Genomic DNA, 129,687 nt, shown 5'->3' on the forward strand with positions numbered 1-129,687 from the left:
TTCGGACCCAGAAACAGACCAAACGACTTGGAGGATGTCGCCTACATTTCGGCTAAAGTGTCATCGCTGCAGTTAGCCTCCGATGTCCTGTTGTTCAAACTTCAGTCTAAGTATTCAGATGACGTTTTATAAGCAGTACTCCGATGTTTATAAGTGAACGAAGGTAAACACGAACCTCTGGTGAGTCACTGTGTTCCTCTCTTAATGAGCACTTAGTGAAGACAAACAGGGAAACCACTCATTGGTGTGATAGAGGGATACTACTGTATGTACTGTAAAAATCTCGTTTCTCAAAAGAAATAATAGAAAATTAAATTAGTTTCACATCCTTTATGGTAAAGAGGACTTTGTTTCTGGCTTTTTACGAGTCGTTCCTCCCAGTCTGTTAATTGGAATTTGGTTAATCTTGTATTCAGTCATTTGACAGATTTGTTGTTGATGTAAAGAATTCTCAAGATCCACCGAACATCTGTGAATCCTTGTCCCTCAGTCCCACCACTCTGATCATTAATCTGTCTGCTTCCAGAATGATTCATGAATTGTATATCAGGCAAAACTGTGAACATTTATTAAGCCAATCACAAGTCACAAAAAATTTTTTACACTGTGGTCTCTCACCATGGAAACATGTGGACATACATACATGTTTTAACATACTTAGTGTGTAACATATGTGGCAATAAATGGATTCTGATTCAAATGTGATTTAACATCAATGTTATTCAACCCTCTACAGCAGGGACAGTTAGCCCAATAACACCGATGTAGGGCGCCAGAAATGAAATGGAATTTCTGTCCCATGTCGTGGGACTCATGACATCCTCAGAAAAAGAACTCTCAAACGTTTGACAGCCTCTATATGCTGACATTGAGCATTAGAAGCTCACCCTTGTAGGTGAGGAGTATTTCTTCTCACCATTCTGTAGGTGAGGAGTCCTTCTCCTCACCTACAAGGCACTTTCTGGTGAGGCACAGTCGTGTGGCTTGTAACACCTTATTGCCCTACAAGGCAGCTGCGCTCCATAGATGCTGGGTTACTTGTTGTTCCTATGGTTTTGAAAAGTAGGATGGGAGCCAGAGCCTTCAGTTATCAAGCTCCTCTTTTGTGGAACCAGCTTGCACTTTCAGTCCGGGGGGCAGATTTGCTCAGCTCTCAGGATAAAGCTTAAAACGTTCCTCTTTGATTGTGCCTATAGTTAGGGCTGGCTCAGGTCAGCCCGGACCAGCCCTTAGTTAAGCTGCTATAGGCTCAGACTGCCGGGGGAATTCTTAGGACACACCGAGCTCCTCTCTCACGCTCTCGTTCTACCATAATTCACGTTTTATTAATGCATATGACTAATTCAGCTTCTTTCAGGGAGTTTTTTGAGCTTTCTCCCCTATCAGGTCTCCGTAGTTCCTTCAGGACCCTGGTCCTGACACCTGCCGTGGCCATGCTGACGCCTGCTGCTGCCATCATCATCATCATTATTACTTTAGATATTAATCATATTACTGTACTCGTAAACCAACATTGCCCTCTCCTAAAGTCTCTGTGCTCTCCCTCCCCACAGACTTCTGTGGATGGTGGTTCTATGTGATGGTGGTTCTATGTGATGGTGGTTCTATCTGATGGTGGTTGCCCCTGCAGTGGTCCTGCTGTGCGCCTGGCTTACTACTCACAATATTTCAATCATTTCTGTCAGAGGAATTGAATGTATTATACATCTTCTACATTGTTCATTCTGTACACATGGCATCCATTGTAGTCTGTCCACCCCGGGAGAGGGATCCCTCCTCCTTAGTTCTCCCTAAGGTTTCTTCCCTTTTTTCCCCATGGAAGGCATTTTCATTTTCCTTTTCAGTTCTTCCTGTGCCGATGTGAAGGTTTTGGGACAGAGGATGTTGGATGTGTACAGACTATAAAGCTTTCTGAGGCAAATTTGCGATATTGGGTTATAGAGAATAAAATGAATTGAATTGCATAGATGTGTGCACATGGAGAGAATGAGACAACAGACCACTCGCCATCACCTCGCGTGGCTCTGAAATCTTGTTGTGGGATAAACTTTATGTGTGTTGTATCAACATTATTATTTCCACCCATTTGTTGGCTCTGCACATACAAATTATAATCCAGAATGACCTTAAACTAACTCTGCCTAGTGGGAGGAGGCGGATTACTAAAATTATTATAAAATACATTACAGCGATTTCCAGCTTTGACGGTAATTAGTGACTCACAGCAGAGGAATGTTAGCAGAAAGATAAGATGGGAAGTGAGACTAAGGGAGGTCCCTCTGTACACTGTGATTTTAAAAAAACACTGACAAAAGATAAATATATTGTCATCATACAGTGTGTGATTTGCATGGTATTTTAGGACCGACCTGGCACAACCCTCATGTGCACTTGATCCAACATGCAGCCTAAATTATTGAGCTGCTCCAGCACGCCCATATCCCCACATATGTCCCTAGGGTTCTCGTTCTTCATCGGTTTTAGGTCCTCAGCTAAATATCTTCTTGAAACGACACATGAATGAGACCTTAAAACATATGTTTTTTTCTTCTTTCTTCACTTTAAGTAGCTGAAAGGACTTTTAACCATTCAAAGTGAAACGTTAATCCTTAATCAGCTGGACAACTCTTACCAAACTATTTTAATGACGACCCAGGGAAGATGACTCCACCTCCGTGGTACCTGCTATCTCTGAGGTCTGTTGTTGCAGCCTTCATCCTGGCGGTGCTGCAGTTATAGAAAACAAATTTAGATTTAGTGAGATCGCAAACTGCTCTGCTATGGACAGAATGAGCAGGTGGCCCCTATTAAAAGAGGATCCTTGACCTCGACATCTTCTCAGGCGGTGTGTTAGGAGCTGGGAGGGTGGGTAGGGGGGGGGGTCACTGGGTGAGTACACACAAACAGAAGCTCCTCACTACTTTGTAGGTGGCCTAAGTATGACAACATGGGAACACCGAGGACAACAGAGGGACAGCGTTCACATACCAAGCTGCGCTGACCAGCCCGGCTCCAGTTCATCTCACTCAGTCCCCTTTTTCATCTGTGGAACCTGACCCGGGTCTGATCGGCCCAGACCATCATTCAGTTTTAATTAATCCTGGACCTGGAGGCAGGCGGAGCCATGTTCTGCAGCAGAGTGTGGCTGCACAGGCTCAGGTTGCATTCCTCTTTATTCCCACAGACAAGTGCATCTCCCCTGTGACAAACCTGCGCTGCACAGCAATACACAAGGGAGCTCCTGCAGATGGAATCCATGCATCTGTCTTTACATGTCCTAAAAGTCATCCACAAGGGTTTGTGTTTGTTTTTTTTCACCACTATCGCTATTAACACAGACGCTTTTGAGCAACAAAGCAGTTTTCACTCAACATCGATTCCAAGTTTCCAACTAACTAGGCTGTGGAGTATGCATGTTTCTCCTGCGTCTCTATGAGTTTACATCAGCTGCTCCTGTTTCACACAATTCCAAAGAGACGGCCATTTTGAATTAAGTTCAATCTCAAACGACACACAGCATCAGGCCTCAACACGTTTGTGCAGCCAGAACTGGGTTTGCTGGGTCCAGTTCGGAACACTTGTATAAGCAGGACTAGCAGAAAAAAAGTGTTTCAAATAGGAATATAAAAATGCTTTTGCATGCAGCCCAGCTTAGAAGTGATACTCAGTGGACTGTGGTGGGTGAGCCGTTCTTTGAATCCAATTCCAGCCCAATAACATAATCACAAAATGTAATCTATTGGTTTCGTGTACATGGACCAGTTCAGAACAAAAACACAAGACCATGTGACCGTGTTCAAAATCGCGTTATGGGTGTTTGGTTGTGGGATTTGTGCGTAAACATACAGTTTGTGGCAAATTTAATTGTGATAGATTTCCTAAAAACAATTACCTCGTTTTGTTGCTGGTCCTGGCGACTCAAACTTGCTCAACCAAAATGTTGTTTTTTCTGACGGCCTTTAGCACTATCTTCGTTTTTCCTTTCTGTAACTTTGATAGACAGGAACCTTACTGATAGGTGGCCCTGTGTCTTGATCCGTCTGTCTCACTCACACACATATTTTTTAGAGGGGGCAGTTTGCAGATGTGAAGGCATCTGTTTTTTATATGTTCAAACTCCCAAGTGCTAGTATAAATTACTCTGTATCCACAAAACACCACCACATGCATCAGCTCCAGTTTGCTGCACAAAAGTGTGTGTTCACATCACCCGCTCAAGAAATGAGCTGATAATATTCTACTTAAGTTTGCTCAATTTTTGAATATGCTCCAAACATAGTATGTTAAATCAGGTGGGAGCCTAACAGGGCCCGGGCCTCTGGGTTACAGGGACTTTAATGGATGCCTTTGGAACAGGATTCCCCCCTGTCTCTGTCTGTCGGCTCAATGCTAGGCTGTATTCGTGATGTCAAAAAGAATTACCTGTTAACGTCTATTCCTAACGCCTATTCATCCTTTGACCTCTGTGGAAAACATCCTAGGGTGAAGGAAAGCTGGTTAGTGGAATGAGGAGTTAGGAAAAGACAACGCAGTGTAGGGAATCTGACTCCACTTTCACTAAGCTACGTAGTTATGATGCGGCGGGAGACACTTGTTAGTGCCACAGTTCATGCGATGTAATGTGACGTTGCGTTGCTTGAGCTCTCAGCCCATCTGATAATCCCAAACGTACCTGGATTTAATGTCCCCTATCACCATTGACTGTCACCTCTAGCAGTGGACCAATTTCCTCAAAGAGGAGAACGATGAAAAGGTAACGCAGAACCAAAGGCAATGGCTACACTTTTCATTGTCTTTTAAAAAGTCCCGGCTTTAGAAAAAGGACTTCAGGAAACCATAAAAGTGGACAGAAGTAAAGTACCGGAGTCCAATCGTTGAAAAATATTTTAATATCCAACCACCTATAACTGAGATCCAGGAATGTAAGCTTGGGCAGATGTCCTGACCTGCATTCTACAACCAGCAGGACACTATTAGGACCATGCTTGACCACCCAGGATAAAGGTGACCACGTGTCCCCCCCTGCTGGAATCGGTGACAAAGGGGTCTGCCCAACAATGCGACATTAAAGTATCCGGCCCTTCACAGGTACTGAGAGCCTCCTTGATAGAGCAGCGGTGCGTCTCGGAGCGTCCCACTGAGATCCTGGGAGGTAGACCTTGAGCATTGGCGGGTGTGATTGACCTCAGGGTGTGTGCTGATTGCAGGGTAACGTTCAGCTTGTGGTGATGATCATGGGTAGTCTTGTCACGGTGCTTCTGCCCATGCCTGCCTGCTCCCTAACATCAGCTGCCAATTATAATTGGCCGTGACTGAAGAAGCGTTTTGTGTTTGGCAGTCGACTTGCATCTCTACATCGCTCATTTAATTTGCTCTATAAAACACAGGCGTTCTTTTTGGTTCTGAGGTAAACGGAGGCTTACAAGCAAAAAGTACATAGAAATAGCTCTGACTTTGATGGAAGGTGAGGTCACGCAGGTTTGTGAGACCTCTTCCCAGATCCCATTTCCTCCACATTATTCATCCCGCGCGTACACACTGTTTGTGCAGCTGATAACCATACGCCTGAAAACACATCACACAGCCGGGGCTAAACTGAGTTTAAACGGGTATTGAAATAAACATTATTTCAGCCATCAATCCCTTTTTGAATGGTTAACCCATCATTCTTGTGAGAAAAAGTTAATTGTATCCTTTGGGAAGTGTCGGGAAAGGATTGATGATGCTCTGCTCTGTGTTGGGTAAAGAGTAATGGGGAAATAATCAGGTGCAGCCGGTCAGAGTCACATAGTAGGATGAGAAGCCGGGGCCTGGCAGAGAGGTAGAGTTGAGTCGGGTAAAGACGGAAGGTATAACTCACTCACGCTGGATGTAGGAAAACAAATCTGTTGCCTGAAAGTAACTGTGCTCTCAAGAATTCAAAGCTGCCCGAGGCGAGGTTTTGATGCAATTATCTGCTCATTATGTCAGCTTGAATGATGAAGAGCAGCCTATCCCCCATTTGAAATGCAGTTTGCTCTGTTGAATTCTTCTCCAGGTACGGTCACGGTTAGAAAGCCCGAACATTTAGTGAATTAAATCAATGTAGCTTGAGCTGAATCAATCGAAAATAAGGATGATCAAAGTTCACAAACAACTTAATTTTGTTGTTAAAATCTACAAACGTTGAGTTTGGTATCCATATTCGTTCCCTTTGAATACCAAAATGTTGCTTACTTACTTACTTATAACTTCAGACCTGTCTCGTCTGGTAATCATTTAAAGGCTGCACAGTCATATCGTAGAACTTACTGAAGAAGATTATTGTGGTTGAGATGAATGCAATAAAATATTTTAACGTAGTTAACGCAACTTTGTTTACTTCCGGTGTGCTTTGACCCCTGACCCCTGAAACCGCCGCGTGCTGCAGTCAGTTATGTTAGATCAGAGAGACCGAGGTGGTCGTAGAAGATGGAGAGAGCTTTTTGGATGCAGCGGATTCCTCCTCGTGTCAAGAGAACCACCACTAAAATACAGTGGTTTGGAAAACGTCCTGGCTACATGTCAACCTGGTGGAATTCTGCCCCAGATGATCACGCGTGTAGTTTTGTGTTTGAAATACAATAAAACAACAGTGTCTCAAATGCATGCTGTGTAAATTGACGAGTAGTCACTTTACACAGCATGTATTTGAGATTTAGTCTTTAGTCTTAAATTTTAATCGCGATTAATTCCTTCCAAAATGTGCGATTCATTATTATTTATTTTTTTCCATCTATAAGTGTAACGTTAAGTGAAACATCATTTTTGTCTTGTTGTCCGTTGTCTCACAGTCTTACTGTTCAATGTAATGCCCGCCCTGTCAAATTTCTTGTATGTCTAACAATGTTCCTGATTCCATTTAAAGTGTGACAGCAGGACGCTGTGTGTCGGAGCAGCTGGTCACTGTGGGTCCGTCAGGCTGCGAATGGGACGCCCCGCTGTGGATCGCGGCCTCTGCTTGTGCAGCCTGGACGTGTATTTTCTTGGAGAGCAGAGGTCAGGTAGAAACTCGGGCCTCATGTTTGGAGCCCCAGCAGCACCGCCTTGATCAGGACTCTATTTCTAACGAGTGTTTCTTCTTTCTTTGGTTTCCATTTATTTAGCTGCAGTTGGACAATTCAATTAAAGAAACTGGCTTGAGTGACACAAATAATGATGTCTTTGATTTCTGAAGTCTTAAATCTGCATTTCCGACTCTGACAGTTAAAAGCCTCCACGGTTGAATGAAGAATGGGGAATTGCTCTAAGAATGAAACAGCTGAAAGTCGATGGGATTCCAAGTAAAAGCCAGGGACCGGGTCCAAAGAGCAGAAATGAATTGACTTATCAATCACAAACATAATGTTTTGGGATAACTGATCGTTACTTTTATTGGTGGATTTAAGAGAGGATGTAGTGTGACATGAGCTTTCCTGTTATGGGTGACTTATTTCAAGCTAGTTTCAAGTCTAAGCTATTTGATTTTCACACTGAGAATCTAAAGAAGACAATCAGCATGTGTGATTTTGTTAAATCGTATATGCAATGGTGTCATAGGATAGATTGCATATACGTGTAACATCTTTATTTTCACATATATTTGGACAATAAAAGTCATTATTCCTCTCCCCAAAACACTGATTGTCTTCATGATTATAAGCGTTCCCTAAGAGTCAGAGTGTTGAGGAGTTACAGTAACGCTGTGAAATAACCAGGTCTCTTTATGTTTTAGAAGATAACTCATTGAAAAGACAGCGAGGATGTGGGTGACCTCCGTTGCTCTGCATGCGTTGTGAAGGTAACTTCCCCAGTGTGGAAGTCTCTGGTATGTTTTTGGTGTTTTTTTCCTCCTCCCCCTTTTGTTCCCAAGTTTTTACAAGTATCTCTGGCTCATCCAGCAGTGGCAGGTGGTCCTTCCTGCGCCGCAGACGCACCTCACTGAGCAGGTTAGTCATGAGTAAATGTGTGCGTTCCAGGTCACACCCCGGTGCCCCTCTGAGCTGCTGTCTCCCGCGCCGCTGCCCCTGCCAGGCCTCTTCCCCCGACGTCCCCCTTTCACCCCACCCTCACCCCCCAACCATTCGACAGCCTTCCAGGCTGAGAGGACTCCCTGGCCCGGGGGAGGGTGGCGGGTTTGCGGGCTCCAGCAGCGGTCGAGCAGCCCATAGAAGGAGCTGCGGCCTTCAAAGGGGTTTTTTAATCTTGTGTTCTTGGCTCGGGGGGCTGCTGGAGATGCTTTCGTGGAGGAGAGAGAGGTGGAGGGTTGCAGGGGTCCCACGACTGCATCGCCACAATCTGAAGAGGGGGGGGAGAGTTTCACTTGAGCCCCGGCCAATCTTGATAAATCACACAGGAATGAGGATTGCACACCAGTCCTTGATAATGTCTTCCTGAACCGGTAGTGTGCTGTATGGGCACAGTGTCTGTATGTCTATCTATTCATAGATCTATAGTAGAATCTGGGACTCCAATGCTCACATTCTATCACCTGGAGTGGACTCACGTCCCCTTGGTGACGTCGTGGTGGTTTATGGCACACCAAAAGCAAACGTGTGTTGGAGGAAGAGGGAACAAGACCCCCCGCGGGTTCTAACACGCACACACACACACACGCACACACACACATCTGGGCGTGGATCTTTAGTCAGGACGCACGGCACCGGACGGCCGCTCCTCTCACCGACGGGCGGCGGTTCTCGGCTCAGCCCCGCGGGATTCACGCCGCCGTCGCTCCCGTGACATGCCTCCGGCCGCGAGGAGGAGCACCGGAGTCGGGACTGCCCCACGATGCCCCGGGATGTGACCGGGGAGCCGACGCAGAGCTCCGCGGACGACATCCGAGTGCGCGCGGATTACCACGGCGGCCGGTTCCTCACGCTCACGTCCATGATCGGGGGGGCGAGCAGACCCGGCGAAGGTAAGCCCGACGGCCGCCCGACGGCCGCCCGACGGCCGCCCGACTTCAGGCTCAGAAGTTTCTGGACTTTTAATGAGCGAGTGGATTTACGAGGCTGGACTTGGTGGATTGAATGGATTCATCTGTAACAGCGTGCGTTGTTTTTGTAGGAGCCACATGTGACACGTGGGGACGTGCGAGACTGTAAACAGGTTCATTTGTTTCAGACACCTTTGACTTCTATTAGACCACCACGTGCATTTAAATCATTTAAATCTGAAACCGATCTTTTAAGCATGTGCAAAAGGTGGTAATGTGTGAGGTTATTTGCTGGAATGAAGTGAATCCTTTCGAATTAAAACACAATCAGATATACAAGTTACAGAGATGAGCAGAGGAAAGCATGACGTTTTGTCATTGTTGGTCGATTTAATTGATAATGTATTGGTGCAACTAGACAAGCACATTGGCTTTTCATTTGGGGATTGAATAATTATGTTTATTACTGGTTGTACACGTTCAACATATTGGTAAAGGTAAAGATTAAAAAAATAATTAAACCAACATTATTGTTATTTTTTATAATTGGGAAATGCTTGCTTCACTTCTCATAATCCAGGATTGCTACCAATTTGAAATAAGAGTAACAGACCACGTAGCACTAAACATAATCGTATGTAATTCAATGAAGATGTTTGTTTTGTTCATTTTTAATAACATTCTGTGCCGTATGTGGCATTAAAGTGGAGTCTTAGATCCTCAGCAGCCGAGGAGCTTCGTCTGTTGTTACACATACGTTCCATTCATGTGAGAATATAGATAATAAGTCTGCCTCGTGTTGAGAGGCTGGATTCTGCTGAGATGGAAGTGGAGAGTGAGTTTGGAACATACGATGATTTGTTGGACGGCGACTTGCTCCCTTGTCCAAGTGTCTATTTTAGGTCCATGGCTGTGATGTGTTGAGGCGATATTTAACAGCTCTCTGTTTCCTGAATCTCTCAGCCAAGAATTTTACACAGGGAGGAACTTGACTTCCCAAGCTTATTTGGACAGGATGACGGAGGTTACAAAAGGGACAAGTGGACGGGTCCCGACAGTTGTAATATTGTGATTAAAGCTCTATTGATTCATTGATTCCAGAGATTGTGTAATAAAGAAGGCTCGTACTGCATTAGGTGTGTTTCATTAAGCAGACGTTTGCTATCACCCAACTCTGCTCTTCTCAGAGCTTTCTGTGTCTTCTGTCTTGTGGTTCATTGTTTTCTTTTTATATTCAGCAAATATATATGTCACGCTTTAGTCCTCCTGGAAACCACCGGGTGAGCAAAGAGGGATACTGATAAAATATCAAAGAGGGGGAAGAGACTTTCAAGGTCAGGGAAAAAGGGCCCACTGCGCCACTCTGCTAAATCTCCCATCTGCTACACTGAGCCACGTTGGTCGGGTTTACTGAACTAATGTGTGAAGCTACAGTTTATGTTGATATGGAACGGTGAACCAGAAGATACCCGTTTTTTATCATTCAAACCTTTTTTACAGACTTGAAGGGCTTGAAGTGCTTTATCAGGAAAGCGTTTCAAATCCCAGGAAAGGATGAATGTCAATGTTTTAGTGTTTAGTGACAATGACCGTCGGAGTAGTACTCCCAAGAAATCGGCTGAGAAAAAGGCTAAAGTTTGACTTTACATGGGTTTTATTTATTTTATTTTATTCATTGATTGAATGATATTTTATATCTATACGGTGTTATTTAACCTCAAACCATGGCCATGATGATGAGGTGGCATCGGCAAGCGACTGGTAGCAACTGGTAGAATAGCAGTGCTTTTATGGATCAATGATCAGCAAAGTTTGAAGGCATAGAAGAGCTTCAACGGGTCAAAGCTTCTGTCAAAATGAAACCTAGAACAAACAGAAGTGAATTCTTTGGCCGTTATCGTTTAAAAGAAACAGTAATAATACAATTCTAAGATGCCTTAGTTTCTCGGAGGAGAAATTATATCTGCTAGTCATTGAGTTTTGCCGGTTTAGCAAATGTTTAGTGTTTGATGTAACATAGAGAACTTCTGTGGCTTCTTGGTCTTATTCTCTGAGAAAGACACGTTGGGGAAGTCAGTGATAGTATAAATTCTGTGTTTATGGGAAATGCTCTGCTCTGAGAAAACCAAGGACAAAATTTGCCCGATTGAACCCGAGGCTTCAAAACCGTATAGTAACTATAGGTGGTCTTTAATGTGAAAGCTATGGTGGCGTCAGGTCATGTGATCAGAATGTGTCCCAGGCTACATTGACTTGGGAACTTCCACCAAGGAAATAGAAGAAGCATATTCTGCCTGGTGCTTAGCAACATCTGCTCGGCGCCGGTCACGCTGGGAAATCTAAACAGCCCCTTTTTATTTATAAAAGCTCAACTTTTATAAAAATGTCTTCAGGACATCTTGCAGGAGGTTCGGACAGGGTATGCTGTCGCAGCCATCTCAGTGGACGCATAAACATTTCAGTGCGGATTTGGGGAAATTGAACCGACTTCAGGGTGCTTGGTGGATGGTGGTTCGCCAACGCTTTGACCACGGTAGATGTACTGACTGGCTTCAGTTGTCATTATTATTTATCAATGTGCCTACGGTGAATGAATTTACCGTATGCATGGTTAGTTTGTCCATCAGTGTACAAATGGGTGTGATACCTGAATCTGATCTGCAGATTGCATTGAAATCTAATGATGAGGCTCTACAGAATATTTATAATTCTTGTTATTACAATAACCCTTCTTAAAATGTCATATCATATTGCGACAATTGTCCTTTTAGGTTAATCAATATTGGATCTCAATGATACCAATGTAGCCTTTGTTTTTGTTTTATCTACGCTTTATTATATTTTATTTATTATTGTAAAATACTTCCTCATCCTCTGACTTTTCATTGTGTGTGTTCAAAATCCCTTTTGTGGATTTGATGAATGTAAAAAAAGGATTTTGCTGTAAAGTCAAAAACAGAAATGCCCTCAGATTTTTGCATGAAGGTTACAGGTTGAAGTTTTCTTCTGGATGACAGTTGTGGGGTTCGGTTCATGGTTCCTCATCAGAGTGTAGCAACAGGACTAGTATTGCCTCGAGCATTGAACTCCAGAAGCTGAATGCTTCGCATTGTCTTGCTCACTGAGATGTATATAGTGGACATATTTGTAGGGCAAAAATGAAGTGTTAGTAATTGATGAGGTCTGGCGGGCCTTCTTTATTCATTTGTTTTAACTCACAGACATTTAAAAAGTTCCAGAGTTGACGGTTGGTTTGTGTGTGTGTGCGTGTGTGTGTGTGTGTGTGCGTGTGTGTGGTTGCTGCTGTCAGTGTGCTGTTACTAAGAGATGTAATCATGTACAAACATTCCTGTGTGAAAGCAGGAGGGTTTAACGTTTCTGATGACATGTTCTGTAAAAAAGTTTAATCCTAGATCTAGGTTATGTTTTTAATCTGCATGTGTATGAAATGTTTACCAGTACCAATTAGAAAATAACAATTACTTAATAATGCAATATGCATCTTAGGCAGACTTTGGCTCACTTGCACTATGTAGGGAACTAACATGCCCTCTTCAAGAATGATTTCTTCATCACGTTTTGTCCAGTGGAAGAGCTTTTTATCTCCCATAATGGCATCCACCAAGGACCACAAGACCACATGCATTACTGTTCAACAATCAAATAACTGTTAGCCAGATTACACAGTAGGCTTCTAGGACAGGAGTCCCCTTTCTCTTCTGAATCCTCAGCCTGGTGTTTTCTAAACTGTTGTAGCTGTATGGCAGGCAATTATTTACACGCAATTATTTACATGCAATTATTTACACGCAATTATTTACATGCAAACCGACCCACTACTCAACATCCAAATCAATTTAACTTGAAAGAAGGGGAGAGTGGTTAAGCTTCTTTAAGAAACAGGAAGTTGTTAAAACAAACAAAAATGAAAGCAAGCTTTTGAGACGTTTGTGATCGACGGAGTCTTTGTTTCTGCGTTATGTGACGGTTCCACTTACGTTCGGAAACTTCTCATGGTTGTAATTCATTTTTATTACAGGGAGTGAACTTACAGCATCTGTTATTTTATCATGCTATAAAATGTATTATATGTTTTCTATTAAATATTTTGGAGTTAACCCCAGATCCTTTCAAGGATGTTTCTGTTGAATAAACTTTTGATGAAGTGAATCCTCACCCAGTTAAAACTGGTCTCATATTTCCTTTAATTCAAGAGCTGCATCCAGCTGAGTCATTAACGGAATCTAGCTCGTGTTCTGCCTTTAACATTCACTGTGGGAGCTGGTCTAGAATCTCTGAACTACTCCCACATCTGACTATAAAGCAAGGAATCGCTTCACTTTTTTACTCTTCACCTACCTGGAGTAAACAAGCAATACGGGGTCTCCAATACTGCAAGGGTTCATCGACCCGCCTGCACCACGCGGACTTCTGCCTTTACACTTTGTCAGTCGCTCTCCTTGAATTGATGATGCAGATTGGTTTGGCTTTGGCTGAAGCCTGATGCTTCTCTAGCGGGCTGCTTTCGTGCGGAGCGATGTTGAGCAGACATTAGTATCAAAAGAGGGGGAAGTGACAAGTGATGGAACGGCCACATTCTTTTGGAGGAGTTGAACTTCAGTTATTTTTATTGTTTCGCATGTTGGGTTCCTCTTCTGTTAATAGGAGAATAACTGAAACATAAGTTGTATCCCTTCCAATCTGGCTGAGGGTTTCTCCAAAAAAGACATTTTTGATTGATTATATTTCACTGTATATTTAATGTTATATTTCCTGCACTGTGTTTATTTGTTTTTTTGTCTTGTTGTGCAATGTACTAAAATAGAATAAATGTTCCTGATTCCTGATACTTCATTCCGATTAACTTAAAATCTAAGGTTGCCAATCATATTCAAAATATCACACACAGTCTGGTTGTAAAACGTTCTGCAATCATCTCAACTTTTATTCAAGTGCATCGTCATTACAAAACAGGGTTGTTGTTGCTCAGGTAGTAGTTGCTGTAATTTTGTCATTTTTGACAGCAGGTGTCTTGAACACCACCCCGACACATGCCAAAATGAGCAGGCTTTAACAAAGCTTTTTCTTTCTTGGCAGGAATTGGCAAATTTACAAATTTACAAAAATTCATTTTTATTAAGGTTTTTTTTCCTCGACGGACCAGCTTCTTTCAAGAACCACGGAGGGGGCCTGCGAGTATGCTCATCCACTCTACATGTGTTTTGTGGACCTGCAGAGGGTGTATGACCGGGTCCCCCGAGAGATAATGTGGGAGGTGAAGCGGGTGTACCGGGTGGGGAGCCCATCCAATGGCTGCACGCCCAAAGTGAGAGCTGTGTTGCCATAGGGGGGGAGGGAGGTCTACAGTTTGGTGCGTTGTGGATCTCATTGCTGCTTTTTGCAAATGATGGTGGGGTCTTGATGGCATCTTCTGTCTGTGACCTCCAACTCTCACTGGAGCGGTTCGCAGCCGGGCGTGAAGCGGTTGGGTTGAGGATCAGCACCTCTAATTCTAAGGCCATGGTTCTCAGCAGGAAACCAATGGATTGCCGATTGGGGTCCTTACCCCAAGTGAAGGAGTTCAAGTAAAACGGGTCTTGTTCGCAAGTGAGGGGAAGATGGAGTGTGAGTTTGGCCAGAGAATCGGAGCAGCGGGGGCGGTATTGCACTCGCTTTATCACACCGTTGAGACACAAAGAGAGCTGAGCCGGAATCTACCCGTCAATCTTCGTTCCTACCCTCACCTTTGGTCATGAAGGGCCAGGACTGTAGTGGAGGGTAAGCGCACGTAAATGCCGTTTACGCACCTCTGGAATTTTGGAAATAGCGTTTACGCACCTCAAAGTTCCCACCTGCGCCTTGTATTCTTCCGTTGGAATAATGTCAGTTTAAAACACCTAAGACTACATTTCATATTGTTGAACATATAAACGGTGTAGTTTGAATCATTTTCATCTGCGCTGTCTGGTCTGTGACCCTCCAATCAGTGCCTTGCGGGTGCGGCGGCTCCACCAATCAGGATGTAAACACACACACATATTATGGATCAGCCCGCCTGTTCGGAATGGATTCATTAGTTGCGTCGACTTTTTGAGCTTTCTCTTAATGGTTACAGAGCAGGGGAAGTGTTAACTTGTAGGATGGCTTTTTTCATATTACACGGTTCAGCTGTAACACGCTGGGCCTTCATTTTTGGAGGTCCTAATAGAGGTCCTTTCTTTTGTCTCCCCCTCCAGGCCCTCCATTTTTTTGAGGACACATACACATACTTTCCTTTACTGTTTTCTTGAAATGTACATACAGTGTTTTACAAACACATTTATTCACTGTCATTGATTGTATATGACTTCAACTGATAACATAATATAATATAGCCAGGACAGCCTTACAGAGTCGCAACGCGTTGTGTTGTTTGCGTTGAAAGGTGCCAGTTGAGGTGGTTTAACAATGACATGAGAGAGAGACTTATTATTTTACAGTGCGCTACCGTAATTCGGATAGCAGTATGTTAACCTACACGCTAACCAGCTCTGCTGTAACTTACTCACATCATGGACGTGAATAACATTTTACAGCATGTTACTGTATATTGGATTACAGTATTTTACTATAGGATTTTGTGTGGTAATTTTACGGTATATATGTATGGAAGTAAATCTGTCAAATATGTCATCGGATTTTGAAAGAAAAAGTTGACTGAATATGTATGCATTGATATCATGCATCTGAATGTTTTTCAACGTTAAAATATTCAACCGCAAATAATTTAACCTCAAAAAATTCAACCGCAAAAATTCAACCGCAAAATTTCAACCTCAAAAAATTCAACCGCGACATCCGCGAACCCAAGGAAGATCAATCGATTCTAGATTTAAGATCGGGAGCGTGCGTCAAGTAAAAGGAGCGAGCGCCCCAATACAACTTGGGCTTGTCGACTATGATGACCCGATTTCAGCCATGTCCATTAATAACGGGGCTTCGTTGAGTGTTTTAACTTTAAGCCATCAGTGTGGTTTGTGTCTGTACGATTCAGTGATAGACAGCTGATGCTGGGATGCTTCGACAAGCTATTAGGAGGGATTGGCGGAGTTTTGAAACCAGGAACTCGCTTGTAGAGCGCATATGAGCCGCTGCAGCGTACTGGGGGGGGGGGGGGCAGCGGCTTTAGCGGCTTATACATACTACACACATAAATACACACCTAAAGCACATAACTATGTGTCACTGGACGCACACATGTAAGAAATTAACAGTGAAACTGGTGACTGTGTCCTCGCCTGCCTTCTGCAGCAGCAACAACAGGTATGCGTGCCACAACAAGGGCTCTGATTGGCTCATTCTTTCAGTCCCAATTACGACTATTTGAATACAGCGCTGTTAAATTATGGTAGTCCGCTGTTATTGATAATTGACAACATTAACTGTTCATTTACATGCGAAGGATGATCATGTTACAGTTATTATGAAATACTGTAAGATACTGTTCCATCCACCAATCCTCCGTAAATTCACAGCAATGTGTTATAGTGTGAATAAAAAATGGTTATCCTTCTGATTCATCAACAGGCCCTGACATGTGCATGACATTGTAAGGCAATGTGATGGACATTCCATTTGGAGTGTTAGAGTTATTCTGTGGGGACTTAAGATTCTTGTGACCTGAAAGAATTTGTTCCATCATTCTTTATTAGCATTACCTGTAAAACTACTGCGCTGAGACAAAAAGACCTCATGGGAGACTAGTGGCGAGACTAAGTACAGGTCAGACTCAAAAGATAAGTTTGATAATCGATGTGGGTTCACTGATCTGAATGTGAGACGCTCAGAATTGATTTATGTTTTTCTTTCCAACTTGTAAGCAAGTTGTTATAGAATGTTCTAAAATGATTTATAGCCTGAAGAGAACATGTTACTGATCGCATTGCCTCTCCTGTCTTAATCACATTGGCTGTGACAAAAGGTTCCCTTTGAATTAAGATTGATGTGGTTATAAATACCACTGACACAAAATGCTGTGGAAGTTGTCTGGGTGAACTGAATTGCATGAGCATAAATCATCAGTGGCACTCTCTTAATAAATGACGGTTTAAAAAACCCCAGCTTATATACCTTGTTATTACAGTGAAGGAATGCTGGTATATTAAAGAGGCATGTAAAAAAGCAGTTATCAATACACTGAATAAAGAGTCCTTCCTTTAACTTCCTGACCACCATCTTCTTTTTTTCAGTTGGAAAAACCTGGTGGAAGCTGGAGGCGTCGGCTCCCCAGCATCACCGGAAGAACTGGAAGGTGAGCACCGCTCCCAACATGTCACGGTGTGTTGTACTGTCAACTGGCCAGAAACGTAGAGGTCATTGAAGAGACTGATGGCGGCAAGCCTCCTGAATTTGAGATTGCATGAAGATCAGAAAGGAAAGGAGGCAGGCAGCATCGGGGCGGCACACTGTCGGCATATACGTTTCACCGCCAGAGCACTTTCCACTACGCTGCCCATCTGATCTGGGCATGGAGCTCCTGCCAGACTCTGCGGAGGGACTCATTTCAAAAGTGATGTTAAAATATTAACCATACCCGCACAATGGGGTGGTGTCACGTGTCAATTAAGCCAATAAAGAGGTGCAGGTGTTAGGCTGCAGGTATTCCACAAGGCCGTGGAGACAGGGCCCCTATAGACCAAACGATACAGACACAATTTCCACTTCAAAGAGCTGATGCAACAGGACGGATCCCCTTTCAGTCGCCACAATGCAGGGAACACTGTATACCTCTTGATTAAATGCAAATATCTAAGCGAAATCCTAGAAGTGAATGAATTGCCATAGAATTTGGTTAGACAGGAGATGAATACAAAAGACGGTTAAAACGTCTTGCTGCCCACTGAAATATCACCTGATCTGCCAAATGCAAACTATCATGGCATCCAGCAGAGTTTTGGAGGGGTAGCAGCATTGTGCAGCAACGTTTTTTTATACAACACATTCTAGACTAATTTCACTTTGAAGGCAATTTTTTCACTTGTGTTTGAGTCTGTATTTCTTAACGGTGGACTGGCAAGCTGAGCATGTTTTCCCTTGTACCCAAATCTGCTCGCTTTCTAAATTCAGAGCATATCTATTGCCTCTATGTGGCTCTCTCACCAGTTGTTTAATTCAGTAAATCCGTTTTATGTTTCTACACACACACACACACACACACACACACACACACACACACACACACACACACACACACACACACACACAGACAATGGAGATGGAAATATAGCACTTTTTTAGTCAACTACATTTGTAAAAGGGTTAACTTCATATTCAGATTATTCATTAAAAATATATACTATACGTAGAAATAATAATTATTACGATTTCTACACTCTGATATTGCTACCATTTCTTCCACCGCAAAGAAAAGGGGAAGAAGGAATCGTTTAACACGTGGCGTTCCCACTTTTGGTGACTGTGACGATGCCTGCTGGACAAAAGTAACGCTGCGCTCCTTGATATCATCACCAGGTGATGCTGTGGGTGGTGGCGTCATTGCTGATACTAGTGGAAGACGTGTTTTCTGAAGAGGACAATAAAAAGGGTCAATCAGACCTCCGTCGTGTCCTCGGGCAGCCCTCCTCGTCCTCTGCTGAGGATCTTGAACGGGACAGCAGAGTCCACACACACTGGCTTAAAGCTCTCGGCAAGTATTTCATTTTCATTTTATAATTCATCAGCAAGTTCTCACTCAGGCTTGTGGTTTTTCTTCAATTAATTATCAAACGTGAATCTACTGCGATCAACAACACGTTCTTGTAATTCAGTGAGGACGGGTCAGTTCTGTGGATGCAAAAGCATCAGTACTGAAGAACTGGAGACTTGTTATTTGTTGAAAGAAGAGCAAAGAACATACCTGAAGTTTCTCCATGGTGAAGATGTTTTCTCTCTTCCCTTTGACTGGCTTCCTGAAGACTTTGATTGACAGGCGTTTCATTGATTCACCCGCCAACCTTTTTGTTTTGAAGTGCCTGTCCTTTCCAATGACAGATCTTCAGATGGTTTCGTGTAAACCAATCTGTGGTCATGGTTAAAAGAAACCAAGGCTGACTCCTGGTAGTGGGCACAGGAATCCAAAGGCTCTATTACATGTCAAAAGTTCCACACTTGGTTGACCTCTTCACCCCAATTTCCATTCCAGCCGGCATGGCTGTGCGTCTCTTTAACACGTTGGTTCTGCCTTTGCTCCTGATGGAGATCATCGTTACAGCAGCGAGACCTAACACGTGTTGTTCATGTCTTTAGTTCTACAATAAGTATAAAACTAGACATAAACCACCCCTTACAACAACAACATGACAAATATCGTCTTGTGCGGGGGCCACATTGCCACCTGCAGGGGAACACCCATAAGTATTTTTAACCTTTGGAGGCGCACGTTCATTTCCATCGTTTTTTTTTTCTATTGTGCGGCTTAGTAGCTGCAAACAAACATCTGAGATGGAGGCCATAAAATAGCAGCATGTTACTCGTGAATGGATGACCTCTGGAAATGATCAATCCAGTGTGCAGGTCTCTGTTGTGCAACAAGGCCCTTGTTCTTCACAGCAAGTAGAGGAACAGGATGAATGACTGAACGTCTGTTTATTTTAGTAAGTAACTCAGTCTATTTAACATATCTAAGATGTGTAATCCCTTTAGAAAACAGTAAGTTAAAACAAGTTTTATTGTAAGCGCCACCTGACACTCCTCTGGTGACTGAATTATTATTGAATCAGTTTAAAATGGACAGTTTGTCCCAAAATCAGAAAGATACAGGTTTCCTCGTTTTGATGCGAGTTGCCAAGAATTTTAGGTATTTTTTTTATTAGGTCTATAAGATGTCAGTATAATGGGAATCCAACAAATACTTTTGAAAAACTCACCAGCAATGTCTCTTTCCAGAATTGATGACACAATTATTCACAGATCGCGTTGGGTGCGCAACAGCGTCTCATTGGCTAATGCTCACGACAGCAGTTCTAAATTATTATGGAGGACAGCTTTTTTTATTCCAGTATCTAATGGCACATGCCTTTATGAACAGTAAGCATAGAGGCACAAAAAAGATTACTGTAGAGTTATTCTAGTGATCGAAGCAGTTACTGCATGAGACATGCTGATACTTCATTATTCGGGTGCTGTAAGCTGCGTTTCTCCATCCCAACCTTTATGGAAGTGGTGGAAAATGATCACGGCAAGCACAGTTGGACGTGATTGCCCCGAACTCATGCCCCATTCTAATGTAACATTGGAATAGCGATACAATTTCTTGAGATTATGCATGTGGCGTGTTTGGACATGGCTGAATACGTACAGGTGAGCGGGGGGGACATTTGCCTGGGGGAAATTCGTATGCATATTTCCGTTTTGGGGGGGGTAAACTTTGAGGCATGAGCTGACAAGCATCCATCCCGCTACGCGGTACTGAAAATCCCCTCAGGAAATTGCTGCACGGAGGCATCGAAGGGAGAAGTGCGAGGATAAAGCCTTCCCCGGTTCAGGAAGTCAGTCAAACACCTGGACCAGGTCGGCCCAGGTCGGCCCAGGTCGGCCCAGCGGAGCGGCTGACGTTATTTGAAACGTTCCTGACAACAGAGAACTTTGGCTACAGTTGGTTGTCAGCTAGCCGCTCCACTAGCCTACTGGTAATGACCCTGCCCAGTTACAGTGAATTTCACAACAGAGGCATTTTCCCCCTCCAGTTTCCTGTGTCTGCTTTTGATTTGTTTGGATCAAGATTTAAGTAAACTAAAATTAATTGAATCTTTTTTTTGGTTTGAATTAGATTAAATTGGAAATGACTTCATATTAGCATGAATAAATATAAGATGAATATATATTTTTAATTAAAATAAAATAGGTATTTGTTTATTATGAGCAAATAAAATGTAATCGTATCGATAAATAATTCAACTTTGAAAATCCAAATCAATGATCTCAGTTAACAAATTAAACGATAAAAATAGATAATAAAAAAGTAGATGAAAAACCTTTAAATCTGAAGAAAATATTTTAGCTTGGAGGAATATTTTTTAAAGACATGGGAGTAGACATCAGTAGTAGTAGCAGTGGGAGTTTGTTGAGGTCTTCACTCAGGAGCCCTCTGGACCTCTAAAGTCAACCCTCTTTCAGGCGGACGTTGAGAACAATGACCATCAAAAACTAATTTGAAATTTCTCCTTAAAAAGCACATTCACTGATCCCCTCCCTCTAATCAGTGTCTGAGATGAACAAAGACACCGTCATCCTCTTTGTCTTACTATGGGGGCTGCTTTCCCTCATCTTATTGCACTCGCACTCTGTCAGGTGAGTGAGATTAACCGAGCGAGTGCAGTTGACATGCCAAATATGTTTACATACACCAGGAATCTGTGGGCTGAGCAGAGGTCGACTCCGAGCTCTTTAACATATGGCTAAGTGAATAAAAGTGATTCAAGATGTATTTGGGAACTTATGATACCTCGTGCTTAAATACCTGTTCCCATAAATAAATCAGTCAGGAGATTCTTTCTGCACAATAATAAATTACTTTTAATCACATCTGCGTGTTACATGGTGTTGTTCAAACTTCACTTTGGTGGGACTAGAGATTTCCTGAGATTTGGTAGTATAGTCTTAATAATGTTCCTTGCATACGTGCAGTACCTTGCATACGTGTTCTCCCATCTTGGACTTTTTCAACCATTTTGTACTGTTACAAACTGGAATTCAAATGGATGATTTACCATTTGATCCACACAACATGCATAGTCCTTTAAAGCTGCAAAATACCTTTTTTGTGACACAAACAATAATGCAGACAAAAAAGTTGATATCTGTTGGATACATAAGTATTCACCCCCCCATAGTCAGTACTTGGTAGAACCCCCTTTTGGAATGGTTGTATGGAAATGTTGAAGCTCAGTCAGATTGGATGGGGACTGTCTGTGAACAGTCATTTTCAAATCTCAATCATCATAGATTCTCAATTGTATTGAGGTGTGGGCTTTGACTGGTCCATCTTATAACATGAACATTCAAAACCATTCCGTCGTGGCTCTGGCTGTATGTATAGGCTCATTGTCCTTGTCATTGTAGCTGCTGAAGAGAAGCATCCCCACAGCATGATGCCACCACCACGTTTCACTGTTGGGATAGTGTGCTCAGGGTGATGGGTAGTGTTTGGTTTCCACCACTCAGCGTTTTGCATTGAGGCCAACGAGTTCCACATGTTTGCTGTGTCTCCTACATGGCTTGTAGCAAACTCCAAACAGGAGCATTCTTCTTTCTTCTTGCCACTCGTCCATTTAGGCCAGATTTGTGGAGTAATTGGAGAGATACCCCCCCCAAAAAAAGTCTTTAGGTAATGAACTCATACGGCACTATAGGTGTAACCAATGAAGCAACCAAAAGTTCTCACAGGATGTTGGACAATCAAATGAAATCACTCCATAACTGATAACCCATAGCTGTACACTGAAGGCTGATTTCAGGGAATCAGATGTTGTTACATTTGTCAAAACTTTCTTGTTATCCCAACAACAACCAATGAATGAATCCGGTATCTGTGGCTGGTGCAGGATTGTAGTAAGCCTGTCCAATCATTTCATTCAGCTTCCGAACTGTCTAGCCAATCACATTCTGCCAGTACACTCGTTGCACATTACCAAGTCTTACAAAAGCTCCTACTTTAGCAGCAGTGATTACTAACAATATCCATATTTGTTGTTGAGGTCAGTGTTACCAACTTGGCGACCCTCACCCAAGATGTATTGACTTGTAGAAGAAGCATTTCTCTCCCTTAATTTGATAGAGAGAAACAGCGGGCATCACTTGTCCCACGCTTTGCCTGGGGAGCTATCAGGGCGCCCACGTCAAAATCCACCTAACTTTGTTTTGGGAGCCAAAATCTGGTAACTGTCATCCACAATGTACTTTGTACTACCATATAACTGTTGCAAACCAAATCATTCAAAGCCAAGTGTTCCGTCTGTGTCTTCTTTTGCTTGTAGAGGATTGGTCACTGATGCAGGAGGAGGAAATCCAGCGGAGCAGATGGCGGCGCGCCCCTCGTGACCCAAATTCGTCCAGAACGTCACGGAGGAACCGCAAGAAGACCAAGAGCAGTCACGACTGCCACCTAGAGAGGAAGCAGATGCGAGTGCGAAATCTTGGTATTGGCTACGACTCGGATGAAATAATCCTCTTTAAATACTGCGTTGGGACATGCCACGGCTCCCGCAAGAACTACGACCTGGCCCTGAAGGCTCTGATGGACAACGGGAGTATCACCGGCAAGAAGGTCAGCGATCACCCCTGCTGTCGGCCCACCCGTTACGAGACTGTGTCCTTTATGGACGCCCAGACTACCTGGCAAACAATTGAGCGGCTCTCGGCGGCCAACTGCAGCTGTGTGGGCTGAGTGTACAAAACAGTGTCCATCTGCACAGGGGAACGTTATTGTGCAAAAAAAGCGGGATGCGACAGGGCCTGGACGAAACCCTAGTTCATACGATCTGAGGCGAGCGGCCTGGACCAGGATCCTCAGCCCAGTGGCCTCGTTTCACTCCGCCAGCAGCCTGGATGTTTGAGTTGCAATACGTCGAGACAGAACCATGTTGGCTGTGTTTGTGAACAGCCTGTGGCAGGTTTTTTTTCAATGTCACCAGTTCAGCGCAGAGGAGTCAGTGCTGTTCCAGTCCATAATGGACCGCATGTTGTGTACTTCATTGAACCTGCAGAGGGCTTATAGCAGCCATGTGGAAGATCTTCAGTTCTTTGGCTAAAGAGGCTCTGAGTAGCTAATCGCGTTTTCAAGCGCGGAGCTTGAAGGTCTCACTGGAATTCAGTGGGCCTTTAGGTTAATTTATAGAATCTGTTCTTTTTGATTGGCAGCTGTCAATTTTAACATAAACATGTTCTTCTGTTTGTCAGAAAGTCATTGCACCGTATCAGCTATCCAACAAATTTGGTAGCTAGTCCTCTCGGAAAAGCTAGCAATGGTCTAACTACATGCATACTGTATATTAGTGGCTGAAACATAGTCCAGTAGTATAAAGGAACTTTTTATTATTTTGCGTTTACGAATGATTATCTTTAATCAACGATTGTGCCAATTAATTAAATGATTGGACAAGTTTTTATCATTATCCTGCAAATGATGTCAAAGATAACAAAACCTTGAGCATCAAATCCTAAACAACAGCTTCTGCATGTAAGCACGGTAAAACATCTTAATATCGTCATTATGGTCTTGTGGTTAGTGAGCCACAAACCTTTGTTCAAATCAACCTTACTTTTTAACATCACTGACTTATACATCCCCACTACAGCATTATTAAAACATTTATATTTCCTTGTATTATATCCTATAGTACCTATCTATGATTTGCCAAAAGACAGTTATTCAGTTAACCTTCTCGATGGAGCCAAATTTGATTTCTGGATATTTGTAAATCAACTGCAAAACACATGACAACCGCTCAAAGCAACCAAAAAACTCAACAGATTAAAGACCAAATATTAGAGATACGTTGGTAAGAACTTAAAGGTGTCCAGAGGTTTTTCCTGTTTTATTTTTGTAAATACAACGGCCTTCACAAGCCCAAACTTCATTTGGAATGTGTGATGCAACTCTACCTTTCAGGGCAGCTCAATAACACAATAATGTTAAGGAAAAGTCACAATCAACACAGCTGTAGTCAGTCTTCCTAACACGTCTCTTCCACACACTCATATTTTAAGTTTAGTACATAAGTATTTTACTTTGTTCGTTTTAGTGGACGACATTCATAACGCTTGACGTGAGCCCAGTGGCTTTCTAAATTCAGCAGCTGGGATCATAACGCGCTGTCCTCCAGCGAGCCAACCTGCCGGAATGCTAATTGTAAATGCCACAGTAGCTCTGGAGTGTTTGTTGTTTACATCTCTGTAACCGGTCTATTGTAGGACGCCATCGCAAATATAGTCGTGAGCCAACCATCACTCAGAGCGACAGCTTTTCACCGCCTGGTCTATTTCCACAGGGGTGACACGATACCTCTCACAGCCACCCGACACGGGGCAGATTACATGTGACGTGGTCACTTCGGAGACATTTAGACATCAGACAATGTGAAATGCAACTTAAATTGAGAGTGTGTTATTCATTCTTATTGCAATAGGTTCATTTTAAACGCAGTAGTAGTATCCACGATACGGGTAATACCAGCAGCGTTACATATTTACAATGAGCATCGTCAAGACACAGCATCATGAAGAGATTTAACAGTGGATAATATCAACAATCATATTGCCCGGCAATCAGCATCTCATGTCTGTATATGGCACAAATACCAAAGAAAAAAAAAGTTACTCATTTAATTGAATCTGGGTTTTTTAAATGTTTAATTTGGATGTGAAGTTTATGAAGAATAAGTATAGCATTTCTTTAATGATACTGAATATTTTAACCCCCTCCTCCAAAGAAATGAAAAAAAATAAGGGAAATGGGTTTGTCCTTTTGAAAGGATTCATAGCAAATGGCACGCTTGTAAATTTATTTTGAGTAGTTTTATGAACACAGCCTCACCTCCAAGGAGTCTATATTTACATCCCCAGTTATGAAGTGAACTACACTCCAGGTACAACATATTGGTTAATTGGTTAGTGTTATTTGAATAGTTAACACAGAGCACTGTGTATTGTAACAAAAGATGCATTTCAAGTGAATCATCACTCACTTGCTTCCCACCCACCAACAGTGAGGGGCCACATGAATATTACACACTGTGCAAACCCAAGATGTTTTCCTTGCTGGCGCACACATACAGTTGAAAGGCTTAGCAAAAATATATCTATGAAAAGAAAATGTGTTGCACAGCTTTGGTTTGTTAATAGAATATTTGTCATAATAATTTTCATAAACCAGAAGAAATGTGATAGCAGTCACTAAAATATACATGCACATATGCAAATATATACAAACATATCCATTACATACAAATTGTTATTTTGTTACATGTTCAACATTTTTATTATTTTATTTTTATTCATTATATGCTGATTATGACATTTTTGTGCAGTTATGACATCATATAGTTTCATGTCTTGCTACTTCTGTGTTGGCTTATGTAGCCTTTATAGGAAGGTTAGAAACTTAAAAGCGGTACTAGCGACACTTTGTGTCACCTTGATCCACGTCCCTGCACTGCACATGTCTACGAGACTTTGAGAAACACTATTGGAGCTTGTGTAGCTCAACACAACGTCCTTCCACATCTGACCAAAAAATAACATAATACATAATAACATAATAACAATAGCCTATAAAACTTGGAAAATTTGAAAATGTGTCACGATAGAATATTTATTCTATGAAAGAACAGAATAAAAACAGTATTTTGTGCTCTAAAACAGTATTCATACAAGCAATTTGGCGCTCAGCTCCACTAAGACCAATGTCAAAATATCCGAGTGAAGCAGTGGCCTGGATTGTTCTCTGTGTCTGAGCAGTAAGTACCGCTGCTTCCACAGATAACGGGATAACACATCCCCTCCACACTCCCGACTCTTTTGTTGCTCTTGTGTTATTCGGGATCATCTGTAGAACGCTCACAGTCGGGGCTCCACACAATCTCACATTTGCTTCCAATTACACCAGCTCTTGTTTTTTTTGACAGCAAATGGAGGTTGTTCTGTTAAGGAGCCAAAATGGAGAAGAAACTCTCCAGAGCATTTTCAGACCAAATTATCACAAACAAAAGGTCCAGGCTCATTGAATTAGCCGATGGAGCGTGGCCAATCTCTCATACCAACACCAAAAACCTCCATTCATATCTGAGTTTTACTCGCAGGTAATTAGTAATACTTGTAATATTAGTAATACAAAGTGGTACAACATACAAGCAGCACCGCTCTGGACTTAGTGGAGGGGAAATATGAAGGAGCTAAGCTAACTGTTTGGGAAAAATGTAATTGTATTCTTATCTCTTCCCTCCCACTAAATACTTGAAGCAGGAGAAAAGTTGGCAGGAGAGAGGATTTAAAAAGTGTTGTTAGGGAAACAGGACGTTATCAGGAAACAGTTTCTGATGACGTCACATATATCTATGTACATGTAAACATCCCAACAATCAAAATGGAAGAAGACGTTATATTGCCATGTATTATTTACACATAAAGGAATTAATAAGCCTCTCTGCATTAACCCGTCCCACACAGTGAGCAGTTAGGGGTTTGGTGTCTTGCTCAGGGACACAGGGACAAAATAACCCCCCACCCGCAAAAACAACACTTACTTTGATATTTTACTGTACGTGTAGTTTAATGATTGATAAAACATCTATTACCATTGTTCGATGTATCAACATAACAAAATAAATTATGGAGTCAATTTTGAATGCAAATAAAATAAAAGAAGGACACCGCTCACCGGCTTCCCACCCACCACCCGTCTGCAGGCGTTCACAGCTCTGTAAGCCTTTGAGTTTGAAGTACATTGATTAAATGCCAGTATTCTGTATATTGTCAAACAGGTCCTGCGGTCTGTAAAGTTGCTGCGGAAAAGACAGCAACCCTTTAGTTATTTATTTATTTGTGTCATGCATTTATCGGTATCATAATTGTCTATTCATTATGTAACTATCCAGGTTGTGGTATGATAGGAACGTAGAGGGTATTAAAGAAATGGTTTTGCGCCGTTTTCTGATAAAGAAGTTCATCTTAACTACAATACAATACAGCAAATAAACCAAATGTTTTTACTGCAGAGAGACAGCAGTCCTCCTCCTCATGGGTGGGTGACCCGTCCTACCAGTTAAAGTGGGGAAAAGTGAAACGTTTCATGCTTCCTTTGTTAATCAGACATAGAGTGGCCACGGATTCCATTAAACGTCCTTACTGACGGTGCTTTCGGCTCGTGTACATGCAGTGGCTGAATGTGGCACCGGGCCGTGTGTCGCTCCTGAGGCCTTCTCATTTCACAACTTGTCTGTACCTACATTCTCCGTTAGATGCTATGCATCATGTTGCCATAATGTGCATAAGAGTATTTAATGTTTAAATTATTGTATTTATTCTTCATTTGTATTAAAGATGTTCTGGCGATGTTTATTACCAATGTAGTGTCCATGTGTATTTATGTTTTTGTGTTTGTTTTTAATTTTTATCATTATATTATATTTAACAGTCCATTCTGAGTCAGGAATATTTCATCTCCCGGACCAAAGGCAAGTTAGCTTTTCTGAACTAATTGACTCGTTGCTGTTGTTAAGCTGCCACACACTTGTACATGTTTCAATTAAAAATAGCTATATTCCAATTAAAGCAATTGCAAACGGTGAATGTTAGAGAGCTGACAAAGTATGAAGGATACCAAGAAAGTAAAATGTATAAACATAACTGGTTCAAGTCTGAAAGCTGTTTTGCTTTTATGGTAATTTATATATTACACACCATGTGTCTCAAAATTGTTAAGGAGCTAAATAAGCTGCTGTGAAAACTTTGGAAATACATATATATTATTTTGTTTATGTAGTCTTTTAAAATATAATCAATTCATATTAGATAGTTGAATAGATATCAGTTTAATTATTGGATTATTTCCGTATCCAGTAAGTATAATCAAATTTATACTACCTTATTTTGTTGGCACACTCAACACCACAGCAATAAAGCAGGCGTGTAAAGACTAATATTACTTACTAAGCACTTACTTCCATTACAGCTTACTGTCAGTCAGAATTCAACCACATAATTATTTATGTACATTCTGAATAGAACATTCTTAAAAGTTATTTGTCTTTCCTCCGTATACGTATCTTTAAATGTTTAAGATGTACTCAGAATGTGTATTTAATGCATTCATTAGCATCAGAAAGTGAAAATGTTACAGTGCTGCTGTTGTGTCAAAGACACACTTGTGAACATTTTAATGAAAATGTATATTTATTGAATACAATACAAACGTAGAATTTAGTGCGACACAGCTACCTTTAGCATTGTTAAACTATGTTATGCACAGAACAGACGGAGTATCTCCTTCCAATTGTTGCACCACAGCCCCCCACAGCTGCTGGTGGAGCTCACTTAATCATTTAATTTAGTCATCATTTAATTTCAGTTTGGCAACTGTTAGATATGTGAATATATCTGTACCCACAAATCACTGATAGTGGCCTCAGATGTAAAAGTGTACTCAATGTATCTCAATGTATCAGTCTCAGGACCCCCCACCCCCCATTGACCACCAAATCCATTGGACTCATTATTAAGCTGGTTAATGGTTTGTTAATTATTGTCATTCTAACGTCTTCTGCCGGTGTTTTGAATGTGTTGGTTGTGGTGAGCTTGTAATCCCATAGTAGTTAGTGAGGGGCACAGCACGCATGTTTCAGTCGCCAATCTCCACGTCTGGAAAACGTTTGAACTGCCTGACTGACGCACAGTGTTCACGCAGATGTTTCCCGTGAAACGTGAAGCGGCAGGTGTTTACGCCACCAGCATGAGGAGAAGACACAGTGGCAGGTTGTGTGCAGGGCCATTGTTGGTAACCCAAACACATACAGGAGGAGGTGTGTGCTACAGAACAAAGTGTACAGTTGGTTGTAACATCTAATGGTACGGGTGTTGCGCATGAGAGGAAACCTGGATGAAAAGATGGTGACGCCTCCACCTGCTGGTCGAACCGCGTTGTTAAATATTAAGCTCCTTACAGCACGGTCATGAAGAGCACATGTATGCGCTTCCAACTCCATCCATCCATCTTCAAACCACTTATCCTGCACACAGGGTCGCAGGAGTCTATCCCAGCCAACTTTGGGCAAGAGACGGGGGCACTTCAAACTCAATATTATTATTATTTTTCAATTGTATGGCGCTATACCTAAGTAATGCACCAAATTTACACCCGTCTCCTTTTCATGTAGGTATAAAGTGTATACATATACTGAGAAAACATGGAGGACAATATTAAATGCTGTGTTGATATAATATGAAATGTATACATTATTACATGGACTGAGACGAAAAACAATCCTTTTCATGTCATTTATTAAACAATTTGAGAGATGGAGAAATTTGGGATATTTTTTTTCGTGGTCAACTTCCTGTTTGATGCTGACCACACCCCCCTGTGTGATGTCACCTAGGTTATGTCATGTGACTTTGGTTATACGCTTCCTAAGCATGTATTAACACTTAACCAGTAAAACGATTTTTCCTTATGCCGTCCCAGTATACCTGAATTCACCCTATGGAACAACGTCAGTAAATGATGTGTTTTTAACGAATAGCATCGTTCTGCAATGTCGTGACACAAAAGGTACCCACTCAAGGAGACATACACAAAAATATATAAAATCACTATCGTGGCAGAAGTCGAACTCGGTGCAGCGCGCAGTAATCGCCCGGCAGTGTATCTTGGCCTCTTCTGCTTGCCGTAGTGTTGCGCAACATTTAGCGCGAAGTTTGATAGCAACCGCAACAAAGCTGAACCGAGGAGAAAGTCGCAGTTGGTTGTATGAAAGGACCGTTAAATTATATTATACATCTTCCGTGGCACTGACATCACGCTAGGTGACTAGGTCGTTTCACTCGGCAATACGTATTTGTTAGGCTAGTTATTGTTTTTATAAAGTAAGAGCAAAAAAATCAGCACAGACATGAGAGACTGGGCTTTGGAAAGGAAGCAGGCGGAGCCGCTAACGCTAGCTATGTTCGGCTAGCTAGCAGTGCGTTAGCTTCAAATGCTAATAACACGGGCAGGTGAGGAGTCTCGACTTAACGCCCGGGAAACAAGGACAATGGTAAGCAGGCCGAATCATTGATACGTGTTTCCAACATGCTTCAGACTGCACGCGTGTGTTGAATACCGGCTTGAAACTATATGTCTGACTGCTGACTTTATAAAAACAATCCCAGAGAAGGAGTCTTGCACCCAGTCAGGTGGCCAAACGGAAGCAACCAGGAGATTCCTGTGAAGATGAAGACTGGACATGTGAAACTGTAGGTGAATTAGCAGGAGCGACACGTCCACGTTGTATCTTCACCACAGCTGTCACATCCAGAGAGGACTGCAGATCTCTGTCATCTTGCACCTTACTTTGAAGGGACACCAGATTCTGCTATTGAATCTGATCGATTAGCATTAACTGCATATGCACAGACCTTCATGTGTTCACCAGAGTCGCTTTAATAAGCAATTCATCTGTGAAACATATCGGTCATTGGATGCTGTCACATCGCAGCGCGTCATGTTTAATTCATGGATGAACAAAGGTTCCGATTCAAAACCATTACGAATAATGAGCTTTATGTTATTTTCCGTAGGAGAAAAAAAGAAGAGGTGGTAATGAGAGCAGAGAAAGCCACATTTCCCCCTTCAGAAAGCCTTTGACTCAGCTGAACAAGCTGCAGCCACCATGTGTGGATGGTGACAAACATGTAAGCATCGTTGAGCTCCATCAAACTACATCTTCGTTGTGGGAATTGTCCATCGATTGTCCATTGATCCATTGTCCTTGGCTCACTTGTTTTAAAATTCTTTTTACAGGAAGCATTTATTCGCAGTATCCTCTCCAAGCCATTTAAAATCCCTATTCCTAATTACACAGGTAACCGTTTTCATGTTTCGTGCTTCTCCTTTGTGTTTATTACAATGGCTAAAGGATTACTTTTAGTAATACTGTTGTCTGGATGAATTGCCCACAGGCTCACTGGGAATCAGGGCTCTCGGTCTAAAGCGTGCAGGTGTAAGGAAATCCCTCCACGATCCCTTCGCTGAAGATGCTTTGGTCCTCTACGAGCCGCCGGCCCTGAGCGCTCACGACCTGATCCAAGCTGAAAAGTAAGTCCTCCTAAATCCTCAACTCTGATGAGGTAAATGGATTTATAGACGTCAACTGTGCTGTATCAGGTCTTAAAATAAAAAAAGACAAATTTCACTGCGCTTTGTCCTTTTCCAGAGAAAAACTACCAGTCCACGTTGTTGTGGATCCAGTTTTAGGAAAGGTTCTCAGACCCCACCAGAGAGAGGTAAAGGGTATTGTCTTTCTAAACATACAACTGATAAATTATATTTGCAAAAATATTGCATTTATTATAACAACAGTGTTGGAATGGTGGAGACGTGGACTGAAACGGCCTCACGTTGTTCCGCTTCGGAAACTGTCAAATCGCATGAGAAGTAAAATGTTGGTCTTTTTATCTCTTGAGGGGGTGAAGTTCCTGTGGGAGTGTGTGACGGGAAGACGCATCTCGGGCTCGTACGGCTGCATCATGGCCGACGAGATGGGCCTGGGGAAGACCTTGCAGTGCATCGCCCTCATGTGGACCCTGCTGCGCCAAAGTCCGGATGCTAAGCCGGAGATAGACAAGGTCATTGTGGTTTCCCCCTCCAGTCTGGTTCGCAACTGGTACAATGAAGTAGGAAAGTGGCTGGGAGGACGCGTCTCACCGGTGGCCATAGACGGAGGTTCAAAGGACGAAATCGATAGACAACTAGGTACAGTTTACCTCTCTGCACCGTGTCGTTGTGATCATCCACAGCAGGCTGCTGCTCTTCTCATAGATTTAGTGGTGGTGGAGGTTTAAAGCCGGATAGACAAAGTCACAGAATAAATCCTTCATTCTTGGCAAAGATTTTTCTGCTATTTCAAATCATGTGTCATTTACATTGTGCCAAAAATACTCCCCAAACCTCAATTTGTGGCAGGAAATGGAAGGTAACTGGGCAATATCTTGTTTATAATAGTGTTGTTTTGTTTTCATGTAAACGTTCCCTCGACGTCCTTCTGGAAATATTGCAGTTTATTAATTGTCTGATTAATATATAGTTTGTTTCTTTTTGTTTTTTAGTGAACTTCATCTCTCAGCATGGTTTGAGGATACCAACCCCGATCCTGATCATCTCATACGAGACGTTTCGGCTGCACGCCGGGGTTCTGCACAAGGGCAAAGTCGGAATGGTCATCTGCGATGAGGTAGGTGCCTCATTGGTTGTAGCCCACCACTGTGGAGTGAGGACCGCTGACTCGGGATGTAACAGTTGCGCGTGCCTTAGGGTCATCGGCTGAAGAACTCTGACAACCAGACATACCAGGCTCTAAACGCCATGAGTGCCCAGCGGAGGGTGCTGATATCCGGCACTCCCATCCAGAACGACCTGCTGGAGTACTTCAGCCTGGTCCACTTTGTGAACGCCGGGATCCTCGGTAAGTCGCCTCGCACACAAAGCCGCAAACACGTTTGGGTGGTGTCTGCCGGATATCCTGATCCCCTCCATCCACTGTGTTGCTGCTGGAGTGCAGGTACAGCCCAGGAGTTTAAAAAGCGCTTTGAGCTTCCCATCCTCAAAGGGCGGGACGCAGACGCTAGTGATAAAGACAGAGAGACCGGAGAGGGGAAACTCAAGGAGCTGATCAGCATCGTCAACAGGTGAGCTCCGAGCTCATTCATCTCCTTTTTAGAATAAATATGCTTTATATCTATGATCAAACACTGAACTAATCACCTAACGCTCATCCTCAGACAGCACCGTGTCTAACATGTTGAAGGGAATTATGCCCCCATAATACTGACCTCGTGTGTCTCTCCAGGTGCTTGATTAGAAGAACATCCGATATCTTGTCCAAGTATCTTCCTGTGAAAATCGAGCAGGTGGTATGTTGCAGGTGGGTTGATTCCTTTTGCTTTCAGGCTGGAGACAGTTAAGAACAGCAAGACGCAAATTAGATATAGTATATTTAGGACACACTTAAAGCTGAGTTTTAGTAGCGATGCCACATTTTGATTTAGATTTTTTTTAATCAAATGCCTTTTGTGTATTTACCAAATTTCGATTTCATTAGTTAATAATATAATACAAGAGATAAGAGGGTTTTAAGTTTTAAGTTACTTTATTTCAATCAAGACACGTGGCTACAGAACCGTCCCAGCATCTGACTGTTTCCCTGCAGGCTGACTCCTCTGCAGTCGGAGCTCTATAAACACTTCCTGCGGAAGGCCAAACCCATCGAGGCGTTGCAAGAAGGCAAAATAAATGTCTCCTCCCTGTCTTCCATCACATCACTCAAGAAACTGTGCAATCGTAAGTGTGCCTAAACCCACTGCAACGCAGTGTGAAAGCCTCTGCCGCTTGGTGGAAGCGCTAACCGGTGCTCTGCGTCCCAGACCCGGCTCTCGTCTACGACAAGTGCGTGGAGAGCGCCGAGGGCTTCGAGGGGGCGCTGGATCTGTTTCCACCCGGTTACTGCACGAAGGCTGTGGAGCCTCAGCTCTCTGGTAAGAACCTGGAATATACTCTGATGGTATTAAAAAGGAAAAAATAATACTTTTACAATGAAATTTTCAGTGTGTTTCAACACTCTTATTTTGAGTGTAATTAATGACACTCTCCAAAAAGAGAGAGAGAGCACACAATTTAAAGTTAAAGATACATTTGACTGATGCATTATTGTTATTCCTCATGAGTTCATGGTCTCAATCTCTAGTTTCTTAAATACGGCATGATGTTCAGTTAGTAAATGATGGTCCTTTTAGAGTCAAACTGACCATAAAGCAGAGTGTGCTTTGGGGCGGGCTTACTGTGATTGACGGGTAGCTACCAGCGCTGTATACGCCATCTTTACGTCACTCCTCCCCTGTTCAAATATGGTCACTGCCAATTACTGGTTGCAAAATGGCAATGATTTAAAACCTGGAGGTGAAAGGTCAGTCTACAAACCAGAATCCACTTTATTAGTCATGTATGCTCACGTGCATGGAATTTGCCTCAGTTTTTTTCCTTTACTCAACATACTGTCAATACAGTTCTTTATATAAATAAACAAGAAAAATATTTATTTTTTTAAAACAAGCACAACACAAAAAGTAAAGAGTGTGTGTGTGTGTGTGTGACATTGTGATTGTGGTGCACACTCATGTCATTGTTCTATTTTCTGGTAAATATATCGTTTCCTTTTGTTCCAGGGAAAATGCTCGTTCTTGACTACATTCTGGCGATGACGAGGACAACATCGAGTGACAAGGTGGTGCTGGTCTCCAACTACACTCAAACACTGGACCTCTTTGAAAAGCTGTGCAGATCTAGAAGGTGTTTTTTGGCAAACCGCTGTTTTATCATCTGTATTATAGGATTTGTCAGTTAAGTGGGCAGCAACCCTTTTCTTTTCTTTTTTCTTTTTTTGCAGATACCTCTATGTTCGTCTGGATGGCACAATGTCCATCAAGAAAAGGGCCAAGATTGTAGAAAGATTCAACAGTCCATCTGTGAGTCGGCCGACTTGGTTTCAAACACCACTGCGCTTTAAAAAGAAGAAAAAATCAAAACCTCTTCTGTGCATCTGTTTTCTCAGAATCCAGAGTTCATCTTCATGCTGAGCAGCAAGGCTGGTGGATGTGGCCTGAATCTGATCGGTGCTAATCGCCTGGTCATGTTTGATCCAGACTGGAACCCGGCCAATGATGAACAGGCGATGGCGCGCGTGTGGCGAGACGGCCAGAAGAAGACCTGCTACATCTACAGACTGCTCTCTGTCAGTACACACACACACACACATGAAAACACATCGGTGCAACGTGTAAGATCAGAACGAAGAGAACTCACTGTGCCAATTTATTTGAAATCAAAAAGATTTATACTGACATGAGCATGTTAGTCAGTTAGCGAGAGGATTCTGGGATCAGAGAAAAAAAAACTATATGTGTTACCTTGTTTGTCAGTTGCCTTTTATTTTCATAAAACTGATAAGTATAAATTTAGTTTTTGGCCGGGTTTTACACGTTGGACAGCGGGTTTGCAAAGTTTGCGCGTTCTGACCCGTGTGTTTGTGTGTCTGGCAGACCGGGACAATCGAGGAGAAGATCCTCCAGAGGCAGGCCCACAAGAAAGCCCTGAGCAGCTGCGTGGTGGACGAGGAGCAGGACGTGGAGCGCCACTTCTCTCTGGGCGAACTGCGAGAACTCTTCACCCTCAACGAGGAGACGGCCAGCGACACGCATGACCGGTACACGACTCATACGGCTCGGACTTTAAGAAAATGAATGGGGCGTCTTCTCTGGTTGAATCTGTCTATGAGAAAAGGACCCTACTTCTCTCTTGATTTACTCCCTCAGTAAACATCTGGTCGCAATCTCTAGTTTCAAGTCTTCAATGCAGCAAGAAGTTATGGTCCATTTAGAGTCAAATAGATCACCAAGCTGGATGCATTAGGGCGGGCTTACTCTGACTGACAGGTTGGTGCCAGCCCTCCACACTCTAAATATAGTAGCTACCATTCATTGGTTTGTAAAAAAACATGGCAGTAGCTTTTAATCCAAGATGGCGACAGCGTACTCCGGGTTTCAAGCATCAACCCACAAACCAATGTGTGACGTTATAATGACTTCTTATATAGTCTACATGTTTTTTCTTACACCTTTTTATTGCATCTCCACCTTATTATCATCGCTGTCATCAAACATCCTTTTGCAGATGACGTATGATGCTTCATAGACCCGGCCCTTGGTCATAAGTCATTACTAATGTAGGATTATAATTGCATGTAATGTATTGAACCGGGCCTCTTCCTCCTGTCGGCGATGTCAGGTTCCGCTGTCGCCGCTGTGTAAATGGCAGGGAGGTCCGGCCTCCCGCAGACGACTGCGACTGCACCAGCAACCTCTCCCAGTGGAACCACTGCTTCGACAAGAAGGGTCTGAGGGACCAAGTGTTGAAAGCCTCCTGGGACGCGGCCGTGTCCTTCGTCTTCCACCAGCGCTCTCACGAGGACCGGAAGGGTGTAGTATAGCGGCAGGAACTCCAGACTCTCCACCACATTTACTGAAAATTCTGATATTTATTTGTCATTCAATTGTTGTTGTTTTTTTAATTAAAAGTAAAGGAGAAGGACTGGTGTTGGTGTTGTATCCATTACAAATGCAGTAACGTCTGCTCTCGGGTAACTTACTGGAATCAGTTGATGCACCATACCAGATTGCAGCTATAAGCTAGTTTGCATCAGTCGTCACTTGGCAGGTTGAATCCTGATGTATGAATTGCAAATGTTTAACGTGGAGGTTTCTTTTTTAATGTCATTTTACGCAAACTCAACAGTACAAATACTGCAAAACGACATAATTGATGAGTGGCAACTGACACAGAGGAAGTAGACCTCCTTCTTAGCACATGTCAAAGTGCCCTTGAGCAAAACACTGTTGTTTTCATAACCTGGCAACTCCAGACTGGTTCTTATGGACAAATCTATCAAGCTTCAGTAAATAGTTTACTATGACTTCCATTCAACCATTACAATTCAAATGACTGATTTTATTCAACATTATGGATGATAAATATCTAGCAATAGGGATGAGTGTAAAGTTGACCTTAGATAAGCTCCAACTTTGAGGGTTAAAATTGGAAATGCCTGTGAAAATAACCTTGGTTGTCATTAAATTGGCAAAGTTATAAGAGCGCCTTGTAAAGCCTGGCTGGAGAAGGATGGGAGGCCCAGTTTTGGGTGGACGGGGTCAAATATATAACATCAGTCCAACCACACTGTTTTCAGCACCACGTCCTTGGATTCTTCCTTCGTTGGGCGCTGCCTGTCAGGAGAATGTTCCTGACGTGCCGCTCGCCGGCCAGTCGAGTTCTCTCCAGCGTGAAAGGGACTTCGTACACCCTTGAAGATGTAGCGTTGTGTTTCTTGAAATGTGTTCATTTTGTCATTTTATGTCCTGTAGAACTACTAGGCATTCACATCTAACCATGCATTTAAACTACTAGAAGTAGGCATAGCAAAACTAGAGAGGTGTCACAGTCCAGAGCTTAACCTTCATATTGGGAGAAGCATCAGCATCTGGAGTCCCATGGAGGAAATGTCGGTATGCACGGCTGCTCTGCAGCAGCATTTACAGGCACCAGGTGAAATATTGACAATGTAATCTCCTCATTCGTCGCGATGCTGTAAACTCGGGGTACAGCAGATGGTGGCGTTTACCTTTCTCCCTGTTGCCCGCCATTAAAACTAGAGAAGAAGAAGAAGCGCCTCAGCAGCTGGGCAATGACGTAATGCACACCGTCATGGAACCACAACACCGGGGACGAGGAGAAGATCGACCGTGAGCGCGAGCCGGTGCCCCCGACGTGAGCCGTCACCGGGGCCGAGTCCCGTTGCGTCACTCCGTTAAAGCCCCACCGCTCGTTGCGATGAATAACGTTAGCAAACGATAACACGTAGCGGTGCTAAACATGGCCATCAGTGCGAAGGAGGCAGCCTTGAGTCTGAAGAATATATGTTTCCAAGGTGTCAGGAAACATTTCGCCGCTGTGGGCGTCGAGGCTGTTCTCGGTAAGTGCACGCGAGCCGTCGCTCAGCCTCGGCTTGACCAGCGCGAGAACAGCATGCTAACGTTAGCATGTTGTTAGCGGCGGCTAACGCTACACGGCTCGCAGGAGGGGAGAGCCAGACACACCGATACACATTTCTATTCCACCAGGCTGTGGCCGTGTTGTTGTTGTTGTTGTTTAAAGGGCGATCCTTTCTAAACTCCGAGTAGCAGTGGTCAAGTCACATAGCGATACACGCACCGCGTGACGGGGAATCTGACTCGTCACGCTCTCAAGGCGCTGCGGTCCGCTGGCACATATTGAAGTGAACGCACACACGGACATTTACGGTAAACGCTTCCTGAGCGCCCAGACCGGGAGCGAGCGCAGAAAGATGTACAAAAGATAACCTAAATGTTAGGCGAGAATACACAATAATTACACCCAGATAGACAGAAAACTAAACGTTTTTAAAGTCCTTTGATTTGTTCAGAGAAAAAGGTCATTTGAGTATTTGAAGTATGATGAAAGCTATTTAATCAATCATCCCCTGTGTATGTGCACTCACGACATCTTTGACTCACTCATACTAAAGATACTTTTACTGTACCAATTAAGATAATTATCCCAAATAAGTCCTAAATATGTATTTTCAAAAATCCAATTGACTGACTGACTGATTATTCTTAGACCGAAAATGAAATAATCTTACTCTACCAATTAAGAGAATATCCCAAGATAAAAGTCCTACATATGTTCTTAAAGCTTTCATCTCAAAATTTGAGGTCCTATAAAAGCGTTTTTTTGCAATAATTCCTAACAATGAGTGATCTACATGTGTTCAGGACATCTCAACTTGACTTTTACTTTACTCTGTGTTTGCTTTCCTGGATAGGTGGAGTTAATTGTGTTGTTTATCGCCCGTTTAAGTCATATTTTCACAATATTCAGCTAACATTTTTATACTAAATGTGAATATATTTCATTTAATCCTTTGGAAATAAGATTCAATGAATTATGTTCACATGTATTTGTGTTGATTAGTATCACTTGTAAATGTATTTCGTAGTTCAAGTTGTGTTCAGTTAACCCTAGTCACGGGTGGTGAGGGATTTGGCGTCCTAAAGTTTTCCAATCTGTCCTAACGCAGGTCTTCCAACGCCTCTCATTAGGGACCTCCTCCCTCATCTGACAGTATGTCAGCTGGATGAGCTCCAGCCTGCCCTCAACCAGAGAGGTAACCGCTGACGGGCAAACGAAAGTCTCTCCCATTCTGGATTCATGATTAAATTAGTCTTTTTCTTTGTGTCAGGGTTGTCAACTCACCCCGGGTGGATTAGCGTCCTACAGGACATGTGTGGACCTAACCACGTAGGTGCAATGTGCACATACCAATCACACATGCTGTAGTAACGTCCAGAACCCGGAAGTGACGCGTATCCTCTGTTACGTTGCAGGTAACGGACTTTGACACAGAAGAGGAGGCCAAACACGAAGTAATGAGGATGCTTTTCACTCTCGTGTTCTACGGCTTCACCAACCCCTTCGTCAAAAGGAACATTGCCAATTTGAACACGCCGTCCTTCCTGTGGGCGGCAGCGAAATGCATCAAACATTTTCTGCTCACTACGCCAGTTGAGAGTTTAACCGCCGAGCGGCGACCTCTCCTGAACCTCCTAGAGAAGCGTATCTGGAGCGTTGGCGTGTCTCAGAGCATCGACATATCAAAGAGGAGAACCCAAACTGCGTTGTACGTCCTCCATCGCTTGCTGGACCACGGGGTGGCCAAGAAAATTGTGGTTCATGTGCAGTGTCCCATAGTGCTGGCCTGGATCCTGCACGGCAGGGGATCTCAGTATGTAAATCCGGATCTCAAGGAGCTACTGGAGAGCAAAAAGGCGAGCTGTGTGTCACAAACCGCTTCAGCCAGTGCAGACGGGGCCGGCGGCGGTTCCGGCCTTGGGACCGGGGCGCCGGAGGAACAAGTCACCCCCTGCAAACGCTCCAAGTTGGACTCTGCGGAGGAATCCGGGAGATCACACTTTACGTTGGACCCGCAGGTTCTCTGTCGGACCTTCACTCCGCGGGACGGCCCCTCGGCGGGGGCGTGTCCATGGGGGCGGATCGATTGTCTGGACATCAGGCAGTGTGGGTCCGACTCCCTCAGAGTGCTGAACTCGGCTCTGCCCACATTCTTCTGCCTTCGCTCTCTGACTCTCCACAGCTTCTGTAAGTTTGATAACCGGCGTGCCGGTTTAGTGGGGGGGGGGGGGGGGGGTTCAGGGGTCCTTTGCAGAGGTCAACCTGGGTCTTCTTTCTCGCTGCCTACGTTGGCGCATTGCTGCACGTTCCAGTCCATGTTAGCAAAATCTCCCCAAGAAATATTTTGAAATTCCTGAATAACTAATGTTCTGTGCCATTTCTGTTGTGGAACTGCAGGAACAATTAGTGCTGCTTTGTTTCTGCAGTGACCTTCAGAGACTCGGATGTGTTGTCGTTGGCCAAAGCCCTGAAGCAGCTGTCGGACAGCTCCCACAGCTCTCTGGCCGACCTGAGCGTCAGCGTCCTGCCGTGCACGTGGCTCGTGGAGGTCCTGCTGGATGCGAGCCCCAACCTCACCTCCCTGACCGCCGAGATCCAGACTCTGATGTGGGGGCAGCGCCTCCTACCGCAGCGCCCAAGAGCCGCGGGGTCGGGCATCTCAGGTGCTGAGAAAGGTTCTACTGAGTTACACTTGACGTGTGTATGACTGAAAGGGTGTTGTGTCGTTGGATTGACAAAATATATTTTCGAAATAAATGTTCCTTCTTATTAGAGACTTTATTCAAAATAGATCAGTACTGCAGAATTGAGAAAGTTCTCAATACAAATGCTGCTCATACCGAAGCACTGAAGGGTACAAATGGCCACTTAAGGGGATGTCTCGTGAACCCTCAGCAGAGCGGCTGCCCCTGGAGAAGCTGGACATCAAAGTGGCCGAGCTGCAGACAGATCTGCGCTTCGTCACGTCCGTGCTGAGACGCTGTCCACAGTTCACCTCGCTTCGCCTCGCCGGGATCCGATTACCAAGCGGCTCCTCTCTAAGCCAACTCTTTACCACTCTCTCAGGTATTTGTGCGACTGCAGTGTACGGGGTCCACGACGGTGTGAGACGCACCGAACTACCACCGAGTGTGGAGTCAGCTGGAAATAGTCCCTGACTGTGATGTGATGTGATTTGGGAACCACTGGCCTAAACAATCCCCGTACAGCTGCTTTCTGCTGCTGCTGTTTGTTTGTTGTTTGGCATTAACACGAGCATAGATCTACAACAAGCTGATATCTGCCTGCTCCATTTATGCATCTGACTGAACGACATGTCTAAACTTTTAGAGTCCAATCCCCTCTTGAGGAGTCTCAACTTGGAGGACCTGAAGCTGTCTGATTGTCTCCCTGAGATCCTGAATCTATTGACAGACTGCAAGTTGGAAGGTAAGAGAAGGGGAATGACTTGTGACCGGAGGAGAGCCATCGATGCAAACTCCCGTCACTGTCCGTTCCACATCCCAACACGCCCGCTGGGAGGCCAGTGGCTTCTATCGTGTTTTTAAGCATCTTACTGAGTCTCTGGAGTCTATTTTAGCTCCTGTGTTTACTGGCACATGTCGGCCTTACGGCACTGATGAAATGTAACCCTTTTCAAAGAGTCCATCCTTTGCGCCACGTCAAATGAATCGATTCCTGCGCTCCCTTCTCCGCTGTTGCTGAGTGTTTGCGCTCGTTTGCCTAAAGTGCTCCGGCAATAACGAGGAAAAGAAAACGCATTTGGTGAAGTGTCTCTCCTTTGCTCCTCCACTCAGAGCTGCGCTTTAATGACTGCCGCCTCCTGGAGCAGTGGAGCAACAAGGAGGAGAGCCTCCAGCGGCTGGTGGAGGCTCTGAAGGCGGTGCCCTCCCTCCACGCGCTCAGCCTGGCTCAGAATCGTCTGGGTAAACACGTCCTCCTCCATCAGCACCAACACTCGCACGCTTTTCCTGCTCCCGGTACTCGTTGTTGCCGCGGAAGGAGCATTTCTAGAACCTTTTCTAAAGCGGTGTACAAAGAGAACCGTGAACAATTGCTTATGAATTCTATTTTTACTAATATTTGCTAATGTATATTACTGATTATGGTCCTGAGCTGGTGATTGATGATCATCAGATAAAAAAAGGATGCATGATGTCCAGACCCTTATCCTGTATTCATGGGATTGGTATGACATTCATTAAAACAGATCCACACTCGTCATTCTGAGCACAAGTTACTCTGAAGCCATTTGTTATGAAAACTATTCATACTTTCAAAATGGTCCACGAGGAGTCCGTAATGTCTGTTTTTAAAATCAGAGAGCGCTTGCATCTCACTTTACTTTGTGAGATGCAAGCGCATACTTTTTACTCCAATACTTTGGATTAGAGAAAAGGAGCCTTGTTAATAGACTGTGCAAGACTTTTATCCAAGATGTGCACATGTAGAGAAACAGTAACTGCTAGTGAACCAAACACAAACTATCAATAGTTTAATTTTTTCAAATCAAAACTACAGCAACTTCCTGCTGCAGTGTCTGTCATACACAGTATTGAGACATGACATCGTTAATGATGATACTCTGTTCAAGTGAAATCCATGAGAACCGTCCTCCCAAGTGGAGACAACAGGTGGATACGGATTTGATTAAAAGGCTTCTGAATGTACTATGTGTATATAAGTAACTAGGCACTGCCTTGTGAAATATGTGCATATCCATACAGGACATGTGGATGTAGGCTCAAGCCTGGTATGTTGCAGTCAAAAGGGGGTTTTCTTTTTCACAGAAGGAATTTTAGATATCTCTTTATTGCACCATGAATCAGAAAACACTGCATGGGATAATGGAAATAATTAGAATAGTTTTCTGTTTACAGTCATGCACTCTCTCTCAGCAGCTACTGACGTGCAAATGAAATCCCCACTTGTTTATGCTCACTGTGTCTGCGTCAACAGCCAAGAACGTGTGTGTGCTGGCCGAGCTGTTTTCAGGACCGGCGCCGGGCTCCGTGAAGCGGCTGGACGTCAGGTGAGAGCTGGCGCGCCGCCGCCCCGGGCTCGGGCTCGCTGCGTGGTCCACCACGCCTGCTAGCGGGCGCTTTGCGTCTTTAGCTCAATGCACTACCTTTTCTCCCCAACAGTTCCAACTTCATCCAGCCTGCCGAGCTGCTGGAGTTTGCCAAGAGATTGAGGACCCATCGTCCACCACACCGGCTGACCCTTGACCTCAGGGTAAACCCAGGGGACCGAGACCCCGACACGTGGAACGCCGCCCTGAAGAGGCTTCGTCCGTTCTGTGTTCTACTGGTTAAAGGATGGAGCTCCACTGACACGATGGCTGACCACATCAGCAATATGTGAAGAAAGCTGTGCGAGTGTCAACGCAGCAGAGTTACTACTGTCCGTCATAGTTTAAAAAGAAATGCTTTTACATTGTTTTGCTTTGTAATTACTTATGTGACACATCGATATGTTCTACGCATGTTATTTTTTTATCAAATGTAACATTTTCTTCACTTGTATCAGCCAGCTTAATGGCTTAGTTGGAAAATAAAAGAACACAGCGTTAGTTTTGTGGACGTTTGAATAATTTATTAAACCAACATCCGTTACACTCCCAGAGACAGTGTGCGTGACATTAAGATACAACTGAACAAACTTCTCCCACACCTCTTCTTCAGTGTCGTTTATTTACATTAGACCGGTGTCTCTCTCTGTGGTGGGGCGTGACCCTCTAGTGGGTCGCTTTAGTATTACAGGTGGGTCGCACAAGAAACACATGTCAGAAGGCATCTAAGATGCACTTCTTTGTATTGCATCTTCAGAGAAAGCGTATTTTCGCCGCTGCTGACTGACGTGACTAACATGAGTCTGAGCCTAACCACTATTCCTTGACCTTTGGAAAACGTCACGAGATTAGGTCTTAGACCCTGACACAAGGGCACCAGGGCAGAGGTGGCTTTAAAGGCTCCTAAATCTAATTAGAAATGAAGGCGTTATGCCTGTGTATGTATAAGTATGCCTGTGATGCTCCGAACAGTTTTCCAGGTAAAGCTGTTGCACCTTGCTTTTCCCCTGGAAAAAATAAACAGAGAAAGATAAGTTTGAAAAAGATACTTTGTTCTTTATTGCCAATTGCTTTGAGAAAAGCTTCCATTACAGTATTAAACAGCAGTAGCCCGAGTTAATACAAAATCCAGAATTTTAAATAAGTATTTAATTGATGGAAAAAATTGAGGGAAAAAAGCTATATAAACCTACTTGGCCATATATGGAAAAGTAATCCAACCCCCCTTGATGTCATGAATGAACTGTGATCACATTTTATGGAAAGCTGAGCTAACTTCTACATTTCAATGTGTCTGTTTACTGACAGACCTTTTGTATCCAGAAATCACTTCAGAACCAGTCTGATGAATTGAAGTGGACAAAAGGATCTGCCAAAGATCTTTTTGCCAATAAGCATCTTGTTAATCCCAAAGACTTTAGGGAAAAATTCTGTGAACTGATGAAACCAAAGTGGATCATTTTGGAATGTGTGCGTTCCGTCACATGTGGTGTAAAAATAACACAGCCTTTCATAACAAACTACACCATACCAACAGCACATCAGGGGGGGTAGTGTAACGGTCTGGGCTTCAGGACCTGGACCACTTGGAATTCATGGAACCATGAATTGTGCTCTCTACCAGAAAATCCTGAAGGAGAATGTCCAGCCATCAGTTGTGACCTTAAGCTCAAGAGCAGCAGGATAATGGTCCAAAAAAAAACAGCAAGTGAGGTGACAGTGCTAACCACCACGCCACCGTGCCGCCCCTCAAAGCAATATGACAATGTGTATTTGTGACAAGAGTATTCTGTCCTGCAGTTTAACGTGCACGGACCTATTTCAAGCTATTTAACAACAGCAGGAAAAAAGGCGCGTAATACAAAGTGTGCTTGATTTATAGTCTGAGAGGATTTTTGATTGGTTATTAAGCTGGAAGCGGCTCCTGCACAGGCATGTCCATCCCTTTAGGCTCCCATTGTTCATGAGTTCACTACGTATTAGGATGTTTGCAATGTATGTGTTTGCATATGAGAGTTGTGTGCAACTCCATGTATGGACATGTTATTCTCTTATGGGGGAAGAGGTGCTTCCTGTTTTTCTACATTTGACCCAGATAGTGCGTGCAGCTTTCTTGCAACATGTTCTTGTTGCAACATGGGTGATGTGTGGTCTACCACATATAAGTAGGTGCACAGTTGGAATTTACTGTGCAGGGGAGTTTTACTCTGTAAAGCCTGTGTATTTCCTTTGGAGAATCTCATTCAAAGAAATACAAAAAAACACTTTCAGTGATGCTGTTATACAAGGACAAAATAAACTTTTAACATTGTTTGTCAACAATTCTCTCGCACGCCGCATCCAAAGTCAGCCGATGTTTGGCTCCACGTGTTTGTTTGGCTAGCTAGTTGGCTGTGTCAATGATGTGTAACGCCTTTGAGTGCAGTGTTTCCCACACAATAATATGGCGATGGTGGGTTCGCACTCACTCGGCCCGCTGATCGTCCCTCAGCCAGCCTTCTTTTTGCACACGGCTCTGTTGTCTGTTCTGAATGTTAGATGTAGCCACGCCCCCTGGTTTGCATATAAGAACGTGAAATGTAAAACGGCATTATGAAATAAAAGTACCATGAAATGAAAAGTGGCATTATGAAATAAAAGTACCATGAAATAATTAAATGTATTTCATATTTATGTATTTATTGCCTCATTTATTTATTTCATGATGTATTTCAAATGCATATTTCATGTATTTACGTATTTATTCATTTATTTAATTTTGACTAAAATGGCATTCCATACCAACCCACTTTTCTAGGTTTGCGTCGACACATGCATTAATTTACAACGTTTTGGATCTGTATTTAGCCCCCATTGCTTTAAAAACGTATTTTCAATGTGAAATGCAGTAATATTTATGGGTACAGCAACAATCTAACGAATTAGCAACACCAAACACACAAAAAATATTCGGGGATGTTTACTCTTGGTCCAGGTCATCATGCTGCACGCTAGCATGCTCCAAGCTAGCATGCTAACTAGCAAACTACCTGCGCTAACGCTAACTAGCTTAACAAAAGCTAGTATCGAGTGGGCAGCACAAGTAAAACACCCGGTTATAGTTCCAGGTGTTCTTCATTCAAAACACTCCCGTACTTACAGAGTAGTGGAGCCGGTAGTCGTGGTTCTATCAGCCCGTTCATGTCGCTCTGCTGCCGTAACTTCGCCTCGTGCTGCGTCCGCTCGGAGCTCTGCAGGCGTCTAAGAACTCGCGCATGCGCGTTACAGATGTCAGCGGAGTTCCAAGTAATGTTTGAGACTGCCCGCATTATTATATCTTAAACGCATCTTATTAACAGCACGCAGTCCGTAGTTTCATATTTATGACGTTTTAAGTTAAATATTAAATACGTTGAAATCACGTCTTGGCGTAGACCAAATTTCGCCGACCAGTTCATTCATTATTAGGAAAATCTTAACGTCTATCGTTCAAACCTTACTTTACAACATGACACACAACGTTTTCCGGCATGTTGATGTATCATCCAATTTTTAGCTGGTTGAAAAGAGGTTGAAATGAGGTCTTAGACGTTCAGACCTCATTTCAACCTGATTTCAACCATATTTCAACGTTGAAATTACGTCTTGTGCTCACTGGGAGCGGTCATATTTACGGATTTTTTTCTGACAAAAGCTCTTCAATCTGATTCATTCTCTCGTAAACATTCTTCATTTTAATAATGGCGGTATTGTGCTATGAAAATGGAAATGTGAGACTCCGTAAAGGATGTAGTTAGCAGACCAATCGCAGCCTGGTGTGCTGCGGAAGGCTTGCGTCGACGCAAGCCTAGAAAAATGTGTTGATGCACGCAAGGAGGTGTGAAAAGGCACGCAAGGGACACGCAAGGGGCTCTTGCTCTGAAAACGCAGAAGCATAAACTAGGCTTTATTTATCGTGCCATGAACTGCCGTGCCATTTATTAGTTATTGAATTGTTGTGCGAATGATTGTACTGTGCATTTAATGTGCTATAGAGCTGACGTGTTGTGCACCTTGGGGCCTGTGTTGTTGGGGTGGTTATAGTAGCCTGGCTACCGTCATGGTCATGTACAGTACTGTATGTGAGAGGGTACGGGCCAAACCAATAATGCCTCCTGCCTAGAAGTCAATGCTCCCTTTTTTGATAAGAATTATTATAATACAGTAAAAGTATTTTTCCAAATTCTTCAGTCTGGTGATTGTGCTCCCCGGAGATCTAAACTAAAAGGGCAAAGTTAGGAGCCCTACACGACATATGTGCAATATCCCCACATAAATTGCTCAAAAACTGTATTTAATAGTGTACATATCACATATGTACATATATTATGTATCGTGTTTTTATATTTGTCTTATTATAGTGTGCCTTTTATTTTTAATTTTTTTAACTATTGACTCTTAAATTCCAATGTGTCTCGACTGTTGGTCTATGCACAAATGGCAAATAAAACCTTAAGTTACTGCAGCCAAGTTATTACGGTTGGGCGGCAATAACTTTTTTACACAAGTAGGTTTGGATAGTTTCCCTAAATAAATGGAATCATTATTAAAAATGCATTTTGTATTAGCGCAGGTAATCTGTGTCTAATAACAACATTTGTTTGATGATCTGGAACATGTGACAGATATGCGAAAAAAGATACCAGGGAGCTGCATTTGGTGTGTTCTCATTTGGGATCTTTCCATCACGTGACTGTTCAGCTGGTTACAGCCAGAGGCGTGGGACTTCCGTGTCCTGCATGAATTAACACAATGCTTTATTTAGGCCGGGACAAGTTGCACATACACAACAAGGCAACAACAAACTTTGTTGAACAAAGTAGAACAACTAGTCAAGCTGGTTCATGTCTGTTGCGCCTCGAACAGAGGTTAGGTCGATTTAAGTACATTGTGCAGAATATTGCTCATTTAATCTGCTTGAAACAGGCATTGAAATGCAGGAACTTCTCATTTATTTGTAAATGTTTTACTAAAAGCCTGACTTCAGAAACATTTTTGAGTACTTTCCCCACTGCCAGAAAGAGAGAGGGTGAAAGGTGGAGCATGATGGTGTCACTGAAATCCCCAAATCAATCCCTGAAAAACACAACAAGGTTGAGTTTAGTTGCAGTTAGAAACGTCAGTAAAATACACAAAGGTCTTAACTTTTACATTTCAATTTGAGTCTATTGATGTAACTACCGCTATTATAAAGCAGCGTGACCTTGTTCTGCCTATCAGAAGTAGCTTAGTGTGTGTCTTTGTAGAGCTGCTTCCTGCTTTAGTGGGCGTTTGCCCCTGTCAAACCTTTAACTCACTTGAGTTAGAAGCTGATACAGAAAATGTATTTGTGCCTTTCACATCATCTAACTAAGGACACTTCTGGATTCATCTGCTTGGGACTCCATGCAGGCTGTCATGATGTGGACAAGAAGTGTTTGCAATCAGGTCAAACACATCGCAGAAGGTAAGATTTCCAAATCTTAGAGCAGTTTTAATTTCAGCTAAATGTCATGTGAATAGATATCATTACAATTACATTCTGTTAAGAAAAATGTTGTACCTGTTGTATTCCACGAAGGATGGTCAGTTGTTGAGATCCAGGATGAAGCGTATAAAGACTTAAGATTGGGAGATATTCTCTGGCTTCCAATATGTTAATGCTTTCCAAATGTAGTTAAATATCTGTTTTGGTGCAATTGTAGAAAAATAGATTTTGTTAAGAACTCGCTAAATGTGTCAGTTAAATTGTAGGTAGAGTGCTATATTAAGGGAGGGAAACCGTAAATACATAGTGATTAATGCCAGATATAAACATGACCGCACCCTGTCAGGATCGGTGGAGACCGACAAGCCCAGACTGCAAACAGTAGGTATGCAGGCAAATACGACGTTGTGTTTCAGGAGATTCTACAAAGCTGACTTGTACTGTATAAGAGTGAAAATCATAATTGAAATCAATAAAAAAATCTTTTTAAAACTTTTTCATACAGATTGTGAAAAACAGGTTGATTAAAAACAACATATTTATTACAGCTAAAAGCAGTAATGAGCAGGCCCTCTCCCGACTTTGTCACCATCGTACAGTCCTTGTCAGGGTATGCGTGGGAAGGCAGGACTCAAACGCAGACTTAAACACAAAAGACTTTAATAGTCAAAAACTCCAACAAAGTAAAAGGCCAACGGGTGGGGGGGGCGCGCGCGCACACGCACTGCTTAAATACACAAGGGAGGTGCAGGTGATTGGACACAGGTGGAACCAATCCGACAATCACAGGGGATGAAAGGACCAAGCACGAAGTGAAGTTACCCGGGGACACGAGTGGCAGAAAACTACAAAATAAGACAGGAAGTGAACCACACCGTGACAGTCCTCACACAAATTGAATGCTTTTCCCTGGATATTGCATATTTCCATTTTTTTAGAACTTACGGCCATTATGTTTTCTGAAGGGCATACACACAAATGAGAAATGACGTTGCTGTAAGTGCCATTCACACCATGTAAATGCCATGTAAAGTGTAGTATGTATTGCCGTTTGCAAATGATCTTTCCATCAGCTGATTGTTCAGCTGGTTACAGCAGGAGGACTTCTGAGTCCTGCATGAACAGACAAAATGCTATATTTAGGCCGGGACAAGTCCACATACACTCTAAAAAATTCCACCATAAATTAACGGTAACTTACTGGCAGCAAGGACACCAGGAATTTACCGTTATTTTACGGCATAATACCGTAAATAGATTTTACACTATGTTACCGTAAAATGGATTACAGTAAATTGCCATGAACTTTACAGTCAATTAACAGTAAAATACTGGCAGCAGATGCCAGTAATTTGCTGTTTTTTTATGGTACACTGCCGTGGAATACAGTATGTTACCGTATGATGGATTACTGTATGTTACCGTAAACTTGAACCAATTTTACTGTTTTGAATTAACTGCAATAAACTGGCAGTCGACACTAGTAACTTACTGTTTTATTTGGAGTGCCCTACCATAATATACGATATGTTGTCGTATATTGGATTACAGTTTGTTACCATAGGATTACTTTTCTTGTGTTATAAATACCACAATGTTACCGTTTACTTATCGTATACTTTTGCATTTAATTCCCCAAAAATTAAAGAAAGTAACGAAACTAATTTCGGTCAAAGTGGTTGGAGTTTATTAGGTGCCTTTAAGACAAAAATATTAGACATTTGTAACCAAGAACAAAACATAAAATATGGCGCATGTATACAATAATAAAACAAATAATCATAAAATTATTAGGAACAAGGTAAACTAACTGCAACAACACGCTATGGAACACTTTCAATTGACCGCAGCAAACGGCCGGCGTCCTTAATCCAGTGGCTACTGAAAAACAAACCGAAACAAAATATTTAGAAACACTGTCATTGGTAAAATATAAAAATAACAAAGATGAGGAAGACGACAAAATGTAAGGAATGAGAATGTTAATCATGCTAGGCAAATAACACTTACCAACGTTACTTGGAGAGACGAGGCAATGAGAAACTCCTCCGATGTTGAATTGCTCTGACAGGTGTTCTGGATGAACTGAGACTACGCGTCTGACATCACGTTCAGGAGCAGTCGGTCACGATTAACACTCAAATGACTTTTAGGCAATGAACACTTTGAATAATACAAATATTTATAATCTTTACATTCCGGCCACTCAAACAACAGCGAAGGTGGCGCATGGGATAGGGACGGGGGGCTGTGCAGCGCAAGGTCAGCAGTTCGAATCCTGGCTGCTCCCTTTGCCAAGTCGAAGTGTTCCTTAGTAAGACTGCTAACCCTCAATTACTCCACATAAATGGGCGTTTTGGATAAAAGTGACAGCTACATGAATAGTAATGTCTTGTAAGTCAAAGTCATCATTGTATCTCATGAGATAATATCTCATTATGATGACTTACAGCACCTGTTTTTCAGCGGTTGACATGGGCTTCAATACATTAACCTACAACAGATGTAGATTCAATTAAATTAATTTTATTTTGTATAGCCCAAAATCGCAAATTACAAATTTGCCTCAGAGGGCTTTACAGTCTGTACACATACAACATCCTCTGTCCCGAAAGCCACCATCAGCACAGGAAAAACTCCCCAAAAAAAACTTCCAAGAGGGAAAAAAAGGAAAGAAACCTTAGGGAGATCGTCAGAGGAGGGATCCCAATCCCGGGATGGACAGACTATAATGGATGCCATGTGTACAGAATGAACAATGTATAATACATTAAATTCCTATGACAGAAATGATTCAAGTAATTGTGAGTAGTAAGCCAGGCGCACAGCAGGACCACAGCAGAGGCAACCACCATCAGATAGAACCACCATCAGATAGAACCACCATCAGATAGAACCACCATCCACAGAAGCCTGTGGGGAGGGAGAGCACAAAGACTTTAGGAGAGGGCAATGTATGTTTATGAGTACAGTAATATGATTAATATCTAAAATAATAATGATGATGATGATGGCAGCAGCAGGCGTCAGCAGGGCCACGGCAGGTGTCAGGACCAGGGTCCAGAAGGAACTACGGAGACCTGATAGGGGAGAAAGCACAAAAAACTCCCGGAAAGAAGCTGAATTAGTCATGTGCATTAATAAAACGTGAATTATTGTAGAACGAGAGTGTGAGAGAGTCAAGTCAAGTCATTTTATTTTGTATAGCCCAGAATCGCAAATTACAAATTTGCCTCAGAGGGCTTTACAGTCTGTACACATACAACATCCTCTGCCCCGAAACCCACCATCGGCACAGGAAAAACTCCCCAAAAAATGAAAAAACCCTTACAAGAGGGAAAAAAGGGAAGAAACCTTAGGGAGAACGTCAGAGGAGGGATCCCACTCCCGGGATGGACAGACTACAATGGATGCCATGTGTACAGAATGAACAATGTATAATACATGCAATTCCTATGACAGAAATGATTCAAGTAATTGTGAGTAGTAAGCCAGGCGCACAGCAGGACCACTGCAGAGGCAACCACCATCAGATAGAACCACCATCCACAGAATCCTGTGGGGAGGGAGAGCACAGAGATTTTAGGAGAGGGTAATGTCGGTTTATGAGTAAAGTAATATGATTAATATCTAAAATAATGATGATGATGATGATGGCAGCAGCAGGCGTCAGCATGGCCACGGTAGGTGTCAGGACCAGGGTCCCGAAGGAACCACGATCTACGGAGACCTGATAGGGGCGAAAGCACAAAAAAAACCTCCCGGAAAGAAGCTGAATTAGTCATGTGCATTAATAAAACTTGAATTATGGTAGAACGAGAGCGTAAGAGAGGAGCTTGGTGTGTCCTAAGAATTCCCCCGGCATTCTAAGCCTATAGCAGCTTAACTAAGGGCTGGTCCGGACTAACCTGAGCCAGCCCTAACTATAGGCAGAATCAAAGAGGAACGTTTTAAGTTTTACTTTAAAAGAGCTGACCGAATCTGCCCCCCAGACTGAAAGTGGAACCTGGTTCCACAAAAGAGGAGCTTGATAACTGAAGGCTCTGGCCCCCAGCCTACTTTTTAAAACCCTAGGAACAACAAGTAACCCAGCATCTATGGAGCGCAGCTCCCTTGTAGGGCAATACGGTGTTACAAGCTCTTGAAGATACAACGGTGCCTCACCAGCAAGTGCCTTGTAGGTGAGGAGAAGTACCTTAAAATCTATTCTTGATTTAACAGGGAGCCGGTGCAGAGAAGTTAATACAGGAGTAATATGATCCCTTATCTTAGTTATTGTTAATACACGTGCTGCAGCATTCTGAATCAACTGGAGAGGCTTAAGAGATTTACAAAAGCAGCCTGATAACAAAGAATTACAGTAGTCCAGTCTGGAAGGGACAAACGCATGAACTAATTTTTCTGCATCACTTTGAGACAGGAAGTTCCTGATTTTTGATATGTTACGTAGATGAAAATAGGCGGTCCTTGAAGTCTTCTTTATATGCGAGTTGAAGTTCATATCCTGGTCAAAGAGAACTCCCAGATTCCTGACAGTGCTGCTGGGTACCAGAGCAATTCCATCCATAAAAACTGTATCACGTGACAGCTGGCTTCGAAGGCGCTCTGGGCCTATGAGGATAACTTCTGTTTTTTCTGAGTTTAGCATCAAGAAGTTGCCGGACATCCAAGTTTTGATGTCTCAAAGACATTCTTGAAGTCTAACTAGCTGCTCCGTCTCTTCTGGTTTGATCGACAGATACAGTTGAGTATCGTCTGCATAACAATGGAAGTTTATGCGATGTTTCCTCATAAGATCGCCAAAAGGAAGCATATAGAGGGTAAATAAAATCGGTCCAAGTACAAAACCTTGTGGGACTCCGTGACCAACATTGGTGGTCTTTGAGGATTCACCGTTTACAAGCACAAACTGGGATCGGTCCGATAAGTAGGATTTAAACTAGCTGAGTGCTGTTCCTACGGTGGCCCTGAAGTGCAAAACACAGCGGGACGCTATGGCCAACACGGCTCGGGGACCGGAGTCCGATTCCTTGGCGTGAGGAATTGTATGTGTGGTGGGAGTGCGTGACACTTGAGAGCACTCCCGCACTTGAGACCAACTGCTTACACACGTTTTCAAAACTAAGTCTCCTTTTTTCAAAACTCTACACACAATTCTCAAAACTGCACACACAAAATGCAAAATGCCTCACATCTCCTTCAAAATGCAACACTGCATTCAAAATGCCATAAACACATGTCAAAATGAAGCATTTGCGTCAAATGACAAACACTTCTTTCATAATAATACATTTTTGGATATACCATGTAAACACTGCTGTTCTAAATCTAAAGCTCATTGGTCTTTCATAGGCTTATATCTACATTTCAATACAACGTTCTACAGTGAAAGGGATGTGCTAAGAGGGGTAACAAGTACACCAGAAACCCTAATGCAATGTAGAAACAGAAAATAATTATTAGGCCAAACATTACTGTTGTATAAATTAGCATACAACAAAACTATAAAGTATATTCTTTACAGTAGAATACAGTAAATTGTGTGTGGGGTCCCGGTCGAGGAATTGGCAAGGGGGGAGAGGGGGTGCAGTCCCCAGTGCTAAGCTCCATCTCTTCCCCGAGCTGGGTCTGGCCACAATACTTCCACATCACAAGATACGTTTTCTCTTGCCAAACATCGAGGGAAGTATCTCCTAGCATGGCGTATCCAACCTTGGACAGAGGCAACTTCTATGTCCCCACATGCGTCCTCCATTGCCTGGAGAAGCGGCATGCGGGCTTAGGGTTGGCGATCATACACTTTCCAGCGCCAGGCTGAGAAGAATTCCTCTATGGGATTTAGAAAAGGTGAATATGGGGGTAGGTACAAAACTACACATTGTGGATGGGTGGCAAACCAGTTTTGGACCAGACCAGCCAGGTGAAAACTAACATTGTCCCATATAACCACAAATCTAGCAGGCGCCTGATCTGGATCAGGGACAAGCATTGTGTGAATTTCATCCAGAAAAGTGAGTATATGGCCGGTGTTGTATGGACCCAGTGTGGCATTGTGATGGAGGACCCCATTTTGAGTGATGGCAGCACACATGGTTATATTACCCCCACGCTGTCCCTATTTATAGGCCCACTAAAGCAGTGATTAGTTAGTGATCAGTTAAGCAATTAGTGTTTGCACATGTGAGGAGTGTGTCTGTGTGACCTGGTAAATAAGTGTAGCATTTTGATTGGTTGTCTTTGGAAAAGGAAAGCAAGTCACTTCCTGATAGATCTTTATGTTTTAGGTAGAGAATTGTGTGTAGTGTGTTTTGAAAAAAGTGTTTTGTACAATCGAAAACTGAGTCAAAGGCTGAGAAAAAGCTTATGGTTTTGAAGATTTGGCATGTAGTTTTGCACTTTGAGTCGGAGGTTTCAAAAATCGTGTGACATGAAAATATTTCTAACGGTATCTTACAGTATGTCATAAAAACTGTAACATACAGTTAAATTTCCATCCCTTGCTTGAAAATTACTGGCCAATGTCATGAATAAACAGTTAAAGCTGTCAATTTACAATAATAGCAGACTACCGTAATTCAACTGCATGTTACATATATTTTATGAAGTGGTGGAAATACACATACAAGTGCTGTGAATCACAATCCATCTACATCTTTTGAAGGTTAATGTATGGAAGCCCATGTTAGCCACTGAAAAACAGGTCCTGTAAGTCATCATAATGAGATAGTATCTCATGAAATACGATAATGACTTTGACTTACAGGACATTGCTATACATGCAGCTGTCACTTTTATCCAAAACACCCATGGTTTCACATAATTTTATGTGGAGTAATTGGGGGTTAGGTGTCTTGCTCAGTGACACAGCCAGGATTTGAACCGCCAACCTTGCGCTGCACAGCACACCCTCCCTCCACCTTCGCTGTCGTTTCAGTGGCCGGAATGTAAAGATTATAAATATTTGTATTATTCAAAGTGTTCATTGCCTAAAAGTCATTTGAGTGTTAATCGTGACCGACTGCTCCTGAATGTGACGTCAGACGCGTAATCTCAGTTCATCCAGAACACCTGTGCAGTTCAACATGGGAGGAGTTTATCATTGCCTCGTCTCTCCAAGTAACGTTGGTAAGTGTTATGTTATTTGACTAACATGATTAACATTCTCCTTTCTTACATCTTGTTGTCATCCTCAACTTTGTCATTTTAATATTTTACCAATGACAGTGTTTCTAAATATTTTATTTTGGTTTGTTTTACAGAGGCACTGGATTAAGGACGCTGCGGTCAATTGAAAGTGTTCCATAGCGTATTGTTGCAGTTAGTTTACCTTGTTCCTAATAATTTTATGATTCATTTTTTTATTATTGTATACATGCGGCATATTTTATGATTTGTTCTTGGTTACAAATGCCTAACATTTTTGTCTTAAAGGCATCTAATAAACTCCAACCACTATGACCAAAATGAGTTTGGTTGTCTTTCTTTAATTTGTGGGGAATTAAATGCAAAAGTATACAGTTATAAGTAAACTGTAACGTTCTGGTATTTATAACACAAAAACAGTAATCGTATGGTAACAATTTGTAATCCAATATACGACAACATACCGTAAATTACGGTAGGGCACTGTAAATAAAACAGTAAGTTACTAGTGTCGACTGCCAGTAAAATACTGTTAATTTACAGTGAAATTTTTGTGGTGGAGTGTGGTATCTCCATGTTTTATACAACTTATCAGACTGTTAGTGATATTATTTGATGCAAATCTCAAAATCTGAAGGGTTTTTTGTGTGTTATATTGATTTATTTCTTCACCAGTAACTGTAAATTCTCCCTCGACAACGGTGTAAAATCGTCAAACAGGACATTTAATGTTTGCAAACAGACAGAGTTGACACACATATAAGTCATGCGCCAAGCCTGCTCAAAGGTCTTCTTTTCCAGCCCTCACATATATACTGGGATAAGGTGTGATAAACAAGGTCTTGCGCACGCACAATGATATCATTGTACAAAGACCGTCATGTTCTTTATCCTGAGACATATATCTGATCATGATGAGACACAGAGTGGCCTTCTGGACACCGGACATACACGTCACACAGATTTCATATCCAGAGCGGTCATCTCAGCTGACATGTCATACACCCAGCTTATTGTACAAATGGCACAGACATAGTCTTGTTTTGTCTACACCCCCCCTTCTTGAAATTACATTATTTGCAGGTTTTTTTTGTCAATTTATGAATTGTTTACAGATTAGTTGATATTGTTAGTCAGAGGTAGGTTAAAAAATAAAAACATTTTACTATTCATCATTGTTTACACCTCTTCTTTTACACAACTCCCCTTAGGTTGATCCAAAACAAGACGCTCAACAATGGAGCTGCCAACCTCAATTGAAGAATGGACCATAGAAGACGTCCACCAGTGGCTGATAAAAGTGGCCAAAGTTCATGAGACGTATGCCAACAGATTCCGAGCAGAGGAAGTGTCCGGAGATAGTTTTGTTGTCTTTGAAAAGAAAGACATATTGGATTTGAACATAAATCATGGCCCCGCTGTAAAAATAAAATGTTATCTAGAAAGTCTGAAAGAAGGATCACAACATCAATCACAGATCCCTGCATATGTGAGAAACTGGACAAAGGAGCAAGTAAACCAGTGGTTGCTGCAGCATGTTAAATTATATAGCAAATATGCAGAACGACTTCAGGAGGAAGGTGTGTCAGGAGATTGCCTTGTTTGCTTCAAAAAGCAGGATTTTCTGGATCTGGGTTTGAAGAGTGGTCCTGCTGTGAAGATTCTGGCAGAACTCAGTAAGCTGGACAAGAAACCGGAGCCAGCACTGCAACCAATCCCTCACACCAGCACAGAGCAAAAAGAATCGCCAAAACACATGGCAATCACACAACCAGATTCATATTGCAAAACTGAATCACAAACAGACAAAATGGTGGAAAAGGAATCTGTAAAGGCTCAGCCACCATTCCAGACCCTTTCAGAGATGAAGGAAATTCAACAGCCAAAGCAACAGGACTTGGGGGCCAGAAGAAAAACACCTATTGTGGTAAAATCTTTGTTTTGTAATAGAAATAAAGACCTTTCAGTTAGTACACCCAAAGAAAAACTCTTTTAACAAGTGATATTTGTAAAGTTTACACTGTTTTTCTTCTGTTTCTTTTTGCAGAGCACAGTCCCATCAGACAAACCAAAGATCACTGTAGAGATCCAGGAAACTCTAGCCAGCCTTTCAAAAGATGACCTAAAACTTTTTCATTTTCACTTACAAGATTACACTAAATTAAAGCAAAAACCTATTCCTCAAAGCAAACTGGAAGACAAGGACACCATGGACACCGCTACGTTACTGACTCGCCACTACGGAAGCGAAGAGGCTTTACAGGTTACAAAAGACATTCTTCGAGATATCAACCAGCGAGAACTTCTTCTTCAGCTGGAAAAGAAAACGGGTAAGATAACCAATGCCAATACTTATTCAACTTGTTTTCTGTACTTGTTGACACATCCTAACCCATTTAGTTAAATCCTAGTGTCAACAACAACCAAAACCACTGAAACGATGAACTAAAAAAACAATATTTATCTATTGAAAGCACATCAGTGACGAGTCAGTGTTGACGGCACTGTTTAACATGTTTCTTCATCACCATGAACACACACTGCATTTTATTTTCACTCACTCCGTACACATACTAATAGTAACTACGGCACCAAATGTGGATGAAACAAATTTATTTCTGTCATTTTGATAAAGAACTATATTGATCAGATTTTTTAGGACATTTCGGTGACTTTATTCAAATTTAACTTAACGCACATGAAGTGATGTCAAAGACTTGCGTCTTAATCACTCGGGTCGGTGCTGTGGCAGGTTACAGAGGCCACAGTACAATGCACAGTGTTTTTACTTTTTTCATTGGATTTGGTCACAATAACAAAACCAGTCTTGACCTTAGATGTTTATTGAGTTTCTGCTTTCACTAATAAAATGCATTTATTTTACTGTTCATACAGATCAAGTGGAACAGCAGAGTCTTTCAAAAAGCCTTTTGAAGAAAGAAGCTAACCAGGGTGACAAACTTAAAGACTTGTTAACTTGCGGGGGGAACTCACTGGACAACTATGCCCATTTTAATGTTGTTGTCAACAAAAGCCGTCCAGATCAAGTGCAGTATTTTCAATTTTTGAAAAGGCTGAAACCGTTTTGTGTGTTGGACTTTGACCCTCACTCCGTTGATCCGGGTGGATTGTGTCACTCTTACCGAGAGTCAAGGGTGGCCAATCTGCATACACCATCGCAGTACAAAGGACCAACCGACACAGTGATAAAGAGTCTTAACCTCCACAAGCAAACTAGCTGGGTCTTTTGCAATGGCAGACATGACCTAGACGGTGACTCAAACAAGCAGTTAGACTACAAGAACTGGTTGAGGAAATCTTGCAAAGATGTAGAGGAATTGGTGTCATTCATTTGCAACCCTGAAGTTATTTCACGTGGAGAAAGTCTCATCATTTTCCTTTTACTTTCACCTGTTGACACTGAGAAAGATCCAATCTTTGACATCTACAAGTCTTTCATAAAACACACGAACGAGGAAAGCATCATCAATATTTGTGAATCTCAGACCATGTATGAGAAATGGCGGGAGCTTGTCCAAGAGAAGTGTGACTCTGACATCGACCTCCGATCGATATATGAGCTGACCCTCGGTGAGGTCAATGGAACAGTAATGGCACTGGGACCATTCAATCAGTCATCTGAACGGTTGCTTCCCTCCTATGGTTCTAGTTGTGTTGTTCTAAAGCAGAAGGAGGAAGACTTGTTGACAGCTCTGGATATTTTGTGTCTGAATCAGTGTGAAAACACAATGGATGAGAAAAGTACAGAGTTTCATGGCCATCGAGAGTTGAGGAGGAATTCTACAAAGGAGGAAAAGTCAATTGGTGGAACTTCTACTTCTGTTACAAAGACAAAGCGAGGCCATTTGTTAAGCGGGACAAGTACGAAAATGTGAAGAAGATCATTAGGTCTCAGTTGAGGGATTCCAAAAACATGTGTTCGCTACTCAATCTGTTTCATCATCCAGGCTGTGGAGGGACCACTTTAGCAATGCATGTGATGTGGGATCTCCGTCAGGAGGTCCGGTGTGCCGTGCTGAAAGACAATACACTGCCAAAGAAAGAAGTTGCCCGTCAAGTCAGTACGCTCATGAAACTTGAAAGTGAGAAACCATTTTCAGTTTTGCTGTTTGTCGATGATTCAAAAGATTCCGAGAATCCTCACGAACTAGTGAACTGCATAGAGTATGCATTAAACATGAATGTGGGTGACACACCAAGCGGCAGAGTCATCATCCTTAACTGTGTTCGTTCCCACAACCCAAAGGAACAATACCAACGGGACAACACAGGACAAAGTCAGTACATAACTGCTTCACTGACACAAGAAGAACAGGAAGAGTTTGAAAAGAAGCTCAGAGAGCTTAAAGAAACTCATGAAACACCTGAAAACTTCTATAGCTTCATGATCATGAAGAGCAATTTTGACAAGAAATACATCAAGGATCTTGCTCATAACATGCTGGAGAATTTTGATTGCAGCTCGAAAGAAGCCCGACTTTTTGCCTTCTTAGTGCTGCTTAACACCTACTTGGCAGGATCTGAAATCTCTCTCTCCCTCTGTCAAGATTTTCTGGGGATGAAAATGGTAGAATGGAAGCGGGACAGCATAATGGGCAGAATGGAGCCATATTCAAACTTTCTCATAGTAGACACAGTTGAAGACTTGGGAAGATACAAAGGAATCCGAATCCTTCATCACTCCATAGCATCTGCATGTCTGGAAGAGTTGGAGAAAAGCTACTTTTTAAAAGTAAGTGAGATCACTATGGAAATTCTTCATTGTGACCTGTTCTTCAGTGTTGGAGTTGTCAAACACAGATTCATGGGCTCCATTCAACAAATGCTGATTGAAAGGCAGCGCAAGAAAGGTGGAGATGAGAGAGAACAATTTTCTTCTCTCGTAGGAAAAATCCACAAAGATCAAGGGCGACAAACTGTCCAGGATATCTTTGTTAAAGCATCATCCAGGTTTGTGACAAGTGCATCTATTCCTCAGGCACTGGCGAGATATTTGTGTATCACGGAGAGTAACTTCCCAGAGGCTCTGCAATGGGCGGAAAAGGCCAAGAATATCAAACAAAACCAATACACATTTGACACTATCGGGCAGATTCACAAAAGCAATTTAAAATCTAACAACCTCAGAGAAAAGCAAGAGACATCCCGCAATCAAGAAGACTTGAAAACAAACATTCAAATTGCAGAAAATGCTATTGCAGCATTTAAAAGGGCTCAAGAGCTGGCAAATGAAGAGGATGAACCAGAGAGAGAAGCTGCTGATGATGTGTCAGAAGATTACCCCAGAAAGTCATATAATGTGTGTGGCTATGTGGGTGTTCTGGACGTTGCCTTGCTGGTCTTTGAGATATTGAGCAGATTGCCGTTCTTTGAAGAAAGTGATCCAATGAAGAAGAAATACTTGCAGAGTTTTCTGAAAAAAAGTATCCCGATCACCAGCGTGTACAAAGAGGACAACGAGATCAACAACAGATATGTGGAGATCATCAAAGAACACAAGCAGTTTCTGCAGAGTTTGAAAACTGAAGTAAAAGAAATCTTTGAATTTCTTTCCTTTTACTCTACAAATATTAAAAAAATCACTTCTGAATCAGATTTCCAATAGTTAGTGGGCTTTTTAAAAAGTATGTAACTCTCTTTTGCACAACTTCAAATGAAAGAAAAGAAGAACAAGAACACAACCCACGACTCAATTTGGAGATCAATATTGAAGAGCGAAGATGGTTTCTTGAAGAGAATTATGCAGATACATTTGCAGGAATTCTTCAGCATTTGGACAAACCTGCCATTGAGATTGAGAGGATCACAGAATGCTATGGATTCTTGCTACAACAACAATTCATCAACCAAAAGCAAAAGACAAAGGAAACGATCAATTACATTTTGTCAAACATAGTTCTTTACCTTTTGAAATCCAAACCTAAACATGTAGAAAGTCACAGCTCCCTCTCTGCTCTACTTTTGCAAACTCTCCAAGAGGTAGGACTCTGCCACCCCTCCCCTGATCCCTACTACCTGGCTCTGCTGTTACTCTGGCCACGCCCTGGGCAGGAAGACACAGAAATCGGGACATATGTCAGAGCTATTCGGAAATCAAAGCGCATGACCTTATCATTTCGAATAATAAACACGATTGCCATCCTCTACCTCGGGAAAGGTGAAGGACTCAAGAGGCTTGTTTCTAAACGCCAACTAGATGAGAATTTTAAAGAGATGCGTCGTGACACCCTGGCTGAACTTTGGCGAAATGGAGATATATTTAGAAAGAAAGCCATCATCAAGAGACTTCAACGAGTCAGTGGAACAACCGAACAAGGACAGCTGTTTGCCAATTATGGCAAAGGAAAAATCCCTGTGCGTCCAGCTTTAATTGGCGCTATAAGAAGTGGATCAAGCACAGAAAAGGTGTCTTTCTACCTTGGTTTTGCCATTAACGGACCCCTTGCATACGATATCCAGTATGAAAACTAGGGCGGCTGATGGTAAAACCAGTGCGTCAAGTGCAAAGACATGAACTGTTATCAGTTATTATCTACCTTCCAAAGAACTTTTTTTTTTATTGTTGTCTTTCACTGGTATTTGCCAAACAATCTTTTTATTTACTTGGGGAGCATGAATCATTAACACAGTTCACCTTTGAACAAAAAGCTGACGCGTGAGATGAACATTTTGGGAAATATGTGTGGCAGAAAGATGGCTCTGATGGAACTTTAAACACACGTCATAAATCCAATCCAACCTGCTGCTGACCTGCAGCAGACCAACCTGCTGCTGATACTACAGAAAGGCATATAATGTGTATGACTATGTGGGTGTTCTGGACATTGCCTTGCTGGTCTTTGAGATTTGAGCAGATTGAAGAAGAAATACAGAGTTTTCTGAAAAAAAGTATCCCGATCACCACCTTGGTGAATGGAACAGTAATGTCACTGCACAAGGAAGACAACGAGACCAACAACAGATATGTGGAGATCATCAAAGAACACCAGCAGTTTCTGCAAAATTTGAAAACTGAAGTAAAAGAAATTTAGTCAGATTTCTGTGCGGGCATTTGATAATCATGCAGGGTTAAATGGAAACCTGTAGCTCAATATAGATGTGCTGTTGTTTTTAAAATTCTTTTTATGATCTCTAATCTTTTATTAACATTTATTATCTACCGTCCAGAGAGCATAGGTGTTTTTGTTTGTATTGTTGCCTCTTGCTGACATTTGCCAAACTCTCTCTTTTTCTTTACTTAAGAGTGCATGAATCGTTACGCATGAGATGAACCTTTTGGGAAATAGGTGTGGCAGAAAGTGATTCACTGTGATGGAACTTTAAACACACCTTATAAAAGAGCATGAACATTTGAATGCAGGGTGAAATGATGATCCTACAGCTCTATCTAAGGATGTGTGTATATTATTTTTTAGACCATTTGGTTTATTTATTATTCACATTTTGATGGTAATTTTTCTCGTTTTGATATTGTTGTCTCTTGCCGATGTGGTGCATTGGCCTGTTTGCTTTTATACAGGCACATAACCATCAGAGAAATCCTCTTTGGATCTTCACATGGTCACGTAATGTATACACTTGAACTTGAAATAAACTCAACTGTACAGCAACCACTGTGTACGTGAAATAAGTCTCAAATGCCTGTCTTTCACTCTTCACTTGATGGTCAAATGTCAACAAAGGACCCCCACGGTTCTAAAGTAGAATTAGCGGTGGTATTCTGCTTTTTAGAGTTAAAACTTAATATTAAGCCTTTGGAGCAGTCAAAACAAGTAGAAAAAACGCTGAGTAAATACGCTGTGGTCAGACGCTGCTTCTGGTTGACTTTGTGCCCCCCATTTATACAGCATCCATGTTACATTAGTATTCACCCCCAGGGATGGGAGCCCCGCAGACCCCTGAAGCCCCAGACTGCAGGGGCCTGGAGCTTCCCACTCGCTTTTTTTATTCAAAATACATTCAAATTAAATGTTTCTTCTGTCCAAATAACACATTCTAATTCAAAGACCCATACATCGGTTTGTGCAGAGCTCTTTATTGAGACCAAAAAAAGAACTAATGTACAGAGCAGCGTCATTGTGTATAATAATGGTGACTTTAACACGTTAACCGAGGTTTTTTATCCCCGTAGCAGTAATTATGTCTGTCAGTGAGTGTGAGCCGGTGATGAACAGACAAATGTGTGTAGCGCTTCGGGGGAGCAGCCTGTGGAGATCCAGCTTCGGGGGTTTTCAACCAGCACGCAGTCCGAGCCGACTCCGGACTCAGACCCCCCCAACCTGGAGAAGGACGGGGCCCGACCGTCAGCCCACATTCGGCGACCGGGACCCCCGGACGGACCTGAGAAACATGCAGCACTATGATTCTCTCAGCCTAAATCTTCCTAAACAGGCCATCTTGGAACAAGTCCATTCTTTTCAGGACAGATGAACAGAAGTTACCATATGTGGAATGTGGAGGAGTGACGTGGAGACCGTAAATGGCTCTGGTTGCAGAAGCAACCCGTCAATCACAGTAGTCCTGCCCTAAAGCATGCACTGCTTTATGGTCTATTTGACTCAAAATGGACCATGAATTACTAAATGAAAATGGGTTGAAGAAGAATTGGAACTAGAGGATGAGACCATAAACTCATGTTTATAATGTTTACTTATAAATAATAAATAAATCAAGAGCAAAGTAGAGTCATTTTCAATCTCAGTCGCGAGTCGCAGGTTTGACGATACTTGCGTGTTTTTTTACAAGCAGCAGCCATAAATGCTTCATATTATTCCTTTGAGAACTAATCTGTTCCTACGAAGGATTCTTGCATGAGGCCCATCGTTTTAAAATTGGAAAACAATCAGATATTTGGATCTGACAGCGTGCTCTGATAAAAAAACAACAGCTACTCACCGATCCAAAATGGCTTCCTCCCTGCAAACTTCCACAGCCAGCTCATGTCTCTTCTGGACCGCACGCTGGTCAGGCTGCTGTTAAACCTGACACACAATGTTAAGGGTCAGACACACATCAACAGCTCCGATGATAAAATAACTCGTACCTTGATGCATCACCTTAACTCAAGAAGCATTATAACACATCTAATTTCCCACACGACGAATCAACATCAAACATTTGTATGATTGTGTCTACAGATGGATGTATAGCTGTCACGGTTTGGGTTCACATCCTGTTTTATTTTGTACCTCAAAAAAGTGTCTCTAAGGGGGCAAATTCTTTCCCAACACAGCAAGTCAAACTTATGCTAAGTCATATGCAACAAAATATTGGATATGAGATTCTGGTATTGATTGGACATTATATCATTGTAGTATTCTAATGATTTAAAACCGCTATAGTCAGTAGTCTTACTTAAATGACTATATTGACTTTAAAGGAAGGATCAGACGCTCCAGTTATTTTAACAGTAAACGTAAAGATGTAATTTGACACTAGCAAGAAAACACAGTGGAGCATTTAGCAGCTATGGACTCAGATATCTTTCTCAGGAGGAGGTGGACACCAAAAAGAGATCCAAAGGAGAGAGATTATGGGAGGAGCTCTAACATCTTAGTTTGACAGTAAAACAAGCGTCCGTACAGCGTATTGCTTTCAAAGCCATTTTACATAAAAACTGTTCATATTATAAATCCTCACACAGTCAGAGTAAGACAATTAGCGGAAAAACAGTGTTTTGTGTTGAACCTCAAAACGTGCACACTTGTTAGTGTTATTTACAGCAGAGAGCAGCTCCTGTGGGCGCTGGCCCAGCTGGCCACCGACGAGCCCACGATGTAGCAGCGTCTCCTGTAGTGAGTCCAGCCGTGGGCACAGGAGCTGCTGATCGCCTTCCCCGTCTCAGAAGTAATGAAGACACTTGTTACAACACTTTGAACCATGAGCCTGGCTGATACAACTTGTACCGGAGGGGAAAACACTCCTTTACAATGCAAAATAGGTGTTGTTCACACCTTGCGCTGGCGGGGCTCCGGTTGGCGCCCTGGCTCCGGAGGATCCATCTGAGGAGGCTCTGCGACCCGGAGGTCCTGCGGGGGGCGACTGCGAGGCGACCAGCTCCCCCCGGCGTCACTCGGCCTCAGCTCCTCCACCGAGAGTGGAGTCAGACTATGAAACTGAGGAGAACCGGGCGGATGTTAACGCGTGTATGAGTGTTTTAACTGTGGACAAACTGTAAGCTGAGTCTTACCGTCCAGACCTTCTCCTCAGTCGTCCTCTCTCCGGCCGGATGGATCTGAACACAGATCAAATAAATGAAGCATATTTCTACAAGTCAGCATGAACAGCTTTCCCACAAAAACAACTTATTTTTTTCTCACTTTCAGTCCTCCATGTGGGACCTTGTCCCCGGTGCCCCCGGGGCCCGCCCCTTGCAGCTGCCTGTCGTGGTATTGGACGTGGCTGTGGTCGCCGGGGGCCGCCTGGTCCTGCGGGTCCCCCTCTCCGTAGTCCGGGTAGTGTCGGCGGTTCGGGACATCGCCTCGGGGAGGATGAGGCCGGTTCTCCCACAGCAGCTCTGCCTCAATGTCGGCGATGACGTCCTCCTCCTTCGGTCTGGGAGGGTACGTGGGGGGAGGAGGAGGAGGAGGGAGAGGTGGGCGTTGTGTTCTATCCTCGACCATCAGGTCGTCTGGGTCGCACCGTCCTAGGAGACAGCAGCGAGGGCAATCTTTTATCCTTGTATTTCCAATTCGTCTTTCTAAAAACTCCCGTAAAACCAAATCAAACCAATTCCTGACCCTGATAACGCTTTACCTCCTCTGGGGTCGATGATTTCCACACTAGCAGAGGTCCTCTGTCCCAGGACGGCGTTTTGGGGTTTTTTCAGGGTGACAGTGAAGGTCTCGTGGTTTTCCTCCAGACCGTCATCCATCAAGTAAATGTTCCAAGTTTTCACACTGACTCCTGAAGAAGAGACGGGATGGGAAACAGAAGAAAGTCCTGACAGTCATTTTGAGATCGCATGAGTAACCAGACGTTTGCTGACATCCCACAATGACTCGTCCAACGATCACATCCTCCTGGAGCCGTCTGATTGGACGGTGTCTATTTTTCTTCAGAGACTGAATTTTGCAGCGATGATTCAACCCGCAGAGAGGTGTAAGAAGAGAGGGAACCTGAACAGAGTCCAGGAGCGTCTCACCTGGGTCGAACTGGATGAGACCGGCTGTGCTGTGAGTGAAGTCGCTGCCAGGTTTGGCCGAGCCCTCCTCCACCTGCGCCAAAACGAACGCACTCATCAGCATAGTGATGATAATATTATCCCCTCGCAGCCCACAGGCCGCGGAGGGGGTGGGGGAAGGGGAAGGGCGCCACACACGTACCTGGATGGCGACGTATGCCGGGTCGGCGCTATTCCCACTGCGTTGGATCTGGATCTGAAGAGTCCCCGAGGTCTCGCAGGTTCTGTAGCAGGTCGCAGACAGCTCCACCTGCGACCACGACAGCTCCAGTCTGCGGGACAGTCCTTCATGTACTTTAAAGATGTAAGATTACAAACCTCCCCAGTCTACATCCTTTCATGTTTGTTTATTTAAAACTACAACACGAACATAATTTCCCGTCATTGTCGACGTTCGCTGGACCAACTCCAGTCGACACAGGTCGGGTACCGAGCATCAGTGCGGTTCCTTGTACTTCTGTAAACCTACATTTCGGGCAGCATGGTGTTTCCCGCCGGGTCGGTGAGGCGGAACAGGAAGCTGTCGGCCGTCACCTCCATGTCGGCCGGGAGGACGAACACCACAGCGCGCTGGTCCACGTCCCGCTGGGTGAAGCGACCTTTGATGTAAGCTCCTGTTGAGACAGGACCTTTTCATCCGACTGAACACACAGCATCTCCATCGAAGACATTGCTGGACATGAGCTTTCGACAGACGGCCCACCCGTGAGGCCGTTCTCCAGGTAGCCGAAGTGTGGCGGCCTGGCGATGGAGAACTCCAGCTCCTCCACGGGGCTGTCGGGGTCGGAGGCCTGCAGGTGTTTGGAAGTGATGAAGATGCCGTAGCGCCCACTCGCAAGCTCCACCACCGTGCTGGGGCTCCGCCTGGTGGTCAGACTGGGGGGTAACCTGTCCACGCGATCCACCTGATCCACAGCAGGAGACATTAGGAAGAATGACACACAAAAGTGAACACACAAAAAGTGAGAATGACCAAACAAACGTTCCCTCAGTTCCGTGTTTCCGCCACTAGGGGTCACTGCTGTCCTGTGTAACGATCAGCTTTGTATCGAGAGACAATCAGCTCTACAGATAAATGGAGTGTCTACGTTTCCGTCCTCTTTCATTACATCTTGGATTGATATACTTTGCCCGATTTCACAGGTTTTAAGGAAAAAAATATTCTTGGACTGTAAAGACACAATGCTTTACCTTATTTAATGGTTGAAATGCACTTTGGATAAAAGCATCAGCTAAATGACATGCAGTGTCATTTACAGCGGTGGAAGAAGTACTCAGTTCCTCTATTTAATTAAAGGTACAAATAGCATACTGTGAAAATATTTTGTTAAAAAGTATTTCATTGAAAAGGATAATCAGAGAAATTTACTTCATTAAACAAATATGAATAAATTAATCAATAGATCTGATCTTGACAATCATGAAGACGGGAGCGTGAAATATGTTTTACGTAGAAAATGACATCCTCCGTCAAAGATTGTTGCCAAATAACTTTCTTTAGTTTCTCTAACTGATTCAGCAGCTTTAGTCGTTTCGGCCGTACTCGTAGAAACAGTTGAGGAGTTTCATCCATAACAAACCGTCATGTTTCATAAATGCTTTGTATGACAAGTAACTAAATCAAATACATTTCCTTCCCTCTACTACTAATGTCACAGTACACAGAGTACATTCATAGACGTAAAACGATTATTAAATCATTTTGAGTAAAAATGATCAAATAAACAAAAAATATATTAACTTAACAACTTACATTAAAAGTATATTTAGATGAATAATCACATTCAATTTTTGCTAATTCATCCATCTGTGACTCAAACAATAAGACTTTTCATTTTGATCTTTGTCTTTAACTTCACTTCCACGTGAAAATGTAATGCTGTTTATGTGAACGCTTGAGTCTTTAGAGTTATGACCTGTGTGTGTGTGTGTGTGTGTCAAATATTCATGAAGTCTTAAAATACTCTTAAAATACTACTGCATATCACACACACACAGACACACACACACAGACACACACACACACACACACACAGACACACACACACACACACACACACGGTCCAATCACAAATGTCCAGTCCCTCAGAGGCTCAGGACAGTGCGTTTGGCCAGCATGTTAGCCACCTGGCTACCTCAGTGTGTGTGTGTGTGTGTGTGTGTGTGTGTGTGTGTGTCCATCTCAGAGTAGTCGGTAGCATGTGATGGGGTTGGGGGCTGGGGGGCTCTTGGCTCACCTGCTGCTCTCAGCTTCAAATATTTATCTGTGTACTGCCGTCTTTACACCTGAGAGTCAAGACTGCTCACTAACACCGACTACGAGGTTCTGTGTACTTTAGTAGTACTGCTGTGTGTACTTCTGATCCACGTGTCAGAGGGAAAAGTTGTTCTTTTAACTTCAAAACATTCTTCCAATACCTTTGTTCACTTTGCAGATTTTTCTATATAGCAGTACAGATTAATATAAGCTCCATCTTTAACGACTAAATACATTTAAACAATACTAATTATTCAATATTATAATTTGATATAATATGATATAATATAACATAAAATATATGAAATTAAAATAAAAAGATAAATAAATGTATAATAATAAATAAACTAAATAACTAAATGAAAGTATTTTTTAGGGAGTAGCGTTAGTATTTCTACTAAGGAAAAGACCTTAGAAGTACTCTCCACACCATCTGAGTCTAATTGGAAATGAGGACGTGAGATGTTTTGTTCTTTTCACCTGTATGTTAAAGACAGCGGGCTCTTTTCTCAGCTGTCCAAACTCGAGGTACCCTCTGTTGTTCCTGTCGGCCGGCAGGAAGTAGAACCTGTCAATGTCCGCCGGGCTGCCCGGGTCGTGTCGGTAAGCCAGGTTCCGCTCGTCCACGTCGGTCTGGGCGAACGTCAGCGGCGGGGACATCAGGACTCCTCTCAGCAGCAGTCGGCCGTGGCGTGGCAGCTGTGTAATGACGTAGCTCAGGTTGGCGGGGGCGGTGTCGGGGTCGGTGAGCTGCAGGTGGTCCGAGGTGATGGTCTCCGTGGCCCCGTCCTGCAGCCGGAGGCCCGTGTTGTGGTGCAGGGTCGGCGGGATGCGGTCGCCGCGTTCGATGGTGAAGTGAAGGGTCCCGCTGCGGGACGAGTCGCCGTTGGTGACGTCAAAACTGTGAAGACAAAGACAGTTTGGTTGGAAGCAGATTGGAGATCACACCAACTACTAATCTCATATTATGAGCATGTAAGGGCCTCATTAAGGACCTTTGTTAGGCAGGAAGCCAGTGCAAAGACCTGAGAACTGGAGTGACGTCCTAGTGGGGACTCGAGCTGCAGCGTCCTGGATCAGCTGTAGCTTTCTGGTTTACTTTTTACACAATAGTCTACTGAAGATAAATGCATGGACAAAGTCCTCTAATGCTTCATATACTCTTTAGGTGATAGTGACTTTGTAACTGTCATGACTGTTCAGGTTTATACTTAAACGTAAATACCAAATATAAGTAGTTTATATCGATTGAAAACTAGAATAGACTTTCCCCAGAATCAAAGATTGTTTTCATTTTGTATTTACACAGCTATTTTTTATGTGTGAGCCCACAAAATAATAACGTTCTAGAAAATATATATACATTTTATTCCATTGTGTGTTTGAGCTTTTGGCATTTCTCTCTTTCCCTTTTCTTTTTTGGGGCATTTTTTATCTTTATTAGAAAGATGACACGAAAAAAAAACAGACAAGAAATATCCTGATTGTTTGCTTTATTTTACAAACTGGAGGCGTGTGGAGTTTGAGGACCTGCAACTATTGCGTTGCATTATGGGATATGGGATGGTGTTTTTGGAACATTAAAAGTGGGGTCATCTCCACTTCTGCACAGATTTGAATTGTTCTTTGTTAACTTCACTTGTCACTTGATTCCTACAGCTGTATGAGAGTTACATTTTAAATTTATTTCTTCTACAAAACACATTTCAAAATGTGTGATAAATGCTACATTTTTTTAATTGTGCAGTTTGATTCTAAAATATTGTCAGTAATTAATTTCATGAAACTCTTGACTCCAGATAACTCCAGTTATCAATCACTCACATAAAGGACTGTTTTCGTTTGTAGACACACACGGCTCATTTTTCAGCTCCACTACACTGTCAATTGTCACCACGGTGTGTGTGTGTGTTTTGTCCTCCTCTTAGCCCTCTGCCAACACAATCTGCCTCTCAGCCCTGCAGCTGACTAACTGCCCCGGGCCTCGGCACACTGGCCACCACACACACACACACACACACACACACACACACACACACACACAGAGGCAGGTCCTGCCGTAACATCTGGCTCTGATGTCGGCCATATTTGCCCAGGGATGGCCGTCTGTGGTCGGAGCTCCGGCCGGCGTTGTCGTGCCAACGCCTGTTGTTATTCTCCTAGTAATGCTCATTCATCATCTGCTGTCACGGCATCAAACACACGCACATGTATGATGCACTGGTGTGTCTTCTTTCGATTCTGCCACACCTCAGTCAAAGAAACCACAGCATCCTCTGGCCTGAGACTGTTCTGTCTTTCCGCTGGTCCGTCTCTCCTTGCGTCTGTCCATTCGTCTTTCTTTCTTTCTGTCCCTCTCTCTCGTCTCCCCATCTCACTGTCCCCAGTCCCTCAGTCTTGGCTGTGATCTGACCGACTCTTGCAGAGCCAGACAAAGCAGCCGGTCGGGGCGGCAGAGGTCTGGGTGACAAACCCGGGGTCTCCACACACGCCAGGTCACATTGCCCCTCCTCTCCCCCCCTCTCCCCCCTTCTCCCCCCTCCGCTCTTTAAAAAAAAAAAACACTGCTGCTGCCAAATTGGCTGGAAAAGCCGATAAACATGCAGCAGAGAAAGCCTCTCGTCCCCCCATGCTCTCTCTCTCTCGTCTCGCTGCCCAGTTTCTCTTTCGCGGTATGTGATGCTGTTTTCAACAGATACCTCCTCTTCTGACAATATGTACGCTGATCATTTAGCCATTTATTCTTCTTCAAGCTGTGCTGCATAATGCCTTCTCTTTACAGAGAGTCAAACAGCTGTTCCACCCCGACATCCAGGACCAGTTAGCTTTATTTGCTACATGCGTGTCATCAAATGTTTTTATTTGACTTTCAATCCGAATAGTCCACAGGGTTCTGGCCTGACTGATCCCGTGTATCGGGATTGAGGGAATTGTCACCTGAAGGAGTCGGCCTCTGCGTTGTGGCTGTTGTCGTGCGTGTAAGCCACCCGGTGGGCGGCGACGTCCAGCTGCGTGAAGGCGGTCAGCGGGACGCCCGGCTGCTGGACAGCGTGGACGAGGCCGTGCCGCGGCGGCACCGACACGGCGTAGACCAGCTCCCGCGGACGCCCGGCCGAGTCCGACGCCAGCAGGATGTCGGTGTTGAGGACGACGCGCTGCCCCTCCATCAGACGCACTGCCTTGCTCAGCAGCACTAAGTCACCTGGAGACGGGCAGAAGGAAACGGTCCGAACGCTGCATGGGGAGTGAAATATATGGTTTCTATAGGGGATTGAGATTAAATTACGAATAAATCAATATGGTCCTATTTTTATAAATAAATATATTTATTGAAATGTATTTTAAGTCAAAAACGAAGCTTATCATGTACAAACTGTCAACTTCAACTTCTTATGATACACTTATTGTATTCTAAAATTCTGAAAATAGATTTCATGAAAATTTCAGCTTAGTAAAGATGATAAAAGCACAGAAGACGTATCAGTATCACACGTAACTGTGTGAATGTGGAAATGTTTCTACAAAGAGGATTAATTCAAACTCGTAGCACAATAAAAGATAACAAGGCCTCCATGTGGCAGTTTTTAGGAATGTTGTTCTTGCATGAGGAAGAAGAGGTGGAGCACCCAGAGGACACCAGCCAGCGCCCCTCCACAGCTGCTCCACCTCCCCTCCGTTAATTATTCACCGGCTGAGGAGGCCGGCCGTTTGTCACCTCCGCTCCTCCAGGATCCGAGGGCCCGCAGCCAGAAGGGCCGGGGCCTCGGCGCCCCGTGTTCACCCGACTGGCAAAGCTGGCACAGTGAGCTGGAGGAAGGTTGGGGGGGGGGGGCGCTCAATAATAGATGAACCACGACCGGGCCAGAGGGACCGCAGAGGGGCTCAAGTGTGAGAAGGTGTGGAGATTGTGTGTGTGTGTGAGACTTCACTGACTTGTCATGCACCTGTTTCATTTTGTGAACACTAAGAACCGTTTATCCACCTTGCTAAATGGACCTGAAGGAGGTGGAATGCTTTCCTGCTGATTCGAGATCAGGAGGGACCTTTGGAAAAAGGAACTTTAAAGCGAAACCTCTGACCTTTCCGCACAGTGTGGATGGAGATGAAGAAACTTTGCGGGGGACTCTCGTTGTCCAGGTCACTGAGGGTGAAGCGGAAGCTGTCGTGACCTTTGAACCCGGGGGCATCCGCGGCGGCTCCAGTGTGAGCGTACCACAGGCGGTTCATCTCCACGTCGTCCTGAGTGAAGTTTTGTGCGGCTGACAGCTCGGTCCAGCCCGCCTCCGTCTGCATTCACAACGTTCATCGGTCACTCTGTGCAGCACGAGCCTGTCTCAGTGGACAATTGCACTCTACTATCTGGGTCTTCACACAAGTACATCGACTGTTTACAATCAAAGATAAGATACAAATAATCTCCACCCTGTCAACCTTCCTCCGTCTTTGGCTCTCATCTCCAAACCATTGTTTGAAATCTTTAAAAACACCTATATATACAGCTTCTCTTATTTTTTTAAGGCCCAGGATTTCTCTGTAAAAAACTAATTTCATTGTTGGATGAAGTATAAAGCTCCTTTATTTTTGTCAAGTATGTAAGTATTATCGGCTTGATTTAAACGTACTCACAAAGTAGTAAAAGTTCCTGCCGGTGTTCAACTCTTATACGTTATGTTTCTGGAATAATATTACTGCTACATTAATGATGCAATGTAACTCTTTACATCCTGTTGTCTGGTTTGATCTCTTAAAATCTACATGAAAAGTGGACGTAGTCATTGTGACGTCACCCTTTACTTTGTGGAATGTCGTTTTGAGGTCTTGTCATTTGTATTTTTCACAACTAGTAAACAGAAGTTATATATAACATATACATGGCTTAACATTAACATGTATGCTCACCAGCCACTGTGGCTAGTGGCTTTCCAAAGTTGATTTAATTTGATTAAAGTTGACTATGTTTGCTACAATTTACTTCCTTTCATCCTTTCATATGTAAATGACCATCGTAAACACCCAAATCAAGACTACATAAAATGTATATGTACAGTCACCAAGTCTTCAGTTCTGTGTCTAAAGCTCATTTTGTATGAAAACAAATGCAACTAATTAAGACAAAGACAAAATGAGTATCTCATTGCATATAACTGGAGCAGAGGTGTAAAGCTCTGTCTTTTACCGCAACACTTTGTTGCCTTCGTTGGTTTAGTTGCAGTGCTTTTCAAAATGTCTCTAAAACGCTAAAGTTCCCCACAAACTTGTTTTACTCACCTTGAGCTGCAGCCTGCCGAAGCGTGGCGCGGCGTTCAGACAGTAGTGCACCTGTTTAGCAGGGGTGTCCCGGTCCTGGGCCTCCAGGGCCACACTGGAAATCACCCTCCGCTCGCCAGCGTCCACCTCCAGCCCCGCGTTCCTGAAGACAGAAGAACAAACGAAGAAGACACAATTATTATAATTCTGCATTTTTGTAACTGCCCTGCGATTGGCTGGCGACCAGTCCAGGATGTACCCCGTCTATCGCCCGAAGTTGGCTGGGATGGACTCCAGCCCCCCCGTGACCCTGCGTGCAGGATATGCGGTTTGACAATGGATTGATGAATGGATTTTTGTAACTGAGACGACTTTTCGATTACTTTTAGCTGTCAAACTTGTTAAAAAACATTTTGGACTTGATTGTGTTCTGCTCCAGCTTTGAAGAACAAGGGATGAGGGGTTTAAATGTCCAACTTTTGATGTGATGACAGCGCATAAAGTAGCAGGAGGAAGCGTGTGTGGGAGCGGGTTATTTTCCCAAGCGGGATCACGTAGATCTAGGATGGTGGTGTTGTTGGGTGGTCGTGTTAGGGGGTGGGGCGGGATGGGGGGCGGGTGAACATAAGAAAGCGTCTGGCTGCCCCCTCAGTCGGAACTAAAATCCACGCAGGAGAGGAAGCCGCCGCGTCCGTCCTGCAGGAACGCAGCAGAAAACAAGGAGGCAGGCATCTGCCAAGTCCCAGCGTTACTTCTGCCTCGGTGCCCTTTACAGTACCAGCTCGGGCCTGTGCCAGCGCACCCACGCACACCGACGGCTGATCTGGGGACAGCGAGGACGTGGGGGGGTGGGGGGAGGGAGCAGGGGGGAGCATAGGGAACCCAGTCAAGGATGCAAATTCCCAATCACTCGCTCGTTGGAATGAAAATATTGTGGGTCCTTGAGGTGGAGGACGGAACACCCACTCAAGCAGAGAGACTCCGCCACATGTGCACACACACACACACAGGTCACGCCCCCTTCTGCCCCCCCCACCCGTCCCACGTTGAGTAGCCTGACCTCATCCCCTCTTCTGCCTTTCCACTGCGTAAAAGTGCTTCAACATGAAACGACAAATTAAAGTGTAGCGCATTTGTTCCCCGCCCCACAGAGGCATAATTCTGGTGTTATTTTATATTTAATGGTTAGCATCATTGTCATCTTTAGATCCAAACCAACAATTTGTGAATGCGTCTATCAATGCTTGAAAAATAATCTTAAAAAACAGAATGTTTCATTCCCCTCAGATGGAAATATAGTATTACTACTAAAATTAATCAAAAATATTATCAAAACGATAAATAATTATGTATTATATATTAAACTAGCCTGGAGTATTTACAGACACCAAATATAACATTGTGAACACATTTAAAACCAAGAATTGAATAGATTATTCTATACGGGCCATTCTGCATAATGATTACCTTTACTTCTATTCATTTCTAGGAGTTCTGTGAGGTACTTATAAATAGTCATTTCCTTGACTAAATAAATAAATACTAAAGTATATGAATTGAAGCTGTGTGTTTCTGACCCTGACCTAAAACCTCACACAGTCACATATTTCCAGTAATACCATATTAACAGGCATTAAGCACTAAATCCTCATATCGGCTCATCAGCTCTGTGTGTGTGTGGGTGTTGTGCATATGTGTTTTGTGTATGTGCGTGTGTGTCTCTGTGTGTGTGCGGTGTTGTGTGCATGCGTGTGTGTTTGCGAGTACTTGAGCAGCCGTGGCTTCTCGTCGTTGACCGGCAGCACGGTGACCCGAGCCGTCCCCTGGACTGTGTGGACGCCATCTGTCAGCCGCAGAGACACGGCGTCCTTCAGGGTTTCCGTGTCATCGTGCATGTACACGATCTTCATGCCTGCAGAGGGACGAGGAGGGGGGACGGGGGGCTTCGTTTTTTCATCATGTCTCTCTGTTTACATGCGGTAACAAACATATTTGTTTAAGCGCACCTACATACACACAGATCATAGAAGAATGGCTCAGGCAGCTATTTGATGGATTGTGATGGGATTTGAGCAGGAATAATGCAGTTACGTGTGTGTAAAACACAAAACAAAACCTCTGGTGGAAAAACATTGGACTTAAACATGAACCTGCTGGTGGTATGAGATGCAAATTCAATGAAGTCAGACTTATTCATCTTCTGTGGAATATGAATATCTGTTTAATAGTTTGTGAAATATTTATTGTAATATTGAGATATTTTGGTCTGAAATCATGTGGTGGACTAATTAGCCCCAAAACAGCCTATTCATGATGTATGTAATTCCTTGAGTTGAGTAATGCTGCGTTGACACCAAAAGCGAAGCAAATTATTCCCACGAGTAGATTCTATTCTCAAAGTCAATGCACCGAAGCGAATGGTTGCGTATGATGTGAATTTTCAACGGGCAGCACGAATGACGAGAAAGTTCGCTTAGCGCTGTCCTGCGAAAGCCAATCAGCGTTGATGCTCTGCTCGTCATCACCAAAGCATGAATATACTTTATGAAACTGCCACTCGCAGCTGTAAGTTAGTTGGTGTTTAACCAAGAGACTCTGTCACCGATCCGAGCCAACGGGTCATCAAACTGGCTGCTGGCTAGCTAAAGTAGCGAAGCGACAGTCGGTGAAATTCACCGAATTCACCGAGGAGTCGGTGAAATTCACCGAGCTGATGATCTCATGAACCCAAACACGACGGCATTTGGGGCTCTAACATCTGTAAGAATAGTGGTTATTTCCATTGTGCATAGCGGGAATGATAACTGTCTTTACGGAGACAATCCACAGAGACAGGCCTCGCACCCTCTCCAGCGGCGCAAATAAAGCGGGACGCGAATGAAGGCAAATTAACTACAACTAGTCAGGCGAGTAAACCCGTGTGAGTGTTTGCTTTGCTTTTGGTGTGAACGCAGCATAAGACTAAACTTAAGTTTAGAGTTTTGTCTCTACAGTTCCTGACATGCTAACGTTGATGCTAACAGTACATTTAAGCTAGTCCCGCTTTATATTCTGACACATTTTGGTGAATCTGAACAATGAAAATTCATGTTTGTCTGCTTGAAGCAGGTTTTATTTCCACTTGAAGGTTTGAGAGCCCTGCTGAAATAAACATTGAAATGGTATTATGAGGGAAAATGCTTAGCAAAGAAAACGAAGGGTGTCTTACGCGTTATACATATTACACATTATGGCCCTGATATATAAACATTAATGAAAAAAAATGCGAGTAAGTTATATACAAAAGAAAGCCGTTTTGATTCCAGCAGTAGGCCATGTCTCTGCAAAATTAAACCATAGCATTCAAAACAAATGCATATAAAGGGATTTTATATCTTGAAAAAGTGCCTTGCTGTGAAATAACCATTTGTGTTTTGTTTTGAGTACTAAAAAATTAAATAATCAAAACCTGTTTTTATAAATTGTACGAGTGTTTTGTGCATACAACCGTGGTAGTGAGCGACCTTGTTGGAGTCCCTCTCACCTTGTCGGAGCTCCTGTAGGGTGAAGGAGGTGACGGGGAGGCTCCTCTGCAGGAGGTCGGGCCCCATCTCCTTGTAGCGGTTCATCTCGGTGCCGTAGATGCCGTTGATGAGGCTGCCGTGAGCCGGAGGCTGCACCACCGTGAAAGTCAGGATGTCCGGGGGGGCGTCCAGGTCAAGACCGTCCAGAATTGACGGAGTCAGCTCCCTCACCCCGCCCTCATTCACCTGCGCGAGGGGGACAAATGGAATTACTCTCCACCTTCTCTGTTTGATTTTGAACGCACGCGGAGTAAGATAAATTTGTCTTGGACGTACTGTGAAGTTGGCGAGCAGCAGGGATGGCGTCTCATCGTTGGTCGGATTGATGATGATGTAGAAGGGGACGTGGGCGGAGTGGTGCAGCCCGTCACTCACACTGATGGAGAGCTGGTCAACATTTGGCTCTACCCCTTTGCTCTCAGATTGGACGTAGTTAATGAAACCCGCAGTTAGGTGAACAAGCCTGAAGGATTCTGGGAAAGAGAGAGATATCCAAAGTCACGGCAGATGTGTAGCAAACACACACACGCACACGCACACAGACACACACACTGACCAACTCGAACTCCCGCGTTGCTCTTCTCAGAGCCGGGCGTCGGCAGCGTGTTCTCCAGGAAGCCATGCAGTGGAGGAGTCTCCAGGTGAAAGGTCAGCCGGTCGGCAGGGCTGTCAGGGTCTGAGGCCCCGAGGACCCCCCCACACAGACAGACGGAGGAGCCCTCGTTCACCACCAACATGGACTCACCTACATCAACACATCACAACAATGACATGACAGGGGGAATTCTTAGGACACACCGAGCTCCTCTCTCACACTCTCGTTCTACCATAATTCAAGTTTTATTAATGCACATGACTAATTCAGCTTCTTTCCGTGAGTTTTTTTTTGTGCTTTCAGGTCTCCGTAGATCGTGGTTCCTTCTGGACCCTGGTCCTGACACCTACCGTGGCCATGCTGACGCCTGCTGCTGCCATCATCATCATCATCATTATTATTATTTTAGATATTAATCATATTACTGTACTCATAAACCAACATTACACTCTCCTAAAGTCTCTGTGCTCTCCCTCCCCACAGGCTTCTGTGGATGGTGGTTCGATGTGATGGTGGTTCTATCTGATGGTGGTTCTATGTGATGGTGGTTCTATCTGATGGTGGTTGCCTCTGCAGTGGTCCTGCTGTGCGCCTGGCTTACTACTCACAGTTACTTGAATCATTTCTGTCATAGGAATTGCATGTATTATACATTGTTCATTCTGTACACATGGCATCCATTGTAGTCTGTCCATCCCGGGAGTGGGATCCCTCCTCTGACGTTCTCCCTAAGGTTTCTTCCCTTTTTTCCCTCTTGTAAGGGTTTTTTTCATTTTTTGGGGAGTTTTTCCTGTGCCGATGGTGAGTTTCGGGGCAGAGGATGTTGTATGTGTACAGACTGTAAAGCCCTCTGAGGCAAATTTGTAATTTGCGATTATGGGCTATACAAAATAAAATGAATTGAATTGAATTGAATTGAAAATGTGTTTACAGTTAACAGTTAATAGTGACTCAGCTAAACACAACGAACGCCACACATACATGAATATCCATGTATCCATCTAATCCATCAATCCACCCATCATCCGTCATCCATCTAATCAACCATCACTCATCCATTTATCATCCATCCATCAACCATTGTCTGTCATCAGTTTTTTTTTATCTCTCATTCTATAAACTGTTATATACAGAAAACTTTGTTAAGTTCATTTAATCAGGTTGTCTCGTGTCTATGTTGTCTCGTGATTTCTTGTTTTATTTTGAAAGTTAACCTTCCTCTCGTTTCAGGCAACTTGCTCCTTCGCCCTGTGTGCCGGTCCCATTGACTTCCCGGCCCCTGATGTTGTTGTTGTTGTCCACCTGTGCCCCTACCCTGTGTGTATATATTGTCCTGTGCCGCTTCGTCTTCCCACGTGAGAGCAAATCCGTGCGCACCCATGTCCTTTTACCATGGCCAGGTCTTGCTATTGTTTTTTTTGTGCTTTGTTCAGGCTCCATTTTCTGTTGGTAGGGTTTTCCTCTTCCGAGAGCGATTTTCAGTTTTTGTAATAAACTTTTGATTTTGGAACCTTCCCTCTGGAGGTCGTGACACCATCCATCAGTTAATATTCACCTTTTCCTCCATTTGTTTATCTGAGCCTATCATTCTATACATCCATCCATCCAACCATATGTCCATCCATCTATCCATCAGTAAACGTATTCATCTATCCTTTCAGTTTATCCATCCATCCAACTATCCATCTGTCCGTCCGTCTGTCCATATGTCCATCCATCCATCCCATTGTCATCTGCTAATAAATCCTCCACTCATCCATCATTCCTCAGAACTTCTGTTAATTAACAAACACAATTACATCCGGACCTGGATCCATATTGCCAAACCTCCCTTGTGCATGCTATATATATATACATGTATATATATATAAAACGTGGCTCTAATGGCACCAGCGATGGACAGTCCTGTATCATGCTGATAAACTAAACTAGGAAACAAGGTAGAGCTGGATTTCGCGTTTTGCCGCAATAAAGCTCTTACTCCGTCTTTATTCACTGATAATTAATTAGACCAAGAAAGGCCAAATTGTGTTGAATGAATGGTGAGGTACGCTGGCAGGATTAGAGAGTTACCCCGCCGCTGGTAGCGCTGCGCGGTAATCTGGCTGGCGAGACTGCTAGTACACGTTGCCTATTGTGGAGATGCGCCTCTTTTTGCTTTTGTTTTGAAAAGACTCATTGTCCACTGTCTCCTGGGGACACACACACACAGACAGGAGGGGTAATCTCACCCAGCCGTGTGCGTGTGTGCGTCCATGTAATACCGGCAGACAATAGGCAGATTTCACTTAAAACACGTCGGTGCCAACCTCGTTAGCACGGCCGCCACACTGACAGCGACATGCACACATGCTATAAATCCCCCATAATGCAATGTGAAAACAATGAGACTTTGGACTCACACAATAAACACCACACTGCGAGAAACACAACAGAATCAGCTCTGAGGTTTGGCTTGAAAAGGTTGAATTCATATTACATTTTTTGGTTTTAAAATGAGAAATAATAGCAACTGTTCCAAGTTTCCGGAAGTGTCTGGAAATGAGCTTCAGCGTATCGAACGGGGTCAGAAGGCAGACACACTGCTAGAATGTGCTGCAGACTATTATGAATCTCTGGATGGCTTCCGAATGGCTTTTGTGCCTTTTATTTATTAGTAATGAGAGAGACGTGATTTATAACCTAACGTTGGACTGCTGGAATGGGGCCTGTGCTGATAAGAAGTTTTGACTGTTTGTGGGAGACAGATAATATCTCTGAGGTCTTCACGACTTCACATCCACATCCATTGACATTTTCAAGATGGATTTTTAAAACAACGTCATAAGAACTTTTCTGTATTAACTCCACCTATAATACTGAATTCTAAAAATCCAAACATTATTTTGCACATTTAACATGCCGTTACAATGTCTCTTTCACACACCACAGGGAGGAGGGGGGTAACACACACACACACACACACACACACACACACACACACACACACACCTCATGTCATCCCAGTGGGAATCCCAGTGGTCACTGGTCTCGTTTGATAACCACAGAGCTCCTCCAATCCCTCTTCTTGGCTCCGACTCCGGAGAGAAATATCACCCTCCCCATGAGTGTGTGCGTGTGTGTGTGTGTGTACATGTGTATGTCCCCCCCTCACCTCTCCCAGAACACAGCGTGTGTTGGACTGATAGGTGACAACGTGCTGTTTGGACTGCTCCGCTGAAATTAAGAGGATTGTCAGCAGTGAACAGTCACACACACACACACACACACACACACACACACACACACACACACACACACACACACACACACACACACACACACACACACACACACACACACACACACACACACACACATATACACATACATACATGCGCACACACACACTGAGGATTGTGTCTCTCATTGAGACATTCGTTCCACACTGAAGCTGAGCCAGAAAACTTCCTGTTTATCACTTCTTAGGGTTCGTTCTAAATATGCGTGTTAGTAAATGTAATTACGTTTACCTTACGTTCATTATGTTAAATACACAATTTGGGTAGAAATAGAATATAATATTTCCTTCCTGGATAATGACCTGAAACTAAGAATCGTTGTGTTTTCGTTAGCTTAAAGCTGTTAAATAAGTGGGGTGGGGGGGTTTTAATTAATAGGTACTCTATTATCCAGTCTGGATAATAAGACCTCCAAATATTTACTGTTATTATTGGACATTTTTCAGAGAACTTCCCAGTAACAGTAATTCCTAATGATTTAAATGACAGTAAACAACATTCTGTGATCTTAGATACCCAGGAGCTAAAGTGTTCCTTAGGAATATCATCACATAAGTCTTACCCAGAGTAACGGAGGGTACTTTGTTGTTGACAGGGAGAACGGTGATGTTCAGGTCGTAGACAGGAAGCGTGCCATGGAGAGGCACGGGAGGTGGAGGGGCGTCTCCATGGCAACATCCATTTGTCCCTCCGGCCTCGCCGTCAGAGATGGTGAGGGTGATGGTTTCCAGTACCGGCTCTGGTCCGATCTCTCCTCCTGAAACAGAAACCAAAATAGGTCACTTCTGAATGCTGTGAGAATAAGACGTCTGATGAATTACTTCCAGGACACGATACACACTGTTCTCACTAACAGCAGCTCTTTACCTTCCAACTGCTCACTGAAACTGCTTCTGTTTGCACATCAACTCCCTGTTTTTTCAAAAACTCATCTGCTGATGTCTTGTTTTACAGAGGAATCTGACCATTTCCCAATGCTGCTTCACAATAAAAGCCTTCACCTGCTCGGCGAGGGAAAATCTTTTAACGTGAAGTAGGATCAAATTATTTCATCACCACCGTCATTAAAACAGTTCTGACGATCATCAACGATCAGTTAACAAGAAAGTCCAGCTGACACGTGAAAAGTTAGGAACAAATACGCACAATTAAAGTTATTGGATTCAGCTAGAAGGTGTAGAGCTGTTGTTGAGCAGCTATGACAACCATTAGCGTCATGTGGTTATAGAGAAAACATAATGAAGATAAGCGAAAGAGAAGAGCACACACATTTATTCCGGGACACGCGGACAAATCGTCATCCACGACAATCCTCCCTCACCTGTGTGCACGTAGTAGATGTGTCCCTGCAGCAGGTCCTGCTGGGAGAACTTGTCCACGGTCTGTCCGGCTCTCTGCAGCTCCCCCCTTCCTGGACTCCGGGCCAGCATGTAGGTCAGCCTGGAGTCGTCGCTGTCCCGGTCTGTGGCTGACAGGTAGTCCACCGTCAACTGGACCCGCCCGGCCTCCTCGCAGCTCAGCTCCCCCCGCAGCCCTCCACCCAGCTGGGGAGGTTCATCGTTCATTGGCAGGACCTGATGACAGCAGGAGACTAACATCACACAGGAGCAGGAACAAATAAAGATTCAAAAGTATTCCGAAAATGGTCAAATTCTCCCAGAGCGCTTTGAATGTCCTTTTTTCAGATATAAACAGGAGCTCTGTGTTGATGTCGGTAAAGACAACATGCCACCATTTCTCTACCGTGGTCAGGTAAACTCACCTGTACCGGGAGGACGACGTCTACTGAGTTCAGACCATCCGTCACCTTCAGATGGACTTCATCCTCTGTGGTCTCAGAGTCGTCATGGAGGTACCTGTCACACACAGAGCCGTCTGTCACCACACAACGTTCACAAAGAGTAGGTCTGGTTCTACAAGTGTTCTTCTCTGTAGAAGCTGCTCTCAGGTCAGGTCAGGGTTAGGTTAATTGGTCACCAGAGGTGTGTGTGTGTGTGTGTGTGAGACAGAGTGAATGCTTGTCTGTCTTTATGTCAGACTCACAAAGTGTGAATATTTTTAAATTGCATCAATAAAGTCATCGGAACAACTGCCACTTGGTTTCCTCCTCGGTTTTCCGATTCTGAGCCCAGAACTACCTGTAGTCCAAAAGTCCGAAAGTGCAAAGGAAGATTTCACATTAGAAACCAACCAAGTTTAGCGTCTCCAGTAGCAAGATTTAAACCACGGAGCTGAAATCAACTCACAGAATTGTAATAAACCACTTTCTACAGGCGCAAAATATTTGTTTTAACATTGTTTGAGTGCAGCGAGGCGGCATGAGGAGAGCGACAGAATAAAGATACGGCAAATTTTTTTTTAAATGCGTGGGTCCGCCGATGGACTCATGCACATGGGACCAATAACACCCAAGTTCAGATACCCACATGTGAAAAGCCAGACCCGACTGAATGTGTCTCTTCGTCCGGAGGTTTCAGTTGATGTTCCCGTTAGCCGGATCAGTGTGTACAGTGTGTAAACAGACACTCCACCGGGATCCAGTCCAAAAACGTTGCAGACTAACAGTTTACACATGGAATCAGTGCACGTGGGCCTGCAGCGTGTAATCATGGAACATAAGCATGCAACCATCTAATTAGCGTGTTAGCTCTCTGTGCTGTTCACTCAGCTTTGATCATGTTTGTTCTCCTTGTCACTGCAGTGAGTGATCCTGAAACCCATTGGGACAAGAACATGCGTTTTCTATTACATCACTGTTAAACTATTGTTTGGATCAGCTGTTTAGATTATTGGACATTTATGCAAAAATTGTATTTTGTTAATTGGTGCAATATATCAATATATTATCCAGTCCCTCGCCCTGAAATTAGAGACAAACACAACTTATTTAAATGCATGAAATTGGTGAAACTGTGAGAAACAGACTCATGAAATAATATAATTGCAATAGAGCAACTTTATAATCAGAGACACATTGTAGATATTGAAGAGTTCCATAAAACCCCATATTATGTCAAATACCAGTGTTATTAAAATGTGGTTTGGCTGCTCAAACCCCTGGTTACAGTTCTGCCTGGTACACGTGATGTGTTTTTTAAAACATCATATGACTCTGCTCTTACATTTTACCTCTAGTTAATTATTCAGACGTGTAGTACTTTTACTCATACTGTAAATAAACTATTGAAACAGAAAGCTTTTTACATTATGATTTTTTCTCTGTCGTTCGATAGATGTTAAACTGCCCTCAAGACTTGTTTTTTTTCTTACATCAAACCCTGAAATATAACGGTGAAGGTTACAAGAGTTTGATGGTGAATAGTTTTATTCATAGTATTAATTGTATTGTTCTGCAATTAGTCATGTGGAAATGGACATTATACTGAAAGTAACCACGGATCAGAAAAAAAGATAAAAAATACACCTGGTTCTCTCTGAAACTGATGTAAAGAAAGAAAGTCATGGCTCATGGTTCCTGTCTGCAAGTCCAAGTCCAGTAACAAGGCTCCTCTACAACAACTGCTCGCCCTTTTTTCTAAATTAACTTCAAATAAATATTTTTACTGCCCCGTTACCATGGCTAATACCTGTCACATGTCCCTACACCTTGAACCAAACCTATAGGTGTGAAAGCTGAAGCCCGACGGCCCGCTGGGTCTGACCTGAGTCGGAGTCCTCTCAGGTCCTGCAGGGAGAAGCCATCTCCCTGCTGCAGCGCTCGGCCCTGCAGCTCCAGCCGGCCGCGTCCAGCCATCCTCCGGACCTCCACCCTCAGGGCCTCCTCCCTGCTGTCCCGGTCCTGAACCAGCAGGTGCTCCTCCGTCACGAAAGCCCCTCCGCCCTCCTCCACCCGCAGCGGGTTGGTAAAGGCCTGAAGAAGCACACAGAAATCAACCAACAGAGCTGCAGAATTAAATGTGTAGAGGAATAAGGAAAAAGTAGGAATATTCACTTGGATTTTCTGTTTTATAGGATGGGAGATTTAAAAACCACAGGACTTTCAAAGATCATCATATGGTATGGCGAGAGCGTTCAATTCCGCAAAACAACAACCCACTGTTTGACCTCTGACCTCTGGCGCCTGGTCGTCCACCGGAGTGACGGTGATGTTGAAGAGAAGGCCGGAGACGGCTCCTCCGTGGTGGTCGCTGACGGAGAAGACGAACTGCACAAACAGCGGCTCCGGCCCGATGTCCTCCACTGGAGGCATGAAGGCCACTTTCAGGTGGTGCACTGCATGCTGGGAGAATATGTTTAACTTATTGTTAAAATCCCATTTATTCATATATATATATATATATATATATATATATATATATATAGAGATATATATATATACCTTTATATATATAAAGGTATCATATATATATCATATATATATATGATACCTTTATAAATCAGTCAGTTTTACCATGAACTTTGTAGAAATTTTAATGGCGGATCTCTGATTGATGATTGGGGTGTGTAACGATGCAATAGTCGTTTGGAGGGTGAAGTAGGAATTGTGCTGCCTGTGAATATCAGGAGGCAGTTTATGTGTTTCAAACCTGTGTGAAGGACTTTAACACCGGCACCATGTGGTCTCTCTTCATGCTGTTGGCGCTGTCTGTGTAGAACAGACGGCCTGCATCCATGAGCCTCAAAACAAAAAAGAAAATTCATGAAAAATACATTTCTTTCAATTTGGGGAAATTGGAAAATGCATTATTTATTATTTATGAAGATTTAGAGGTGTTAAAAGGGTTGTGTTCTCTTGTGCGAAGCTATGCTAAACAAGTCCTGTCCGTGACCTCACCCAGGGTGCAGTGGGCTGAAGCAGGGCTGCGTGATGACGTAGGTCAGGTCCGTGTCTGGATGCTCTCGGTCAGTAAAGTGGAGGTGAGCCCGAGTGATGTGAACCACCTCCGTCTCCTTCACGGTCAGAGAGCGCACGCTGTCGGAGACCTCCGCTGGCAGCTGGTCCTTCACCGGGAAAACGTGGACCACCACCGTCTGGATGCACAGGGAGGGGACCAGGTGTTCAGATCCTTTACTGAAGTAAAAGTATTAATAGTAAATTTTTAAAACGCTCAAAGTCGGGCTGAAGTAAATGTTCATGCATTGCTTCTGTAATCCAAGGTCACTCACGTATGTCTGGGAGAGGTTGGGCGGCTGGTGGCTGTCAGACAGCGTGAAGTCAAAGCTGTCCTCAAACATCTCCTCTCCCGAGTGCTGGTAGTAGATCTGACCCTGGATCAGATCTCTCTGGAGGAAACGGTCCACGGGATCTCCTGCACAGTGAAAACACACAAACAATGCTCACGAGGTGACGAAGGTCTGCTACAACGAACGAACAATGAATGTTGGCATTTTGACTGCAGACTGTAAACATGTAATGAAATAAAACTCCCCTTTTGAAAACAAGGCTGTAGAGAAGAACCGGAGAAAGGAACTAGTCACAATTGACAGAAAAACACTATTTAAGGAGTATGATTTTCAAAATAAAAGAGGCTTGTTTGTAGGCATTGTACAGTTTATGCAGCACAGTGTGATGTAAAAACATACCTTGTTGTTGTTGCAATTGTTAAATATTTCCATGTTATGAAAAAACCTAATGTTTTGAGTAATTTTATCTATAATTTCTAACCTCAGTTGCAACCTTTGACTTTTACAACAAACCAAACATGTCTTTGGTCTCCTGGTTCTCGAATCAAACTTAACACTAAACAGGCCCCTCCCTCACCTGTCTCGCGGGGGGAGGTCTTCCGCACCAGCTGACCGGCCCGGGGCCCGGAACCCACCCGGTAGAGGATGTGGTCGTCGCTGGAGTCCAGGTCGGAGGCCAGCAGCGTGTACTCCTCCAGCCGCACGGCGCCACCCTCGCGCACCTCTACCGCCACGTTGTTGATGAGGAACGGCGGCGAGTCGTCCTTGGGCAGCACGTTGATGGGGAACCTGTGGCGGACGCTGTGGCGGCCGTCGCTGATGCGGAAGACGACGTGGTCGCGCGTGCTGTCGCTGTCGGAGTGGTGGTAGACCACCGCGGCCTCTCGCAGGTCCCGCACGCGGAACATGAACGCCTTCCCGCCTACAGGAGAAACCATCAGACTGTCCACGTGTGGAAGGCTCACCATATAAATCAATAATGTACTAGAACAAACAATTTATTTTCTGAAGTCATTTGTATTTTTCAAATGATCAAAAAAGGTCTATGGACCAAGAGATAAAACTCATCATGGGATTTTCTAACCGCAGACCAGAAACAAAATCATTAGGCTGCTTTCTAGGGAAAGCTTATATTGTTAAAAGAGTAAATTTACAGTTCTGATTTCACATTAGTTTCGGTGTAGTTTGGTTTAGTTTTAAAAACATGATTTGTTGTCTCTTGCATAATGACATGACAAACAATGGAACCCAGTCAATTATCTGAAACATACATTTAAATGAAAGAAGGAAGATTAGATTAATCCATATTTTTAGTGTGTTTTAATTCCAATTTTTGCCTCAGTTATAATCTTGTGGAGTCTGGACTTCGGCAAAGAGTTGGATGGAACATGAGAAAACTTGACTGTCCCACATTGACGGAATGTAGGCCGTGTCCATCTGCTGGCCCTCTGTTGCTGGCTGGCCTCCTTCGCTCTGTGCATCATGCTAACTGCTAGCGGAGCGTCACATGACTAGCGGACACGTGTTAACGTCAGAGGACTCTGTTTTTTCCAAACCTTTTTACTCAATTATCCTCGCTGACACATGCGTCAACTTCTTTCTCCAACTGTCATTTGGAAAATAACAACTTTCTCTCTTAGGTGCCTGAAGGCAACGCGGGGCACTGGCCGAGGGTCCGCACTAGTGGGGTACAACGTGGCGTCCTTTGCCAGCGTCGGGGAGGGGGGGGGGTTGTCTCCCTCTCGCGTGTGCCAGGGAGACAGAAGGGCAAGGTCATCAGACAGATTGAGAGAGATGAGCGGTCGCGAGCCCCAAACCTCATTAGCGACTTTACCGAGTTTGGGGGGGAAGCGGCGGGGGGGAAGCGGGGGGGTGCGAAGCGGCTACCGGTCCAAGTGGATGGAAACAACTTGATAATTGGGCCCAAAGGTGGCATTGGGCAACAGGCCCATAGCGGAGGAAATGGGATGTGTGTATGTGTGTGCGTTTGAGCATCAGGACAGGCAGCCATCCATTTGGCTGAAGGCGTTGGACGGAGCCTGCGGTCCCCCCCCCCCCCCCCCCCATGGAGCATGGAGGGTCAGCGGAACCCTCCTCAGAGACACAACTCCACCAGAGGACTGCTTCCTACAGGCCTCCCACGGAGCGCACATGCATGTAAGCGGAGCGAAGCCAAACTTTTGTTTTCTGTAAACAAGAGTCAACACTGGGGGAAATAAAAAAAGGATACTAGAGCAGGTGCTGTTGTCCAACATGGGAGAGAGGATAGGGGGGGGGACAGGCCTAGTGGGACAAAAGTTTCAACAACCAGCCAACTACTCTGCTGTGCTGTTGGATTGGGTTTTTCTGCACGGGTTGTTGATGGTTGTTGGTATTAAAGACAGAAAGAAAGGGAGAACAGAGTTTCAAGATAACAATTTAAGGAAGAGTCGGGAGAGAGTAAATACAAGAAAGAAGGAGACATGGGAGACAAATGTGTTTTTGTTGGTTTCTCTACTCTGGTAGAGACCACTGCAAACAGACCAGCATGTTGGACCAGTCTGTTGGACATCACTGCTGTTTAAGGTTCGAGAAAGATGGGGAGTCTGGTAGTCAGTGGTGGAGGTACCTCGAATCGGTCCAACATACAGTACTTGAGTATTTACATTTTGTTGATTTGGGCTTCTCCGCTACATCTAAAAGGGAAATGTTGTATTTTCTACTTTATTAATTGATATTTGAAGATTTTCTTCAGTTCGGCAGCTCAAATCTGTCTTTTGGCATTTTGTATCTTTTGAAAAGTCTGGACAGAAGGTTTGAAAACGATTCCAAAGGGATTTCTAAAGAAGAATCTCATTCCGGATGCTGCGGACTCTCAGTTTGGATTGTGGAAGTTCTGAGCAGAATCCTTGCTGCCGCTGGAGGACGACAGTCCCTGGACAGACGCTGGAATAAAACTGACAGCAAGAGAGGCCCTGGTCAGCCCAGTCGTTTCCTCTCAGTTTTGTAGTGAGCCTTTCAGAAAACTCTTTCTTGGTTGGTATCAGTAAAAATGTAATATATTATATGTATTATTCAGCCTGCAAATTGATTACATTGAAGCCCGCTGTGAGGCGCTCTCGCAGGTCACCATTATTTGTTGTTTCAGAATGCGTCTAGATTAAAATGTTAAAAATGACATTTGGTGAAACGAGTTGGAGAATAAGCTGAAAAACGAGCCTTTTCTCCCTCTGAGACTCCCTCTGCAGGGGGTGCCTGCTCTCCTGCCACCTCCTCCCTCCTTCTTCAACCCCCCCTAGCTGGTAGCATGAAAACCTGTTTGGGGACAGTGCATCTGCTCCCTGTGCATGGCGGCATGAAATGCCATAAATCCCTCCAATCTGCTCGGTCCTGCTCCCCGTTTCCAGACAAAGATGCCGTGTCCCAGCGCGCTGGGCTGGAAGGGACAGACGTGGACGGAGAGGGAGGCGGTGGCGGCAGTCTCCGCCCCCCCCCCCCCCCCCCCCCCCTCCCTCCTCCGGCGAAGCGGCCGCGGCCCCATTTTACACCTGATTAGGAAACACATGCAGGGCCACTAGACATATGCTTCCCCAGCCACACCACAGTCCCTGACGGATGGGCGACACATGGAGGAAAAAGGACGGAAAAGGCCAGAAGACGTTCTTTGGGAATTCCCCAGGGGGTCGGAATACCAGCACACGCCCAAACAGGCCGAGGTTCCAACAGGGCTTCATATAGAGAGGAGTCCGTCTGCACACTGCATGTGGATGAAGGTGCAAACATGCATTTCACCACACTCCATCGTTCGTCTACCTCATAGTTTGCATCCAATCAGAATGTCACGGAGGTTTCATTCCTTTAATCAAGCTGCTTTTGGGGTTTTGACACACATTTTCGACGTATCATAACTTCGGTTGGATTTATGCAGAAACCAACAACTAAAACATTCACAGGTTAAAGATATGCAGCTGCTGATACTGTATACTCATATGTAAAGGTATTTACACCAACCAACTCATTGTAGTTTATTTACAAGCCTGCAAATATGCAGATCTTTTACCAAACTAAATTAATAATACAAACTGTATTATTATTAAATTGTATTATTAGACAGTCTATTGTAATTTTTTATTTTTATATTAATATTGGAATATTTTTGTATCATACATTATCAACCATTAATTAAATAAATGTTTTGTTGCAGCTACCACTTTATATGCAGAGGAGAATTCATTCAAATCTTTAATCTCAATCTATAGGCGTGTATTTTTTATTTTTAATCAGATCCTTTAGAGAAAGTAAGCCTTTCAGACCACAGACTGTATCTAGCAGGTGGACGTTGTCAGCGTGACATCACCCATTTGTTTATGGGTGCAGTTTTGAAGCCTGGGGTGAACGATGGTGACAATATTAGAAATGGAGGAGTGATGTGAAAACGCAGTTTCCGTCTCAAATCTTTACAGACGGCCTGCCTTTTTATTTGCATGTGATCATATCGGATTTGTATCAACCTATCCGTATGGGTTTCTGTGGTAACGCCCTGAGTGCAAGTGACGACTAGGGCTATGCTGGTGACACAAATATACATCAATTAGATGCAGGGAAGTAGAAAGCACCAGATGTGAGTTTGACCTCACCTCTGACACTGAGGCGTCCATGGAGAGGCCCGTCCACGGCCACCAGATAGACTGCATCGATGTTGTCGTTGTCCACTATCTGCAGCTCCTCCCACGTGATTGGTCGAGACTGACCCTCAAGCAGATCCAAACCTGCAGACACAGGAAGACAATGGCCTTTAAAGTTGAGTTTAAGCAAAGTTTGCTCAGTTTGACTATAATAAAGGATGTATTATATAGATGACACAATGTGAAGGTTTTGTACCCATGTTCCAGGAGACTCTGGGGGCGTTTGTTTCCGTCACCCTGATGGAGATGTGTACCACAATGGGTGGGCTGGTCATGTAGGAACTATCTATAGCCTGGAACTCCACCTTACATAAAATAGATTTACAGAATAGACATAAATTTAAAACTTGACCATTAAAACTAAATATTTAATATACAGATTGTTTAGAATTTTTCTACTTTGTATTCTGAGCTTTAATTAAAAAAGGAATAAACGCGCACAAGACAATATACTCAATGAATAAATTAGTAGAAAACCTCCATTCAATGTTGTGTAGTTCTAAAAGAAAACGGAAATATTTACCTCTCCCTAAAATGTTAGTTTTTTTGACAACACACCATGTATTTTTTGTCCTGTCTTTCACCCATATTAGCATAACCCCGCTACCTCATAGTTCCTGCGGTGCGACTGGCTGCTGTTGGGCGGCTGGTAGGCCACCTTCATCTCGTGGAGGTCCAGCCATGTGAAGGACGTGACGGGCTTTGTGTGGTCGGTCAGGTGGGTGATGTAGCCCTCGAGGGGCGGGGCGGACACATTGAAGACCAGCCTCTCCTGCGGCGTCTCGTGGTCTTTGGCATCCAGGGAGGCCGTGGTGAGCGGGGTGAGGATGAACTGGTCCACCTCCAAGATGAAGGAGGCCATGAAGGCGGCATGAGGGGGCTGGTTCTGCATTGCACCGTGGATCAGAACCGGCAGCCACACCGACTGTGCCTGCAGAGGTGGGGGAAGGGGATGGGAAGGTGGAGGTCTTTGCATCTGGTGGGTGGGGCCATAGAAGACTGAGCTGCAGTAGCAATAACGCATTGAGCACGTAAACTAACTCGAGTAGACCAACTACCGCAGATTATATAAAAATATGAGCAAATGTTTCTTTGCTTACAACTGTCACGGTGTGGTTCACTTCCTGTCTTATTTTGTAGTTTTCTGCCACTCGTGTCCCCGGGTAACTTCACTTCCTGCCTTGTCTCGTCATCCCCTGTGTTCCTCTAATAGTTTCCACCTGTGTCCAATCACCTGCACCTCCCTTGTGTATTTAAGCAGTGTGTCTCCTGTGTCACTTGTCGCGTCATTGTCTTTCGTCACGCATGTCATAGTCTCTTGTTGTGGATGTCTTTAGTTTCTTGCCTGCAGTTTTTCCTCCCGGTTCCTGTGTTTTTGGCCTTCTGACTATTAAAGTCCTTTTGTTTTCCGCAAGTCTGCGTTTGAGTCCTGCCTTCCACCCCGCAACCCTGACAACAACACGTAACCCTTTTCTAAGTTCTGCCTTCAAACTGAAATTGGCCAATCCTAGCGTAGCATCGACCAGCTCATAGATAGTCTCTAATATTGTTACTCGTTAACTGGAGGGTTTCGAAGGAAAGCTTTTCTGGACCCGAAAAAACATTCTGAGGAGGCAGTATTCTCCCCATATCACTGTGTGGATTTTGGTTAAATAAAATGATTGAATTAAAAGCTTACAGCTAAACCCATCTGATATGTCAAAAAAAATGTGTGCTTTAAATTATACTGTTTTCTATTAAAAATTGTTGTTAATTGAGGGAAACACATGACTGCTGACTCCTAACTTTCCAGTGTATGTTTTAACACAAAGTGCATCACTTAGAAATCAACACATGCTGCCACAACTACTGTTACACGTGGTGTTGTAGAGTAAGCCCCAGAAAAGACGATTAGACGTGTTGAGTTTTGACATTTAGGTTTGTTTTTGAAGTCTGCTCCCACTTCCACAGAGCTGAGAACCGGAAAGTGGGATGTCACCTTTTGACTGCCAATAAACCTCTCAGACGCTGATCTCACCTGGAGGTGGAAGAGGAACAGAAGCTGCTGTGGACTTTGTTCAATTAAAGCACTTTTGAGTAGTGTTGCCACAAGTTGTTTTCTCTACTGCACTCACTGTGATCAAAAGAGAGTGGAATGTTGCCTGTACCTCCATCAGAGCCCTGGTGCCCTGCAGCCTCAGCTCCACCCGGATGGGGATGTAGTCGATCTCCGGTGACGGAGGGCGGAGGTGCTGGTATTTCAGACCGGAGCTCAGGAAGTCCTGGCAGCTGATTTTGAGGAAACTAACCTCTTTGGTGTCGTGACGACAGGGTTTGTTCCCGGGACAGAGCGCCGCCGTCTCTCTGCCTGATGGAGGACAACAGACGATTGGAGACGAAGCGAGTCTCAATTTAAATGTTTAAAAGTCAGGGTCGTCAGGGGTCGAGGGTGCGCAAGGTTGGTGGTTTGAGTCCCGGCTGCCCCATGTCCCAAGTGTCCCTGAGCAAGACACCCAAGCCCTAATTGCTCACCGGGCAAAAATGTAAAAGCCATGGGATACAAATGTAATATAAGTCGCTTTGGATGAAAGCGTCAGCTAAATGACCTGTAATGTAATGTAAAAGTGTATAGAAATGTCTGAATGTATATCATTTTACTTCTTTTTTTTCTTTTTGCGATTTTACCTTATTTTTGTATGTATAGTATATTTTCTTATATTCTCATTTTCTCTCACATAATTTGACCATTTATGATCTTTAATATAATTGGTATTTTTTATCCAGCCTATTTATACTATCCATGTCAGCAATGAAGTGCTGTATTGTTGTTATAGAATACCTTCAAATTATTTATACAAGTATTATATAACATAATTTACAGGAGGGTTACCAGCTAACAGAACCTAAAGCATAAGGGCTGTTGCTATGGTTACTGTTGGCCAGACAGGACATCTACTTCGTGGTTTGAACACCATACCCTTCCTCTGAGTGGAATCTTCCTCCGTGACCAGCCGACCCAGAGCCGGGACGCTGGTGTCGACGGTCATCAGCCTGACGACGCAGGCCACGTCCGCCGCCGAGCGGATGTTCAAGACGGAGCTGTCGATGGCGTTGGATAAACCGTAGAACAGAGGGACCACGAGCGGAGCGCTGCCCAGCTCCACCACGCCGGACCCCGAGTCCACCACCCTCACCGACAGGACCACCGTCTCCACCAGCGTGTCCGAGGCCGCAAACCTTTACCGGGACACGCAGAGTTAAAAGAGCAACGTTGGGATTTGGTTTCAATGTATCAATCCAAATTAATTCCCATATAATATATATATAATATTTTTGTGTATTATCTGTTTATTTTTGTTACTGTGCCAGGCCTTCATATTGTAGATAAAGCCATCTACTAATATTAATATTATTGTAAATTGAGATAATTAAATGTTTGATATTTTATCATATCACTATACCACTGCTAGCGTAACTGCTTCTAATGCTAACGGTGGCTAACTGACCTGTACACCCTCAGCATCACTGTGTCCTCGTCCAGCAGAGGACTTCCATCATGGACGTATTTCACCTCGCCCTCCAAGAAGCTGCAGTCGAACACCTGCGAACCCCAACACCGAAGACCGGTAAAACCAGTGGACTGGTTGACTCCACGTGTAACTGTACAACTACAGCAGGCGTGACCTCACCTTCGGGGTCAGCTTCCCCACCCTCTGAGTGACCGGCTCGTTCATCACCACCTCCACCTTACAGTCCACTGTGGGGCCCGTGGCGATCTTCAGCTCCCTCTCCGTGACGAGCACCGACCGACCCCTAGCGACCTCCACGCCCGAGTTCACCGCCACCAGACTCCCGCCGCAGAAGGACGTGGTCGCCGCCAACAGGAGCAGCGGCAGTGCTGAAGCGCTGAGGGCAGCCATGTCGGATGAGGAGGCTCCTCCTGGAGGCTTTTGGAAGTCGTGTTCTGGAGCAAAGCGGGCCGATGGAGGAGGAAGGCCGAGGCGTCTTCCATTCAGTCGGTTGCAGCACGTGTGCTCTTTTTCGGTCCGGTGTCAGTGGAACCTGCAGAACGGGATTAAATGAAAGTGATTAAGAAATGACACAAACAAATAACTCAGTTTTGGCTTTGTGGTGTCAAACCGGAGGGACAAGGATGTTGTTAGGAATTTAGGGGGAGTTCAAAATAATGCGCTGTGTGTCGAGACAGCGAGTTTAAATTTGAGTAACAGATCTATCAATCTCAGCGACTATGGGACACTTAAACACTGCAATTATGTTCTCCTTCGTTAAGAAGTTTGCTCTGTTTGAGGACAGAACAAAGAAAGCTGTCATCTCCTTAAAGTAGTGTTGATGCCCATCAGAGAAACATGATGGTGTCGATGACCAATAGTCGCTTGCTGAGACGACAGACAGGAAACAAAAAGTTTGAACGCTACATAGGGCTGCATAGATGGGGAGACATTTACCCCCTTTCCCTTCACATGTTTGAGCCACTTTTAATAAAAAGACAGCTATTGCTTTTTGGAGCTGCTAGTTAAAACAAAATAAGGCAATTTAAATTTTACAATGTGAGCATTTAAAAGCTAACAAACACAGTTGGGTGACGCATCTTAACCTACTCCGAACCTTCTCAATAGTCAACATTTATTCCTTACGACTCCTTATTGCTAAAAAACAAAAGGACAAGCTGCATCTGAATGGCAACAACTGCCGATAGCCAACCACACATCTACCGTAGTCTACCAAACCCATTAAGAAAAAATCCCAGCATGCAGCTGGCCGGCCTGGCTTCTCCGCACTCAGCCGCCACTCCACACTCGCAGCAGGAAAGCGCTTTCACCCTCCATTTCACTTCAAAACTAAGGCCCACTGCAGGAGTTAATCTGCGTGACCTGCGAGGTGCTGGAAATGGCATTGGACCGGGGTGGAGCGGGGGAGGAGGGCCGGGGGAGGCAGGGGGTGTTTTCAGGATCAAAGCAGGGCAACAACTGGAGCCGGCGTGTCACTTCCCATCCAGCCAGACGAGCGACGCTTCATTAGTTTGAGGTTCTCAGGTTGATGTCTGTGTGTGCGGGTGTGTATGCAGCTGCAGCTCTGTGCAACTTTGTGAACCTTTGAGGACACCGTATTTCACCTATGACTCTTTTTTGCTGCCAGAGTCATTGATGTACTCCGTAAACTGTGCTGTGATGCAATGTGACTGGACTCGCAGAATCAAACCCGATGACAAGTATTACAAATATCTACAGAATACGTAAGCTGATCTTGTTTTACTTGTGTAGGTCATATAGAGGCTGTACAGTGTCCAGCTGGTTTCTATGAAAGATGCTCACTGGAGCTTGAAGCTAAATAAATGTGGCTTTAGATTATACAACAAGGCTATGAAATGGAGGTTGGGACATAATCCAGAGCTATTGGGTACGACATATGCACAAGGCAAATGGTAAATAAATTATAGCTCCTCTGTAGTCTAGATGGCTTTTCACTTGATGTCATCATTCACCTGTTGCCACCATTCACATGCTGATACTACCATGCAAGGTGCCCTCGTTGTGGACGGGAGGGGCCAGGGTTATAACTGCATAGCTTCCAAAGGGATAGGGCCCTGCAATGGAAAGCATCGGGGTCTTTTGTTATACGCCTTTTAGACTATTTCAGAATTGTAATTTTCACCTTTACAGTATAAAATACTCAAGAGAAACAAATAAAGCCCCTCCACATTCAAAATGTAGGTACATCGTTTCCTTGGATGTAAAAAACGCTGACATGGCGACACCCCCATTCCAAAATGGACACGGCAAACTTGAGGGTTCAAACTTGAGGTAAAGATGACAACGGCCACCTTTCGTAAGCAGTATGGTGACGCATTGCCCTGCAATTTTGTACTGTCATTGTGATCCCAGGAGGATAAATTGTTTTGATTTTGGGGAACCTGTGTTCTCCTCTCAGCATTTAATCCGGTACAGGCTCACTGAGCTGCTGCCATGGCAGCAGATTCTAGCTCGGTTCTGGTGTTCAGAGCCGGAGGGTCGGTGTCCGTCCCGGCTAAAATGACTGGTTCTGAGCAGAAAAAGTTGTTGCCGAGACGGAACGTCTGATAAATGATCCACCAGCTGCTGCGACGGTGACTCACTGCTGCTCAATGGGAAACACACTGACTGAGGTGAAATGCAACGGTTCTGAATGAAACATGATAATTAACTTCAGATCCGACCACCGTCAAACCCGCACAGGCCAGTGAACAATGAAAGTTTCTACACAGTGGCCGTTTTTCTGCAAACTGCACCGACTTTAAAACCTTAAAATTGGATGACTCGTATTGCAAACATACAGTATTTAGTTTCAAATACGTATTTTCATGTTCAAAACAAAGAGCAGCACAAGATTTTAAACGCACAAAAGGATACTTTATAAAACAGCGCATAAAAAGACAGGAAAACAAAAACAGCTTTTGAGCTGCTGGCTCTCTTACTGCACTAACTGCTACTGTAACTACATTACCAACAACAGCCATAATATATGTTTGTCTATTAAGATCTTGATCATCATCTTCAAAAATATTTGCATTGGCTGGTCTGGGCCAATAAAGTGAACTAAACTTGCTGTAATTGGGGTTTATTGCTACATAATCCTTCTGCTTCAAGCACAACCCTCTCTGTTTGATGAGGACAATGAATCTACTCAGGCCACTATATTATACATATATCTTCAGTTAATCTGGATATTTCTTTTCCTCATTATTCGTGGGTTTGTCTATATTTGTATTTATCTGCTTGTACAAATGTATGTTAGTTTCTTCGTATATTCATAAGTGTAGCTGTATATTTATACACATGTGTTTATGTGTGAGTTGGTCTGTTCGTCAGTAAGTAAACTTAGAGTGTTGTTACATATACAGGCTACACATGGACAGGTCAGAACCCGCTCTACCCAATGAGCCCCCACCACAACGGGAGATATCTGTCCCTTCAGTGAACATCTGTCCCTTCAGTGAGGTTGTCTGCTCATCCAATGCCCCTACTGTGTGTCCATATAGTACATTTCTGTCTAAGCAATGAATGTAGTTCTCTAAAACGTTGACTTCATCTGTTAACAAAACTGTTATCTTTCTGCACTGCATATTTTAGAAAACTGACTTTATATTTACATAGAGTGACTTTATAATTTAGAATAGTAGGTTTAATCTTTCCATTAAACGAGCTCATCTGTCCATATTGTGGGCAGACGCGATTGTCTGCAGGTTTCCCTGCAGCACTGAAACAAAACACTGCAGAGAAAGTTTCCGCAGAGCTCCTGCTGCTCTAATCACATCCTCAGCATGTCAAAGTGGAGGAGCACACTTTAGTGTTTTACAGAAGAAGCCATAATAGAACGAAAGGAAGGAAATCCCAGATTTTTGGTGGTTCTTTTTAGAGGCCTGTTGGAGTGTCAGCACAAGATAGCAACAGCCGAGAGCGTGTGAAAGCTGGTTGGCACCTACCTCCAAGTTGTTGGAGCTTCTCTGTTTGTCTTCTTCACCTCCTGCACACACTCAGAGGAAGAGGAATGCTGTCACACACACTTCACACTTTGGCAGCACCCCTCCCCTCTGTTCCACAGCTCGCCGTCACCCCAAGATGTCTGGCATCCGAAAACACACACGGAGAAAGAGAGGGGGTAGATTGTGAGATAGGGAGAACAAAGCCGAGCGAGTTACTTCGAGTCTGTCCTAAAGCCAAAAACCAGAGAGAGAGGGAGAGAGAGAGAGAGAGAGAGAGAGAGAGAGAGAGAGAGAGAGGACAGGAAATGTGCACAGAGGTTTCCAGGACTTTTATTTTTACAGCCCCCAGCTTCACTGCTTGCAACACTCTCCCCAATGAGTAATGCTAAATAGTGACAATAAGGAGCTATGAAGATGCATCCTGTCTCAGTCCAGCTATTACTTGTATTAACAATTTACAAGGTAATCAAAGCGGTCAGATGAAGGTGTATGAGAACAAGGTCATAGACTTCAGAGATGCAGACGACTTGAGAGGTATGAAAAGGAAGTACTCAAGTCGAGTAGAGGTGGCTCATACACGTAGTGCTTCCACTGTTCAGCACAGAGGGTGGAGGCATGAGGAATCCACCAGCCCAGCTCCATCAGAGGAGAGGGGAGACTGCGTGTTGTTACCCAGAAGACCTTTTGTCTTTATCACAATGCTGTTGTTGCTTTTGTAGTTCTTCGCCCTCGTTGACTCTCTTGTTAAACACACAAACACAGGTCGCCCCCCCCACAGCAGAGCGGAGGTGACCCGTTTCACCTTTCTAACCCAGCAGACAACACACACACACACACACACACACACACACACACACACACACCAGTGAAAACCTTTTACAGTTGATGCAGCAAAACCCAAACCTGTTCAATGGAAGAACGGTTTTAACGTCCTCAATGAAAAGCTGCCCTTTTTTTCTAAGAGTGTAAACGGCAAGTTAGATTTGGTGAATTTTGTCCTGATATTTACTTCCGAGGAAAGGATAAGGGTCACTCACGCATCTTCCTCTGAATCCAACCACTAGTTTATTTGAGCAATCTGGTATACGACATTTGACAAGAGTGTCTTCCCTTCTGTGTTGCACTGTGGGGACTATTCCGGTTTCCTCTGAGCAGAGTGTTTCAACACATGTGGTCCGTGGAGGGTCCGATGATCCATCCAGGAGGAAAGGAAATCCGCTAAATGGAGGACACAGTTCAGGACCTTCCGTCTTGGTGGAATGTAACATACCATGTACTGTGCTTTAAGCACAAACTCACGGTACCGGTACATTCTGTGAGCTTTTGCATCATTCTACTTACTCAGACGGAAAGAAAGTGTTTTTTTAGCTAAATACTCTCACAAAATCTCACGAATTAAGAGTATAATATTATCAGGTATTTCTCTTTTGAAGGACACAGCTCATGCTAATGTTAAGACTCGTACTTGTATTTAGGGTCTCCACGTTCACATGTTTTCATGTTAAAAACAACAAATAATTCTTCTCGTATGTGTAAATATCCCTGTACTCCCCTTTTGTCTGAAATGGTGGTGCCTGTCTCTTTAAGCCCCCCCAAACAGGTTGTTTTAATTAGTATTAATACTTCACAGGAATCATAAAAAAATGCACAGGTTTTTTCCCCAGCGTTTGGGGGTTGGTAGACATGCCAGACAGCCACATTAACGTGTAGAAGCTATGTAGACTTATCTTCTAGTGGAATTTTTATATAATGTCCCCTTTAAAGGTACGTGGTTCTCATGAGACAGCAATGCCAAAACAAGTTTTATTTTCCATTGCTAACCAACCATCAGGTTCTATTTCATCCTCACTGACCACCAGAGGCAGTGCTTCACACTGGATTTTCTTCTGTCTCGTGCATGCGCGGGTTGAGTCTTTATACCAACAAAGTCACCTGTGACCCTGGATGACCTCCCGTCACGTATAAGTACTGGTGCCATCCAGTCCTATTTCATCTTCTCACTAGACAGGTAGCTAAGCTTAAAAGAGCTCATATTGAGACATATTTCAGCTTATTGCGTGTTGCCTTGCGTGTTGCCTTGCGCTCGGAGCTGCGGACCTCCCGCCCTCCAAAGGCTGCGACAAGCTGCCCCTCTATCGGCGTGCTTCGTCATGGGTCTATCGAGGACCATCTGAAGCGCGAAGACGGCAATCGGTGAGATCGTTTAAAATTTCTAGTTTCTAACGCCGTTTGTTTTATGGTTGCCAGCGCGCCGCTGCGCTGAGTTGACCAAGGGGCGCATTGACGAGCGCGTAGAGGAAGCTACGCTGTTGCACCGCCCGTCGCAGTTAGCGCCGTATGCTAACTTGCGAGATACTAACTTAACGTACATCGAGACCGATCGTGTACATTGTTTATAAACATAACAGCTGTCCCAGTTAGCCCGGACTAATTGATGCGGTACTAACGTTGGTGTACCGTAGCACGTTGTATATTTGTTTTTATGAACATTGCGGCTATCACAGTTAGCATGGCTTTCTCGCCCAGAGTAACTCGGCTGATGTGGTGCTAGTGGACTAATAAGTAGATCAACAATAGCACTGTGTACAAATGTGTTTATTGACGTTACAGCTTCACAGTTAGCAGGGTGTTCCCGCCCAGGCTAACTGATGTGGTGGTAGTTGACTAGATCAACAGTAACACGTTGTACATTTGTTTTAAAAACTAATAAGTAGGTCAACAATAGCATTGTGTACAATTGTGTTTATTGACGTTACAGCTTCACAGTTAGCAAGGTGGTCCTGCCCAGGCTAACTGATCCGGCTTTTTCCGCCTATAGGGTGGATTGACAGCGGGCGGCTTCGGGCTGCACAGCCTTCACTTGTATGCCAAGTCTTGGGACAATGGTAGCATCTAAACACAACCTTATCCCCAAGGAGCCCCTGTGGCATTTTGCCTGTCACAGCAGATACCTGCCTTCGAAGGCACCGCGCAGGGGTGTAGAACAGGACACTGCTCTGGACCAAAGGAGCCTGCCAATGTTCAAGAGCTAGCGCTCAAGCATTTCCTGCTATACCATGAGGGAAAGCAGGTGTTTGTCCGGTTGGACAACACCTCTGCCGTGTTGACGCCAATATCAGGGGGGGCAACTGATTACACTTAGTTGGGCAGCCTTTGCCTGACCAGCCTTCGGGCAATAACCCAGCCAGGAGTGGCTACTGCATACAGACTTGATGTCGACCCACTGCCCCCACTGGTTCTCCCTGACTGGTTCTCCCTGACCACCGCTCTGGGTCAAGATGCTTTGATCTGTTCTTCACAACGAGAGGAACCTCTTGTTTCAACTGAAGGGCTGGGTTTGGCATCCCAATCCCTGACGCCTTCAACTATGGCCTTGGCCACAAGAAGATCGGACTGGGCGCTAGGTGGTTGCAAAAATCGGTCAAACCGACTTCTGAATCCCAGGGCGCGATGTACCTGCCCGAGAGTCAAAAAAACAGATGGAAACTGTTTTCTGACCAGTGTGGCGTTCTCAACAGGACTCTGGTACAAGGCCCCGTGTCTACTGTACTTTCCACAAGTCCCTCCTCTATAAGGGCCAGTCTCCCTACCATTGGATTGTAGACGGCCCCATTTTGGGGCAGCCTACTGAGGCCAACGTCACACAGTAGGGAGCCAAAGACTGGCGGCCCTCTGTCAAAAAAAAAAACAGGGGGCTCCGCAATCATGTTCTGCGAGCGGCCAAAAAGCCACTGCAAGAAACGTAGCCTTGGCACTGGAGACCCTAGACGTGCCTTTTGAACCCGCACTACAGGTCCTTACCTCCGCAGACGCTAAACCTATACGTGAGCTGCATGCCCTGCTGGTGAGCAAATCATATTTGAGGGTACCTCAGATGGCTCTGGCATTACTCTGTGGCCTAAGGCAACGTCCCTCCGGACGGTGCGAACAAGCTCACGCATCAACCAGTCTATTTAGCCTGCACAGTTGACCTTCCAGCAGGAGAGGCGAGGTCAAGGCTACCACGCCAAGTGCGGGCCCTCAGAGCTTGTGTAGACGTTCCCGCTTGGATACAGCGGTCAGTTATGCTGGAACCGAGGGCTGTGCTCTCTCAAAGCAGCACCCACCCTACTGGGTTTCAAAGGCCATTGCCTTGACATACAAGGCGAGCAACCAAGCTCAGCCATTGAGAATGGAGTGACACTCTACCAAGAGTGCCGCCACATCAGGGGCAGTCTTGAGAGGAATGCCTATGACGGATATCCATGTATGTGCTGCGGCCTTAAAGGCAGCACACTGACAGAACACTACAGAGTGAACGTTGCCACCCCCTCACCCGCTGAGGAGGGTCCTTTGCCCCAATTCCTCTGCCTGAGCAATACGAGGTGGTTACTTGTAATCCTCGTGACTCTGTTGATATAAGTGATCCAGTGTGAAGCAGTGCCTCTGGCGGTCAGTAAGGATGAAATAGAACAAAAGTTACGTATGTAACTACGGTTCTATGAATCCTGGATGACCGCCAGAGTTCTTAGTCATTCAGAATCCCGTGAACTTGGGAGAAGATTCCGTAGGACTGATCTCAGGATGACATCGATACGTATACGTGACGGGAGGTCATCCGGGGTCATAGGTGACTCATAGGCTAGCTGACTACGACAAATGCCGAGCTATGACGCTCTTACGCTCTGCCCCTCTCTTCTGCACTGAGTTTAGCAAAATCCATTATACACCAAAATTCACATACCACTTCAGGCTCAGCACCCGGAAAAGAAAAATGTGCTTGGTCAAGGAGCTTAAACAAATATGGCCTGCACGGCATCATCATCTTTCCTTTGTTTCAAAGACTGATGTGAAGGAGGGAAATACAACAGCAGTGCTGTGAGATTCCGGCTGCTCTAACACAATGTTATGTAATCATGCTACGGTGAATGTTATCTGTTGTGCACAGCTTTCTGCTGCTTTTATAAAATGGTGCACCCCAAGGAAACAGGAAAGGATTGGTTGCCACTTCGAGTAAATTTCATTAAATTAGGGACCTTTTCAAAAAAGACACTTTCATTTGCTTTCATTTGTTCATTCATATAGATTTAATTGTGCCCAAAATGAAAAAAATGTTTAAACGCGGACTCCAGAATATTAAGTACTCACATAAAAGAAAATACGTTCTTTACTTGAGAAGGACTGAAATGGCTTTAATGTGACTCCATATAAACTCCAATTACCCATTTACACAAATAAAAGATAAAAAGACCTCCCCCTCTCTGTGCTGTGACCTCATCAGAGAGAGTTCAGACAAAGAAAGTTGTGCTGAAGTTGAGGCACGTCTGTCACACCGGATTTATGCTGTCTTGGTGGTTTGCTGCCAGAAACGTCGCTGCGGCTCTGACTGACTTCCAGCCGACCGTCCGGCGCTCTCTGATCGCTTCTGACTGCTACCCTTTGCGTGGTGACTTTAGACTTTGCCACAGCGTTTGGCCCCTTGCCCACCTCCTCCCCGCTCCCCCCCGAGGGGCCCCGTGTCAGCACAGCGCAGTGACTCCTCCACCGCCTGAAATTAATTTCCTTTCCTCGGTGACCCATAATTAAAGCCTGGAATCTGCGCTGATGAGCAGAGGCAGGAAAGGAAACAGGAGGAGGAATCCTCTTTTGGACTTTATTGGCCACAAACTTGGAGAACACTATTCTACTCGTGTCGACAAATTCTGGGTGTTGAATGCTGCACGGCGGAGCCGGAGACTGCAGGCCTCTGCTCTGCTGGCGGCCGTCGCCTTCTGACAAGTCTGCTGGCCGAGAAAGTAAGGTTCGGTCCGCAATGCTTTGAAAAAGGCTGCTGTGTAATTATCAGGTACCCGTGCAGTGGAAGCTGAGAGATTGTGCACAGCCACAAATAAAGTGAGAGATTAAAGCGTCACCATCCACAGAAGCCTCTCCAGTAGCGCCGTGTTGGCAGCGGCATCATAGCGCCGGGCCGCTGCCAGCCTCGTGGCTCCCGTACAGCTCAGTGGCAGCGGCCCACAAAGCCCAGGGAGATCCAGAGGCCCTCCCCTCCCCTTCACACAGCCAGCGAGAGGCCGCAAGAGGAGGACGTCTTTAGTGAGAGATTCACGGAGTATCACTGAATGTGTTCCTCCATCATTAAGGCCTGGATGACAATTAAAAAGGAATACATTTTATTGAGCCTGATAAAAAGGTGTGTGAAAGGTGTGGCAGGTGATGGTGGACGCTTTGTTTGTTCATAATAATAGAAAAGCAAAATAAAAGTGCACGAGTTCCTCCCCTCGAGTGCAGACTGGCCAATCAGACCAGAGCCTCAGCCCGGGCTTCATTTTCTGGCTGATACAGTGGATTTGGAGCTGGTCGTGGTTAAAAGTTTAGCAATAGTGATACTTGTTACCCGGAGAGGTTGGAAGAAAATAAACATGTATGTTTATACATCAATAAACTGTAAAACCAACATTATCAGAGTTGGCTAGCACACCATTAACTTGCGTACCTTTCCTGTTTAACAATTGTAGTAGTGGCTGAAGAGCAGAGGTCTTCTGTCTCCATCTCCAGGTAATGTGGTGGTCAACTTAAACATGCATCTGCAGCTTCTGCATCTGTCGTTATCCCTTTGACCTGTTTTCACAGCTGATGTCCTGGTTGACACTCTGAACACTGACTACAATGAAACAATGAGTGAGCATGCATGAGGGGGGATTGGCAGATGTATGAGAAATAAACTACAAGCTTTGACATGCAATGGTTGTCTTCCTGTCTGAACTTAGTTGTGGACTTCATTTCGTTTTGAAATATAGACCTTGGGAACAATTGATCAATCTGCCAAATACTGTTTTTCAGTTATCATTAATCTTGAGACCAATAAAATATAAACATTGAATTGCCAAAATCGATACCTCTTTTACATAGAGCACTCTTCAATATCTAAATCACGTCTACCCAAAGATATTAAGTTTACTGTCTTATTTTATGAAGACAAACAGTAAGTCGTCGTATTTGAGAAGCTACAACTAAATGACTTATGGCTATGAATCAAATTGTCTTAAAGAGTCTAATTTTGTTTTTCTCTGTGGCACTCTGAGATCTGTTGATCCAAAGTGCGTTGTAGATAAAATGCATTATTATTATTAATAATTACTGGCAGTGGTGCTATAAAGTTGCTGCTCACAAGACGATTTCCAGGTTTGTAAAAAACAAAGTACATTTATTTTATACTGAGTGCTAGAGAACTTGATGACATTTGGTAGGAAGTACAGACGAAACAGAGAAGCTATTGAGACAATCAATTAATCAAAAATATAGAAATATTCAACAAAGAAATATAATAACATTCCCTGGATTCATTGTCTCCAAACGTTATGTTTGTTATGTTCTTTACCTGGTTCTTAACTCATTAAACTAAATACCTTTGGGTTTTGGAGTCACGCCACTAAATTCAAACTAATATGTAATTTGTTTTATAGCGACTAGCTCAGGATAGGTCAAAAGCTGAAGTATCGAATCAAAATTAGAGTCAATTTTGAGAGCACCATTGAATAGATATAATCTTGAATATTACATGTTACAATACTAATGAGTGATAACAGCTCTACTTTATATATATATATATATAACACATGTGTAGAGACATTCTGACTGTGTCGCAGCTTTATGTCTGTTGAAGTCGAGGACGTTAGTCCCATTAAAGAGTCATACTGGGGACCAGTGGAGGTTTACAGTCAAACTGGGAACCTGTCAGCTTTAATAGGTCACAATCACTGACTGACTGAGTGAAACCCTCCTTCAGTCCCCCCAGGAAAGGATGCACCGATGGGTTTTTTTCTGGAAGGGGGGGGGGGGGATCACATGCACCTGCCTGAAGCCTAACCAGCAGTATCAGGTGAGGCTGGATTGAAGCATGAATTAGATGACTGACGACTAGACAATGAGGAGAGAAAAGAAGGGGGGGAGGTGGGGGGGGGGGGGTGGGTTGTATCACCTCCTGAGGAAGACGGGAATGAGGTTGGTTAGGGGTCTGACCTTCCCCTTGCAGCAATGAGGGGGGCGGAGCTCATCCTCAGATTATGCAAATGAGGCATTGCTTTGATGCAAAACGAGACGGACTGGCCGCTAATGTTTTGCCAGTCGTGAAAGGGCGAGACTCCCTGCGAGAAATACCAGGAGACAGAGAGAGAGAAAGGGAGAAGGTGGGAGGGAAGGAGCAGGGGCGTCTGGGTAATGACTGGGGCAGGGCGGGCGACTCCCCCAGCGTTATACATTATCATATTTCCACGTAATTAGTTGGTTTTTCCACATGAAATGAGGAAGCGGCTTGACGGCGCGTTCAATGCCGCAAGGACAGCCGGTATCTCCATGTCGTCTTCCTCCTGCTACCGAGAAATGACCTCTGACCTTTATCTCGTATATCATGGACTAACCAACCCCCCCACATACACACAGACACACAACCCTCATCATTAACGCATTGGCAAATATGGATCTGATTAACATGTGAGCGGGGGCCGTTAGGGAGAACTGAAAGGCGAGCTTCAGGGGCCTCCAAAGAGCCCTTGGTGGTCGGTTCTCCGTATCGCAAACGCACTGATAAGACACACGGCAGGATAACCTGGGCACACAACCAAGCACACACATGATAGCAAAGCATGTTTGGGGTTTTGATAGCGTCCTGTGGCTGAAGGCCCTTGAGAGATCTGCTAAGACCAACTGAGACTCTGATATCAACACGGACCCTGAAGGCATCATGCTGCATATCATTGGACTTCCACTGTGAAGAACACAGATAATGTCCGGTCCACATTCCTGGCCCTCAAGTCCACAAATTAAACCTCTTAGTTGTTGCTAAGGACGTTTCACCTCTTAATCTCCTCTTTTAGGAGAACCTGCTTCCTGCCACAGAGAAATGGGATCTTGGAAAACCAAACTTTCTGTTGGTACATTTGAAAACTCCGAAATGTGACACTTGAAAGTTACTTGGGGGAAAACGGATGTACTGAAGCAGAACCTGAAATTGTGAAAAGGACATTTTGAACAGGATCACGTCAAAAACATGACAAGAATATGACTCTGCTTCAAAACTCTACAGTAGTCTCAGTAGACAGAGTCCGCTGAGTAAATTTAACAGCAGTAATGGGTGTGTATCTGGGACACCCAAAACCACTAAGGCCTCCAAAAGTTACAAGTTCAGTGCATGTTGGTCAACCAAATGCTGGACCACTTGTAACATGCTCCGGAGGCTCACTATTTGCATTAAAGCTTTCACCTTGCGTCGCCTCCTCGGACTGATTCTACCATTTGTCTCACATCAATATCGTCCCTGACTCCTTCTGACGTGGCATCACCGTGCTCTCCATCTGTCCACGGGGGTCCCGCTGAAACCTTCATGCGAGTTTTGAAGCGGCGTGAGCACAGGCTAAACCCGGCCCGAACGGATGGATGGATGGACTGCAGGCTACTGGCTGGGGGAGGTGGAGCAGCCGAGCTCGATGGCGTGCCTCCCATGGAGCGCGCTCAGTGAAGCAGCAGGCGCGCAGTAGCTTTCGATTAGTCCGTCGAGGCTGGAGAGGAGTTGGCTGCAGTCCGGACTTCATGCATCATCAGCCAGAGTCCTGTGTGTGTGTGTGTGTTTTCTATATTTGGAGCCGGACTAAAGTCCACCGTGTTTCTGCTCTCATAACTAACTAATATTATCATAAATGTACCTTCCGTGGTTCACTTCTGATCTGATTTGATGCAATTAGATTGATCATATGTTGACTAATTAATATTATTACTATTATTATTATGTCAGACGATCTACCACACTGTCTTGGTGGTCGATTGTGATCGGCCTATTGGGCATCACAGGCCTAGAATACACAAGGTCACTAAATGTTTTACTGGGCAAAATATTCAACACTTTTTACGCATCTTTTTGCGAGAAGGATGAGCGCGTTCGGTTTGGTGAAGGTCCGGTTGGAGTCGTTGGTTCCGGTTGGAGGGAGCAGCTGCAGCAGGAGCCTGATGGGAGAAGTGGAGTCGGTCAATGGGGACCATCATACGCTTTTATCAGAGCACGACAGAAGTCCTTTTCACAGTGAAACGCACTTCTCGATCTTAAACAGAACCCAGTCGCTGCAGGACGCAACACAAAAACACGCGTGCACACACACACACACACACACACACCCTAGCGGCCTGCCAACCCGAGTGACATCATGGCTCGATGCGTCCGTCAAAGGGAGATTTTATCAGGAGATGAACTAAATGCAGCTTTAAATGACCATATTGAGAGCCTCCTCTCATCTCATGTCAGTTTGCTCACCTAAGAAGATTTTGATGAAATTACACTTTCTTGTTTCTTGTTCTTTTGAGTTTGTGTCCTCGTGGTTGAAATGCAATTCTAAGTCCCCTTGGATGAAAGCGTCAGCTAAACGTATTGGAATGTAAAAGATTCTTCTGCCCATTATATAAGCTAAGGGGATGTCAAGTTTATTTTTCAACATAATGGATGTTTACCATTCCTTCCATGCCGCCAATGGAGAGCGGAAAGCCAATAAACCTACGACTAGAACGACCCTTTCACATAAATAGGGATGAATTCAAGTTTTACACTGCTATCTGTTCTTCTTCTGTGTTTTACCGCATAGAAATTATTTTTTTCCTTTTAATTTAGTCCCTTCTTCTTTGTCAAAGTGCATGTTCAGTACCTCCTTATGTCTGATTAAGACCATTTCTTTGACCCGTAACATTTCTGTTACAGTGATGTCAGATTAAAACAAATACAAACATCACAGGGTTTAAGATGCAATGGGCAGGAATATACCAGAATCCTAGTTTAAAACACCCTAAAACTACACTAACATTATATATTGTGTATCTATGCTGACTCCTAGCTCCCCGCTCACTGAAGGTCTGTCACTCACAAAGTATGAACTCTGTTCTTGGGTTTCAAACACTTTGGTGTGGATGTGAAGCCAAACGTGAGAAGAAGAGAGCCAGCTGAGTATGGACATGTCCTCGGAGTGGAGGAAGAGGAGGAGGAAGAGATGAAGGAGGATGTTGGCTGGTGGAGGAGCAGGACGGGGAAGCATGGCGGGGCTCCAGTTCGCTGGCCGGAGCCCAGTTGGTGCTTAATCACAGCGAGCGGACCTCCGCCTTTCACAGCCAGCCAACATCAGGATTGTGTGTGTGTGTGTGTGTGTGTGTGTGGTGGAGGGGTGGGGGGGCTTCCCTTACCCCTCCACCACCCCCTCACTTACCGTCCAGCATGTAGGTGTGTAATGTGCAGCCAGTGAGTGGGGCAGGCGATGGTGGTGGGGGTCGGTGGTTTGAGTGTGACCTGCCAACGCCACGAGTGCATGCAGACGGCGGCGGCGAGGCGAGCCAAGGCCGGAGCCGAGCTGCCAAACGCAGCCGGGTGACCCATCAGTCCAGCGCCTCTCCCCAGACACTCTACGGCCGCTAACAGCAGCGGCGTGCCAGCATGTGCGTGTGTGTGTGTGTGGGGGGTGTGCGTGTTCAAACAGGATCTTTAAGGTGTGAAAACATTGCATGATGACAGTTTGGCCGGTGAAACACAGCAGCTGCTCTGCGACACATCGACATCCCCAGTGGTTCCGTGGGTCTGTCTTGCTGCTGTTAATTCACCAGCGTGGGTTCATGTTAAGGAGCAAACGTTATTTACACCCTTTATGCGCATTTATGTATGTATATAAACACACGTTGGATATTGAATATTGAACACAAACACTACCACAACTTTTTAAGGTGTTCATAGTGACAAAAAAAGAAAAATAAGAAAGAATTAAATAAGTGATGCTGATTTAACGTTCACACTTTTCCTCTTTCATCAGTCTCAGTTTCTTGGGCCAACTTTGATAAAAAGCTGCACAGTATTAATGGACATATGGGGGTTTACTCCTTGGTGTCACACTACTTTGACTACATAGAAAAGGCTTCTTTCGTTGGAAATAACTTTAGAGAGCACACGGCTTTGACAGCATGACATTCACGGAGTTCACTAAGACGGCAGGTCAAAGGAGCTGTCGCTTCACTAATCCCCTTTGGCAAATCGAGGCCGGATCAAACAGCTGATGAGCCCGTGGAGCTACCAGGCAACTTACGCCAAAGCCCAAATGTTTTTATTACTGAGAAATATACTCATTTATCCTACATACATGTAAAGGAAACTTTCCTGACATGTTTAAGTGTTTCAGACTGATTAGACCCAAATAGCAATAAATAGTAAAGAAACAGAAACATAGCATCCATAATCATAATCAGACGTTATTTATTTATAAGCATAGGTCAGATGACCATAAAATGATTCAACTCAGGGGATGAATTGGGCTTAATCCGTTTAACAAACAGTGACAACCAATCCTCCATCACTTCCTGTGACTGACCCCACTGACTCCACCGATACAACCGATTAACAAGTGGGCTTTGGTGCTGGTTCCACCGAGGGCCGCCCCGTCCACAACCAGCGCGTGATCTTAATGAAGGCTAACGTAATTACTTTGGTGTGGATGTCGCCCCGAGGAGCTTTGCAGAGCTCTGAATGACAAACAAGACAATGCGGCCGAGCTGTGATTGCGTTTGTAAAGGGAGCTGCTGGATTTGAGCGGAGGAAGAACCCTGCTTATTCTGCACCGCTGTAGCGCACCACATCACAGCAGAGGTTCAGGGGAACATTATCAGGATTTTTTTGGGTCACATTCAAGTCTCTCATAATTTTATTGTGATACATTAGGTGCAATTCTGGTAGTTTTTAAAAGAGCATATTTCATTTACCAACTTTTTGGTTTGATATGAAAAAATACTTTTTCATGCAATTACTGTGAGCAGATATGTGTTCCCATTGAGGACCTTCCTGAAGACAATAACAATGTCATAGTGAAAACAAATCAGATATACAATACAATATACATTATAGATGAATACCTGAGGTATAAAATACACTGTGTACATACAACAGTACTAATGTTGTTTGCCAACTGGGAGTGGAAGAAACTTCTGGATCCTTCACTTAGTATTCAACTTGTTACATAACAGTACAGGTCCTTTAGCGGACGCTTTTATCCAAAGCGACTTACATTGCATTTTTAACCCTTGGCTTTTTACATTTTTGTCCGGGGAGCAATTAGGGGTTAGGTGTCTTGCTCAAGGACACTTTGACATGGGAGCTGGAGCAGCCGGGGCTCGAACTACCAACCTTGCGGTTCCCAGCGCGCCCTCTCGACCCCTTCGTTGATGGCAGCACAGTGCAAAGTAACGGTGCAAAGTAGCCGTGCAAAGTAACGGAGGAAAGTAATGGTGCAAACTAATATTGCAAACTAACAGTGCAAACTAACGGTGCAAAGTAAAGGTGCAAGGTAATGGTGTAACAGCATGGGTTTGCTTCCGCTTTACATTTGAGAATTATGGACTCTATTCTGTTCCGAAAGCCCTAAAATTACAAAATTGATCCTCTCCCACCGTGCAGGTTTAAAACTTCCCTTAGTTATTATATTTATCACTGTATAACATAACACAACACATTTAAAAACAGTTGTTTTCTTTCACATCATGTTTTATGTTTGACCACTCCTAAAAAGTCTTCTTTGTGAAGGACACAAATAATAAACTGTGGAGTTTATTTCAAAATACGCCAATATAACGTTTTTTACTATAATTGTTTTTTTTTTCTTTTAATTTCTGTTTTGTTGAGCTAAATTTTGAGCGAAAATATTGTGATTACGCCACAGAGGAGATTTGTCTATATTACCTGGTTAATTCTTTTCTCATAATTGTTAAAGCCATGACGCCAGTAATTCTTTCACCTTGTGTGTGAGTCTTCATGGCAAAATGTGGTAGCAGGAACGACAGGGGAAGAAATGAGTAGGGATTGGTGTTTGTATGTGAAACAATTAGCCCACACCTGTTCTTATCTGTGTCATGGAGCTACGTACGTATACAGGTATATATTTCAGATCCAAATAAAGACCAAGTTCAAAGCCAAGCAGAGTCTTAGTAAGGATCTGCACCACAGCCCTGCTCTGATTGGGCCTCGCAGCTTGTTTGATTTCATAGCAACGCGGTTTTAATTTTCTGTTTTTTAAAAGGTTGCAAAATGGTGGAAGAACTACTCCCATGTTTCAATAGAGTAAAGGTATCACAAAGGAAAAATACAATTACAAGTAAAGGCAAAGTAAAAGTACAAACCAATCATTATAAAAATGACTTAATCTAGGTAGCATACTCATTATACAGACTGGCTCAACTCAGAATAATATTAAGATTATTAAATTGCAAATACGGATGGAATAATTAGATTTGTTGCAGGCGCAGCTCATTGTCATTATACAATACAATATAGTTGAAGTTGACATTATATATTTACAAATCTGAATCTGCAAAGTGCATAAGCTTAGAAATAAATTCAGCAGAGCATAACGTAGAAAACCGGAGATGTTTCATAAAAGTGTAGTTTCACTACAAACAAGAGGTAGATTGTTTAAGCATCAGTGATGTCATGTTAACGACCAAGGTGTGTTAACACGTGTGCGTGAAGGCCTTTAAACACAAGAAGGATGAAGGAGGTTGAAAAAAAAGAGATCAAAGGAAGGGGAAAAAAAACTTTGATGTGTACATATGCAAATTATTTTGGAAATGTCAAATTAGCATAGATTTGGGTTGACCCGAGCGGGCGGCCTCCCTCGCAGCTACAGGCAGCCGGGACGCCTGACAGCTCGGCCCGCGTCCAGACGGCCTGCTTTACATATTAGAGTGGCCTCCCATCACCGCGGGTTACCACCAGCATCCCGTCACCACGGAGACTGATGGGGACTGACAGGGCGGACGGCCTGACTGACGGACAGAGAGGGTGGATGGATGGCTGGAGAATGAGGAGAGAGAGGGAGAGAGAGAGAGAGAGAGAGAGAGAGGGGATTAGCTCTGGGCCTCGCTCGCCCACAGAGAAGAATATAAAAACACTTGATTATGTTAATGAAGTTTTTAATTTAATCAATTACTGGTGGACTGTTCATCATGACCCCGAGCTGAGGAGGGATTGTCTTTGTGGTCTATAGTCATTTAACTTTTATCAACTACAAATTATTTTGCACTTTTACATTACAATCTCTAACAAATATTATATCAATTAATAAAAAAGGAAGCATGTTTTTGTATACATCAAAGATTTGATAAATAAATCTTTATCTCTGTCTTTTTTTGAGTCCCCTAATGTTGCTTTTTTTTACGTAAGAGAACACAAGTTATAACTGTAAAATGTAATTGCCTCAGAAAACGCAGAAAATAATGTACCCTTTCATAGATTTCTAAAGTTTTAATGTGAATTAGATCAACATTTTAAATACATTTTTTAGAAATCTAGAATCTGTACTAGAATGACGTTGTCGTTGTGAGTGGGAGCATAAGTTGTTGCTTTACCTCAGAGCATTAGCCTCAAAGGACTTCTGAAGGTTAATCTTCTGAAAAAAGCAACATGAATACTGATCTATTCATCTGATGTTATAGCTGCAAAATTATATTCATGAATTCAATGTTCTGGAATCATGAAGCATCATTCTTTAGCATCTGACATTTTTTCACACTTGTAGAACAAGAAAGTGAAATTGTTTTATTTATTGAATAATTTAATCATTTCTGTATAAACTAGAGCTTTTCTGCAGCTGCTCCGGCCGCCTGGAAGTTATTCATATTCAGCTTCTCTGTAAATCCAAACATGATTCTAATTTGTTTATATCTTTTTTCACTGTATTTATGTTCCACCGTTCCATCTTTCTTTCTGTCAAATGTTTAGCCTAACTCTAATAAAATCAATATTTGGACACTTTTATTAATAATTGATGTGTCCTGAGATGATCAGATCGCCTGGCTGTTTGATGTTGCATGGACATTGACTAAAAAATGAAAATTCATCTCCTGCGTCAAACCACAAAGGAATACATGCGTACCTAAGTGTAGGATGCCCTGTGTTAGTGCGTGCGTGTGTTACCCTGCAGCGTTATGAGCACAGCCCCTCCTGCTGGTGAGGCCTCAGATGACAGAAAACCCCCTTCATGCACATGTGATGCCTGAGCTCTCCGCTTTCATCTGTGAGTTGCATTTGATAAGAAATGTGTGGTCTTAACTAGTAGTTGTTCCCGGTGTAATGTGTTCCCCTTATAAATGAACACCGTAAAAGTTCATCTGGTCAGATTCAAAAAAATTTGAATCTTCAAAAAAGATTAAAAAAAGTTTGAATCTGACCAGAGGCAGATTTTCAGTTAAAGTATCTCATTTTATAATATTCAATTCAAAGTGATCTACACAGTCTTCGGTACAGAAAACCAAAACTACGTCCACTACAAATACCAGATTAAATGAAGTACTGTGTATATTTAGTGCACATTAGCAAATACATTGTGTGGGAAACATTGGTGTAACATTCTTCTATCCCCCGCAGCGATTAAATACACTTAACGTACATGCAAAACCACCTGTTTCAATTATTCTCACTGCAATTTAAACATGCATCTTTTCATTGTTTTCAGTAGGAACCGACACAAGATAACATCAATACTCTCAAGGAGTCAGAGATAGACCTCGAAAATGTCAGAGTACATAATGATTAGGATACAGATGTTTATTGTAAAAAGATACAACGAAAATGAGTTGGCGACTCATCAGTCAGTTCAGCAGCAATAAGGTAAGAACCTGTTACTAATGTGAGACAAAAATATATGACATCAAATAAATATATAAAAGATAAAACACGCAAGTGCCTTGTTAACATTTTTAAAGGTGTTTGGCTACATACAGGGATGGTCGAGCAAATGTTGAGAAGATATCAATTGATACATTGGGAGTTACTTTTGGAAGGTTGCTTCAGCTAATATGTAAAAAGGTTTGAAATGAGTCTGTGGTCTGAATGAAATTCCTTCAAATGAGATTCATTTCCATTGAATCCACGCAGCTCTCAACATGGCGACGGCTGAGTTAGCGTCTAGCAGCTAACGTAGCAAACGTAGCAAACAGTGCCCACGTTGGCAAACGTGCAGCCGGAGCTGAGAGGGGTTTGGACGGTTTGAAGGTGTCCGCTGGTTTACTGCAACAGCATTTCTAAATATTTTTATTAACCAAACAATCAATGGGTGAATTAATGGAGAAAATAATAGTAATGATGATTAATGACTAACTACAACCGTCAAGTCCTGTTTTAAGTATGAGTCATAATATTGTAAAGGTATAGTATACAATAGTAGAGTAGAGTCCCAGGGATATTTATCTATACATGTAGTACATTTACATTTTATTGATGATAGAAAGATGACATTTTAAATGCAGGACTTTAACGTCAGTAAATGAATATGATACTTCCTCCGTCACCCTTTCCTGGATAATCAAATATTTTGCCAGTATAATGGCCTTTTTGACTTTGTCCCTGTTATAACTGAGACAGAAAGGTGTTGAATTAAGAAGTGAGGTTCTCTGCAGGGTCGCCGTCATGGTGTCATGACGCAGGGTGAATGGATGAATGAGCCCCGTTTCAGTGACTTGTGTTTACGGCTCCTGATTGGTCGGGAACTCTAAACAGACCACAGGAGAAGACCTTTCATCACTGCACACAAATACAGCTGTTTACTTCTCTATTTAATTGAATCAAACACCAGAAGGTAGAGGTTTGAGGACACCCACAACATTTCACTCAAGTTCTTCCTCGCCAATATGTGAAAAAAACATTTCATTGTAGAGCTCGGCGTGAAACATGATGGAAAATCTATTTTGCAAGACATCTCTTGATTAGAGCACCATAGATTATGATGGTCATTAAATTAATGGGGGACTCGTACACACAACTAGAAAGGGAAACAAAAAACTGTCTGTTTCAGTTCTTGTTGTCATTGATGTTGGTCATTATGAAGTCTCTTGATGCCATTTTTGTCTATCAAATACTGTAAGTGAGTGATATTTAAAGTTACACTGGTTATAAAACTTACATTTAGGTTGATTTGCCCATAGACTGAATAAGAAGTGGACATGGTCATTATGACGTCATCTATTTATTTGGGGAGTGACATTTCAAAGCCCTCGAGGCAATTTACCGCCCTCATCTGGGATTACAGTTCACGATTGTTTGTTTACAATGTTTTGTAAGTAGTGTGATTTTCTCATAGACTTGTATACAACCAGAGGAGTCACCCCCGTGTGGTTGGTAGAGAAAATGAAGCTCTGCGGAAGAAGAAGTTACCACCTGTGTTTGCAATACGTTCGCAGAATTATAACATTTTTGCATAATAAGAACTTTGAGTCTCCCACCAACTGGATTGAAGTTGAAGAAAAAACATTCCTGTTTTTATTCCTCATTAGCTTTCATTTTGAATGATTTAAACCATTGCAGTGTGACAACATTTTTTTAAATCTACAGCGTGGCTTTCCGACAGTTTAAAGTTTATTCAAAAGCTTATTGACCCCTGTTGCTTTGGATTGCACCTTCACCAGGAACAGAAAAGGCTTTGTAACATTCCACAGAGGAGCAGCGCCAGGTTCCATGTCTCAAACCTGCAGAGTGGAGCTGACTGTTCTCAGGCCTCTCAGAGAACCAGCACATCTATTATATATACATGAGGGTGTGTGTGTGTGTGTGTCCAGATGTTGCCAGGGAGCCTGGTTGCTGTTCTCAGTCGAATGGGCAACTCAGCTTAAATGGCCCCAAACACCTTTCATTTATTCATTCACCATTTTTAATTGATCTGCTGGTGAGGTGGACAGCATACATAAACAGCTACACACACACACACACACACACACACGCACACACACAGTCTCAAACATATGAAGTCATGGATATCAAGTGGATAAATGCACATGTATTGTGTGTTTAGATCAATTGACTATTACCGTACCGCATTCCTCATATTTGAACTGCTTATTTCTCATGAAGAATTCTGATGAGGTTATTTTTTTAGAAGATAAAGCTGCACATACAAGATATGACTGTCAACTTGTCTCAAATCCAAAGATAGGACTATAGACAGTAATACAAACAATATTACATTACATTACATTACATTACATTACATGTCATTTAGCTGACGCTTTTATCCAAAGCGACGTACAATAAGTGCATTCAACCATAGGGTACAAACTCAGGAGAACAAGAAACAAGAAAGTGCAATTTCCTCAAATAAGCGAATTTACAATTTGCTATAGATGAGTGACAATTTGCTATAGATGAGTGACAATTTGCTATAGATGAGTGATATATAAGGACAATAAGGACGTTGACTAAACGCCTTCTGGCTGAGCTATCTGCTATAGGGGGCCGAACCCAGTTAAGGCCGAGCCAGAACCAACTTGCAAGAGGATTATCGTGTACTCATCACTAACAAATATATGAATGCTTCACACTGTTCGAAACATTAGGGCTACAATCTTAGCTACAAGATGCACTAATCCATTTGAAAATGCTACAAACACAACAACTTGTTTAGAAAAGTAGTTATAAAATATGATACGCAAATTAGCCCAGAAATGTGCACACGCAGGTGCATTTGTAACATTTCCTCAGCGAAACGACATGCTAAAAAAGGAAACTGCTCACTGAAGAGCAAACTGAGACAACGCTGATATCATTTTTCTCAGACAAACGAGCCAAAACCACAGCAAAAAGAGCCACGAAGAATCCAGCATATCAATCATGAATGCCCCTTAAATTTTACATTTTGAACGAAATCATGAAACAAATTTCATGTTTTTTGGGGGGTTTTGTGAGCGAGAGACTTGGATCGGCCATTGCGTGCCCTTGATGATCATCATTTTGGCTTCTGAGTGGGTTAGGAAGCTGTCGATTATTTCCGTGAGGGTTTGGTCAGATCAGGAATCAGGAATCAGCAATCAGGAAACATTTATTTGCCAAAATATGCCAAACATACAAGGAATTTGTCTTGGCGGTTAGTGCGCGACAGTAGACAGAGAAGACAACAGTGCACAAGTAATAAGATAAAGTAGAATGAAATGCTAGTGCAATGGGTTAGTAAGAATAAGGCTAAGGCTATGGGTTAGTATAAAACAAGGGAATAAAGTTAAAAATTTTAAATATTAAAAAGTTAAAAAGAAAAATATTAAGCATAAAGTGCACTAACGAACAATCCAATAGGATCGAACGAATCCCAAAAAGTGGTCAAAACAGGTAAATCGGCAAACCAGAGCCGGAATTAGGAAGAAATCCACATTTTGACAGATCCCCTTTCTCTGCCATGAGGCCTTCAGAAACGTTACATGTGAAGCCCCTGTGATTGTCTGCCGTGTCTCGGATTGTCTCCACCTGTGTCCAACCACCTGCACCTTCCCGGTGTATAAGTCAGCGTGGTTACATGGATCCGAATAACTGGCTTAGTCGGACTGAAATCGAATTATCCGTTTCATGTGTGTCTTTTCTCTTTGGTCGCATCATTGAATGTCATCCTTGAATGTCTGAAGGTCTTCATGAGTGTTCCTGGTGCCCGTCTGTGTTTTGCCCTCTGGAATTTTTACCATTAAAGTCCGTTTTTTGTTGCCAACTCTGCGTTTGAGTCCTGCCTCTGTCTTCCCGTTCGTGAGAGAATGACGCAACCACACAAGGACTCAGCAGAGTTTTGTCCCCGGAACCAGTTCAGGGGAACCCGTCTGGCTCTGGGCGGGCCACGCAGCGTTCAGCTGGCTGCCCGTCTCAGGGAAAACGCTTACGAGGTGGAGGCCAGCTCCCAGTTTTCAGTCACTGGGTCCGCAGCGACCTCCCGTTCTCTCTGGGACTCCGCCAGTACCGGCTCCACAACACGCACCCCCGTGACCTGTAGGCGGCGCCTCCGTGGCCCGGCTCCCCCGTGACCTTTCCACCTGTGTCCAATCACCTGCACCTTCCCAGTGTATTTAAGCCATGTGTCTTGTCCTTGGTTGCGTGATTGAATGTCATCCTTGAATGTCTGAAGGTCTTCATCAGTGTCTTTCCTGTTCCTGGCCCCCGTCTGCGTTTTGCCCTTTTGAATTTTGACTATTAAAGTCATTTTTTTTGTTGTAAACTCTGCGTATGAGTCCTGCCTCTGCCTACCTGTTCGTGACGACAGTCAAGTACGGAGATTTTCTGTAGGCTACTGAAATGCGATACACAACGTTTGGTGACTACAACTTGTTTTGTGCTAAAAGGCACGCGCCTTCCAGTTGATGCACCGCCCCCTACGCCACATCACGGTCAAAAGACCGCCAAAAACGAAAAAAAGTGAAAATAGATGTTTTTAATCTGAAATAAATCAAATATGCCACACAAAAATACAATACAGCAAAAATAAAAAGAATATATAAGTGGAGTTTGAAAAAAACATTTATTTACAAAAAATATAGAACTGAGTCAAAACTATATTCAACCCAAAAATACTTTTCGTCCACTTATTTTATTTAGAATACATTGTAAATGGTAAATGGCCTGTACTTGTATAGCGCTTTTCTAGTCTTCTGACCACTCAAAGCGCTTTAACACTACATGACATCATTCACCCATTCACACCCATTCATACACTGATGACAGGAGAACCATACACAGTGACACCTGCCATCAGTAACTACCATTCACACACTGTAGTCGCAGCTACAGGAGCAATGGTGGGTTAAGTGTCTTGCCCAAGGACACAACGACATGCGGGTTAGCCGGGCCTGGGATCGAACCCACAACCCTCTGATTGGAGGACGACCGTGCTCCCCACTCACCCACAGTCGCCCGTTTTCATGTTTAACAACAAATTCAAATGATCAACACTTTTGACCTGAATTTGGCTCCATATATCTACTTTTAGTTTCAGCATTCTCAAGAGACATTTTTGCTAGGGGTGAAAGTCTCTTTGGTCTGATTCACATTGTATGTTTTTCAGTTTTCATGGACTGTGTACAAACATTACATTGGTGACATATAGAGACATTAATTGCACATGCTCAAATTGAGCAAAAAAATGAGCAGCTCAACCAGGTTTATGATGGGTTTGCCCAACCCGAGACGCAATCGCAGCACGGCTCGCTGCCGCCTCCCCGTATTTGAACAGGAAAATACACAAATGAATCGATATTGACTATAACAATCATTGGATTGATTGGAATCTAATAATTACACTTCTATCAGAGATCAGTGGACAAATATATAAAAATACATTTTTTATCTTTTATTTTTTACATTTCATGATACTGCTGTGACCACATGTTATTCAGTACTTTTGAACGTGTCATTGCCTTATTAGGATAATTATTTATGTCATTATCTACATAAAACAATGTTTCCTATAAACGTGTATTCTTTTGAACATTGCCCTTCCGTTCTGTTCTGAAATGTTGACCCCGTTTGGCCCTCAGTGTAGTCACAGTTTTTTATTTTGGCCCTCTCTGTGATTGAGTTCGTCACCCCCGTTATAGACACTCAGTGCCAGTGGCTCACAGCTGCCATCCAGACCGCTGAGATCCATTTGGTTGGTGGTATATTTTCTTTCTTTCCATTATTCCCAAATGGAGACTGGGAGATTGGGCCGGTGTTTGTGTGAGCGAGGGTGTGTACGGCTACATGTGGGAGGATGCTCTACACACACAGCATCCCCTCTCTCCAGGCCGAGGGTCAGCGATCTTCCCAGCACCTCCCATTCACTCCAACCTGCTGGTTGCGACTGGGAGCTGTCTGCGGTATTAAAAAGGAAAGACAGTGTGTCATCTGCTTTCATGTCCCCATCAATGTCCTCCCAGAACAGACACATCAGTCACTCACATTGTTCATGTCTGACTGAGATAGAAGCAGTGTGACACCCCAGCCCAGCCCAGAGTCTGACCTCTGACAGCAGACTCGAGGAAGACGGCAGGGGACAAAATCCCCAAACCTCACTTTTTATCAAGGCGTGTTATTGTGGGCGGCAACAGCTAATGACTTTAAGCAGAGAACCAAAGTGTGAAAACTCACGTTTAAAGTTGCTGACGGTTGAGTTTGATTCCTCGCACAACATCAATCTAAAAGAGACACAAACACGCATTGGACTCACATGCAAAATACTAAACTGTAGAGGAAATTTTGAGTCATTTTCAGGGTGTAAAGCTGGAGGGAGGTCGTGGTTAGCCTAGCTTTGAATAAAGAATTTAAGACAGGAGGGAAACTGTTTCCTGACACACTGTAACCATCCGCCCAGTACTGCTCCCAAGTACCATGTAGTCCCATCAAAAGATGAACCTTTCAGTGTGTCCAATACTTTGGTTTATGAGCTCATACCTGTAGAATTAATGACAATCCCATCAGCTGCAGCGTACTTGGTTTTTAATGCTAATTAACTAAAGTTAGCATGCTAACGTGATGAGCTGAGAAAGCCTCACGGAGCTGCTAACTGCTAACCAAGTTTATTGATAATCTGCGATGTGTATTCTATCTATCAGACATCAGTCAGAGGGATGAAAAACCAGCGAGAGGGAGCGATGTTATCAATAAAACTACAAACTATGTGACCGTTTTATAAAAAAATTGGACAAAAATGCACCATGAGGAAAAGAAAATACAGACTAGCACGGCAACATTTTTAGAATAAGCTAATATCAATGAGTAAAGTTAATGCTAATTCTACATTTTACCGTGGGTACATAAACAGGAGCTGCCTGCAGGATTTATAGGTTCAAATAAAACTCAGAAGTGTTTTTTAAATCTGAACATGTATAGTGTAAGAAATAAATAGCCGATTGTCCAGCTGTTTCAATGATGTCACCACTTTATTACAAATCAGAAAAAAATGATACGAGATGGCCCGAGCATCTGCTGTCCACAGCCAGGAGGAGGAAATGCTGGCCAAGCGAATACAAACGCTTGGCCACCACCATCATCATCATTACCAATCCTTCAATAATTCATGGTCACACTGACGCGAGCGATCCCTCTCGAACACGAGACACTCCGCTGCCAGCAGAACCCGCCGCTGCTCATCACGGGTCCAGGCCTGATTGAGTTTTGGCTACGGCTGCGTTTGGGAGGATCCTCTTCTGGGAACGCCGCCCAAACTGTTTCTTGCCCATCAATGGAAACATTTGGAAGCATGACCAAAGGCTTGTCCCGGTCCAAGTTGCTCCCGGCAGGGGGGCCACGGGGGCCCCTCAGGAGCTTCTGTAGCATCTCCACTTCCCCGCTGCTACTGTGAGAACACAAACCACACATGATGTCGTCGATGACAGGAAAATAAAAGGACATACGGGGAATCTGGTACAACTAAAGTGTCCTGGGATGGATTTTTTTTACCTTTTCTTTTTGTAGAGTGTTGGTCCGTTCAGCAGTACACTCACATTAGTTACGTTGTGCTTCACTAGTTTGAGTTAAAAACAATAATGTACAATCCATGGTGGATTGTAACACAACATATTAACTCCTGAACAGGTTGAGTACAAATTCAGGGGTACTTAACTTGAGCATTTCCATTTTTTTTTCTTCATCTGAAATTAACTTATTTTTTGTCATCTCTGTATATTGCAATGCCCCCCCCCCACCCCCATTTCTGTTCAGGTGATGTTGAGTTGTGTTAAACTGAAGAATGAAGTGTTCATTTAAGGAAATGGTCTTACTTCTTAAGCTATTTGAACTATTTAAAAAGCCTTTCAGATTAGCAGTAAAACGCATTGCGGATCTTGTAGAATATGATGCATTGATGCAGATTAAACAGGATATAAAGGAGTTCAAAAATTCACTGTGTGTGTGGTTCAGAATTACCGGGGGGGGGGGGGGGGGGCTCTCAGCCCCTAATAGAGCTGACTGCGCTCGTCTGACAGCGCTCGTTAATTATCTCATTTAAACACTTATTACCCAGCAGCTGTCAACTTATATGAGCAACAGGGGGCAGAGGGAACAAAGACTGCACTCGATCGCCTGGAAACACAGAAGCTGTCAGACGACAAAGATACTCTGTGGTGTGTGGTGGAGGAGATAGACAATAATAAGATAAACACAAACATGAAGGCTCATGATATAAGCTGGGTATCTTGAATCAGGCGTGTGATGTAAAAAAATTCAATTTGGTCATTTTCATGTCAAAAGTTTATTTCAATGACAAATTGTTCATCGGTCAAAGACGTATATACACTCACTTTCCGTGAAAAGTCATAATAAAAGTCAAGTTCATATCTAGCTGCATCATAGAGCATCTTAATAGTCTCAGTGCTTAGTATTGATCATACAAATATCAAATAAATAGTATTGTCTGCTTTGGTAAATGGTGGTTTCAGAGTGAGACAAAATAGTCTCCTAACTGGGAAATGGAAAATGAATGGTGCACATATGAGAGAAACAATGGAAGTGAAGAAAAAAAATAGTTGTGGTGTGTGGACGGCTGACAAAGATGGAAGGTATCAAATTATCTTCTACTTCCGGCAAGGTTGAATCTCCAATTCATTTTAGCCTCAGTTCCTTGGAAGAACAAATCAGGCGGGACAGTCCAAACCAGAGAAGACTTGTTGGTCAATTTCCTCGATGAGCTCCGAGAGAAACAACCGGCAGATGATGAGGATGAAGGCAGAGAATGAGGTCCCACGGTAGAGATGAAAAGGACTGGTGAGGTGATCATATGCATCCTGCAGACCACCACTGGTTACTAAAGGGTACAGCTGAAAGACATGAAGGATCTCACGGGGATGTCTACATGAATAAATTGATCTGGTCCATAATACCTGCTGGACACTGAGCATGTCCCATTTCAGCACAAGCAGCCCCAAAACAACACCACCACATGAAGAATGAGCTGCAGATGGATTGTTTTAAGTGGCAGGAGAGCAAGGCATCACCTGTTCCGTCCACAGAGAGCCCAAATACTGCAGACAGCTCCCAGGGAAAGGAGCATGTGTGGCAGAAGTTTGAAGGCTCCACGAGGTTCCGATCTGGAAATGTCAAAAAGCGGTAAAAACATCTTCTTCTAATGCTAAGATCCTAAACTGGACGGGTGGATGTCTACAACTAAAGCACAGGGCTTCTATGCGTTCAAATATACGGCCAACTCAGTTTGGTTCTTGCTTCAGCAGCTCTGAGTTTGGATACAAAGAACACTTCAAAATGAATCTCTCAGTAAGTGACTGTTGTAAATGACTTTTTAATAAGCGAGGTGTTCTTCTGTCCCCGGTGCTCGGGGAACAGGGATGGAAACAAACCGAACGGTTTAGAAGAGGACAAACTCTGCTAATGACGCTAATGAAAAGCACTTATTAATGAGTGTGTTCTCCAGCGGCGTGAAGTCCCTGATGATATTAGCTGCTATTAATCTACGCTAATCAGTCCTGTCGCCTGGCAGGACAACCCCTCCCCCACCTCCCTCTGTCACAGCAGTTAGCATGGGGTGCTAATCACGGAGGACCTCCGTGCTGCAGTCCCCAGCGAGCAGGTGGCGCGAGTCACAGGCGATGACTGATGACGGCTGCGTGCGCAGCGGGTCCACGCAGGCAGGATTTCACCGCCTTGAGTGCTAGAATATGGCCCGATTTACATGCGGTTTAACATTTCTGGGAAATGTTTGACCTGGAGGATTGGAGGCCTGTGGGGCAGACACCCATTTAAAAAATACAAAAGCACCCGTGGCTCTGAACCAAATTCTATTTAAATATTTCAGGGCAGGTCCGTACATCAGCCCGCAGCCAGGAATTGTTTAACATTCACACGCAACATATTTTCCTCCCAGTGATGTGATGCTCTTTAAGAGGCAGCATCACAATGTAATGTGTTCAATCAAAAGATGAATTAGAATGAAGAAAATATAGCAGGATTATGAAAATATGTTCACATAAATCATTCATCCCTTGAAACTGTCCCACGTTGATTTAACACGGTGTGATTATGCTCCTTTTAAACAACACCATTATCCTTGGTCTGCTGCTTTTTGTGGAAAGGATTATTAAATCATTTAAGTGCAAGATTCAGGGGCAGGGAGGGGGCGGGGGGGTCAAATTAAAGCTGGCTGATTCATAACAATTACAGAATCAGATTTCAGTACTGGAGCCAAAGGACGCTCGCAGCCAGCTCCGGATCGGCCTCCGCCCCCAGCGTGACCCCTGACCTCAGGGAGCGAGGAGTCGGCCAGGCGTCCTGGGTGCAGCCAAGCTCTGTTTTCAGTCCACTAACCCCCCCCCACCCCCCTGCCTCCTCACTTTGAGCTGAAGGTGTTTCCGTGTCGAGGGCTCCACAGCGCTGGAGAGGTGACAAGCTGGTGAGCAGCAGGAGAGGAGCGATAAAGGCCTCCTGAGAGGGGTTGGATGTGTCCCCAGCTCTCAGGTCGGGGCGATGGGGGGGGGGGGTATTATTACTGGGACCTTCCTTCATCTGGGTGTGAAAGAAGCTGTTTCGTTGGAGCAGTGGTGGTATCGGGGCGGGATGATGCTCCCTCTTGGGGGGCGATTGCCAGACTGTCTACTTGTCCGTTAATCTGCGCTCGCTGGGAAAAGGCAGACCGACGCGATGCCATGAGCAACACGTCACCGCGTGTTCCTCCTGCAACACACTTTGCTCTATTTTTCATTCCTTTCAACCATCGAGTCCGTCAAAAGAAGACAACTACGAGGTTTTCCAAGGGATCTCGTTTTGTTTCGGCGTAAAGTCTGGCTCATTACAACCCTGTTGCAGACTTTCGAAGCCTCTAGTGCAATCGGACAATTGTTTTTTGAATCACTTAGAGGTTTTCAGATGTGACGCTCACAAATTGTTCACAGATAATAGCATTACGATCTCACATACCACTGATCCATCACCAAGACTTTACTCTGAAGTATTAAAGATCCATTTTACGTATTTATTTAGTTTTGTTTGGAGGTCGACCTCTAAAAAAAAAAAAAAAAAAAATTGTGTGTACGGGACAAACTGACCCAGTAAGGACAAACATACTTTCTCATTTTGGAGACTCATTCCTCCAGCACCTTATTCTTCTAAATTGCAGAAATGTTATTTAGTGATTTAGAAATTGAAATACCACCATTATCTAAATGTGCGTCACTGTTTAGACAAAAATATTTGTAAAGAAAACATATTTTTTATTGTTTTTTGTACATGAGCCGCATCACTGACCCAAGTTATGGGGAACAAAGTATAGCCATATTAGCCGTATTATTAAATCAAATCGTAAAGTCTAACACTTGATCTCTGTTTGGAACAACTGAAGGATCCGTCTGGGTCAAAGACACTTTCAACATGGCAATCCTTATCTATAATCCAGCACACATCTGCATCCGAGACAAAGTGCCTCATTGAGGACAAAGAAAGAGCGGCGGGAGTGGATTCCGCCTTGAGAAGTCTCTGTGCTGTCTGCAGTGAACCCAGGAGGAGGCGTCTGAGGAGGAATCACAGCAGCAGCAGCAGAAGTGGCATGTTGGAGCCTGCAGTCGGACATCTGCTGGGGGGTTGGTCAACATATGTTTCCACCGCAAAGACGACAATCTCATGTCCCTCCAATTAAAAAAAAACCTTGATAATAATGCACGGTGGAAAAACTAAAACCACAACATTCAGAGTGCTGAGGTGTAGGTGTTTAAGTTTGGATGTGCTGCTGAGAGGAGGAGGAGGAGGAGGTTTGGCTCCAGCTTCGAGGTCACCCTGCCGTCCTGTTTGCACTGAGTTTATATTTATGACTCCAACAGACTCTCCATCAGCGCTCTCCAGCTGTGGAAGAATCCAGACTCACTGGCACATGTCCTTCTTTCTACAGGTTACAGGACGAATGAAAACATTTCCCTCTGTGACAAACGTTCTGCTGAAAACACTAACTGTTATACTAACGTTGTTTTTGTGCATTGGTTTGTAATTTACAAAATTGTTGGCCAATGAGGTGATGTGGAAAATGGTCACGTGGCGGCAGTTTAAACAATGTGAAAAACCTATTTAACCTCATAAAACTTTCTTTGTACATATGGGATTATGTTTTGGTTAGAAAACTACTTGGTCAACATCTGGAAAGTAATACGTCAGCAGTACGGTGGCACACTGGCCATCGCGCCACGCAGTTACTCAAAAAATAACTGGCTTTGACCGTTGACTTCTGTGTGTTTTTGACCTGACATTGTTGCTCTATACACACTATGTCACCTGACTTCCTCGCGTCAGAATTAGTCCCTAATGATCTTGTGTCCGACTGTGATGAAATCCATGCAGGAACATCTCGTGGAAACACAGGAGACAGAGAGGAGGCTGTTGGAGCGGAACATTTAGTGCAGGCAGTGGATTCAGCGCTATTAAAATTCAATTACATATTCATCTTACAGTTTCACTGCTCTGCACAGCAGCATGCAGCTGATAATGCGTTCAGATGTCGATGTGTTCCTGCAGTGAGCTGCTCGGCCACTGGTTAGCGTAGCGACGTGATTCCCAGTGGCAGGAGGCTCAAGCTCACTGAGCCGCTGTGGGCCGATCACATTAATTATGCTAAACAGTAGTTAAAGCAGGAGGGGAGAGTGGGGGGGGGCATGCATTTTATCCCTTAGAAATAAACGGACGGGCCTGGTGGCGTTCACGGATTGCAGCCCGCAGTCAGCCATGAAGACGCACGAGATGGTCGGAGCTCGGGTCCAGTTTCTGTAAAAAACAGGGTTTGAGGGCAGAGACATTATCATGAATCATGGCCTCTCGTGGAGTGGAAGGGAAGTGTTGTGGCACGTTCCATCTTGTTGTATGAAAAAGAAAACATGGATTACGGTGTGTTTCTGTTGGATTTACATACGTAAATTGCTAGAGGTGAAGCAGGAAGATGAGAGCATGAATGTACTGCTGCTGGAGGAGGGCAGCAGACCAGCAGGGAAGAAAGTAAGAGGAACGTTAAAAAATACTAAAGATGAAATAGAAAACATAACACAGAGACACACACCCCTCTAACCTAATCTTAATCAATATCAAAGTAATGCACGGTGTACTGTCAGTGATATTCCAAACGCAGTCGATATATTTAAAGGCTTATGTAGCGTCCTGTTTAACCAGCTACTTTCTCACGAGAATCCGTGAACGCTGTGCCGCTTTTACGTGGTCTCAGTCAGACGCTTGTTTGCAAACAGCATTTTAAAATCCAAACTCAGAGGTGGGAACACATTTGATGTTGTCGAACAATCTGTTAAAAGCCCCTTAGCTTGTTCCAACCCATGACGATATTTCAGCAACGTCCTCTCATAGAAATAGCCATGACCTTTTAATAGCTCACTGCACATGTTGCGTTAAAATGATGACACGCGATGAAAACAATTTAATGTTAGGTTGAGGCAACAAATGTAGTCTAAGCGTTCAAATGTAGTGTAGAAGCAATAAAACCACTTAAACGGTGAAGCAGCTTCATGCACACAAGTCTCGAGGTTTAAAGTTGAGTCTGACACGTCCACTACTTCTGTTATA

General features: G+C 43.7%; 5 protein-coding genes and 1 long non-coding RNA gene across 11 annotated transcripts; 5 read left to right on the forward strand and 1 right to left on the reverse strand.

Moving 5' to 3' along the window:
* Nucleotides 1-8,243: 8,243 nt before the first annotated feature.
* Nucleotides 8,244-28,034, forward strand: artn (artemin). Its single transcript, XM_040185142.2, has 4 exons — nucleotides 8,244-8,917; nucleotides 17,164-17,225; nucleotides 18,446-18,620; nucleotides 22,948-28,034. The coding sequence occupies exons 1-4, from the start codon at nucleotides 8,788-8,790 to the stop codon at nucleotides 23,355-23,357; spliced, it is 777 nt and encodes a 258-aa protein (XP_040041076.1). The 5' UTR covers nucleotides 8,244-8,787; the 3' UTR covers nucleotides 23,358-28,034.
* Nucleotides 28,035-30,057: 2,023 nt separating this feature from the next.
* rad54l (RAD54 like) lies at nucleotides 30,058-36,803 on the forward strand. Of its 2 annotated transcripts, XM_040184593.2 has the most exons (18): nucleotides 30,058-30,720; nucleotides 30,836-30,919; nucleotides 31,244-31,357; nucleotides 31,467-31,527; nucleotides 31,625-31,760; nucleotides 31,879-31,948; nucleotides 32,129-32,417; nucleotides 32,771-32,895; nucleotides 32,976-33,126; nucleotides 33,223-33,349; nucleotides 33,511-33,585; nucleotides 33,871-34,001; nucleotides 34,085-34,195; nucleotides 34,883-35,006; nucleotides 35,104-35,182; nucleotides 35,269-35,448; nucleotides 35,756-35,919; nucleotides 36,501-36,803. In XM_040184593.2, exons 1-18 carry the CDS (start codon nucleotides 30,661-30,663, stop codon nucleotides 36,700-36,702), a joined length of 2,283 nt encoding a protein of 760 aa, XP_040040527.2. In that variant the 5' UTR covers nucleotides 30,058-30,660; the 3' UTR covers nucleotides 36,703-36,803. The 2 variants fall into 2 exon arrangements, with proteins under 2 accessions (XP_040040527.2, XP_077964123.1); XM_078107997.1 differs by lacking the exon at nucleotides 30,836-30,919 and having other exon boundaries at nucleotides 30,318-30,720.
* Nucleotides 36,804-36,969: 166 nt separating this feature from the next.
* Nucleotides 36,970-43,833, forward strand: lrrc41 (leucine rich repeat containing 41). 3 transcript variants are annotated; one of them, XM_078107998.1, is made up of 10 exons: nucleotides 36,970-38,241; nucleotides 39,370-39,456; nucleotides 39,532-39,590; nucleotides 39,677-40,448; nucleotides 40,688-40,936; nucleotides 41,157-41,327; nucleotides 41,592-41,690; nucleotides 42,059-42,187; nucleotides 43,221-43,293; nucleotides 43,406-43,833. In XM_078107998.1, the coding sequence occupies exons 1-10, from the start codon at nucleotides 38,142-38,144 to the stop codon at nucleotides 43,623-43,625; spliced, it is 1,959 nt and encodes a 652-aa protein (XP_077964124.1). In that variant the 5' UTR covers nucleotides 36,970-38,141; the 3' UTR covers nucleotides 43,626-43,833. The 3 variants fall into 3 exon arrangements, with proteins under 3 accessions (XP_077964124.1, XP_040040528.1, XP_040040529.1); XM_040184594.2 differs by having other exon boundaries at nucleotides 40,688-40,924; XM_040184595.2 differs by having other exon boundaries at nucleotides 40,688-40,924; nucleotides 41,160-41,327.
* A 4,774-nt stretch (nucleotides 43,834-48,607) lies between these two features.
* On the forward strand, nucleotides 48,608-63,591 carry LOC120824069 (uncharacterized). Its single transcript, XM_040184647.2, has 4 exons — nucleotides 48,608-48,796; nucleotides 57,172-57,887; nucleotides 58,008-58,290; nucleotides 58,856-63,591. Exons 2-4 carry the CDS (start codon nucleotides 57,198-57,200, stop codon nucleotides 59,854-59,856), a joined length of 1,974 nt encoding a protein of 657 aa, XP_040040581.2. The 5' UTR covers nucleotides 48,608-48,796; nucleotides 57,172-57,197; the 3' UTR covers nucleotides 59,857-63,591.
* Nucleotides 63,592-63,996: 405 nt separating this feature from the next.
* frem1b (Fras1 related extracellular matrix 1b) lies at nucleotides 63,997-99,618 on the reverse strand. 3 transcript variants are annotated; one of them, XR_013468570.1, is made up of 36 exons: nucleotides 99,375-99,618; nucleotides 95,584-95,956; nucleotides 95,401-95,495; nucleotides 94,872-95,131; nucleotides 94,063-94,262; nucleotides 92,523-92,846; nucleotides 92,112-92,220; nucleotides 91,868-91,999; nucleotides 87,829-88,173; nucleotides 87,234-87,376; nucleotides 86,902-87,098; nucleotides 86,654-86,744; nucleotides 86,179-86,346; nucleotides 85,769-85,977; nucleotides 83,869-83,962; nucleotides 83,428-83,680; nucleotides 82,669-82,863; nucleotides 78,787-78,975; nucleotides 78,507-78,703; nucleotides 78,191-78,416; nucleotides 76,435-76,579; nucleotides 74,689-74,830; nucleotides 73,500-73,707; nucleotides 72,358-72,622; nucleotides 69,901-70,321; nucleotides 67,867-68,068; nucleotides 67,633-67,777; nucleotides 67,306-67,435; nucleotides 67,125-67,197; nucleotides 66,737-66,886; nucleotides 66,301-66,626; nucleotides 66,171-66,215; nucleotides 65,935-66,096; nucleotides 65,669-65,820; nucleotides 64,877-64,962; nucleotides 63,997-64,321 (listed from the first exon to the last, which is right to left on the reverse strand). XR_013468570.1 is itself a non-coding variant. In XM_040184751.2 (36 exons), the coding sequence occupies exons 2-36, from the start codon at nucleotides 95,812-95,814 to the stop codon at nucleotides 64,128-64,130; spliced, it is 6,471 nt and encodes a 2,156-aa protein (XP_040040685.2). In that variant the 5' UTR covers nucleotides 95,815-95,956; nucleotides 99,375-99,618; the 3' UTR covers nucleotides 63,997-64,127. The 3 variants fall into 3 exon arrangements, 2 of the variants coding, with proteins under 2 accessions (XP_040040685.2, XP_077964126.1); XM_040184751.2 differs by having other exon boundaries at nucleotides 65,702-65,820; XM_078108000.1 differs by lacking the exon at nucleotides 99,375-99,618 and adding an exon at nucleotides 97,398-97,505 and having other exon boundaries at nucleotides 65,702-65,820.
* LOC144411412 (uncharacterized) lies at nucleotides 72,306-74,391 on the forward strand. Its single transcript, XR_013468571.1, has 2 exons — nucleotides 72,306-72,645; nucleotides 73,002-74,391. It is a non-coding gene; the product is annotated as an uncharacterized LOC144411412 (long non-coding RNA).
* Nucleotides 99,619-129,687: the final 30,069 nt, after the last annotated feature.

The sequence above is a fragment of the Gasterosteus aculeatus genome, chromosome 8 (assembly GCF_964276395.1).
Source record: "Gasterosteus aculeatus chromosome 8, fGasAcu3.hap1.1, whole genome shotgun sequence".
NCBI lineage: Eukaryota > Metazoa > Chordata > Actinopteri > Perciformes > Gasterosteidae > Gasterosteus > Gasterosteus aculeatus.

What these genes read in the sequence shown, in the direction of transcription:
- rad54l (XM_040184593.2), top strand. Translation starts at nt 30,661, where the DNA reads ATGCTAATAACACGGGCAGGTGAGGAGTCTCGACTTAACGCCCGGGAA. An exon ending in CCCTATTCCTAATTACACAG is followed by an intron (nt 31,528 to 31,624) that starts GTAACCGTTTTC and finishes AATTGCCCACAG; the next exon opens with GCTCACTGGGAATCAGGGCT. An exon ending in GAATGGTCATCTGCGATGAG is followed by an intron (nt 32,896 to 32,975) that starts GTAGGTGCCTCA and finishes CGCGTGCCTTAG; the next exon opens with GGTCATCGGCTGAAGAACTC.
- frem1b (XM_040184751.2), bottom strand. Translation starts at nt 95,814, where the DNA reads ATGGCTGCCCTCAGCGCTTCAGCACTGCCGCTGCTCCTGTTGGCGGCG. An exon ending in CTGAGAGGACTCCGACTCAG is followed by an intron (nt 83,963 to 85,768) that starts GTCAGACCCAGC and finishes TGTGTGTGACAG; the next exon opens with GTACCTCCATGACGACTCTG. An exon ending in TCCCACATGGAGGACTGAAA is followed by an intron (nt 66,216 to 66,300) that starts GTGAGAAAAAAA and finishes ATCTGTGTTCAG; the next exon opens with ATCCATCCGGCCGGAGAGAG.
- artn (XM_040185142.2), top strand. Translation starts at nt 8,788, where the DNA reads ATGCCCCGGGATGTGACCGGGGAGCCGACGCAGAGCTCCGCGGACGAC. An exon ending in ATCACCGGAAGAACTGGAAG is followed by an intron (nt 17,226 to 18,445) that starts GTGAGCACCGCT and finishes TATCATCACCAG; the next exon opens with GTGATGCTGTGGGTGGTGGC. An exon ending in ACACTGGCTTAAAGCTCTCG is followed by an intron (nt 18,621 to 22,947) that starts GCAAGTATTTCA and finishes TTTTGCTTGTAG; the next exon opens with AGGATTGGTCACTGATGCAG.
- LOC120824069 (XM_040184647.2), top strand. Translation starts at nt 57,198, where the DNA reads ATGGAGCTGCCAACCTCAATTGAAGAATGGACCATAGAAGACGTCCAC. An exon ending in GAAGAAAAACACCTATTGTG is followed by an intron (nt 57,888 to 58,007) that starts GTAAAATCTTTG and finishes TTCTTTTTGCAG; the next exon opens with AGCACAGTCCCATCAGACAA. An exon ending in TCAGCTGGAAAAGAAAACGG is followed by an intron (nt 58,291 to 58,855) that starts GTAAGATAACCA and finishes CTGTTCATACAG; the next exon opens with ATCAAGTGGAACAGCAGAGT.
- lrrc41 (XM_078107998.1), top strand. Translation starts at nt 38,142, where the DNA reads ATGGCCATCAGTGCGAAGGAGGCAGCCTTGAGTCTGAAGAATATATGT. An exon ending in GCCTGCCCTCAACCAGAGAG is followed by an intron (nt 39,457 to 39,531) that starts GTAACCGCTGAC and finishes TCTTTGTGTCAG; the next exon opens with GGTTGTCAACTCACCCCGGG. An exon ending in GTGAAGCGGCTGGACGTCAG is followed by an intron (nt 43,294 to 43,405) that starts GTGAGAGCTGGC and finishes TCTCCCCAACAG; the next exon opens with TTCCAACTTCATCCAGCCTG.